A 144,179-nucleotide genomic window follows, 5' to 3' on the forward strand; every position below is an offset into this window, starting at 1 on the left:
CCTCATAATCTTCAATATATTTATGGGCATTTGATTCTCCAAAAGCAGGCATTGGTATGCATGTTTCTCAAACATACTAGATAAACAGTTTGCTGGAACAACAATTAACTTCTTACCAAGTTGATCTATCATGGAACAGAGTTGGGAACTCTGGCTTCCTTTCAGAAAAGGAAATGCAGGCATTGCATTAAGCAGGGCTTGTGGGTAATCAAAGTTACCACCCATAAAGATAATATTTTCTATGGGAAGAATGAGAAACCCCCTGAGTCCTGCAGGTTCTCACATATTTCCTGATAGAATTGGGTGGAGACAGATGCTGAAGGGAAGGGATATTATGCATAAAGGAAGGACATCCCCAGGCTTTGGGAGAAAGGACAGAATCTAGAAGAAGGAATCTAAGGAGAATGAGTCTAGATCTAAAGGAATCCTCCACAGTGCTCAAAATGCAAGGATGATGTGCCTTTGTTTTTCTCAGTCAAACAAAACCTGACTCCGAGGCCCACTCATAATGATCAGCAAAAAGTCTCATACAGTTATTTTCTGTGACTCTCCTCTTTGCAGACATCATACCAGACTCCCAGGCTTGTCTAGTCTCCCAAAAAATGGGGGAAGATGAGCCTCTGGTCATGGTAGACCCCCTAGAAGGGTCACCAGTGTTACTCTTGCTGTACAGATTTGGACTCCAGCTTGGACCAGCACTGATGCTCCAGGCAGAGCTCTGAAATAGCCCTCCCAGGGCCTTCATCACAGACAAGGCTCAGAACAGGGGTTCCTGTGGCAACAAAGTCCACCACTCAAGATCCATAGACATCAAGCCTCCTTGCAGAACTGGAGACACTCCCCTTTCCCATGCAGTGAGGTTTTCTTGGCTACTGGATATATCCCTCCTTCCCTGGGAGCCCTAACTAGCTCCTACCCCGACTCCCAACTCATCCAACCTACCTTTAACCAAGTTCCCAAGAACATAGGTCTGGTAACTCTCACCTGGGGCTCAGGAGAGCCAGGCTGAGCTAAACTATTTAAGGATGCCGTAGCTAGAGATGTTCTTAAAACAGGGAGAAAAAAGAATGCCTTTTCTTTCTTTGACTGACAAATCCATAGCAGGCACCCCTGAGAGCACCATTAGAAGAAGAAGAAGAAGAAGGGGGATGAGGAGGGAGAGAAAGAGGAAGAGAAGGAGGATGGGAAGAAGAAGAGGCAGAAAAAGAAGCTGATTTTCAAGAATGCATCATGTCACAAATATATGGCTTATTTGTTATGATTATATTTAAGAGAGAAGAAGGTTAGAGAAAGTTTCAGTAAATAAAGCCAGGGAAGGGAAACCCCATCCAGTGAAACCCAGGCCTGGTGGAGCCTCCCTTCGTGTGGGGCTGGGAAGACTGTGGAGTGGTTCTGGCATCTGAGCGCCAACGACACCCTTACGATTTCTGTCACAGCAAGGGTACCTGGAGAGTGCTGTGTGGCTGGGAACAGGAACCAGCATGTTTGTACACATGTTGCTCAGCATCATCAACAATGAACAACAGGGATGGGCAGGGACAGTGAAAAGGAAAAGAATGGGAAGACTGGCCGCAGTACTTAAGTTTATGTGTAAACGGCTAAACTATGTTTCTCAGTTGTTTGGTCAAACACCACTCTGGATGCTGCTGAAAGTATTTTTTAGATGTGATTAGCATTTAAGTCAGCAAATTTTGAAAAAAGCAGATTACCCTCCATAATGTGGGTGGGCATCAACCTAATCAGTTGAAGACCTTAAATGCAAATACTGATGTTACTTGAAGAAGGAAGTCGGCCCAGAATGCACTGCAGAAATTCTGCCTGAGTTTCCAGCCTGCAGATTTCTAACTCAAAACTGCAATATCAACCCTTTGGCCTACCCTACAAATTTTAGACTTGTCAGCCTCTATAATCACATGAGCTAATTCCTTAGAATAAATCAATCTCTTCCCCCCTCCCCTGAATACCCTGGCTTAGGCTGTTTTGAACATAGTACTGTCCACTACAGATCAGAGAATTGAGAATGCACCAGGTAGCAAATTAGGTGTACAGATCTGCTGTCCCTATAATCCCCTTTCCCCTCAAATCTCATGAAGTCATGGAGAAAGAGGGAGAGGAGGAGGAGAAAAAAGAGGAAAACAAAAGTCTCATCAATGTCAGTGTGTGGTGGTGGTAGTGGCAGTGGTGTACGCATGTGTTGTGTGCATGTGTGCATGTGTGTGTGCAACCTCTCAAACCTATATTATGCATATACAAGCACATATGTTCCTTTCCCCTTTTTTTGTGCCAATAGTAGCATGTGCCACATATTGCTTTGCACCTGGTAGTACTTATACAGACTGGAGATGGTTTTGTATGTATTCATAAAGAGCTTTCTCATTTTCCTTTGCATCCACATAACCACAGCTTATTGAACCACTGCACTATTGATGAGCAAGTGTTTTCTAGTCATTTGCCCTTACAAAATAATGCAATAAATTACTTTGTTCACATATCATTTCCTAGTGCAAACATATCTTTAGGGTAAGATACTAGAAGAGGAACTGCTGGTCAAAGTGTATGTGCATTTGTAAACATAGTAGATAATTGCCAAAATGCCTACCTTGGAGACTCTAGTAATTTTCTTTCCCATCAAATATGTATGAGAGTGCCTGTTTCCCCAACACTGTGGTCAACATCATATGTTAAACCACTAGAGTGGTCAACATAATAGGTTAAAATACAGTATCTCAGTATAGCTTTAAATTGCATTTTTCTTATTTATGACTGAGATAAAGCATTTTCATATATTTCCAGACTATTTGTATTTTTCTTTGAATTATCCATATTTTTATCTTTTGAATGCCAGATAGACTTCTTGCTGAGATATAGGTATGTGTGTTATAGGCATAGGTATGTGTTTATAACAGCTGGCAAAAGTTTTGCATATAGCACAGTCCTTTTTGATAAGTATTGGAATGATTTTTCCTCAGCTTGTCTTTTGCTTTCTTACTTTATTTATAGTAGTTTTGTCATGCAGATATATTTCTTATGAATGGATCAGGAAAACTGAGAAATCCCCTAGAAGACAGAAAGCAGATGGAAGCAGATTAAGAAAAACAAGATCACAGAAAACCACAAAGACAACCCAGGAAACTTCTGCTTTAGTGGTGGGAATGGTTCTGGAACAGCTCCAAGCTCAGAGTCAATGGCCCCAAGGAACGGGAGGGTACCCTGGGACAACCCTCAGGATATTTAATTTGAAGCAACCAGGCTGGTGAATCCTCTTTCAGCTCCTCTTGCAGTGAGCAGGGGTTAGCAGTGGTTGCCCCCAGGATAAAGCAGTGACTGGGCACTAAGACTAGAGAAGCAGAGTGATAACTGGGTAACAAGAAACCCCCAGGACAGACAGGGAAACCTCATGGCAAAAGATGCATTAACAGAGGCTCCCATACTTGTCAGAGGCACACGCTCATCACCACAACCTGTATCTTCAAAGACCCACACAGTTCTCAAATCAAGGAGAAGGGAGTCAGGAGTTAGGAAAGATCCGAGAAAACCAATACCCTGAAAGACAGCAGCAAACTCAATAAGACAGACTGATGTCTGAAAAAAAGAGTGAGAGCAAAGGGAAGAGTTTAAATACATGTAACAAATTTCTTCAGAATGGGTAAGCACATGGGCTCAGGAATCAAACCATCTGAAATCACTTCCTAGCTCTACTACTTTCTAGATGTATGGATGGCATTAACGACTTAATTTGTGCCTCAATTTACTAATCTCTAAAATGGAGGCTTAAATAATACCAATATCACAGAATTACTTTGAAAATTAAATGAAATAATCCATGTAAAAACACTTAGGTGGGTAATTAGCCAATAATAAGTGCTCAATAAATGTAAGATACTATTTATTATTATTCAAGTAGAATAATACTTGAATTATTCTAAAGTAGAAAGCTAAAGTAGAAATTAGGCTAAAGTAGAAAATCAACAATTTGAGGATTTATATGTTAAAATAAAATTTATAGCAAATTTATGGCTCTGTCTCCTGAGAGGGCCTACAGCCAATTATATCCCAGTAGCAATAAGTACACCTAGCTCCCAAATCTTGGTTTCTAAATACCATTCTTCACTAAGGGAACTGGGGCTCCTAAGAGAAATGGCTGATTCCAGGGCTGCTGCAGAAAAGTACAATAATATTTTATTGTTCTATAAAGTGAGAACATGCTCAACAAATGCTAGAGACCTATCAAATGGACACAGGAACCAGCTGGAGGGGCTCCCACTGGCCAAATCTTAATTATCCTCACATATATTTTGAGGATGAAAATATATAATGATAGTAACAGATTATAATCCACTGAAAAAATAAGAATTCATGAATGTATCCTGATGAAAATAAATGAAAAAAAAAATAAATAGGAGGAAAGGGAAAGGTCTGGTCTCCCTTAAGGTTGAATGCCACATAAAGTTAAGGAAAAATAATGGGTGATCAAACCATTGGACAAATTTTGATGAGGACCAGAGATTTACATAATCCCAAAGTATCTGCCCCCAAATTTCTTTTTAATCACAGAAGGAAAAATAGTAACTACAGTGAGGAGATGTATAGACAACACATTAACCAAGTGCTCAAAGTTAATATCACCTGAGCCAAACTGACATCGTGTGCCTCCTGATATGCCACACTGAGAAGACCATATCATTCCAGTGCAGTCCCGCAAAAAATGCATAACATGAATCTAATCACGAGGAACAGCAGGCAACACCAATTCAGTTTTATAAAATAACTGGTCAAGGTCAAGAACTTCAGACAAAAGAAGGGTTGAAGAACTTTTCAGATTAAAAGAGACCTAAAAGACATGTCAAATAAATGCAAAGTGTAATCCTGGATTGGGTCTTGGACCAGAAAAAAATAACTATAAAGGACTTTATTGAGACAACTGATGAAATTTGAATATGGACTGAAATTTGAATATGCATTAGAAAATAGTATTGTATCAATGTTAATGTCTATATTTTGATATATTATGGTTAGGGTTATGAAAAAGAAGGTCCTTCATAATGGATCTCTGGTAACTTGCTGCACTGATGGACAGTGACTGCATTGGGGTATGGATGGGGACTTGATAATATGGGTAAATGTAGTAACCACATTGTTTTTTCATGTGAAACCTTCATAAGAGTGTATATCAATCATACCTTAATACAAAATTAAAAAGAAAAAGAAAAAGAAGGTCCTTGTTCTGAGGAAATGCACAATGAATTATTTAAAGGTAAAGAAGCATGATATCTCCAAACTATTCTCAAATGATTCAGAAAAAATAGCTATCTGTGCATCTGTCTCTCTATTTATCTATCTATGTATCTATGTATGAATGATAAAGGAAATGGAGCTGAGAATTTCCTGGCATTCTTAAGACACCAGGCCAGGAATCTCAGTAAACTTCAAGTAAGATAAGTGGAAAGATATCCACACTTAAATATATCTCAATGAAACTGCAGAACATCATAAAATTTTAAAAAAATCTTAAAATAGCCATAGAGAAAAGAAAAATAATGTGTCAAGTGGCAGTTAGAGTGATAACTGACTTCTCAAAAGCAATAATGGAAACCAGTAGACAGGTAAGGAAGAGTATGTCTGGAATATAGGAAATCCCTTAGGGTATCTCCTAGTTTACCATGACCTGTGATTAAGGTCAATGGAAACCTATTACAGTCCAGTTCAAGTAGGATTAGTAATGGCCAGACATTTTAGGATTGAAGGTTTGGGCCACCCTACCAGTGAAGAACCACAACCAGCCGTGGCACCTGCTAAAGGCAAAGGGAATACAGAATGGGGAGTAGAAGAAGGTAGTAATAGTCGAATCTACAACTATGTGACCAATTACAGAAATAATGACTGTAATTGTTGTGAATTTTGTTATGAATACATTTATTTTTTCCACATGGGAACCATTTGTCCCAAATACTTATTTTATTATGAACAAAAATTTATTTTGTTATGTGTTTGTATATGTGCATATATTAAGCAAATATCTTTGTCTTCTTTGTACTCTTATTCCCTTATCATATAACACAGGATGTATTGACACTATATCAGTATTTAACTATTGTTAATTTCACATCATAGTGTTTAAGTTACAGGGTATCAGGAGAAGAGTAAATATCACTCAAGGACTTTACCTCCTCTTCTGGGGAAGGGATTAATGCATTTTCAGTTGTACACAGGGTAGTTGTATCATGTTGGGCAGAATTATGACCTTGTTATTATTTTTATTTAGAGATTAAGTATGGTTTAAGGAGATGCATATGAGGGCTAAGTTGATAAAGACTTGTGATGGTTAATTTTATGTGCCAACTTGACTGGGCTAAGGGATGCATAGATAGCTGGTAAAATATGATTTCTGGATGTGTCTGTGAGTGTGTCTGTGGAAGAGATCAGCAGTTGAATTGGTAGAATGAGTAGAGATCTCATGCCTCACCTACAAGGATGGGCATGATCTAATCTGCTGAGAGACTGAATAGAATGAAAAGGTGGATGAAGGATGAATTCACTCTCTCTGCATGAACTGAGATATCTACATCTGCCCCCTCTGATTTTGGCATTCCTGGTTCTCAGGCTTCAGAATGGGACCTAAATTACACCATAAATTATCACCAGCTCTTTCTCAAGCCTTAGAATGCACACTGTTTGCTTTTCTGGTTCCCCAGGCTGGAGAGGGCAGATCCAGGGATTTAGCCTCCATAATCACATGAGCCAATTCCTAGAGTAAATCTCTCCTCTGTTCTTTCCCCTCTCTCTATATATATCTATATCACCTCTATCTCTATCTATCTGTCTGTATCTTTGTTTGTCTTTCTGCCTATATATATATCTCGTAGCGGTTCTGCTTCTGCATAGAATCCTGACTAATAGGGTTGGTTACAACTACTAAGAATGGAATATTCAATAAATACAATGAAGAGTGTTTGGGACAAATGGCTCCCCACATGGAAATAATGTAATTGTGTCCTATGCCATATATAAATTCCAAATAGATTGAGGAGCTAATTTTTTTATAAGAGAAAACTACAAAAGCATTAGAAAAATATAAAAATTTTTAATTGTGCAGTTTTCTTAAGTAAGGCACAAAATGCACAAGCCATAAAGAAAAGATGTAAGAAAACAAATCCTACCATTTGCAACAACATGGATGGAGCTAGAGGGTATTATATTCAGTGAAATAAGCCAGGCGGAGAAAGACAAGTGAAATCAGATGATTTCACTCATCTGTGGAGCATAGGAACAAAGAAAAACCTGAAGGAACAAAAACAGCAGCAGACTCACAGAACCCAAGAATGGACTAACAGTTACCAAAGGGAAAGGGACTGGGGAGGGTGGGGTGGAAGGGAGGGTTAAAGGGATTAAGGGGCATTATGACTAGCACACATAATGTAGGGGGTGCACAGGGAAGGCGGTACAGCACAGAGAAGACAAGTAGTGACTCTATAGCATCTTACTACGCTGATGGACAGTGACTGCAATGGGGTATGTGGGGGGGACTTGATGATGGGGGAATCTAGTAACCACAATTTTGCTCATGTGATTGTGTATTAATGATCCCTTAATAATAATAAAAAATAAAAAATAAATAGATAAAAAGAAAAGATTGAGATTTATCAAAATAAAAATTCCAAATTTAAATTAAGCAAAGGACATCATAACCAAAGTTAAATAACAAGGGATACAGTAAAATAAAATAACTACAAATCAATAAGATGACCACCCACTAGAAAAGCAGGCAAAAGATATGGAGAGATAATGTCACAAAGTCAATCAAATGGACAATAAATATATATGAGAAGATGTTCAGCCTCATCAGTAATGAGGGAAATACCAATTAAACAAGTTATTTTTCTTTCCCCAGACTGTCAAAACCAAAGTAAAAAACACTGATTTATTACCTCATCTCTGTCATTTATGCCATTGGTGGCAGTTTATATTGGTACTCTGTCAGAGGGCAATTCAGTGAGATCTGTCAACATTGAAAGCATTTCTACTGAGAACCTACCCTTCTAAATATCTACATTTGTGCAAGGATGTGTGGTCTATCACCAGAACTTTGAAATCTGTCGTGGTCCATCCCAACTGAAAGAACACCATGGATGTGCCTCCATACGCCCTGTCACACAAGCATCCTCAAGACCTCAATTTATTTTGATTAGTGAAAAAAGCAAACTGTGTAGACCGTTATTACCTTCTGTATGATTCCATTTCTGTAGAACTGGTAAAAACAATACACACATATAGTTGCATGTCTAAGTACATATATATGTAGGTAAATTTCTAGAGAAAGGATTATAAGAACATACACCAAGCTGGGAGATACAGGAGAGAGATGACAGGTTGTGTCAAAGAAGATGTTCCTATTTCTGTGCTGCTTGATTCTTTCCAGCGTGATGGGTTAAATATACCTGTGGAGGGAGAAGGTTTAAAAAGTAAACTGCTGTACACTGCACAGAAGAGCATTCCTGACTGCTTCTTGCAAGAAAGGGGCTGCTCTCAGAACCTAGAGTTCTTTTCTAGATCCCTCCACCAGCTAAGTAAGCTCAGTCTGAGCTGTCGAGTGGTCCCAGAGACTGTGAGCTGGGTGTCTACCCTTAAGGATATGAGCTGCAAGTCTGAGTGGGACATTAGACTCCATGCATTAGAACACCCCAGTCATTTCTGCTATCTGGAAGGTCTCCCCCCTGTACTGCTCTGCCCAGGCTGGCCCAGGGCTGCCACCCACCCACTCCATTGCCTCTCAAGCCCAACGTTGTCCTTTTTTTAAGGAGTGGTGGAACAAGTGCTAATAATGGTATTTTCTGGGCCTTCTGAAGTTTGTCTCCCAGAGGAGCAGAGTAAGGTCAACCACAGTCAACAAGCAAAACCAAGAGCGAGGGCAGTCGGTGGAGTATGATGACGGTTGTGGCCTTTCTTTGCTCTAGACAAAGAAACCTCAGGAGGCTGAGGTCAGGCCTTCCCAGCATTTGTATGCTGAAGCTTACTGGGAAATTTCAAAAGTTGCCACCCACATCTTGGTAAGGAGGGAGAAGGGACTTCTCTTCCAGGGATGGGTTGGGGGTTTGTGAGAGCAAGTAGAGACTGGAAGCTGGTTCCTTCTCTGGGGAGTTAAAGTATTGGGAAGCTCACAATTTTAATCTTATTCAGACATAAACATTTGAATATAGATTTGAAGAGGTGAGAGAGGAAGCCAGGATGCCAGAGGAAACCAGGAATGTACCATTCCAGGTACAAGAAACAGCAGTGCAAAGGTCCTGAGGTAGGATTGTGTCTGGTGTGCTGGAAGCACAGCAAAGGAGCCAGTGCGGCAGGAGCTAAGTGAGTGAGTGGAGAGTAGGAGATACTATCAGAAGGGAGGAGAGGAAGGTGGAGAGTGAGAACTGCCTTGGTGTCTGGTAAGGACTTTGCCTTTTATTCTAGATGAATTGGGGAGCCACTGGCAATCTAAGAGCCAGGGAGCAACATGATGTTGGTGACGTTTAACAGGATGGCTCTGGCTGTAATGTTGAGAACAGACTAAAAGAGTAAGGGGACAGCAGGGACCCAAGTGAGGTGGCACGCGCTAGAGTCCAAGGGAGAGAGAGTAGAGCTGAGGTTTTCTTAATGGAGTGGCCAGCATGCCTGGAGGGCTGTGGTGCTCTTTGTGGGACAGGGGCTCCTTACAACAGATAATGAAATGTACATGCCGCTTCTCTGGGTGCTGCTACTCCCTGAAGTGGCTTCTTCTGTTAGTCTGGGGTGGGGGCTACAATTAGTATTTCTACAAGTATCTGGGAACCGCACTTTGAGAACCACTGTTTCTTCACAGCACTGATGAAAATGTGCAAGAATAGTTTATCTTACGTCCTCAAGGAAGCAGCTTGCTCACCCCTATGTCCCAGTGCCCAGCCTGATGCTTGGTATGAATATATTGAGCTGTGCTCTGGACCAGGTGAAGACCTATATTGAATAAAATTCTTGAGGATCCCTGGTTTGAACAGTTTGGAGGTAATCGGTGTTGAAACTTTCCAGGACGTGGTCATCAGAGGAAGGAGATTAATAATAATAACAACAGGTGTGAAACCCACCCAGTCCAGTGTCTGCTTAGGTGTTTAGTCACATCTTCTCCAGTTAAATTCTGTGAAAGCCTTGTGGGTCTGGCATCTCACTCCTATTTTAGGAAGGAGGAAACCGAGGCTTAGAGAGTTTTAATTCCCTAATAAGCTCACACCACTCAAAAGTACCAGAACCCTGCCAGGGACTGACAAAAAGTTTGTGCTCTGTTTACATCACAGATTTCCTCAAGAAGTCACCGATAAGAGGACACTGCCTTGAAGACAGGAGCTTCCTTACTTGGGAACTGTGAGCCATTTAAAAATATGCAGGGAATATGCCATCCTTAAAAAAAAATGCCTCCTGTTTAAATTGAGAGCTCTGTTCATACAGCTCATTCCCAGCCCCAAACCCAGATGCCCTAATAGGTACTAGCGGCGGCTGCACCAACATGAGTATTTGGGGCGACGTTCGTGGCTTTTATCAGTCTCTCGCGGAGCATTTTTCGTCAGCCCTCACCTCTTCCCACTTTGCCCCTGTGGGAGGATGGGCGTCATATTCTGTGCTAGGATAGTTTATCTCCAAGTGAAATCCATCCCTCTCACGACAGAAGCAGAAAACCAAGTTCCGGGACTTCCCGCCTCATCAGTCCCTCTCTTACCCTATCCTCCCCCCAGGATAAAAATAGCCACCTCCCAGGGCCTCTCTGCGGGTGGAGCAACTGCGCGGACGCTGGGCCAGGCCCGGGAGCAGCTGCTCCGCAGAATTGGGCCCCGAAGGGAGGCATGGGGTCAGGGCCGAGGCGCTTGGAAGTTTCACGGAGACGGGGCTCCGGGAGCAAGTTTGATCGCGATGGCGGGTGGCTCATACAAATTCATCGTGGGGCTTGGAGGTCCGTGCATTGGCTCACTCGGCTGCCTTAAAAAAAAAGACGAGGTGTATCCATGATTTTTACCTCCCTGGGGGACCGCGACTACCTAGAACAAATGATGTAATACACACGTCACGTCTCTGTGTGTGCACAAGCACACACATTGGCACCATTTCATATTGGGGTCAGGGGAGGCTGTCAAAACCTGGCATGGACAGCAGCTTAACCCGTGATGAGGGCTAATAATAGGGTCGTAGGACTATTATAAAAGACAAAAATTCGTAATGTCTGAGAATAAGGTATTACAGTTTGCAAAGCAAGATCTTTTTGGGGCATAAATGTATGTAGGGTATATCCACGAGAACACAGAAATGTTAATGCTGACCTCCGATGGTGGGATAAAAGGTGATTTCTATTTTTCTCCATTTTCCACTAAACAAAAAAGCAAGTTTCTCTTGCAACCACAACGGCCTCATCCAGGCGTTTCCCTGGATCTGGGGAGCCCACTCAACTGCAGGCGCAGCTCGGGTCTGCCGCCTGGACATACTGTCGTGGAGGTGGGGGTTACAGACAACAGACGAGCAAAACATTGGACTGGCAACAAAGCGGCGGGCAGGCTCAGTAGACGGTGATCAGAGAACGCTTCGCCCGCGCCGGCGCTTTAAAGCCACAGCTCTCGGCGCCCAGCTCCGGCCTCAGCCCGCAAGGCGCGGGAGGTACGTGCGTGCACGCTCTCGTGGCGGCGGCAGCGCGCACGGGCGCGACTTCGCAGCCAGTCCCCCGGGAGTGGACGATGCCGCCGAGCGGGCGGCGGCGGCGGCGGCGGCGGCGGCGGCGCGCTCTGGCGGTCTGAAGCGGCGGCCGGCTGCCACGGGCCGGCTGCGCGATGAGCTGGACGGCCGCCCCCGGCTCGGGGCTGTGAGGAGCTCGGGGCCGGGGGTGGGCGGCACCGCAGCCGGCGGCCCACGCTCCTCCTCGGCGGCGGGGGCTATGCGCGGGACAGCGCGTCCAGGGCCGCCGGGCTGGGGCCGCCTACCGGGGGCCCGCGGCCTGAAGGCCCCGCCGCCGCCGCCGTCGCTGCCGCTCCTGCTCCTACTCGCGCTGCTGCCGCTGCTCCGCGTCGCCGCTGCCGCTGCCCCGGTCCCGCGGCCCCCGGCGCTGTCGCCCGCGGGGCCCAGCGTGAGCCTCTACCTGAGCGAGGACGAGGTGCGCCGGCTCATCGGTGAGTGGGGCCGCCGGCGCCGGCCTGGCAGATCGGGCCGGGCTCCGGCAGCTTCCGGTCTCGGGAGGCCCAGTCTGCGCGGCTTGGCCCACGGGCGGCGCGCGTCCCGTCGCCGGGGGTCGTCTTCGGGCCCCGGCCTTTGCCTGCCCTGCTGGCTCGGAGGTGTGGTCCCTGCCCAGCCCCTCAGGTCCGCCTTCCCGCCTCCCCGCAGCCCTCACTTCCGCCGCGAGGGCACCAGGGGACCCCTCGGCCTCCGCGAAAGACCCGGGACCCACCCCAGCCCTCCCCCTCAGAGCCTCTTCAGCCTTTCGCCTTACTCCGAGGATCAAGCGCCCTAAACTTTTCTTCCCCGCTGCACCAAGTTTCTTTGGTCCTTCCTACGCATGTCAGGGCTCTGGTTTTCGGTTATCTAGAAATCCACGTTTTATTTAAAGCAAACCTGCAAACCCTTGGCAGTGGTTTTGATGCCCTAGTAGAGGCCACCCTATTGTGCTCATACTTTCTGGTTTTTATCCTTTTTAAAAAATGACAGAGAGGGAGATAGTAAGGGCACTGCATGCATGCTCCAGGCAGTCTCCACATCTTGCAGCGGATGGGCATATTTTAAATAGTGAATGAATCCCCAGGTAGCAGACCTTTTAGCTCCTTCAGTACGTTTTTGGTTCTTGTCTTGGATATGTTGGACTTCGGACTGATCTGTCTTTCTGGGCCACTCTTCTTTGAATACCTTGTAGGGGAAGAAGAACTTGGCTTTGGATCAGTGGATGGTTATATTCTACCTAATTAGCTTTGTCATTTAGGGAATTATTTTGAAAAATAATGGTGTTCTCCTGTTGAGACTTTATGGATTTTGGAAATAACTCTTTAGAGGAAGATCCGATAGAAATGAGCCCAAAAGGAAGTCTTTGGTAGTTGCAGAGACCTAGACATTTCCTTTTTTGCATATTATGGCACAAAATACATTTTTTTCATCGTTACTTCATCTCAAGTTTGTGCTCCATCTGAGGGGGAAAAGTTATTCCTTTAAGCATCCATTATCTCTTAGTTTTGTTTTTTAAAGTTATAAGACTTTCTTGAGGTCTGTTGAGGTCCACTCAATTTGAAATGGAGTTGCTTTTAGCAGACTGTTTAGACATTGTTAAATATGTGGGTTTATAGTTTTTAACCAAGGAAGAATGTTGTGTTTTTGTAATGTCCTGCCATTCATAAGCCTCTTTTCAGTTTAGTTGCGTTAGCTGAATTTAGTTGAGCTGAATTAAGCCTGCAGATTGGGTTAGTCTTGGAACATAAGATTAAGGTTTAGAAAAATAATGAATGCCTGCTTATAAGTTGACTCACATCACATTAACTTAAAAAATACAGTGCACCATGCATAGTTCTGTAAAGTTTTTTTTGTTAAAAGCATATAATTGGTGACTTTCTGTACATGTAAGAAACCTGCTGGGGTTTGGCGTAGAGGCCAGGGGCAACCAGAGGCTGACAGTGATTGAGTGCCTGCCATATACCTGCCCCTACATGCTTTCTATGCATCAATTCCTCTAATTTTCTTGTGACCCAGTGAAGTAGATAACGTTATTCCTATTTTAGAGATGAGGAAAGTGAGGCTTTAAGTAACTTGCTCAAGGTTGTACAATTTAAAATCATAAAAAAATCAAATACAGTGTTGAGATAGGCCACAAAGTTTTGTTGAATGAAATGAAGATACTGTATATATGGAAGTTTGGGTATAGTATGGAGGGAAAGACATCATTAATACTTGAAATGAGTATTTATACCTGATTGATGAGCATCCGGTTTAATACCAGAAATAGTTTACTGGGAAGAGGTGAAGGAGATTGCCTCTGGGTCAAGATGGACCTCCAGCTGAATTTTCTCTAATGCAAATAGTTGACCTGTTACAGTGGGTCATTTGACTCTCCATCCTGCCAGATCAAGGTTTTCTCCTTCCATCCTTTCCCATCTCCTTCATCCTTTTACTTTTAAAGGAATCTTTGGCTGCCCCTTGGTAGGGAAGAGCAAGTGTGTTGTATACCAGATATCTAGAGTTCTTAGACTGCAGTATCACACAGAAACTCTTACAGTGTTTAAGACTACTTGAAATAATATTTTGTGCCAATTTTTTGTGTTGTTATGGGTTAAATGCCTTCTGAAAGCTGACTTAGGAAAGAAACTAGCCATCATTTTGTGATACTTCTAAGACAATGAGTTTAGAATTCCAAGTAAGAAACTTATAAATGAATTGATAGTAACAACTTTGTAAATTGAACTAATGCCCCAAAGGAAAATAAGTTGTTGTTTTAATCTAATTAATAAATACACATAGTTAAAAAAAAATCAAATAGTGCTAAAAGGAACGATGGTCTTCTGCCTTTGGTCGTTTTATCCCCTGGGATCTGTTTTCCAGCAGAAGCTACTATCCAAACTAGTTCTGTTTATTCTGTTTTTATTTTTATTTTCACATTTTGAAATCAATGTAGAATAAGCATTTGACCTCTAGTATCATAACTGAGCACTTGCCCTCAAACCCTACAATATTCTTTTACCAAAAAAACCCAGCGTTTAGTACTTACATTATTGTGCATATATTTATTGCCCACTTCTGAGTTAAATAGTGACCCATGATTATGTTTTTTTTTTCTACACATTTTTGTTTTTCCTGGAGCAATTACCTTTCAAAGTTTTTGATTCATTTTTCATGTGTCTATGGCTACATTCCCCTCAAATTCTCCAAGAAATATGTTAAATGCCTTCATAATTTTTTTCCAGGTTGTATCACAGCAAATCTATCAGTTCCACTTGACTTCTTCTCAGAGACTCCCCGCTCCAGAGTCTTCCATCCTCTTGTTAAAATCTGGACAGTAGGATTGTTTTTCCTTCACCTTCTGTTCTTTCTCTCCTATCTTGGAGCCTCTGTTCCCTGGATCTCTTGTCTTCATTTTTCTTCTGTTTGCTTTCTTTTGCTAAAGGGTATATCCTCACTAGCTTCCTATGAAGAGGTACATGGGAGGTAAATTATTTGAGGCCTTGCATGTCTGAAGGTGTCTATCCCATCCTTATGCTTCATAGATGATTTTGCTGAATTTAGAATATTGGGTTGAAAATAATTTATTTTTCACAATTTTGATGGTATTTCACAGTTCTCTGGCTCTTTTTCTGATGAAAAATTCAAAGCCATTCTGATTACCTTTTTTCCTTTGTTTTTATTGAAGTTCAGGGTCTTTTTCACTGGCATTCTGAAATTGTACATTTTGTCGGGGGGTAGTCCTTCTATCTCTCTGTCCATCTCCTATCTTGTCTCAGTGGGCCTTTTTGATCTAGAGATTCATATTCTTAAGTTTTCAAAAAATGTTTGTTACTTTGATAATTTCCTACACTTTATTGTTTGTTTTTTCTTTCTGTGATGGTTTGGTTATTGAGTGTCCTGGAATTAATCTTCAGATATTCTTGTGTTGCCTCTTATATCTTTGTGGAGTTGGGAGGAAAAGAGGGATTTCTCGATTTTGTCTTCCAAGATGTTATTTTAAAAATGTAATAATGTTTTAAAATTTTTGGATCTGTTTCTGTTTTCTCTTCCCATTTTCATTTCATATTGTTTCCATTTTATTTTTATTTTATGGAGGTATTTATCTTCACTTATCTTTGAGGTGTATGGTAAATATTTTCTATGTGTTTAACATGTTTTTAATATTTCTTCTGCTTCCTCTTGTGTGCCTTTTCATTTCAGGGTTCTTTTTAGTTTGTTTGTATCATAAAGACCTGGTGATCCTTGGCTGTCTAATTAAGAGCAAGATGCTGAAAAGTTGATTATGGGGAGAGAGCGTGTGGGTGCTGGGGTGGTCTAGTGACTTCCTTTGGAGGGCAAGTGGACTTTTCACTGGGCATTTACCCCACATACCAGCATCTTCATATCTTCAGGACTAGTCAGCATCTGCAGAGAAGACACCTCCACTCTCCTGCTTCTCCTGTGCTTGGTGATACACTGGCTGCCTGGGTTTGGGTTATCTGGCTGGGGAGGGAAGAGGGTGCTGCCCGTTTAGCCTGTAGACTGACTTGTCCTGTTTACAGTTCTGCCAATGTGGTTCAGTTTCTTCAGAAAAAACTTGGGGCTTCCAGCTGGACCTGGGGCTCAACTGTTTTGAATACCCTTTTCAGAGGCTCACCCATTGTCAGAACCGAGCCTCAAGCCAGTCTTTGGGGTTCCTTGGTGCCTTAGGGCTGCTGAGGGATAGTGAGCACTTCAACTGCTACCCATCTTGTAAAAATTTGTTGAAAGGTTTAATATATTGTTGTCTTCTTTCCCTTTCTGTTTGTCTTTGTGGTTTAATGTCTTTTTTTATTTCATTACTATCATTTTAGAGGAGTTTGGGGAGGAAATGGGGATAAAGACAAGTGGTCATTCCCCAGTATATAACTAGTAAGTAATTAAGGTTGGGCCTTGACTGTTGAAGAGCTGGTTATGTAGCAGTTTTGTGTAATAACAATATTAAAGAGTTGACACTTTTTAGAGTGCTGTGACAATCTTTTGCTTGTGTCAGGCACAAAGGTAATTAATCCCTGTCTTATCTTAGGTATGTACTACTATTTCCTTTTATAGATGAGGAAACAGACTTGGAGGAAGTATGTAACTGGCCCAGGTCCTTGGTAAGTAGGGCATGCAATTCTGATGGAAGTCCATACAGAGACTCCAAAAGCCTCAGGAGCTTTTTAATCTCTACATGGCATTCCTGTATCCCCAGGCCCTGATTTATTGCTCTCAATTACTCTTTTTAAACAGACTGCAATGTAGGCATCCATTTCCCCATTTTACAGATGAAGACTTTGATTTGGGGCCCTTTCGGCAGTGAGTTGAGGGCCAGAATCCTGCCTGAGTCCAGAACCCATATGGCCTCTTTTGTCAGCTTAGGAGGAGTTGTGATTAACCAGAATACTCAAGGCAAAGAAAGAATCTGCAAGCTTGCTGTTACATGAGCTTGTCTGTGGTCTTGATTATTACCTGCATCTTCCCGTGTTCTCTGTGTGATTGATAATCCTGATAGTACTGACTTCCCTAAAGTCCAGAGCTTGTAAAAGTGGCATGTGGCTGGGGCAGTGCTAGGGGTTTGGGAATGAAATGCTGATTGCTGGGGGGCATTGTGTACACTGATCATGATGGCAGTGATGGTATTGGTGGTGGGTAGGGTCTCTCTGTAGGAGTCGGGGAAGCTTCTGAGAACAGACTGCCTCCCACCAATTAGAAATTCACTTTGGATAATTTACTTCTCTGTTAAAATAAATACCCTCTGGAAGAGTTAGGCATTTTTCACATCTTATTTAAAATCAGTTCAATACTAGCTGATATCTTTGCTCCCCAGATCAGCCCAGTAAATTTTGAAGCGCAACCAAGTACCATATATTGTGGTTGAAATGGTGATTCAAAATTATTAAATTATTTTTCTTGAGGAACTCAGAATTTCGTAGGGGAGACTGTTGTGTCTAAGACTCTAACACTGAGATAAGAGTTATATTGCTGATTGATGTTAGTAAGTTATTGTAGGAGTGGTTACTTTTTACTATAGAAGGTGGGGAGCAGGGAGAGGCTTAGAGAGTTTAAGGAAGGTATTCCCAGAAAAGGAGACATTTGAGCCCCATCTTGAAGGATGAGTTTGATAGGCAGAAAAGAGGAGCAGTTCATGTCAAGGCAGATAAAATAGCATGAACAAAGCCGTAGACTTAGGGAAGCAGATGTATGTGAAATCCAGGAATAGGAAACCCTAACATGGCTGAGATGAGATAAATTGGCAGAGCCAGAGAGTGGTAGAGTATAAAGCTGAGTTGTAGGTTGAGACTGGATTAGGAATTTGAATTTTATCTTACAGGTAATGAGTAGCTGTTGAAAAACATGGGAAAGGAGTGTGCACAGACAGGACTGGCTTATGGAAAAGACAACTTTGGCTCCAGTGAAAAGGGTGGCTTGGAGACTGAAAAGCTGGATCTGGAAAATGGGACAGAGTCAGACTTGTGGTGATAAGAGGGATCAACTAGGGTAGTTGGAGGGGTGGGATGGATTTGTGAGGAATTTGCAGCCACTTTGGAGAAGACTTAGTGGAGAAGACCTTAGGGTTAATGAAAATGAGGCGTCACAGAGGAATCCAGGAGCTCAGATTTGGGCAGCTGAACTGACGCTTTGCTTTTGGGAAGTGGTTGAGGAAAAGAAAAATGAGATGAGCCATGTGTTCCTCTCCTCCCAGCACCTCTCTTTCCTCCCTCAGGCCAAGTGCTTGGTGGGGGATGGCGGGCCTCTCTGCTGATGTGTCTACCATAACTTGCCACTGCCCAGACAGACCCTAAGGAGTTGGGGTGCTGAGAAGATTAGCACCCTGCAGTTAACTCTTAACCCTGGGTGTTTTAGGTAGGGTTGGTGGCACTGATGCAGCATTAATTTGCATCCATGTGTTCTTCATTGGGAGAGCAAGGCTGAGACATTGTGCAGTTACGATTTTTGAGTTTTTTTCCCTTCTTTGTGCTACACATGTGGGAGAACTCTATCTAATTATGGCTAAGCCTGTCCCCTATGAGTCACATCCTGAGTTGACTAGTCAGTTCTGAAGGTGCTGCCTGAAATACTGTTTGGATTTTAATGGTCACTTGAAACATGTGGGTATTTTTTTTAGCATCCTGAATTGAAAAGTTTTTCAGCGTGTTTTCTGAAAAAACCTGCCAGCTATATACATACTAAAATAAAATGAAACAAAAACTTGGACATGAAACATAGCCATTAATTATACCACACTTAAAAGTATGTTTTTTTTGTGTTATCCTTGTTGATGTAAATCAGATACAATATTTCCTAGTCAAAATGTTATTAAATAGCTTTAATTTATGTAGGACCTCTTAAAATGTGATGTGCAAAACAAATATGTTTGTATTACTGTTAGAAAGTAAATACGTCTTGAATGATTCTTTTTACTGTGCTGAGTAGGTGACAGTGCTGAGTGGTAAAATATTTTTGGAAAGTAATTTCATAGGTCTATCCTTGTTCATAAGATATATATTATGTCTTGTTCATAAATAAATATGTTATATAAATATATGTGTTGTAATACACTTCTTGCTATGTGCCAAGTACTCCACACTGTTCTCTTTTATTTTATCAACCATAGGAAGTGGGTGGCATTGACATTTTTATAGATACAGCTGAGGCTCTGGGAAATTACAGAAGTTGCTGGAGGTCACAGAGATGTCTGGGGCTTTGTGACTCCAAAGTGCTTGCTTTCTCCTTTCTGCTACCTCTGAAGGTTAGCAGTTTACTTAGTCTTTATCTAAGCAGAATCATCTGAGGGGCTTAAACAAAAATAATGGATTCCTAGACTTATCCTGAGCGATTTGTTTAGGAGATGGAGATGGGGCCCATGAATGCCATGTTTCATTGATTGTAAATTGTACGGTTCTTCCACATTTGAAAATCTCTGAAATTGGAACCATTTTACAATCAATGGTGAGTCATTAGTTAATTGAAAGCCTTTTTTTCAATCTTAGTGGCACAAAGAATAATAGTGTACTTTATATTAAAAAAATATCTAATTATAAAAATGCGATATTATAAAGGAAACTTAGGCATAACTTGCCACCTTCTTCCTTTTTTTTTGCCAGGAGGTGGGTACCTGTCACAATTTACTTTCAGAGTTGTAAAATTCACTCGTGATATTTATTACTTGCTTGTGGTAATGGCTGTGTAGTAATGTCCTTGCAGGGAAAGCAAATAATGGCAGTCAAATATTACCATAGGTTTAAGAGCAGTAGCATTTAATTTTTAACTAGGAGGTTGCTGGCCAGAGAGATACCAGAGGTTCTCCACCTTATTTTATGAAAGCCTTAAGGACCTTTCCCTCAACAAAGGCATGGACACCCACACATATTAAGTTTTGCATACTGTGCCAGGGGTTCCTAGACTTTGGGGGCCTTGCAGGGACCCCCTGACTAAAGCTTGCAGGTGTGCATGAATTTTTAAAAAATTTGCATACATTAAGGCTCACCCATTGAAGTTACATGGATTTTGAAAAATGCATAATGTCCTTCCTATATCCACCATAGTATCATATAGAATAGTTTTACTGCCCTAAAAAAATCCCCTGTGAGGGGTGCTTTATATTTATAGATACTCCCTTTATATTTTAAATAAGTTTGCTTTAAAAATTGTTTATTATGGAAAATTTCAAACATTCAAAAGTAGACAGAATAGTATAATGAACTGCCATGTACCCATGATCCAGCTTCAACAATTATCAACTCATGGCCCGTTTTGTTTTGTGACTCCCTAGTCCACTCCTTTGCACTCACTGTCCCTATTCCCCCAGTGAATTTTTTGGAGGCAAACTCAGACATAAAATTTTGTAAAAAATTTTTTAGTATTTATCTTTAAAAGATAAGGACTCTTTAAAAATTTGTAATACCCATTATCACACCTAAAAAATTAACAATATTTCATAGATATCAAATATCTAGGCTGTTCAGGTCTTCCTGATTTGTAAATGAGGGTTTGTATGGAGACTTGTCTGCCACCTGTTTCCTCTCCCCACGCCCCTACCGTACTGCTTGTTTATTTCCTCTGGTGTCAAGCTCTTTCTCCCTCTAGGGTCTGCATTCAGTTGTTGCTCTGCCTGAGATATTTTCCCAGGTCTTTATGTGGCTGGAGCCTTCTAGGTCTCAACTTGAAGTGGCACTTCCTCAGAGAGTCTTGACACCCCCAGTGTCACTCTTCTATCATTTTGGTTTATTGTAAGCACTTTTGTTTCTATCTCCCCCAGAGGAAAGTTAATTCTGTTTGAGTAGAGACTTTTTATATTCTTAAATTCCGTATCACCAGCACCTAAAACTGTATGTGGCATTTAGTAGATGGTCAGTAAAAGTTCAATGAATGAATAAATGAATAAATCATACTTATTTTGGGATTCAGTATCTTGTGCCTTACTGGGGTCATCATTCTCTTGATCATTTCCCATTGCCTGTTATTAGTCAAAAGGGGAATCAGACTTAAGAATGAAAGTTTAAATGTATTAGTTTTTAATAGCTTATTTGATGTTGTCTAATTTTCCCATGTCTCTGTTGCTTGTACGTCCCTCTCTGGGTAAGGTTTCCCCCACCTTGGCTTCCATAGCTTATACCCTGTATAAACAAATCTGTATCACTGTTCCCATCGCATGCTGTCTTTCCCATACTGCACTAAGGCCACCTCACGGCTTGGCATATAGGAGTCTCTCAGCAGGCCACGTTTGAAAGATGGGAAGTATTCAGGAGAGATTTTGGAAAAGTGTTTACTAATAATTAAAAGCTGGGGAATAGAATTTCTTATCTTTTCTTGTGAAATGCATAACCTGTTGTTAATCCTATCCAGTGTATTTTTTTATTTCATCTACTTTAGTTTTCATCTCTAGACATTTACTTTAGATGACCTCTTTTTATACCTTCCATGTCTCTACTTTTTGACAATGTAGAGTGTAGTTGTATAGTTATTTTCAGTGTGCTCGTCTGCTAATTCTAACATCTGTAATGGTTCTGGATAGGTTTCTGTCTGTCTTTCTTTATCTATCTTATCTATTTATCTATCTATATCTCTCTGTCTGTCTATCTATCTATCTATCTATCTATCTATCTATCTATCTGTCTGTCTATCTATCTCTTTTGCTTTTTTGCATGCCTCATAGTTTTTGATGGTAGACATTGTGAATTTTACCCTGCTGGGTGCTGGATATTTGTATTCCTATTAATATTCTTGGCATTTGTTCTGGGACCCAGTTAAGTTACTTAGAAACAGTTTGACCCTTCAGGTCTTGCTTTTAGTAGGACAGAAGCAGTGCTCAGTGTAGGGCTAATTATTCCCTGCTACTGAGTCAAGAGCTGTCTGTGTACTTTGTCCAGTGACCTGTGAACCATGAGGTTTTCCACTCTAACAGGTGGGAAGAGATGATACTCCAGATCCCATGTAAGTGCTAGGCACTTTTATCCTTTCTCTCTTCTTCTGTAGTTTTTTATGCGTGTTCTGATCATACTCTGCTAAAGACTAGATGGCAGCCCTCTGCAGTTCTTGGAAGTTTACTCTCTGTGTAGCTCTCACCTCTCTGGTACTTTGTTTTTCATACTCTAGCTGTTTTTGTCTTGCTGAGCGCTCATGTATTTTTCTGTGTTTTGGTTATTTCAGACGAGAGCATTATCTGGTCCTGTTAATCTATTTTGTCCAGAAGTGGAAATGGCCAAGGATTATCTAATTGATTGTTTGCATTCTAAAGTTTTGTTTAACTCCTTAAATTATTTGTTAAAGGAGAGAATTTAGTCCAATTAAAGAAAAAATTTCTAAAGTTTGTATATGTGTGCATGTACCTGGACACAAATGTGGGCATATAGTAGATGACATGGTATGGGACAATATTGGATTTGGAAACTGCATATTTGAGTTTTAATTCCATCTCCTGCTTCTCCTTTATGTGAGTAAGCAAGTAATTAATGATTCCAAATGTTTGTTTCCTCATATACAGGATGAGATACTTTCTGTTACCACAGTTGCCATAAGGTATATGAAAATGCTACATAATTCTCAAAACAATTTCAGTTCCTGGTGAGAATTTGTGTTATGTTTTAGATGAAAACCAAATAATAGAATGTTAGGAAGAGAGGTCATTTAGATATCACTTGATTGATTGATTGCCTTAACTAGCAACATTTATCATTCATTCTAAGCAATTACTGAGTGTATACTAGGTATTATTTTAGGAGCTTGACATAATTTGGTAAGTCAAACAGATAAAGATGCTGCTCCCATTGAACACACTTCTAGCAGAGAGCGAAGTGACCCTGAAAAAAGAATTCAGGCAGCTTTGGAACTGGTCTTTGGAGCACTACATCCCCCTGCAGACAGGAAAAAGTGATGTTCATGAGTTCTCCATTGTGCTTTGGGCCCCTGACATAACAGCCAACTCTAAGTTATGAGTGGCCTCCACAGCTACTGAGACAGAGCATGCTGGCTATGAAAGAAGTTGAATGGTGATCATGTCAAACTATAAGTAAATTATTCATCTCTATTAAAGGGCTGTACCTGAAATGCATGTTATGAGCTGGTCAGATAATTTTCTTCTTTAAATAGGGCAGGAACTGTTGATAAATTATTTTCTGGAGTATCTTTTCACCTGATACAGGAGTATTCTGGCACCGTGGCAGGGGATGCTTTATATTTTATTCTCTGCTGCTACAGATTATGCATTAAGTTTTTGTTACTATTACCCTTGGATAGGATTTGGGAAGTGCCTTTTACATCTCTGCAGTTGTGGTACAAATCACATCTTTGGGGGAATTCTTTTATGGATTTTTTTAGATGACAAATATAATAATTGAATGTGAATCTTATTCCCTGATCCTGTATTTTAGTGTCCAGTTCTCTTTTTAATTTCTTAACCATCTGCTCCAGCATTTTCAGATAGGGAAGGTGACAGTGCATCATTTGAGTCATCCATTTGAAACCCAAAGTGACCTTTCTCTTTGATTCCACACCACTCCCAAAGGTGATGTCATCACAGGTACAAGAGGCAAACCTGAGCACAGCATTTGTGATGAAGCTTTGGACTTCCATTTTCAGGGATCACAGAAGTACAGTGAAAGTTATTTTCTGAAATGTGATCTCTGGAGGATAGGGGTAGGGAGATGCTTAATAAATGGTTCTCTGCAAACTGTAGCCTGATCTGGTAAAGCAGTGACAACTAATAGCCACTCCAGTGGATTGCTTTTAAGTGAGCGATTTATTTTGACCATATATCATGTTTTCTTCCTGAAGTGCAAAGTGAAGAAAGGTACTCAGTGATTGGAGATACTTGGCTTTTCCTTGGGAGGATCAGAACATTCCCTTCCTTGAAGCTGACTCCCTAGCCACTTCTCAGGGACCAAAAGGATGGGTCTGCTTTGAGGAGGCAGCCTGGAGGAAGCGGGTGGAGGGAGGGTGCTTATTTACATGGTCTTCTCTGTCAGTCATGCATATCTTTTTTCTCTTGAAAGCTCACTTTGATTCTTTTTACACTCCCTGTATGTACACAGATATTCTCTAAACCCAGTTCTAGTGAGATATTTAAGGTTGTAGGAGAAAGATAGGAAGAAAATGCTGAATGGACAAAGGATTACATGAAAAATCTTAATCTAGAAGATTATTGTTTAAACAGCTAAGGGGATTTAAGATTTATGTACTTTTTCTTCTTTAATTCTGAAGAAAGGATACCCCTTTCCTTTCTCTAATATTTGTAAATTTCCTGTCTTATGATGTAGTTAAAATTTGGTCTCAGCTAATTTTCTAGATGTAGTTTGACTATAACTAGATTTATTCAATTCTGATGGCAAATTATTTTATGTAGCTATTTCAGCTTGTTAATTTCCATAAACTGGGAAATTTTGAAATATCTCCATATTTTTTTTCTTTTAGTGTCAGTAAAAGAGAGTATTTAGTGGTTTCATACATAGTGAGTGGTTTTGGACTTTTTTCTTTGGTTAATGTACCACATTGAACCATCCTGTTATAGGCAGGAAAAAGTGATGTTTAAAAGATTATCTTGACTAAATTAAATTTTTTACGTAAGTTTTGACTTTCCAATTTGGAAATTGTAGATGATATCATGGAATAATAGAGTTTTGGCTGACATTTTGAAACCATAGATTATATCATAGAATAATAGAATTTTTGTGTCTGAAGAGGGACATTAACATAGTCTGGTGTAACTTCTTTGTTTATAGTTGAGAAAATTCATGCCTGGATAAAGTGGTTAAATAATCGATTGCCAAAAGTCACTCAGCTACTTATTAGCAAAAACTCTACTTTAGTTCTGTTTCTATGACATCACTTTTGTTTTCCTGCCTTGATTCCTGACGTTTTCTTTAAAGTACCATTTCCCTTAAAATCCATCTTTATATCAATAGCAAGCCATTCATGCATCTAACACTTGAATAGCTACAAATATACTTAAACTCTAGCCCTGTTCTTGAGGTGTGCAAAGTAGTGGAAGAAACAGACATGTGAACAGGTTCCTGGAATGAATTTTATGTGCTGTAAACATGGCTCTTTTTATAAAAGGAGATGGTTTGGCCATTCGCACTAATCAACTACTGTTGTGGCTGTGGGAAACCAATAGTTAACTTTTAAAATCATTTGGAAAAAATTTTTGAACTATTGAATTACTTGAACTTGAGCTAGACAGGCCAGGTCATGTAGAACACAAGCCTTGAATTAAGTTTGAATTTAAGATTTTCTATGGAAAAATGAATTTTTCTTGATGGGTGTTGAGAGTTTTACAGGAATAACTTTGGTTTTTCAGCTTGGAATTTGGTTGCTTAAAAATAAAATTATAAGTAAATGTTGTATTTCCTAACAGAGCAACATTCCTACTTTGGTGAAATTGGTAGTGAGAAATTTAAGTCTGGTTACTGTAATTGAACAACTGAAAGGTTTTTTGTCCTTGGTTGGAATAGAAAAACTATGCATATTCTAATAGCAAAGTGGGGCATCTTTAGTCTGTGGCTGTCCACTTTTGCTCTGTCTGCCTTCCAGCAGTCCCTTTCCACTCTCCACCCACTTCACTTCACCTGCTCTGTTCTCTTTTTTGCTGTTGTTTTTTTTTTTTCACCTTTGTCTTGTGAAGCTCCAATTTTCTTTTGAGGTCTCCTCTCACTCTTCATAGTGCTTCTTTATCTCTTGAGCTTAACTGAAACCTGATTTTCTCTCTTAAGTTTTCTCATAATCCTTTCCAGTCACTGGAAGTCAGTTTTTTTACACTCGACTTCATTTATGGATTAGGGGCCAGCTCTTTTTCTTTTCTTCTCAAAAAATAATTAGTTGAGGTGAAATTCACATAATATAAAAGTAGTCATTTTCAAGTGACATTTAGCACGTATATAATGCTGGGCAACCACCACCTTTGTCTAGTTTCAAAACATTTCTATTGCTCTGGAGTAGAACTCCCTGCCCATTAGCAGTTTCTTCTTGTCCGCTCTCCTGCAATCCCTGGCAAGCACCAGTGTGTGTTCTACATTTACAGATTTACCTATTCTGGGTATTTCATAGAAATGGAATTATACAACATGAGGCCTTTTGTATCTTGGCTTCTTTTATTTAGCATAATATTTTGGAGGTTCATCTGCAATGTAGCACGTATCAATATTTCATTTCTTTCTGTGGCTGAATAATATTCCATCCCATGTATGTACCACAATTTGCTTATCTGTTCATCTGACAACTAGATATCCATATGCAAAAGAATAAAATTAGACTCCCCCCTCATATCATATATAAAAACTAATTCAAACTAGATCAACAACCTTAGAACTTAAACCATGAAACTCCTAGAAGAAAACAGTAAATCTTCGTGATCTTGGTTTTGGCAGTGGATTCTTAGATACGAGCAACAGAAGGAAAATAGATTAATTGGACTGTGTGGCAATTGAAAACTTCTGTGCATTATAAGATATTACCAAGAAGGCAAAGACAGGCTACAACATGGAGGAAAATACTGCAAATTATGTATCTGATAAGGGTCCAGTATTCCATGAAATAAGTCTTCTAATCCATGAGGACAGAATGTCTTTACATTGATTGAAGTCTTTAATTTCTTTCAGCAACGTTTTGTAGTTTTCAATGTACCAGTCTTTCACTTCCATGTTTAAATTTATTATAAGGTATTTTATTGTTTTGAGTGCTATTATAAATGGAATTTTTTCTTAATTTCCTTTCTGGATTCTTCACTACCTCTTATCATGTGTTATAGCCTTCCTTTCCTACCTTGATTGTTTTGCCCCAGGGCTGTGATTCAGTATCTTCTTCTCTTTTGATGTCTGTAATACTTGTTTGATCATTGCCCATTAGGGTTGTTGCAATCACCTGACCTCTGCAGATAATCTCCCGTGACTTCATTCCCTGACTTGTTTTCATTATTTTTCTCCATTTATTCTAAAGGATATTAAAACCTACCCTGATTTTTCTCATAGTTGTTATTCCTTTGGCCATGCTGGTGTCCGACTTCCCAGGTCTGTTTTCCAAATATGGAACTCCTTGAAATGACCGTTTTTGACTTGGTCCTCATCTCAGCCCTTGGGAACTTCCTTGTTCTGACCAGGGTACCCCAGCCTTCTTTCTCCTTGCTACTGGAACCAGGCTCTGTTTCCTGGTCTCCTAAAGAGTTGCCCTGTTCCTGGCAGACTGTCTCAATAAAGCATTACTGAATAAATTGTTTCCCTCACTGCCTCTCTAGCTATTTCTCACTGTGCACTTCACCTTTGTGGAGCCTGGCACACTACTCTGAGACAGTGATAATCCTGCCGTCTACTACCCCTGCTTTGAGACTGCATTTAATTGCTATTGTCATATTCAAAACATATTATGTAATAATTAATAGCAGTTAGAAAGGAGTAGGGTATTTATCTCCTATCTAAATTTGTCTTTTACTTTTTCTTAAAAAAATTTTTTTTTGAGTATCTGTTGGGGAAAGAAAGAAAAAGATTACATTGGGAAATGAAGTATGATGTTCTTTTCAGAATTTTTTCCCCATTTCAGCCCTCTTGTCAGTGTTGCATGTGGGAGATTTTTTTGAGCTTTGAGTTTCTCTTTTTGGTTCATCTTGTTTGCAGATTTCACCTTTTGGCATATTGAATATTCTAAGGGAAAGCTGGAAGAAGGTGTTTTATTTATTTATTTTTTTCACTTTTTTTTTTCATTAAGGTATCATTGATATACAATCTTATGCTCAGGTTTCAGATGAGCAACATTGGGTTACTACATTCCCCCCATTATCAAGTCCCCACCACATACCCCATTACAGTCAATGTCCATCAGCGTAGTAAGATGCTATAGAGTCACTATAAGATGAGGAGCCTGATGGAGGTCACAGTGGTATTAGGGGATGATGGTATAGAAATGGGTCCTTGAAGAGAGAAGGTCATGGATGGATGACCAGGATGAATAGCATGCCAGCACAAGTTGAGGTCCAAATGGGTTTCAGAAGCTTGATAAAGTTAATAGACTCCAGTCTTTGCCTAGGCTTCAATTCGAATATTGTGGAGATGTTGCTTTGGTATGTTCAAAGAGGAAGGTTTTTAGTTGGGAACCATGGTTTCTGTCTATAGTTGGTAGAACTGCAGAGACCTTAAACAGTTTGGTGAGAACAGATACTCCCCAAGATACTTGAAAGGGAATTGGCTGTCTCTGTAAGTCTCATGAGATGGAGGAATTCAGAGAATTTCTAGTAGGACTAAACTCACAGATTATTAAATGACTGCATACATGGCTTGAGAATGTGCTTCCCTTCTTGTTCTCTTTTCTGCTTGCAGCTCTGTTTCATCTAGCTTTAGCGGGAGTTGAACCTAGATGTTCTTGATACTTTTAATTGTGTCTGAAAAACTTAAATATTTATACCTTGTTATTATTACTAGTGATAGCATTATAACTTATTTATTAGGAACAGATTTCTTTATTTTATTTATTATTTTTATTTTGGTATCATTAATCTACAATTACATAAAGAACATTATGTTTACTAGGCTCCCCCCTTCACCATGTCCCCCCCACATACCCCTTCACAGTCACTGTCCATCTGTGTAGTAAGATGCTGTAAAATCATTACTTCTCTTCTCTGTTGCACAGCCCTCCCCATGCCCCCCACGCACTATACATGCTAATCGTAATGCCCTCTTTCTTTTTCCCCACCCTTATCCCTCCCTTCCCACCCATCCTCCCCAGTCCCTTTTCCTTTGGTAACTGTTAGTTCATTCTTGGGTTCTGTGATTCTGCTGCTGTTTTGTTCTTCAGTTTTCCTTTGTTCTTATACTCCACGTATGAGTGAAATCATTTGGTACTTGTCTTTCTCTGCCTGGCTTATTTCACTGAGCATAATACCCTCTAGCTCCATCCATGTTGTTGCAAATGGTAGGATCTGTTTTTTTCTTATGGCTGAGTAATATTCCATTGTGTATATGTACCACATCTTCTTTATCCATTCATCTACTGATGGACATTTAGGTTGCTTCCATATCTTGGCTACAGTAAATAGTGCAGCAATAAACATAGGGGTGCATCTGTCTTTTTCAAACTGGGCTGCTGCATTCTTAGGGTAAATTCCTAGAAATGGGATTCCTGGGTCAAATTTCTATTTTGAGCTTTTTGAGGAGCCTCCATACTGCTTTCCACAATGGTTAAACTAGTTTACATTCCCACCAGTAGTGTAGGAGGGTTCCCCTTTCTCCACAACCTCGCCAACATTTGTCGTTGTTTGTCTTTTCGTTGATGGCGATCCTTATTGGTATGAGGTGATATCTCATTGTGGTTTTAATTTGTATTTCTCTGATGACAAGCGATGTGGAGCATCTTTTCATGTGTCTGTTGGCCATCTGGATTTCTTCAGAGAAATGTCTATTCAGCTCCTCTGCCCATTTTTTAATTGGATTATTTGCTTTTTGTTTGTTGAGTTGTGTGAGCTCTTTATATATTTTGAATGTCAATCCTTTATCGGATCTGTCATTTATGAATGTCCATCCTTATCCCTCCCTTCCCACCCATCCTCCCCAGTCCCTTTTCCTTTGGTAACTGTTAGTTCATTCTTGGGTTCTGTGATTCTGCTGCTGTTTTGTTCCTTCAGTTTTCCTTTGTTCTTATACTCCACGTATGAGTGAAATCATTTGGTACTTGTCTTTTTGGATGCCTTTTTGTTCTGTTGGTGGTGTCCTTTGCTGTACAGAAGCTTTTTAGCTTGATATAGTCCCACTTGTTCATTATTGCCTTTGTTTCCCTTGCCTGGGGAGATATGTTCATGAAGAAGTCACTCATGTTTATGTCCATGAGATTTTTGCCTACAGAGTTCTTTATTTCCCTGTGAAAGATGTTTCAAGTTTAAATTAGAAAGTTGTTGATCGCTTAAGATGTTTTTTTCTAAAACTTTTTATATTAGTGCTAGTAATATTCTATAGTGTAAGCTTTTTGAGATTAGAAGAAATGTAAAAGCTGTTGACTTTTTTTCTGCTTTTACAAATTTTAGGTAAACTTTATGTGTAATGAAATGCACAGATTTTAAATATGAATAGTTGGTTGAGTTTTGAATAATGTATACACCTATGTATATACCAATTAGATATAGAACATTTCCATCCCTCAAGAAAATTCTTGCTGCTCCTCTGCAATCAATTCACCAGTCTCCCTCCCAGCTCTCTTTCCAGGTAACCACACTGATCTGATTTCTATCACCATAAATTATTTTTGCCTGTTATGGAACTTTATGTAAATAATTATATAGTATATACAGTACTCTTATGTATAGCTTCTTTCATTCATACAGTCTATTCATCCCTTTAATTGCAAAGTCTCAACAATTTATTTCCATTGCTGAATAGTATTCCATTGTATGAGTATGCCACAGTTGGTTATCCATTCACCTGTTGATGGACATTTGTGTTGTTTCCAGTTTTGGCTGTTGTGAATAAAAGTGCTGTCAACAGAGTTACAAGGGAAGATCACATCAAACAGTCATGGTCATGTAATGCTGTTTACCTTGCTGGGTTAGATTCAAATGTTAGGTTATTAAGGAACTACTCAGTTACATTCACTGGCATTTTACAGTGTTTGGATACTTGGTATAGGCTACAGTCCTTTGTAAATACTATTAAGCTGTGTATTTCTTATTTATTAGAAGTATTTTAATAAATAGAAAAGTGCTGTCAACAGTCATGTACAATTTTTTTTGTAGGCATATGTTTTAATTTCTTTTGGATAATTACCTAGGAGTAGAATTACTTGGTCATAGAGTAAGTATATGTTTAACTTTATAAGAAACTGCAGTTTTCCAAAGTAGTTGAATATCTTTACACTCCAGTAATGTTTAAGAGTTAAAATTGCTCCGAGTCCTTGTCAGCATTTAATCATTTCATGTGAGTGGAAATGGTGTCTCATTGTGGTTTTAATTTGCATTTCTTTGATAACTAATGATGGTTAGCATCTTTTCATATGCTAATTGTCCATTAACCTATATATTTTTTGAAGAAAATGTGTTTCACATCTTTTGCCTATTTTAATTAACTGTTAACTGGGGTTGTCTTTATTTTTGGTTTGAAGGAGATCTTTATATATTCTAGAAACAAGTCCTGTTTTAAGATATATTGTGAATATTTTCTTGCAGTTTGCAACTTGAATTTCATTTTCTTAACAATGGCTTTTGAGGAGCTGAAGTTTCTAATTTTGATGACAACCAATTTATCAGACTTTTCTCTTTCAGTTCATGTTTGCATGACCAGTCCAAGAAGAAATCTTTGCTTACCCCAGGTTGTGAAGATAATGACCTACATTTTCTTAAAGAAGCTTTATAGTTATAGCTTTTACTGATAGGTCTAAAATCTATGTTGGATCAGCTTTTGTGTAATATGTAAGATAGGGGTCAAGACTTTTTACCCAGTTGCTTTAGCATCACTTTGATTCAGTTGCCTGGGTGCCTTTGTTGAAATTCCACTGGTCCTATATTTGTAGGTTTATTTTTTAATTATTTTCCATTCCATTGATATGTCTATCCTTAAACCAACACCACATTGTCTTGATTACAGTAGCTCTTCATCATGTTGTGAAAGCAGGTAATGTGAGTCTTCCCACATTGTATCTTTTTCAAGACAGGCACTTAAATTTCCTTTAGAATTACTTTGTTTCTTCAAAAAAAAAATCTGTTGGGATTTTTATTAGGATTATTTTAAATCTGTAGGTCAATAGGAGATACTTGATTTCTTAACAATATTGAGACTTACCTAAGAGAAGGGACTCTCCATTTGATTATGTCATCCACATTTTATAGTTTTCAGTATAGAGGGATTACATATCTATTTCTAGGTACTTAAATATACATAGATTATTTTTAGGTACTGGTGTTTTAATGTTATGGTACCGGTTTTAAAATTTTATTTTCTCATTTTTCTAACAGAAATACAACCAATTTTTTAAATATTGGCCTTGTATTCTGAGACTTATGCTAAGTCATGAATTGACTTTGTTAGTATTTCAGTAGATATAATAGTATTTTCTGCAGATACAATCTTATCATCTGTGAATAATAAATTTTAGTTCATTTTTTCCAACTTTTATACTTTTTGTCTTGTCTTTATACGTTGGCTGGTATACGCTGAATAGACATGATAGTAGTGGATATCCCTGCCTTGTCTCTGATCTTAGAAATAAGAATTTAATAATTCACTATTCAGTATGATGTCAGATGGAGGATTCTGTAGGTACTTCTTACCAGACTGAGAAAGTTTATGTCTCTTCCTAGTTTGCTGACAGTTTTTATCATTAATAGACTTTGAGTTTTACCAAATGCTTTTTCTAAATCTGTTGAGGTGATCTGGGTTTCTATCTCTTATTCTGTTATGTGGTAAGTTTTATTAATTTTTAAAGGTTAACCTTTCATATACACTTGGTCGTAATGTACCTTTTCATGTGTGGATTCAGTTTGCTAATGTTTTAAGGAGGATGTGTGTGTCTGTATTCATGAGGGATGTCAGTCTGTAATTTTCTTGTAATGTTTTTAGTAAGGTTTTAATAGCAGTGTGAAAATGGCCTTGTAAAATGAGCTAGAAAGTGTTTTCAACTATTTTCTGAAAGAGTTTATGTAAGATTGGTATTATATCTTATTTAAATGTTTGATAGAATTCATCTGGATCTGGAGTTTTGGAGAAAGTTTTTTGATTAATTGAATTTTTAATTTCTTGTCAGTTTTGATAAATTGTGTTTTTCAAGGACTTTTCATTTTATCTAAGTTATTAAATGAATTGCCCTAGAGCTCATATCATTTGTATGTTTTTACCATCTATAGGTGTTTAAGTAATGTTCCCTCTTCATTCCTAACATACTTACTAATTTATGTGTTCTCTCTTTTTATCTTAAACAGTCTTGGCAAAACTATTTTATTGATATTTCCAAATAATCATCCTTTGGTTTGATCCTTATCTTATAGTCAGTTTCTTTATTGTGGAATTTGGTCTTTATTATTTCTAGTTAGAATTCAGTTTTTAAAATGTGTATGGTCTAACTTATGATTAACCTTCCTTGTTTCATCTCCCATAATTATATTGTTCAAATCATATGTTCACACTAAGTTTTATCTGTTTTGACCTCTGTTTTCTAAGAGGATGTTAATTTCCAACTATGATTGTAGTTTGTTTCTTCTTGATTTTTTTTCTATTGATTTTTGTTTTCCATATTTGGAGCTCTATTGTTAGTTATACTGCTGTATCTTAGATGTATTCTATTAGTATGAAATTTTTCTTACTTATAAATTTCATATTATGAATTCATTAAGTAAAATCTTTTGACCTTGAGTTCTGCTTTGTCTCATGTCAATACTGCCTCATCTTCTTTCTTCTATTTTTTTACCTGGCATACATGTGGAAATTTTACTCAAGGTATCTCTTATAAACAGACTTAATGGAGACTGGAGTAAGACTCAGATTTTTTTTTAAATAAGTAAATTTAAGCTACTTACAATTATTAAGATTGCTTATGTTTTCTTGGTACCCAGTTTTCTTACTGCATTTCCCTTCTACCTTTTCCCCACCTTCTTACCACTTTACTTTCCCACCCCCCACTTTCTCTACCACCACCAGTGCTTCCACCTCAGATCTTTGCTTAACAGTTCCTGTCCTGCTGGCCAGCTGGGAGAGCCTTTTGCAGACCTTCCTGTTATGATGCACTCACCATAACTTTCTCCCATTCTGTTTGGTACCCTTTATTGGATAAAGCAATGTCACATAGTTCAGCAACTTTCTCTTATGTAAGCCTCAAATCTCATTTCTGACTCAAGGGTTATATCAGATTAAGTTAAAAAATAAGTAATTTTAGAGGAGAAATGCCTGTAGCAGAGTTGTTTCTATATTTTATCTTAGGATTCACGACATACCTATCTTGACCTCTCTGCAGAGCACAAGGTTTCAGACCCATGGTATAGGCTCTCAGTAAGTATGAAGTTTATGTGTCTGTTGGTCTCCCATGTATTCTTTCCTTCCAGTGTGAGAAATATACAGTTTATGTCATGCATTACTGGAGGGACATTGAGATACAACTTTAAATAATAGTAAATCAGTTGAGAGAAAGTTATTCCCTGCTTTCTTTCCATTTTTTTTTGGATTATTGTGGAGAAAACCTCTGAGTCTTTAACCTCTCTCAAATACTTGCTAATACTCCCTTCTTCCCTTTTCTTAAATTTTTTTATTTTGGTATCATTAATGTACAATCACATGAGCAACATTGTGGTTATTAGATTCCCCCATTATTAAGTCCCCACCACAGACCCCATTACAGTCACTGTCCATCAACCTAGTAAGATGCTATAGAGTCACTACTTGTCTCCTCTATGCTATATATTGCCTTCCCCATGCCCCACCCCCATGTTATGTTTGCTGGTAATGTCCCTTATTCCCCTTCTCCCTCCCTTCCCACCCATCCTCCCCAGTTCCTTTCCCTTTGGCAACTGTTAGTCCATTGTTGGGTTCTCTGATTCTGTGGCTATTTTGTTCCTTCAATTTTTTCTTTGTTTTTATATTCCACATATGAGTGAAATCATTTGGCACTTGTCTTTCCCCACCTGGCTTATTTCACTGAGCATAATACCCTCCAGCTCCATCCATGTTGTTGCAAATGGTATGATTTGTTTTCTTCTTATGGTTGAATAATATTCCATTGTGTATATGTACCACATCTTCTTTATCCATTCGTCTACTGATGGACACTTAGGTTGCTTCCATTTCTTGGCTGTTGTAAACAGTGCTGCGATAAACGTAGGGGTGCATCTGTCTTTTTCAAACTGGGCTGCTGCATTCTTAGGGTAAATTCCTAGAAATGGGATTCCTGGGTCAAATGGTATTTCTATTTTGAGCTTTTTGAGGAGACTCCATACTGCTTTCCACAATGGTTGAACTAATTTACATTCCCACCAGCAGTGTAGGAGGGTTCCCCTTTCTCCACAACCTCGCCAACATTTGTTGTTGTTTGTCTTTTCGATGATGGCGATCCTTACTGGTGTGAGATGATATCTCATTGTGGTTTTAATTTGTATTTCTCTGATGACAAGCGATGTGGAGCATCTTTTCATGTGTCTGTTGGCCATCTGGATTTCTTCAGAGAAATGTCTATTCAGCTCCTCTGCCCATTTTTTAATTGGATTATTTGCTTTTTGTTTGTTGAGGTGTGTGAGCTCTTTATGTATTTTGAATGTCAACCCTTTATCGGATCTGTCATTTATGAATATATTCTTCCATACTGTAGGATGCCTTTTTGTTCTATTGGTGGTGTCCTTTGCTGTACAGAATCTTTTTAGCTTGATATAGTCCTACTTGTTCATTTTTGCTTTTGTTTCCCTTGCCCGGAGAGATATGTTTATGAAGAAGTCACTCATGTTTATGTTCAAGAGATTTTTGCCTATGTTTTTTTCTAAGAGTTTTATGGTTTCATGACTTACATTCAGGTCTTTGATCCATTTCAAATTTACTTTTGTGTATGGGGTTAGACAGTGATCCAGTTTCATTCTCTTACAAGTAGCTGTCCAGTTTTGCCAACACCAGCTGTTGAAGCGGCTGTCATTTCTTCATTGTATGTCCATGGCTCCTTTATCATATATTAATTGACCATATATGTTTGGGTTAATATCTGGACTTTCTATTCTGTTCCACTGATCTATGGGTCTGTTCTTGTGCCAGTACCAAATTTTCTTGATTACTGTGGCTTTGTAGTAGTGCTTGAAGTTGGGAGCGAGATGCCCCCTGCTTTATTCTTCCTTCTCAGGATTGCTTTGGCTATTCGAGGTCTTTTGTGGTTCCATATGAATTTTAAAACTATTTGTTCCAGTTTGCTGAAGAATGTTGTTGTTATTTTGATAGGCATTGCATTGAATCTGTAGATTGTTTTAGCCAGGATGGCCATTTTGACGTTATTAATTCTTCCTAGCCAAGAGCATGGGATGAGTTTCCATTTGTTAGTGCCCTCTTTAATTTCTCTTAACAGTGTCTTGTAGTTTTCAGGGTATAGGTCTTTCACTTTGTTGGTTAGGTTTATTTTATTCTTTTTGATGCAATTGTGAATGGAATTGTTTTCCTGATTTCTCTTTCTGCTAGTTCATCATTAGTGTATAGGAAAGCAACAGATTTCTGTGTATTAATTTTGTATCCTGCAACTTTGCTGAATTCCGATATTAATTTTAGTAGTTTTGGAGTGGATTCTTTAGGGTTTTTTATGTACAATATCATGTCATCTGCAAATAGTGACAGTTTGACTTCTTCTTTACCAATCTCAATGCCTTTTATTTCTTTGTTTTGCCTGATTGCCATGGCTAGGACCTCCAGTACCATGTTGAATAACAGTGGGGATAGTGGGCATCCCTGTCTTGTTCCCGTTCTTAGGGGAAAAGCTTTTAGCTTCTCGCTGTTCAGTATGATGTTGGTTGTGGGTTTATTATGTTGAGGTGCTTGCCCTGTATACCCATTTTGTTGAGAGTTTTTATCATGAATGGCTGTTGAATTTTGTTGAATGCTTTTTCAGCATCTGTGGAAATGATCGTGTGGTTTCTGTCCTTTTTGTTTATGTGGTTGATGATGTTGATGGATTTTTTAATGTTGTACCATCCTTGCATCCCTGAGATGAAACCCACTTGATCATGATGTATGATCCTCTTATGTATTTTTGAATTCGGTTTGCTTTTTTTGCCTTTTAATTGATGTTTTTTTTAGTATTAAAAATTTTTTTTTCACAATAATTACTGATATTCCATTTAAGATAGTGATTAAATTTTGCCTTTAAAATTTTTGTTCTAAAAGAATTGAATAAATTTTAAAGAAAAATATTAAATACAGGTAGGATAAAGGGGTATGACAAAATTGGAGAATGTGTTATGTTGAAGGTTGCATGTGGCTGTGGTTGGGAAAGTGGTCTGGCAATGAATGAAATTTGGGAATTATTCTCCAGCATTTCTCAGGCATCTATGTAATTTCTGCATTATCTGTAGTACTAACTTGTTTAACAATGTTTACTGAGCATCTGCTTTGTGCAGAGAACCGTCCTGAGAAAATGAGGAGATTACTCTACCTTCTAATCTGGGGAGGAAAGAGGATGTGTGTTTGTGCCACAGCTGGTGTGAATGCCTTGTGGCAAGCCCTGTCAGAGTGGCCAGGGCCTTGTGCTGCTGGAGCAAGTCGAGGTCATCTCTGGAGGGGGTCTTGAGGCCTTGGCTCACACTCTTTTCCCCCAAGTGCCTTTCTCCCTTCCATTTTGAATTTCTCTAAATTGCATAAATTTTTGAGGGGAAAAGGTGCTTTGTTTGTAGATAGAACTCTGAGGAGGACTTTGTTCAAAAGGAAGAGTGTCACATTGGCCCTCAGGAGACGGATTGTGCTACCAGAGTTCTGGTTCCAGTATCCCTGTGTTCAGCCAGATAACTGCTTGGTTTGCATCTCATTTTCTTTGTCTTTTTGGTTATGGCAAAGTCCAGTGTCCTTCCTGCTTCATGAAGCAGCACATGTGAGAAAAAATTGTGATGTACGTTCGCACATCAGTGTTATTTTCACTCTATTAGTATTTGAAATACTGATGGTTAATGATTTTGAGAGTATTTTAGGTCTTTAATCCTTTTTTCTCTATTTTTTTTTCTAGGTCTTGATGCAGAACTTTATTATGTGAGAAATGACCTTATTAGTCACTACGCTCTCTCCTTTAACCTTTTAGTACCCAGTGAGACAAATTTCCTGCACTTCACTTGGCATGCAAAGTCCAAGGTAAGAGAGTGGTCCACCAAAGATGCCAGCTTGGGACTGCCAAGGCTGAGGCTGTGTCTGAGGGCTGCCCTCTGTACAAAAGCATTGGTGGGTAGTGTGCTATAGCAGTTGTGGGTCTTTTCAGGTCTATATATTAAATATTTAGCCTATTCCTCTAGATTTTCTCAAGCCGTTTAAAATGAAGGTAGCCATTATTTTTGTTACTAGCTTAGAACTGAACACTTAAATCCTTCCAGGCTTTTCAAACAGGGATGCTGATCTAGCTTGAAAACGTGTCAGTAGGACCTGCTAGTGACTGTGCTGTGACCATGAAGTGCTAAGAGTCAGGGGTGGGGAGCTTGGTGAGGTGGGTGTTTTAGACAGGTTTGATATAACAGAAATAGTTCTCCCATTTATGGAGAAACAGTGAAAGTAAGGTGCAGCAGACACGGGCACCCATGTGTGCTCTTCCTTTAGCCCTAGGAGCGCTTGTCTGGCTTACTTGTTTCTGAAATCTTTACATTTCCTCTAACTGTCTGGGCCCCTCAAATGTAAGTTTTCTTACAGGCCAAAGAGTGGGAGGATGAATGTAGAGCCCACCTCCCCTAATCAACTTCTGTTTCTTTTATCAGCATTATATATAGGCTTTTGAGTCAGATTTTACTTGGGAAATAAAAATAGTTTTGCTACTAAAAATCTTACAGAGTTTTTTTTTTTTAAGTGCAGGACATTGGTTTCTGTCCTTAAGTTTATTGCAAGTTTAAATTTGACCACTTTGATGTAGATCTTTCTACTTAGAAAACAATAGTAGTTATTGGAAAAATTCAAATATTATAGAATTGCTTCAAGAACTGTTAAGACTTTGCAGATCTCTACCCAGGGTAATCATTGTTTATAGTTTGGTATACTTCAAGACTCATTTTTAAAAAAACTTCTTAAACAAAAAAGGAATTTTATGACACACATGTTATACAGTAATTTCTCCCTGCCTAATACTGTATTTTGGCATCATTCCATTTGTAGATTTAATTCATTCTCTTTAATGGCTTTTGTAATATGATATTGTATGGATATTTAATGTATGGTCATTTGTTAAGTGCCTTGTCAACATAAGGATTTTAAAAAAGCATTTTATTTCAAACAGTGGTTCCATTTTTGTTACAAATAGTCTTCACTTCATTTGGCAGGCTAAATCCATGGTAAGGGATTGTGAAAACAATTGGTAGTTCATCTTTTGTTGCTGTTTCTACCTTGTTATTGATGAATATAGAAACAGAAGGAAATATCTGTGTGTGTGTATGTATAGGTGTGTATGTGTGTGTATACATATATTAAGAATATCTTCAGAAATTTTGTGCACTTGTGGCATTATTTCTGAATAGTAAATTATCACTAGGTAGTTGGGTCAAGGTGACTGTGTATGCATGTTTAAAATTTTGATGAACATTGTCAAATTGTTTCTTCCTTACCTCTCCCAAGATGGTACCTTTTACGAACATTCCTTACAAAGTAAATAAGGGTGCTTATTTCTTCAATTCCACTCCCTAACACTAATATATTAAGTATATTTGCTTACCAAATAAATGAGTAAAAATGATTAAATAAATATGCTTGTATTCATATTATTATATATATTCAAACATGTATTACAGAAACATTGTACACACATACACATAGACCCATTAACACATTGCTGCAGGAGTGTTGTGATTAAAGTTGAGTTAGCTTGAATGTACCTTGCTATCTGGAGCCTTGGGTATCCAAGTATGGGGGTTGCACTTTAAGAGTAGACACATCTCTTTGGGGTGAAAACTGCAAAACCAGAAGTCCAGAGAAAATTCAGTGAAACAACTAAGCATATTTAGTAAATGTTAACCTGGATATGCTGAAGTCCCAAAATAAGTGGTTTAGATAATTCAGAAAAGATTCATTTAAGACATTTTGATCTGAGTTAAGTCAGTTTCAGTGAGTAGGCACCTGAACCTTTCAAGGAAACTGGGCTAACACAATATTCAGTATTTTTACATAGCATTGTGTGACCTTAACGATTGTTGGAGGGTAACTTTTAATTTTGATACAGTTTCAAACATGAAGAAAAATCATGCTAGTATGAAGAATTCTCATATATCCTTTACCTAGATTCACAAGCTGTTACTGGTTTGCTCTGTTTGCTTACTGTGTCGCTCGTTCATCCTTTCTCCCCTTGGAGAGTGCACACGCCCTCTTTCTCCTGTGAAAGTAAATTGCAAGCATCATGTGCCTTTACCCCTAAATACATCAGTGTATATTTTCTAAGAACAGGGCATTTTTCTTATTGAAGTATCATTGATGTACAATTTTATATTAGTTTCAAGTATACAGCACAGTGGTTCAGCAGTTACCCGTATGTTAAATCCTTACTTCCTCTAGTACAGCTACTGTCAACATAGGAAGATGTTACAGAATCATTGAATATATTCTCCATGCTGTCCTACTATGCCTGTGATCAACCTGCATTATGATTGAGAATTTTTGTGCCCTTTTATCCCCTTCTACCTCCTCCACCAACCCTAACCTTTCCCCCATGGTGACCACCAGACCCTTCTCCGTGTCTATGAGTCTGTTGCTATTTTGTTCATTCTGTTTTGCTTTGTATTTATATTCCATAAATATGTGAAATCATACGGCATTTGTCTTTCTTCACCTGGCTTATTTCATTGAGCATAATACCCTATAGATGCATCCATGTTGTTGCAAATGGCAGTATTTCTTCTTTAATGGTTGAGTAATATTCCATTGTGTATATGTACCACAGCTTCTCTATCCATTCATCTATTGGTAGACACTTAGGTTGCTTCCATATCTTGGCTATTGTAAATAATGCAGCAGTAAACATAGAGGTGCATCTGTCTTTCTGAATCAGGTATTTTGTTTTCTTTGGGTAAATTCCTAGAAGTGAAATTACGGGGTTGAATGGTATTTCTGTTTTTGGTTTTTTTAAAGAATCTCCATACTGCTTTCTCAAATGGCTCTACCAATTGACGTTCCCACCAGCTGTGTAGGGGGGTTCCCATTTCTCCACATCCTTGCCAACATTTGTTATTTTTTGTCTTTTGGATAGTGGCCATTCTGACTGGTGTGAAGTGATATCTCATTGTGGTTTTGATTTGCATTTCCCTGATGATTAGCAATGTGGAGCATCTCTTCATATGCCAGTTGGCCATCTGTATTTTTCTTTGGTGAAGTGTCTGTTCAGTCCTCTGCCCATTTTTTAATCAGGTTACTTTTTTTTTTGTTGAGACATATGAGCTCTTTATATATTTTGGCTGTTAACCCCTATCGGATAAATCATTTACAAATGTATTCTCCCATACTGTATATTGTCTTTTTGTTCTGCTGATGGTATCGTTTGCTGTACAGAAGGTTTTTAGTTTGATGTAGTCCCACTTGTTCATTTTGAACAAGGACATTCTTTACGTGACCAAAGTACAATAATCAAAATCAGAAAACAATATTGATGCAATATTATTATCTAGTATACAGTATTCACATTTCATCATTTATCCCAATGATGTTCTCTATTGCTCTTTTTTTCACCTGATTCAGGATCATGTATGCTATTAATTGATGTTCCTTTCGTCCCCCGTTAATCTGGAATACTTCCATGGCCTTTCTTTGTATTTCTTGACCTTGACATTTGAAGCATGCAGGCCAGTTATTTTGTAGAATGTCCCCGAATTTGAGTTGTATGAGGTTTTTCTCAAGATTGTGTTCAGGAATGTCTCTGGCAGTAACACCACAGAGGTACTGTCCTTCATACTGCACTTGATCTCAGCTTGTCCCATAACTGGTGATGTTAACTCTCATCACTCAGTTCACCAGGTTTCTCCACTGAAAAGTTTTCTCCTTTGTAATGAATAAGTAATTGTGGGGAGATAATTTGAAATTATATTAAAAATCCCATATCTCATCACCCTTGCATGACTGGTTTTTACATCTCTATTGAGAACCAGGTTCACTTTTTAGTCAGTGCCAGCATGGAGAGTAGAATGTCCCTCCCTGCTCATTAGAAGAGGTCAGATCTGTACTAGGTAACCATTTGGTAGGAGTATTGTAGAAAGAATTCAAAAATTTATGGAGTGGCTTGTTTTGAATTTTAAGTTTCCTTGCAACTTTGAGATCTGTTTTTGTGAACATCTTTCTGGTTAGAGAAGCTTCTAATACTCTCCAAAAATTTGATAGTTTATCCTTTGTTACTTTCCCTACCTTTAATGTTGATTAATATGAAAAACAAATAATACATATATTTTTGAATAGTGAAAAATCTAATGAGATAGAACAGATTCTGTTCCAGTGACCTTGAACAGGGTGTGATTATTTCTTGGCCCACTTAGGAAAGAAGAATGCTGATATATCATGAGAATGTTTCCTGGGCAAGTAAATGGATAGTGACTTGTGAATAAAAAAGTAATGTGGGATGTGGTGTTAGAATTGAACAGATTCTTCAGTTCTTCTCTTACTCATTCCTTTATTTTTATCTGTAGTGAATTTCAGAGATCTGACATTGCTGATAGTGGATGTCTGTGGAGTTTTAAGTGCCTGTCACAAGGAGGAGGTTGGAGTGGAGGAGAGTAGATACAAGATGGCTCAGATGAATATATATATATGTTTGAATGACAAGCAGTGTTGGCCTGGGTACATGTTGGGTCAGGAGGAGCCTTGGTACAGCTCAATCTTCCGTGTTCTTCATGTTATCTTATATAGCATAATTGCTAAAATACCTTTGTGGTAGGTATTAAATACCATTGTAAGTGCACATTTGGACTGCTGTTACTGATACGATATTCCTTGTAAGGCAGAAATTCCCTGACATCTTGGAGGGCATCACCATCTATTTACATATCTATGCCAGAAGCCTAGAAGGGACTCTAGATTCCTTCTTCTACATTTTCCAACTCCAGGTGATTCTTTCTCATAATTAAACCTTAAATTCATCTCCTGACTCTCTTGGGACCTAATGCCTCATCCTTAGTTTGGGCCTTCATTGTTTCTTAACTAGATCTGGAAATAGTCCTTGAACTGGTCTCCTTCTGTACTGACCCCTTGCTGCATCCCTTCCAGAGCTATTCTAGGGCTCTTGGTTGCCACTAGAATAAAGTTCTGATTTTTAGGAAGCCTTTGTGACCTTGTCTCTTCCTTTTCTGCCTCCTGTCCACCTAGTTGTTTAGTGCCATTTTGTTTGGAAATTTCTTGAATGCCCTGACTCTATTACATTACTGTGTTTTCTCTGTGGAAATGCCCTTTCCCCATTCTTTACCTTATTAACTCCTGTTTATCTCATAAATATCAGTCTGGTGCCCCTTCTGTACCAAAGTGCCTCTCTCTTTCCTCCCTCATAGCCCTTGTCATATTCTAAGGATATTCTTGAAGGTGATTTTATTTCCTGTCTGCCTCCTTGATGCTGAACACCTCAAAGGTGGGAACCCCTTTCATCGTACTCTGTGTTCTGTATCTGGTATGGCACCTGGTGCTTAGTTACAGGCACACTGGGGGTTTTTCAAGTATTTTACTCTGAATAAAGTTGTAAATTTGGAAAAATAAATAGATTTATAGATTGAAATATAGCTAAAACTAATTTCACAAGGTCATCTGTAAGAGGTATAAGAATTTGGAGGAAAGTACTCATCTTATATCTTAAAATCTTTTACAGTAAAAACCTAATGAATTTGTGTATGTTAATATAGTTTCAGGCTTCAGCCACCATTGCAGTTCATAATTCTAGTTTTATGTCATAGTCTTTGGTGATTTTAGCACAGTTGATGAAAGTTTATTTTAAAAATTGATCATGTAAATATTTTTATATGCACATGGTACAAAATTCGAAAGGCATAAGGGTATGCAGTGGAAAGTAAGTCCCCTACACCTTCCTAGTGCCATCCCCCAGCAATCCAGCCACCAAGTTCCCCTTCCATTAGCAGCACTGTTTCCTGGGTCTTGTTTCCCTCTCTAAAGGTGGTCTGTGCATGGATAGGCATTTATATGTGTATGTGTGTGTGTGTGTGTGTACATATACATATATATGTATATTTTTTAAACAGGTAATGTACTGCATACTTCTTTGCAGTTTATAGAGCACTGAACAATGTATTTTTGGTAAAGGTTCTCTGTCACTGTATGTAGAGTTGAACTTTTTTCCCCTTCAAATGTGGTTTCATAAGAATCCTATATTATTATGTGGTTGTACTTGGTTTATTGATCAGTTACTATGAGAGGAAACTAAGACCCAGATTTAGGAAGGAACTTGCGTTAAGGTGACAGTCGGGGCAGAGGAAACAGGAGGTAGAGATGACTTGAAATAGAAAAGTCACACAAAGGGGCCAGGACAGACATGATAAAGAATTTTTTACCTAATCGTGTTGGCTCTGGCATATAATCATGAACTTTCAGAAGGAGAGCCATGACTCCCAAGCTCTAACACTTTATCAGACATTCTCAATTCTTGCATTTTGCCGGAAGATAAAATATTTGTTTCCAAAGATCTCCTTGGTATGTCAGTTCACATTGTAGATATTTTAACATTGGTTTTCATACATCAAAGCTTTTGCTAATAGTGTCCTCCATTGTTTACATAGCTGTTTAGTCTTGCCAAACAGACTGATCTTCTCAGAGGCTGGAGCTATGTTTTATTCTTGACGTGGTGTCATACTGCCTTAGTGAGTGGTTGGTAAATGCCATTAGTTAATTGCATTTCCAGATGGGATGGTAACTCTAGTATTGCTTCTCTTTCACAAGACTACACACTCAGAAAAAGGAAAGACTACTGGGTGGTTTTAACAAATAATTAGTTTTTATTATATTCCAGAACATTCTCCAGTATCCAGAAAAATACGCAACTGCAGCTGTCATGTGACAGTAGATATTTTAGATAGCTGAATGGCAAAAATATACCAAAGTATAGCCGAATATCCCCCTCCTGATTCCCACTCCCTAGCTGTTCTCTGGGTTTGGATTTCTTCATCATTGTCGGAAGGGTCTGCAGGGAACTTGTCCATAGTTACTACAACGGCAACTGGGGCCAGCCTGCCGTATCCCCTGCAGAGTGAGTTTTCTATGAGAAAGGCAGTACTTTTGGTAGTTTGAGATAAATTAAAAAGCTGTATGGTTGTAGGCAAGTGTATTCACTTTAAATCTGTATACTGAGTTCCAGAAGGAAATGACTTTACTCATCAAGTTGCCTGTTTGCAATTGCCATTTGTTTCCAAATAAGGGAAGATCACCAAAAATGTTTATTATTTATTTATTTAAGTATTTATATTTTCTTCAGTTTCTTTTCTGAAGTATTTTGGCTCATTCTTTTTTCTCATGAACAACACTGCCCAAGTTTCCTTTGTTCCAGTAGATTATAAATGTTAGCTTTAGAACAGATCTGTTTCTTCAAAGAATCATTGGCAAGTGAGATCCATATAGATCAATACATGCCAAAGTAGAGAAAATTAGACATTAATAATTATCAGTTTCTTCTCTGACTCCAGACTTCAACTTAAAGATTTATATCCTAAAGATTCCTGAGGGAGAAGAGAACTGCCTTGTGAATGCCTCACATATTTAGGTAGTCCATCAAACAGGGGGCCAGCAGAGGTTAGGCTTCCATGCTCTCATACTTCTTATCCTTCCCAGGTGCTGTTCGAGCCAAAGGGTTGGCTTTCTCAAATCTCCTACTCAGCCTCTTCCCCACTTTGCCCCATCGCCCTCACTCTATCCAGCTCCCCTCACAGGCTCATTTCCCTCCCTCCCACCCTTCTCTCCTCTTTGCTACACTGAGATCCTGGAGTGCTAGTGTTGGCCCCTGCCCTTACCACCACTGTTAGGGCTTTTGACCCCAATACCTGTTCTTTTTCTGTCTGCTTTCCTAGGGATTCTGGTCCCTGATTAGCTGTGCCTCTGTTCGTAACAACTGAGACCTAGAATAAAGGAGACAGCAAGTATGGGGAAATATAAGTCTGGCTTTGAATGTGTTATGTTTGAGAGCTAGAAGACATACTATTAAGTAGGTATGTCTAGTAGGTAATTGGGCGTATGGAAGAAACTGAAGATACGGGAGAATAAAAGAGACAAGTTGATGATATGAGATCTCATTAGTGGTGAAATGGGCTAGAAGCTGATGTACTAGGAGAGAAGGGTTTATTTATCATTTGGAGAGAATAAATATTTTCTCTGAGATTGGAGTTTAAAAGTTAAGTGCTCTAACAGAGCTGCCTGGGGCAGAAAAGAAAGGCAGAAAGGGGATTCCTGTGTGCTAGCTGAAGGGAACAAAAACATGTGTACTAGAGTGAGGAAGCAGGGAGGGCAGCAGATGGCGAGGCAGTGAGGGCCATGAGAGTTGGAGTGAGAAGGCTAGGGAGAAGGAGGTTGGTGAGGAGGTGGTTGCTGAGCAGGATTAAGGGCCGACCGACCCTGCGCGTGGGAATCATCTTTGTGTAAGAGCTCCCTTCTCTCCTGGAGTATGATTTCCATTAGCAGTGCCGGGCAGCAAGAGTAGAATAAGGTGGTCAGGCTGGGGCTGCCCTCTAATGGTTGGGACGGAGTGACCCAGTTGAGGGTGCTAATATGACTGCATCAAAATGTAGTCTTCTTTGGGGCACAGGCTGTGGGAAAGTGAAACCAAGTCACTGTCTGGGCTGGAGAGGAGGGAAATAGCATAATTGGCCTTTAGCCATTGCATCACAGCTCCAAGGACAGTTCTTGGCTTCTAAATGTGCTTCGTAAATGTTGGCTTAATCACATCTTACTATGCTGACAGGTAGTGACTGCAGTGGGGTGTTGGGGGGTGGTTCTTGGTGATATGGGTGAATATTGTAACCACAATGTTGCTAATGTCAAACCTTCATAAGATAGTATATGATATCATGATATATATCAATGATATATCAATGATACTTAATAAAAATGTTGGCTTAATCAGAGTGTTGGAGACAAAGACATAAGGTTTTGTATGAACAGGGGCAGTGATGGGCTCTTTTATAAAAGGGTGGGAATTTTACATTTACTTTGGTTATAGTGCAATTCTTTAGTATGTAGGAATACTTAATTCTGAAGCTCCAGGAAGGTGGCAAGAGACAAAGTGAGCTAAGGGCCGAGGCCTCTGTGAAGTCCTGTGTCTGTAGTTAGTACTGATGGCATTGTAGAGAGTAGCCACTGTGAGTAGAAGTTGTGAGCTTCAGAGTATGAGAAAAGGATGCCTAGAAAAGACCTAATGATCCTAAAAGAATGCTGAGCCTATTGTCTAGGCCCTGAGGTGAGGGTTGCAGAGTTGTAAACTGAGTGATAGGGGATGAGATGACTTCTGAGGAAAGCCAGGTTGGGGAGAAGATAGGGAAGACATTTGTGGAGAGGCTAAGGATGTGGGAGGCTGTTTTGAATAGTGGACTTCCCAAGATGGGGGCCAAAATGGAAGGGCTGCAGCAGTGTTCTTGTCAGAGCACAGGAGGGCGCGGGTCAGCAGTAGGCTAGTGCTTACAGGGAAGGGCAGCCGGGCAATGTGGGGGCTTCTCTGGAATGGTTGCCGGTGCCACTGGGATCTGTGTTTGTCAGAGGGGGCCTGTGATAGGCTGATAGTTAGGTGTGTTGCATTGAATATCCTATTTGATCCTTATAACATGTATTAGCCTTATACTACAAAAACTGAAACTCAGGAAAAGCCAATAATTTACTTGAGTCACACAGTCTCATGGTTCTAATCCAGTTCTGCTGACTATGCTTAATTTATTTTGTACACTTGCCCTTCATGTATTGTCCTGTTCAGAGATAGCATGGATATAGTGATAAAGTCAATGCATTCTCTTAATGTTATTCTTAGTACTGCTGGCAAGCCTGCTCATTCTTGACCCCTAATTGCTAGGCTAGAGGTAGCCCTCTAGCACCTCCTAGTGGCCGTGGCAGTGGCAGTCCTGGGGCATGCTAGGATGAGAATGACCACTTGGCTTCCTGTCCAGATATCACCAAGTCACTGATGCACAGCAGTAAGAACATTTCCTTTCCCAAATACAGCCTTTAACAATTCTTTGTATACCATCTTAACTGCAAAGCAGTAGTTTAATATTTGCATACTTGTAAAATGTTCAGGGATTTTCGAGTGTGAAAGGAGAGTCGTAGAGGGGGTTACATTCACTAGATTGAGCCTTTCTTCTCATCCATGGGTGAGCACCGCCTGCCCCAGCTGATGCCCAGCTGTCTCCTTTCCCTTATAATCTGGGATAATACTGTCTCCTTTCATAGTAGGTCCCATTTCATTGGCTTTTTTCATTAGCATATAAACAAATTGTGGTTATTTCCCACTGTAAAAAGAAGAAAGACAAGCTTTGGAATCTGTCCTCCCTTTCCCTGCTACACCTGGTTCCCCTCTTCTAGTTAGGTTTCTTAAAGAATGCTTTCTTGAACCTCTTTCCCACTGCACTTTTCCCAGCCCTCTGCTTCTTGGACTCTGTCAATCCTAGCCTTCACCAAAGCTACCTCTGTGACCACTGAATGAGAAAGGAATACTGTTCTTATCAAGATCCTGTGGGCAGAACAAAGAGTAATGTAAAGTATAAGGCTTAAATATTCTATGAGAAATTTGTGCCTTATAATCTGCTTGTGTGATGAGTGGGTCTGTAGAGCAGACATCTTCATCCAAAAATATATAGAGTATTTGAACAGATGAAAGCCTCATGCATTCATTAGTTATGAGCTAATCACTGAAGTCAGGCTGTTGGTCTTCTGTTATCATAGGTCCAGTTTGTTTATTTCTCCATTTTTCAGGTTGAATATAAGCTGGGATTCCAAGTAGACAATTTTGTGGCTATGGACATGCCCCAGGTCAACATTTCTGCTCAGGGGGAAGTTCCACGCACTTTATCAGGTGAGTTTCTAAGACAGAATGAATACACTGCATTCAACTGTGTCTCCCATATCCCAGAAAGAATAGTTTAACTACTGATGCGTATCTTACTTGACAGGCATAAAGTGTGTGAGTACTTGAAAAATAATTTTTTGCAAATATTGATTATTTGCATTGAATTTTAAACCATTCATTCCTTTCCATCCCTTTTAGAACTGTCTATGCTCAGCTCTTCCTTATTTCCTTTTCTGCATTGGTGACACTGGTCTCCACAGGGATGCCTGTGTTTTTGGTCTTGTTATTTTTCGATTAATTCCTACACTGTGGCCTGGATGATCTTTAAACACTCACATCTGACCATGTGACATCACACCCATTATTACCACCCACCCCCATCAGCTGAGTACGTTCTAGACACTGCAGCCAGTGTGCGCTCTGCTTACTCTCTGACTCTGTCTGCCTGTCCAGCCTTGTTGCTTCAGGTGCCCCAGAGTCCCAGCAGGGCTGCACTACATGCAGTTCTGACATCCATGCCTTTGCATGTGCTGGTCTCTGTATTTGGAACCATCTCCCTCTTTTCTTCTTCTGGGCTCCTCATCATACTAAACATCCTAAAGAATCAAAATTTGCACTCTCCTTTTCCTGCCTCCTCCTCTCCCTTTTGCTGTTAACTCTTTTTTCTGTTCTTCTTGCCCCATAGGATCTTCTGTTTAACAATTTTTGAACTGGTCGTATTATCTTGTAGTTCTTTGTTATTGTCTCTCTCTGCTAGCCTGTGGTCACCCTGAAGGCAGAAGCGGTCTTTTTCAGTTCACTACCCTTGGTACCTAGCATAGCATCTGGCATGGGATAGGCACTTAGTACATGCTTGAGTAAATGATTTATGTGTCATATTTATACCAATTTAACTACTGTTGAGAAAGTCTCCTGTAGATGTAAGATTTTAAGAAAATGAACATTTTTAAAACTTAGAAGTATAAGCACAGCAGCACTGTGGAACTTTTCTGGCAGTCTTATTCACTGTGATAGACATTAATCTAAACTTTAAAAAAAGGAAAGCTGGTTAAATTTTATGGAGCAGTAAAATTCACAAATGCCCATCTCTCTCATACACTCACAGAGATGGTAGAATGATATATTCTAAATTTGTAGAAAAAGAATCTTAAACTAAAGTAGTGAAAAAAATTGATGTGTACGAAAGTGTGTTATCCCATTGCTACAATAATTGAAGTCAGTTTCTTTTTGGATTTTTAAAAAATTCATAGTTGGGAATTGATCAGATTCATTTGCAGGTTTATATTTAATCTCATTACGAGCAATCATAATTGCATTTTGGTGGTGAGTTATCTTTCCTGTTTATCAGGTAGTTTTTGTTACTGTTGCTCATGTGACTTGGAAGGAAGCAGGGTTTACTTTGATTCCATAGTTTTACTATATTATAACAAGAGGACCTAGAAGACAATGTGCTATATTAGAAATGATGAGCAAAAGTTGAAAATAATGATCTTTTCCCTTCAGTCTTAGTTTGTCCTTTAATGCTAACTTTTATATCTATAATGAGTGAAATAGTTAATCTAAAGCTGTGTAGTCTCAAGATTAACTTCTCTGAAAGTTTCTGCTTTGTATTTTATGTAAATGTATTATGTTTAGTTCTAGTGCAACAAAAATAACTCTGAAATATTTAATGGGCATTAATGTTGATTTGTAGAAAATCAAAATATTTTCTTATTTTTTTTTTTTTAAACAGTGTTCCGGGTCGAACTTTCCTGTACTGGCAAAGTAGATTCTGAGGTTATGATACTAATGCAGCTCAACTTGACAGTAAATTCCTCAAAAAATTTTACAGTCTTAAATTTTAAACGAAGGAAAATGTGCTACAAAAGTAAGTAATTTATATATCATAGTGTATGTTTTATATATTATGAGAAGGCCAAAAATAGATTTTGTCTTTTGATAGATTTGTAATCAAATCTTGATTATAGTTGCAAATGAGAAAATAGAGGCCATATAACAAATAAAATCCAAGATGATTGCCCAGAATCTCACTGTGTCCTGCTTTCTCAAATTCTCTTATCAGCATTGCTAGGACATTTTCCATTAGGACTGTGAAATAGTACTAAAGTGACTGAAGTGGAAAAATCAGGTAATTCTGATAGGGATCCCTGAGGAACTGAGTGTTAACTATGTTTCCCTCATGAAGTTACTTTTAGGCAGAGCATTGTCCTGGGACCATACAGACCTGAGCTAAAAATTGGGCTTTGCTGTTGGCAGGATATTGGGACAAATACTTAACCTAAGACTCAGTTTTTTCATCTGTAAAATGGGCATAGTAACCTGCTTGAGAGTTGTTGGGATTTTTTTTTTTTTTTGCAGATTAATTGAATCTAGCCTAAAGTTTAGAATAACCATTTGTAGATACTTAATAAACATTAATAGCTTTTGGTTGTGAATAATCTGTTACTCAGGAAATTGCAGTGGATATGAAAGAGTTCCAGCATGGTAGCTCATGGATCAAAGAATTTTAGAATTTTTCTTAAAGGTTATCTTAGAGCACTAAAGTGACCTGAATTTACAAGGTTACATAGGCAGAGAGCTGGTTAGTATCCAAGGTAGAAAATAAAACCCTAAAAAAAACAACCAAACCCTCTAACCTTATTGTGCCATTATTAGTGCTTACAATGTTCCAAGGCCTTTATGTACATTAAACCCATTTAATCCTTACAGCAACCCAGGCAGTAGGTTCTTTCATTATCACCATTTTCCAACTGAGGTTCAGAGAATCTGACCAGTTTGCCAAGGTCAGACAGCCAAGTGGTATAGCTGGGATGCACGTCCAGTTCTTAGCTTCACTGTTAAACTGTCTTTTAATACATTTCCTAATTGAAGTTAATGCTGAGTGTTATGAAAATACCCGAGGCCAGCAAGTGAGCTATAATAGCTAATGTCCAGATACATGCCAAAAAAAAGTTGTGCTTTATTAGAACGGGCATTTTTAAAATGAAAAGTCAGCACCTTTATCTTTATTGTTTTGATACATTTTTCAGTTCTAATGTATTCAGTTATGTACCTACTTTCATGTAATTTTAAAGCAAAAGTGGAGTTCAGAAACTCTCTAGTTCAACCTATACATTATATAATCAATATGAGGAGACTGGGCCCAGAAAGGCCACCTAAGCTTGCACAGTCAGTTAGTAAGGTGTGTAAAATACCTGGTTTGTGATCCCTAGGGAGGTGGGTGATGACTATACCAACAATGCTTCAACTTTAAATACTTAAAGGCAGAATGATGGCCCAATGTGTTGGTTCATGGAGCCTGCCAATGTTAGTATCCACTAAGGTTAATAATAAGCTGATACTCAGAGTGATTCCATACCTTCTCCATCTTCTTTAATTTCTTTATACACCAAAATTAACGTTAAAATTAACAGTTGGTGTGAATTTTCTATTTTGGACTTAAGTTTGATATAAGTACCCTCCTTTTTTACTTGGTGGTAATAATTTGGTCATAATTCTCAATCATCCAGTTCATACTTGTGACTCTTACTTTAGTATGATCCTACTATATTTATTTGCCTTATTTTCCAGCCTACAATGCTTCTAAGACTTTCTGCAGAAGAAAACATATTTGTACTATATTGAATATTAATGAGGATAGGAATTACTGGATCAGACAAGTTTTGTTACTCTAGAATTCTTTAGAGCCTTTACATTCTGCTAATATGCATTATGAACCTCCACAGAGGTTATAGTATGTGGCTTTCCCCAAGTTTCTTGACCACAGAAACCCTGTTTTACTGAGCATCTATGAGTAACACCCTTATGTTCATGCTGGTATAGACTATTACCTGATGATTATAGTGAAAATTATCAGAATAGTAATGTAGCATTTATTATTGTTCAACAAATAACCCTGTTACTTAGTTCAGGTGATAGTCTGATAAAACACTAAACTATTTTAGAGAAAATTAAGAAAATATAATTGTATTTAAGGATTTTCATGGAAAAGAAAGAATTTCTAAAGCATCTTTTGTCTCCATTTGAATTCAGAACTTGAAGAAGTAAAAACTTCAGCCGTGGACAAAAACACTAGCAGAACTATTTGTAAGTGTTATTGTATTATCTTTCTCCATCATTAGGGATAAAAAATGGTTGACTGCAAATGAATATAACTGCATGAAGTTTGGAGGCCTGTGGTTTCCACTTTGTCCAAAGATAAACGATGGCATGCTGTTTATTTCACTGTTTTGTAAATTGGTATATAGTCAGATGACACTATTAGAATATAGAATACTTTGTGAGGTAAAATTTATGAATATTTCACAGTAAGTGATCTAAAAACTTTCATAAGCAAGAATTTGTATCACATCTGTTATGAATACTCATAATTGAAGTATGAACATGAAATATGTGTAAGATCTTCATCTGTTTATAAATGTAGAAGGTTAGAAAGTTTGCTTTGTGGCCTGAACCTGACCTTCAGCTAATTTCATCCAGTTGAAAATGCAAGCTTAAAAATACCATCTTATTTAAACCTATAGAGCAACAACTCACGAGTAGATTTTTATTTTTTGGTAATGGTCGTATTTGGATAGTATAACTTAGACTTCTTTTTACCTTTTCTGACATGAACACATCATTGAGTCCTACTCTTCCTCAGATAGTTTCAGTAGCAATATCTTTTTAGGTTACTAGATTCTCTTTGTGGAAGTAAACTTTTTAAAAGAACTGGAGGTGGGGGGAACTTCAAGTATGTAAAAGTTGACTTAATGTGCTAATGAACTCCCATATAGCCATTACCCTACTTTAATAACAGTCAACATTTGCCAGTGTTGTTCCATTGATTCCTTCCTCCTTTTTGGGTAGGTTAGGTGGGTGGCAAAGGGCAGGGTATTTTAAAGCACATCCCAGGCATTACATCAGTTCACCCATAAATATTTCAGTGTGTATCTTTTTTCAAAAAGGCCATTAAAAAGCAGCCTGCAATCACCCAACATTTATTCAGTTGTATTTACTTTATCACATTTAAAAAATTAACATAAATTCTTTATATCTTCCATGTTCAAATTAACCTTAATTGTCTCAAAAATGGCTTTTTATAGTTTCTCCCCCGAATCATGATCCAGATAAAGCCTGCACATACTGTATTTGGCTGACATGTATTTTATATTTATCAGAAACTACTTTTTCCTTTAATATCACTTGTTAGAGAAACTGAGTCATTTGTCCCATAGAATTTCCTCGTAGTGTCATGTAACATGTATTTTTTCTGTTAAACTGGTAGTTAGGTTTTATACTTGATTAGATTTAGAACCAACCCTTGGCAAGAATAGTCCATAGAGTTTTTTGTATGTGCTTCCTATTTTCTTTTTCATCACCTTTGGAGGTATAAAGTATCTGGATGTCCCAAAGTAGATAAAAAGATTCCTTTTTTGAAGATAAAATAATATGATATATTGTCTACTTATTTAGAGTCATCTCTGAGAAGAAAGGAAACTTTTTAAAAATATCACTGCTCCCTATGTTTACTTTTAAAATTCTGGTGATTTTACCCATTTCTTTTATGTTAGTAGGATATTATTTCTCATAAAGAGAATAGAGTACTGCTTATTCTTGGTGTCTGTCTCTTCCTTGCTCCCTGTCTTCTTCCCTCTCTCTCTGTCCATCTACCCAGCAGTTCCTGAGAGTCTGTGATTGATGTGCCAGGTGGTATGATTGAGGCAGAGGATTAAAATCAGAAAGCAAAACAGATCCTGCCCTCAAGGTCTTGTAATGTAGCTGATGAGTTGGACAAGGTGACAGGCAGTGCTCATGACCGTGCGGAAAGCTGTGACAAGGCAGGTGCAGGTGCTCCCGGAACCCTGGAGAGGGCCTGTGACCTCAGAGGGAGGGGGACGGCTTCCTGAGAGATGACGTCTCATCTGAAACCCAGAGCATTTCCAGGCAGGAGCAAGTGAAACGTGTACAGAGGCCCGAATTTTGGAGGTCATTAAGCCGGATGCATTTGGGGGGCCTGCTCAGAGTGGTGTCTTCATCTCTGCCCTGGAGTATACTTGGGTGGGTGCTGCCAATGTCAGTCTCTGGGACCTTCTTTCTCTGCCTCTCCTTAGACTGAGCAGCTCGTGGCGCTCTTGAGGAAAGTCGTATTTGCACTGAGGCTGCAGTCAAGTCTAACTGCGGTAGAAGCCATTTGGTCTCTGTGCATTGATATTCTGATTGTTGATTCAAAGTTTAAATTTTCAGAAAGCAATCTTACTTCCAAGTCTTTTAAAGTTACAACTTTTATCTTTTCTCCAGACCTTTCCTCAGAACACCAAACCACATTTCTGTTAATTTGGTCTCTCCATATACATGTGTACTAGGTCCTCTTGAACAGAATAATCTCTTGATTCTCTCCTCCCCCAGCCTGCCTTTTTATCTTTGTAAAGCATATTCACCTAATTCTTTAAGCCCAAGCTTTGATTCCTCTTTTTTTTTTTACCCCAGTTTAATCATTATCAAGGTCCATTGATTCTTCTTCCCAGTCCATTAACTTCTCATCTTCAGGAACACTTTGACCAGGCCACCACTGTCTCTCTTGGATCCCTCTACCAGCATTCTAACCCGTCCCCTGTGTCTGTGCTTCTCACCCACAGCGTCTCTTCACACAGCATCTTTGTTTTTTCTTCAAGTGTGATGATGTGTGCCATTTCTTTGCTTGAAAACTTACAATGATTTCCCATCTCATTTAAGATAAACCTAAATTTCTCAGGTTTTATTTAGTAGAATTACAATGTTAGTATTCATTGTGAAAACTTGAATCTCCAGTCACACCAGTTCTGCTTGTATTTCTGTGTCTTCTACTCTGCTACTTCATTTCATATGTATCTTTGTGTGTCTTTCTCAGTTTGCATCTGTGTCTGTATGTCTTTTGGGTTATATCCCCTAATGCTGAGGCTTTCTTTCTCTTTCTCTTTCTCTTTTTTGAGTAATATAAAACTGAATATATTTTATTTCTGAGGACAGTCTTGTTTTCCTGCTTTTTAAAAACACATAAGCAAAATAATTTGTTACTCTCAAAAGATAAAAAGCTTCAAAGTTTGTTGTTTTATTTAAATTTGTGGGTCACTCCATTGTGTATTCCTTTTCCTGTGAGTCTAGTGGTTGGCAACAAAGATGTCTAATCTTACCACTCCAGGCATCACTGCTGAGGAAATGTGAAGATCTGTAGATCTCTGGTGTCTAGTATGGTAACTACTGGCCACAGGTGGTTTTCACCTTAAATTAATTAAAATGAAATAAAATTAAAACTTCATTTCTTCAGTTTTGCTAGCTACACTTCAAGTGTTTAATGGCCACAGGTGGCCATAAGCCACTGTATTCCACAACACACTGTAGAACTTTTCCATCAGAAACTTCTGTTGGACAGCACTGCTGTACCTAGTTTATTATATGTATACGCATCAGCCAAAAGTTCTATTTAAAACACTTAAAAAAACTTTTTTATTTAGGTATTATTGATATACACTCTTACGAAGGTTTCACATGAAAAAACAATGTGGTTACATTTACCCCCTTTACCGTGGCCCCCCATATCCCATTGCAGTCACTGCCCATCAGTGTAGTAAGATGCCACAGAGTCCCTATTTGCCTTCTCTGAGCTACACAGTCTTCCCCATGATCCCCCCCACAGCATGTGTGCCAGTCATAATACCCCTGAATCCCCTTCTCCCTCTCTCCCCACCCACCCTCCCCAACCCCTCTCCTTTGGTAACCGCCAGTCCCTTCTTGGAGTCTGAGTCTGTTTCTGTTTTGTTCCTTCAGTTTTGCTTTGTTGTTATACTCCACAAATAAGGGAAATCATTTGGTACTTGTTTTTCTTCACCTGGCTTATTTCACTGAACATAATATCCTCCAGCTCCATCCATGTTGTTGCAAATGGCAGAATTTGTTTCTTTCTTATGGCTGAGTAGTATTCCATTATGTATACGTACCACATCTGTATCCATTCATCTACTGACGGACACTTAGGTTGCTTCCATATCTTGGCTATTGTAAATAGTGCTGCAATAAACATAGGGGTGCATATGTCTTTTTGAATCTGAGAGGTTGTATTCTTTGGGTACATTCCTAGGAGTGGAATTCCTGGGTCAAATGGTATTTCTAGCTTAAATTCCCACCAGCAGAGTAGGAGGGTTCCCCTTTCTCCACATCCTCCTGTTGTTGTTTGTCTTTTTGATGCTGGCCATTGTAACTGGTGTGAGGTGATCTCATTGTGGTTTTTATTTGCATTTCCCTGATAATTAGTGATGTGGAACATCTTTTCATGTGCCTGTTATCTGAATTTCTTCTTTGGAGAATTGCCTGTTCATATCCTCTGCCCACTTTTTAATCAGGTTATTTGCTTTTTGGGTGTTGAGGCGTGTGAGTTCTTTTTACTTATTTTTTTTTTAATAAAAAAAATTTTTTTTATTAAGGTATGATTGATATACACTCTTTTGAAGGTTTCACATGAAAAAGCTATGTGGTTACTACATTTACCCATATTATCAAGTCCCCACCCATACCCCAATGCAGTCACTGTCCATCAGTGCAGCAAGTTGCCAGAGATCCACTATGTCCCTTCTCTGTGATACACTGTTCTCCCTGTGATCCCCCACACCCTGTGTACTAAACATAATACTCCCCAATCCCCTTCTCCCTTCCTCTCCACCTGCCCTCCCACACCCCTCCCCTTTGGTAAGCACTAGTTCATTCTTGGAGTCTCTGAGTCTCCTGACATTTTGTTCCTTCAGTTTTGCTTCATTGTTACAGTCCACAAATGAGGGAAATCATTTGGCATTTATCTATCTCTGCCTGGCTTATTTCACTGAACATAATGTCCTCCAGCTCCATCATGTTGTTGCAAATGGTAGGATTTGTTTCTTTATTATGGCTGAATAGTATTCCATTGTATATGTAACACATCTTCTTTATCTATTCATCTACAGATGGACACTTAGGTTGCTTCCATATCTTGACTATTGTAAAAAGTGCTGCGGTGAATAGGGGTGCATATGTCTTTTTGAATCTGAGAGGTTGTATTCTTTGGGTATATTCCAAGAAGTGGGATTCCTGGGTCAAATGGTATTTCTATTTTTAGTTTTTTGTGGAACTTCCTTATTGCTTTCCACAATGGTTGAACTAGCTTACATTCCCACCAGCAGTATATGAGGGTTCCCCTTTCTCCGCATCCTTGCCAACATTTGTTCTTAGTCTTTTCGATGCTGGTCATCCTTACTGGTGTGAAGTGATATCTCATTGTGGTTTTAATTTGCATTTCCCTGATGATTAGTGATGTGGAGCATCTTTTCATGTGTCTGTTGGCCATCTGAATTTATTCTTTGGAGAACCATCTCTTCATATCCTCTGCCCATTTGTTAATCAGGTTATTTGCTTTTTTCATTTTGAGGTATGTAAGTTCTTTATATATTTTGGATGTCAACCCCTTCTTGGATATGTCATTTACAAATATATTCTCCCGTACTGTAGGATGTCTTTTTGTTCTGTTGATGGTGTCTTTTGCTGTACAGAAGCTTTTAAGTTTAATATAGTCCCATGTGTTCAGTTTTACTTTTGTTTCCCTTGCTTGAGGAGAAGCATTCAGAAAAAAGTTGCTCATGTTTATATTCAGGAGATTTTTGCCTATGTTATCTTCTAAGAGTTTTATGGTTTCATAACTTACATTCAGGTCTTTGATCCATTTAGAGTTTACTTCTGTGTATGGGGTTAGAAAATAATCCAGTTTCCTTCTCTTGCATGTAGCTGTCCAGTTTTGCCAACACTAGTTGTTGAAGAGGCTGTCATTTCCCCGTTGTATGTCCATGGCTCCTTTATCATATATTAATTGACTATATATACTTGGGTTTATATATGGTCTCTAGTCTGTTCCATTGGTCTATTGGTCTGTTCTTGTGCCAGTACCAAACTGTCTTGATTACTGTGGCTTTGTAGTAGAGCTTGAAGTCGGGGAGCATAAATCCCCCCAGCTTTATTCTTCCTTCTCAGGATTGCTTTGGCTATTTAGGGTCTTTTGTGGTTCCATATGAATTTTAGAATTATTTTCTCTAGTTCATTGAAGAATCTTTTTGGTATTTTGATAGGTATTGCATTGAATCTGTAGATTGCTTTAGTCAGGATGGCCATTTTGACAATATTAATTCTTCCTGTCCATGAGCACAGGATGTGTTTCCACTTATTGGTATCTTCTTTAATTTCTCATGAGTTTCTTGTAGTTTTCAGTGTATAGGTCTTTCAATTCCTTCGTTAGGTTTATTCCTAGGTATTTTATTCTTTTTGATGCAGTTGTGAATGGAATTGTTTTCCTGATTTCTCTTTCTGCTAATTCATCATTAGTGTATAGCAGTGCAACAGATTTCTGTGTATTAATTTTGTATCCTGCAACATTGCTGAATTCAGATATAAGATCTAGTAGTTTTGGAGTGGATTCTTTAGGGTTTTTTATGTACAATATCATGTCATCTGCAAACAGTGTCAGTTTAACTTCTTCTTTACCAATCTGGATGCCTTTTATTTCTTTGTGTTGTCTCATTGCCATGGCGAGGACCTCCAGGACTATGCTGAATAACAGTGGGGAGAGTGGGCATACTTGTCTTGTTCCCGATCTCAGAGGAAAGGCTTTCAGCTTCTCGCTGTTTAGTATGATGTTGGCTGTGGGTTTGTCATATATGGCCTTTATTATGTTGAGGTACTTGCCCTCTATACCCATTTTATTGAGAGTTTTTATCATGAATGGATGTTGAATGCTTTTTTGGCATCTGGAGATGATCATGTGTTTTTGTCCTTTTTGTTGATGTGGTGGATGATATTGATGGATTTTCTAATATTGTACCATCCTTGCATCCCTGGTATAAATCCTACTTGATCATAATGGATGATCTTTTTGATGAATTTTTGAATTCGGTTTGCTAATATTTTGTTGAGTATTTTTGCATCTCTGTTTATCAGGGATATTGGTCTGTAATTTTCTTTTTTGGTGGGGTCTTTGCCTGGTTTTGGTATCAGAGTGATGCTGGCCTCATAGAATGACTTTGGGAGTATTCCTTCCTCTTCTACTTTTTGGAAAACTTTAAGGAGGATGGGTATTAGGTCTTTACTAAATGTTTGATAAAATTCAGCAGTGAATCCATCTGGTCTAGGCATTTGTTCTTAGGTAGTTTTTTGATTACCAATTCAATTTTTTTGCTAGTAATTGGTCTGTTCAGATTTTCTGTTTCTTTCTGGGTCAGCCTTGGAAGGTTGTATTTTTCTAGAAAGTTATCCATTTCTTCTAGGTTATCCTGTTTGTTAGCATATAATTTTTCATAGTATTCTCTAATAATTAATTTGTATTTCTGTGGTATCTGTCATGATTTTTCCTTTCTCATTTCTGATTCTGTTTATGTGTGTAGACTTTCTTTTTTTCTTTATAAATCTGGCTAGGGGTTTATCTGTTTTGTTTATTTTCTTGAAGAACCAGCTCCTGCTTTCATTGATTCTTTCTATTGTTTTATTCTTCTCGATTTTATTTATTTCTGCTCTAACCTTTGTTATGTCCCTCCTTCTGCTGACTTTGGGCGTCATTTGTTCTTCTTTTTCTAGTTTCACTAATTGTGAGTTTAGACTGTTCATATGGGATTGTTCTTTCCTGAGGTAGGCCTGTATTGCAATATACTTCCCTCTTAGCACTGCCTTCACTGCGTCCCACAGATTTTTTTGCGTTGTTGAATTATTGTTGTCATTTGTCTCCATATATTGCTTGATCTCTGTTTTTATTTTGTCATTGATCCATAGGTTATTTAGGAGCATGTTGTTAAGCCTCCATATGTTTGTAGGCTTTTTTCTTTTCTTTGTGTAATTTATTTCTAGGTTCATACCTTTGTGGTCTGAGAAGCTGGTTGGTTCAATTTAAACCTTTTTGAATTTACTGAGGCTCTTTTTGTGGCCTAGTATATGATCTATTCTTGAAAATGTTCCATGTGCACTTGAGAAGAATGTGTATCCTGCTGCTTTTGGGTGGAGAGTTCTGTAGATGTGTGTTAGGTCCATCTGTTCTAATGTGTTGTTCAGTGCCTCTGTGTCCTTATTTTCTGTCTGATTGATCTGTCCTTTGGAGTGAGTGGAATGTTGAAGTCTCCTAGAATGAATGCATTGCATTCTATTTCCCCTTTTAATTCTGTTAGTATTTGTTTCATATATGTAGGTGCTCCTGTGTTGGGTGCATGGATACTTATGACAGTTATATCCTCTTGTTGGATTGACCCCTTTATTATTATGTAATATCCGTCTTTGTCCTTTGTAACTTTCTTTCTTTTGAAGTCTATTTTGTCTGATACAAGTACTGCAACACCTGCTTTTTTTCCCCTAAAACACTTTTAAAACTACAACAAAAGCATTAAAAAATTACATGAACTTATATTAACACACTATTTGTAACCTATCTCATCAAAGAAGAGATACATGGAATAGAAATCTCTTTTACAAAGAACAGGGTACTCATTGTATATATTGGGTCACAAAGCAGTTTTTGATAGTTGTTTAAAAAGCTTAACATGCTTTTTCATTTTTATTTCAGATGATCCTGTACATGCAGCTCCAACTACCTCTACGCGTGTGTTTTATATTAGTGTGGGGGTTTGCTGTGCAGTAATATTTCTTGTAGCAATAATATTAGCTGTTTTGCACCTTCATAGTATGAAAAGGATTGAACTGGATGACAGGTATTGTACACATTTGAGAAAGGAAGAAATAAAGCAGTTATTTGTATTTACATGGGAACTCACACACACCCATGCATACTGATGCACAGTGGTGTAGGGGAAGGAAGGGAGGGCAATTAAGCCTAGGCAAAGGAAAAGTTACTCTTTGTAATTACTGTCATTGTGTTTCTCTGATTTTTATGTCTAAATTTGTGAAGTGAGATATTACAGTTTATTAGTTGGTGGGGAAGAAGTAGAGCTCAGAAACTTTCCCCATCCTCATCAACATGACTGTACCTTTTTAAAATAGCTCTGTTTCTTCCTCCTAGTTCATCCCGCCATTACCCACCCATCCATTTTTCCATCCAGTAGATGTTTATTGAGAACCTGCTGTGATTTAAACCATTGGTTCTCAACCTGGTTGCACATTAGAATCATGGGTAAGCTTTTAAAACATCAGTGCTTGAGTCCCACCTTCCAGAGATTCTGATGTAATTGGTCTGAAGTGATGTTTGCGCATCAGTATTTTTCTTGAAGCTTTCTGAATGGTTCTAATGTGTAGCCTTTGAGATGCACTAGGTTAGATATTATGCTAAGTGGCTGGGAATAAAAAATGTAATGATATACCTTATGGCTTCAACTATGTAATCTTTAACATTAACCCATAATTATAAAACTTTGTAAATTTGATGATTATGATGTATGTAGGATAGTGTATAAAATACAAAAGGTGCCTGTCCCAGCATGGGTGAGTCAGAGAGGACAAGGAGAACATTATAGCTAGGGTAGGGAGAGGTGAAGATGGAATGACAGATAGGTTTGTTTTTGCAGTACAGGTTCTCATTTCCCTCCTCGGTAATTCCCAGGAATAACCAGTTGCTGACTGAAGACATTCCCAGCTTTATGATTTGGCTTTCAAAGCCATTCTTTATTGGAGATGTGTCTCCCATATTCTTTGAACCTTTCTGTATTTCTTACCATATCCTTACTTACGCTGCAGTCAAGTGATCCTTGTTCCTCCCTTTGACCCTCCACTTTGCCGCTCAGGGATTTTGTTCACGCTTTCCTTTTGCGCTTGGCACTCCCTGCATTGTTCACCAGTCCAAACCCTGTCAATTCTTCAGATTTTAACTCCATTGCCATCTCTGTCATGAAGTCTTTTCTGTACCTGTCAACTGTCTATTTATCTTCCTCTCCTTGTCTCTTTCTTATTCCCACTGTCTCTGTCTCTCTTTTTGGTAGCAATTACAGTATTTTTTCCTTCCTTAATCACTTTTTGTGTACTTGTCTTTCCTACTGGACAATTAAGGAGTGAGTGTCTTACTGATTGCTGAATCCCCAGTCTTACACAGTATCACATATACAATGGGTAAGCCTATATGTGGGATGTATCAAAATCACAAGCGGACAGGGGACCTAGTTGAGTTCAATACCTGCCCCTAAGTATTCTGTCCCTACTGCATTACTTTCTTTATCTGAATAGAGAAAGAAGAGAAAGGAGCTAAGAATGAGAAGGAAAATACTTGGGTGATGTGTTTCAGAATATGTTTTATGTATACAGTAATGTTGAAATTAGATTTAGCTTTTATAGAGGAAAAAATGGCATTAGAAAGCAACTGAAGGGGAAATGAAGTAATAGAACATCTTGATAGGACTCTGAAGGAGAGGATACAGTAGAGTTGGAGGGGTCACTGAGGAGCATGACATTTAGTGTGGATGTATACATTTTCCTTGAACCCCTGCATGTGTTCTTGGGCTGGGAACCTCCATAGGCCACAGTTGTGCAAGAACTTTCAGATTCCACAGGGGAAAGCCCTCTCTGCTTGCTGAAATAACCAGTTACCACCCATGAATTGGTGTGCCAGTTCTCTCTAGTTTTCAATGAATTGGTGTGCCAGTTCTCTCTAGTTTTCAGACAGAGGTTTCCAGACATTGCCTGAATAAAAGCATCTTATATTTTCACTGGTTTTTAGAGCACAGCCTCTTGGTAAAGAATGGTCTCTGGAGCCCCAGAACATTTCTGAGTTCTGGCTTTTACTTTACTAACTTTATGGCCTTAATAGAGTATGTTATTTAGCCTCTCTATGTCTCCATTTTCCTCATCTATAAGGCAGAGAAAATAATGGCACATGCTTGATAGAGATGTTGTGAAGTGATAAGGAAATGATATTGTAAGCTCTTAGAACACAGCCCTGCATATAGGTAAGTGCCATATTATGACTTTTGTTTCAAAAAGGTACAGTGTGCTAGTACCTAGTATCTGGTGTGCTTGATGGGCTAATTTCTTCTTCATCCCTTTCATGTTCTACTAGCCTTATTTTTTACTTGCCAGGAAGCTAACGGTGGTGACAAGAAGGTTCCCATCTCTAATAGCATTTAAGAGACACATGCTGCATCTCTCTGAATAGGGGCCACTGAGATAGCAATGGCTACCATTTTACTGTTTTCTGTTTACCAAGTACTTGACATGTATTATCTTGCTTGACACCCATAGCCAAGCAATGATATGGTACTGTCCTTATTTTAAAGGTGAAGCAACAGGCTTAAAGAGATTAACTTTTCCAAGATTGTACTGCTAGGACCAGGGCAGAGTGACAGGAGGGACTCATTGTATAATAGCTGTGTTGTAATATCTCAGTATTGTATGTTTAAAGTACTTGTTATGTGCCAGGCACTGTTCCATGTGCTTTGCATCTATTAATTCCCTTAATTCTCACAGCAGCCCTGTGAGATTTGATGAAAACCATGGTTTCATGGAATTCCTTGGATGGGAATGGTAGAGAGTTCCCCCAGTCCAGGCATTTAGGAGCCAGAGTCCTGTTATCCACTGAACTTCTTTAGAGGCAGAGAATAAAACTGCCTGAGATGTGCTCATGCTGTGGGCAGGTGGAGCCCATGTATGTGGCTTTTCCTCTCCCAATACTCTTCAGTCTCTGTATGTAGAGGCAATTTCTCTCCACATTCACTCTGAAGTCCTTCAGTGGAAGGATTGATCTGCAGCTTGTCCACACTGCAGTCTTTCCCTGTTAGTTCATGACTGTCGGAAAGTTTGTTCCTATTTTGTTGGATACTTGAGCTTCTTATTTGGCAATATCTTCATTTCCCATTTTCTCCATTACCCACCACCCTCATCATTACTGGTTAACAAGGTCCCTTTATTTCTTTTTATTTGTTTCTATATCTGATGCCTGACAGGTATCTGTTGAATGAATATTGAGTGAAAAATAGTAGAAAGAGGCAAAAAGCCATATCAATAATTCTTCGCCTCTTTCAGTATATATCAGCAGCTCACATCAGAAACAAAATTTTGTCTGGATTATGTCCTTCTATTCCAATGAAGTGTGGTTTTCTCTATGCATTGATTATTTGATTAAGTAGTTTATTGAGCTCTCACTGAGACTCAGGCCACCTGGGGCCTATTGTGCCAGGCACTGACTCAGTGATGGGCAGGAAGGGGTGGACTAGCAGGCACTTTTCCTGCCCTCTTGGAGTTTGTCATCTGCTTGAGCATGACAGATTTTAAACAGGAAGTGGAATATAGGCTTCATGAAGGTGGAGATCTTTGTTTATTATGTTCACTGTTGTATCCCCAGCACAGTAGCTGGCATGTAGTAGACAGTAAATATTTGTTTTGTGAATAAATAAATGAATTACACAAAAAATAAAAAGCACAAATTGTGTTAAGTGTTCTGAAAAACAATGATGATCTTTGCCCTAAGTTCTAACTTCAGTTCTAAAGTAGGGTTCATATTTGCATAACTAATCTTACTTGCTTATGAAAATCAAGTGAGGTAATTTATTTAGACTGGCTTTAAACTATTAAGTGCTAGCAAATGTACATTTTTATCTCGTTTTCCGCCTCCTGTCATGTAGCTATTTAGAATTGGCTTAAATAGGTGTTGGAGGGTAGATTCCCCAACTGCTCCCTACTTCTCTCTTAGCAGTAAATCTAGGGTTTCAGAAGTTTGTTCTGAACACTTAACATAGTGGTTGGATCATTGTAGGGATCCGTGAAATATCTGTAGAAGGAAAGAAAATTAACATGCATACTCAACATTGTATGGCCAGTCTTTTCAAGAATTCTGAAGTGGTACAAGAGTGCCACCTACTGTTCAGTTACTGGAGAGAAACACAACTAGCAAATTTGGGGCCTGGGTGTTTATTCAACCACCAGTATATGTTGGTTGCAGGTAATATTTAAGTAGTACTTTCACATATATTATACACCTTATACACCTTGGACCTCATAAAAACCCTGGGAAATAGGTTTTCTTAACCCCATTTTATGGATTAATAAATTAAAATCCTTTATTTCTCCCCTCTTTGGGGAATAGTAATCTCTTTCTTCTCCATTATTGAATCCTTTTAACAATACTGATTTCTAGTCTGATCTTTGAGTAGTTCTCAGAACTCTAAAAACAGGTACCTGTTATCATTCTAAGGATTGAGGATATATAATATCAACAATAATTTGTAAATGTATGTTTGAGGACAGCCAAGGCACTGTCTTAAGTGCTTTCCTTATTTTTTTTCATATAATCCTTTCAGCAACCTTGTCAGGAGATGATTTTATGAAAACTATTAGTTTGCCCAAGATCGTATAGCCAGTGAATGATGGTGCTGGCAGTTTTGAAGTCAAGGTTTATGTTCCCTCTCTCTTCACTGCACTGCCCCACACCTACCGTGTGAGTAGGCTAATAGAGCAATTCTTGAATTTTTGTCTTATGTACTTACTCACCAGGTTTTGCAAATGTAGAATTATTGTGTCGTGGTGTGGTAAGTTATAAGATTTTATATATTAAGGAAATTTGGAGGCCTCTGATTGAACCCTGCTGATCCTACAGCTAAGGGAAGGCATGGAAAGCTTATAGTAACAGTCTGGGATGACATCTGCCATCTGCTTTCACTGTTCATGCTGAATTTCTGTGCTTCACTTCTCCACTGCTGCAAAATTCAAAGGCTGAGGGAGTGGAACTGGAATGTGCCCAAGGATGACCTGGGATAAGGTGGTTATTAACTGAAAAGACAAATGTACAAGTTTAAGAGGCTTGATTTGTAGCAATCTTGAATACAGTGTTGACAGTTATTTGAGCCTACTGTCTTATGGGTCTCCTGTGCTATTTAGAGAATATGATGGAATGGAATGCTTCAAGTACTAGAGATTTCTGATAAGTTCCATACATTCTAAAAAGGTGAAACTGGGGAAGAAACAAAGTATATGTGATTAAACAAGCTTGAGCCAGATATGATACCCCTTCCCAAGCTTTGACCTTGTTGGCATATTTGATTTGCTTTGATATTCTCTCACCCGTATGCCATCTGAATTTGGACCATCATTAAAAGAGGCCTGTCTTTCTACTCCTGTTCTTAGAAGCAATCTAATTGAATAGCATGGGCATTTTTTTTAAAGAGGTAATCCATAGTTCCCATTGTGTGGGGCTTTAGACTGCCAGGTGTGGTGTTTAAGGACTAGTACCTGTACTTCTGAATGACTTTCATTAGAAAATGCTACTTGGTGATGGTGGAGAAAAGGGGGACAAAACAAAGCTGTACATTATGAGGAAGATTAAAATTTCAATACGGAACATTTGTGATGGAGAGCCAGCGTTATTATGATCTCCATCAGAATTTTAAGCTGATTATAATAACTACATGTGTTTTGTATATATGAAAAAGTGAAATTTCTCATTGAAGCTTACTTGCCAGATATTTATCTCCTAAATATTGTTTGCAGCATCAGTGCCAGCAGTAGCTCCCAAGGGCTGTCTCAGCCATCTACCCAGACGACTCAGTACCTGAGAGCTGACACGCCCAACAATGCAACTCCAATCACCAGTAAGAGTTAACTTAATTGTAAAGATGATTTCCTGAAGTTGTCTGTGGCCTGTCTCTCCATAGTCCTGTGTGGTTAGTTACTTGTGGGACATGTATACCATACTAGGTGTGTGGTATCTAATATATGCAAGGTTAGGCTCGGTCCTCAACTTTTGCTTTCTGGAGCATTGAATGAAATGTTCTAAAATTGGAGCATTAAAATAAAATTTAAGTTTAATTGCTAGAATTAGTTTTGGGGAGATTTCCATGCATTAATTATATTAAAAGGACTACTGAATCACTTCAGAAGGAAAGTTTTCAGGTAGTTAGATAAATAAGCCATTGAGCTGCACGAAGACAGAGACTTGAATTTTAATGAATTGTTTGATAGTCTTATGGGCATGGTATGGACTTTACATTGTTTTCTAATCATGATAGGAAGCTAGCTGTCATTAGAATTAAGAGCCTGGGATATGATTCCCTTTTTTTCTATAATAGGATTTTGATGAAAGTTTTTACACTGTAACATGTAGATGTTTGGGGAAAAATAATTATTCTTAGGGTGTTATTTAAACATAATGAGGAATCAGTCACCATGCCAATAAGAAACAATGTAGTCATCAGGATAAGCAGCAGGCCACAAGTCAGGGCTCGGTTTAGTGCTGGCATGATTAATTAGGTTCTTAGAGTCAATTAACTGTTACCTTCCTTGGGCTGGCATTTACTCTTCAGAAAACTAAGAATATCTGTCCTTCACCCAGTGCCCTGGTGTGGCCTTTCAATACTGTTTCCCATGAAAAACAACAACAACAAGATTCCTTGGAGAAATGGATGGTCTCAGGACTGGGTCAGTAATGTATGAGATAAACCTGGATCATGTTGCTGAGCCAAAAATCATAAAAACTGCTAAAGACTTGAAGAGCTCCTGAAGATGCGACTATTTGAGCATCAAATAATAATAATAATAATAATAATAATAATGACTACAATGTATTGAAACATAAAATGGGTAAAAATCTGTGAGTTTATAATAAAACTTTTTTAAAAATTGGTCCTTATACGATAACTCATACAAGGTAACTAAGGCACCAGTGATACTCTGACAAATGGTGACTATTTTGGAGTAACCAGGTAGTTCTAGTTAATGAGGGAAAATGCTTCTTTATAGAAGAATCCCAGCAAACAAATGTGGAAGGAATGATAGAAAATCATATTTGCACCCCCTAATAAAATATTTGATTCAGGAAAAGATCACCAGTCTTTAAAATCCTTCCAACAAAGGGAAATGGGGAACTTCACTATTTGAGGGATCAGACTGTCACTGCCTGAATTCACTAATGAAACTTGTCATCAGTAAAAGTAGCCATGCTAGATACTTTGCACTCCTATATGTGATGTACCACCCAGAGAGTATTCTTGTTTCTCCTCACCCAACCATAGTTAACTTGAATTCAGTCAAGACCACAGGATTGACTGGCAGTTTATAAGAAATACAGAGACAGAGGAACAGGTTAAATGATATTCAAAAAAGCAAATGCCAGACATTCTCCAGAAGAACTGATCTGGATCTGTAATAAGACAGTGGCAAGAAAAAAAAAGGGAAGGAAAGGGTGCTGTAGTTTTAAAAGGCAGCAGTTACCATCACCACCAATGAAAGGAATAAATACATGCTCTTCAGAAGGTACAATGATAGATGTAAGAGTAGTCCAAACTGTTCAGAATAAAACATCATTGCTTTAATGTTTAGAGGCTAAGTTTTGCTCATTAAAATCAATTCTTGATTGTGGATATAACCTTAAAGAGATAGATAATTCAATTATTATATATGCGAAAAGCAAAATACTTTTTTAAAAAGTCAGCAAAAACTACTTATTAAAATTTTCAGTTACCATTAGTAAGAAATTAATTCTTGTGAACATTAAATGTATGATAAAAATACTTTTAAAAAACTCAATGAAAATATATTTTTTATAAATAAAAATAGAAAAAGAAAGGAGTAGAAAAAATATTTGAAGACATAATAACCAGGAATTTTCTAAAATGACACACACAACAGACTACAAATTAAGATACTGAGAGAACCCCAGGCAGGATTAAACACATACAGATACACTCACACAGACTCATGCACCTGGACTTACCATGGTCAAACTGATTACCAGTGGAATCGGGTGCTGTCAGCCTGATCCATTTGTTGTAAGGTTCCCCAAAGCTTCGCATGCGGTTCTTCTCGCAGACTTTGGTGATCATTGTCTAGGTCCACTAATTCTTTAGGGATTTTTCTTCCCAATAGCTACCAAAGCAAGTAAATCATTAAAGATACCTTTCCAATTCCTGTTTGCTAACACTGGTTCCTTTTATTCCAGTATTTTTTTGGAATGAAATTTTAATTTACGTCTAGACATTTTGTTTTTGCTGTTATCATATTAAGAATGAATGGGAATTAAGAGAACTGAAAAATAAATAGGAATCCCACAATGGTATGAGTAGACTGTATGAATACTAGAATGATAAAATCAATCATATGTTTTATTAAAAAAGATATTTTTACAAACATGTCTTTATTTAAAAAGTTCTGTGGGAGAAAAACAGTCCATAGAAGGTTTAAATTAAATTCCATGAGTCAAAGTTTGTTTCTTTTAGCTGAAAGGCAATTGATGTGTTGGTAACGGTAACATTAATTTTAGTGCTTCTTGTCTTAATTCTGCAGTTTAAGATTTTTGGGGTAGGTGGATAAGTGTTGCTTTTCAATATTTTGCATGGCCTTCACAAGTAATTCTCCCTGTTCATGTGTGTGCCTGTTTCTTTTTATGATTCTTGCATCCATTCATTCATTACTATTACCTGAGTCCTGAGGTTCTAACTGAACAAGTTGGCCCTGGTGCCATAATAAGGGTATTTATATTTCTTGGTTTCGCTTTGTTGGCTCCTCAGGTTATCCTACCTTGAGGATAGAGAAGAATGACTTGAGAAGTGTCACTCTTTTGGAGGCCAAAGCAAAGGTGAAGGATATAGCAATATCCAGGGAGAGGATAACACTAAAAGATGTACTCCAAGAAGGTATTTTTTACCGCAAAATCACTTCTTCAAGGAATTGAATCTTAGCACTATAACGTTTTTTTTGTTTCAGATTTTAAGAATTTCACCTCATTTTGTGCCTACAGATAGAAAGCAGTAACACTTTATTTCCTTTATAAAATTGGTTTTCATTTTCCCTTTCTTTAGGTTTTAAATTTGCCTTAATACACCTTTGATGTATTTCTTGATTTTTAAGTATATTTAAGTGCATATATATGTGTGTTTGTTACCTTTAAAGTACATTTTCTGTTTAGTTCTTGTTTAAACGTGATCTCTACCTAGCAGGTGTTTCTGAAATATTCTAAGTAATTTCTATTCTTAGACTAGTTGTGAAGATTAGGTGAAGTGGTGCACACTAAGTGAACTAACACATCGTAGGTGTCTAATAGCTACTAGTGCCCTTGCCTTCCCCACTTGCTGGTCCTTACTTTCTTTCTTGATTTTTAAGGCATTGATAGGGGAGGTGCTGAAAGAAGGGGACAGAAACTAATAGTAAAATACTTCATTGCAGTCCCCAAGTTGTTAATAGAGGATTCCTTTTCCCTTCTCCTAATGCAGTTTGGAATGTTTTGGATGCAGATTAGTCATTATGAATTCATTTGTTAGCTGGGATGTTACAGGTCAGTCACAGCTAAGTGAGGCTGTCCCAATGGCAAATAGTAATAATAGTAATTAACAGAAGCAGAGTTTGGGGGTCTATTTTTGAGTGTATGAATAGAATCCATCTTCTTCCTTTGTCATTGCTCTGAGGCTAAGCGTAGAAACTCATAAATGCCTCTGTTGATATCCTGTTACTAAGCCCCAGTGCTCCTGACTGTATCGTTAGTTTATTTAGGATAATTCAGAAAGAATTCTCACATACTTAGTTTAATATGGCACTCCTAAAAGCAAGTTATTTCATAGTTACAAATAACTTCTACTAGTCGTTAGGAAACAAAGATTTGGATCTTTTTACTCTAGGGCTGGGTAGTGTTTATCACATATAACCTTTAAAACAAAACACATTATATTTGTTTTAAATTACACCAGAAAGTTTTGTACTTATAATTAATGAAGGTTATCATATGAACTCATTAATTATTCTTTTTCCTTTAGGTACTTTTGGGCGTATTTTCCATGGGATTTTAGTAGATGACAAAGATCCAAATAAAGAAAAACAAACATTTGTAAAAACAGTTAAAGGTAGGATTTATTTCCCATACTGTTTCTATAGTGCTTTCCTAAGGTGGTTCATGCCAGTGCAATTCTGTCTCAAATCTTCAGTATATGCCAGACTTTTTAAATCAGTCCATGTTAATTTAGTTCATATGGTGCTAACTTTTTAGGCAATTTGGGTTATTCTCATTAGGTTTAGAAAATAGAAGTCTAATAAATTAAGATATTAAACTTTTATTAGGTACAACTCAGGCTTCTAGTTAAAACTGCATCTACTTGACTTCATTGTTGCTCTATGTAATATTGTATTTTTCTTGGTTTGAAATTCTCTGGTTTTTCTCTCTTAAAAAACATTGTTATTGGTTTTACCTCCCCTCTACCACACAGTAGTGAGGACTATAAAGAAAAAACATTGACTCCCAGACTCTCAGTACCTTATATGGGTACCTACTCCTTACCTTTCTCCCATTACCCCCTGCCTTTATTTTGGCTGTTGTATGTAATGCGGCAGAAGATATACGTATGTGTATGTGTAAATGTGTGTGTGTTTCTTAGTATAGTTTTTCAGGTATAACCATAGTTGGAATGCTGCTCCAGGAGTGTTCATATTTAAAATTTTGATAAGAGATTGCCAGTTGCCAAATTATTCTATAAAAGGTAGCACTGGTTTACATTTTCATTAACAATACCTGCTTTCACATATTCTTCTTTTGGAAAAATGTGATACGTAATTTTTCACTTATTGATTTATATAAATTTTTCAGTTAAGAGATTCCCTATGAAAATATGCTAGGATATGATTATATATTGCTTATTCCCTAATACTGGTGAATCAGCAAGATCCTTTAAAATATTAGAACTTAAATATTGATAATTGATATTTATAAAAGCACAAGTAATTCTTAGTTGTCTATTAGCCCATTTTAAGAGAAAGAAAAATAGAGATTGATGGGGCCCTTCATATCTGACTGTCTATATAAGTTGAGATGATAATATATTAATTTTGGAAAAATGAATTTAGCATTTTGAATAGAATTTGATATAATTTCACAAAATTGCTTATTTAAGGATGCTACAAACACATACACACACACACACACTCAAACACCTTTTATCTTTTCTAAACAAATAGTTTATTATACTATTCAGTTTTTATTTTATTCACCCACTTCTCCTAGCCCCAAAACACTTAGAGGTTAGTATTTGTTAGGCCCCATTGTGTTCTCTGACTAGTTTTGAAGGATGTTTTACGTATTACTCTTTGTAAATGTAAAATTTTAACTTTAATAACCACTGCCCTTCGTTGCACTTCCCCATTTTTTAAGAAAACACTTTCCTTTAACTCTAATATTTCTTCTGGGCTTTGTAAATATTCTATGGACAATTTAGAACTGGGCTTACTAATTTGTTCAAATGAATCTTGAATTAGCAAAAGAGGTTTCTGTACAGAATTGGGTTGATTTAGGCTCTGAAGGGGGGAAAAAAGGAAATAATAGTGATAAGAAAACACAATGCGGATACTGGGACTGTTTCACAAGATAAGATTTCTCTTCCCGTATACACTTGAATTGTAGTCACTAGCTTGTTTCTGTGCTTTACCACTGTAATTATTATGTTCCCTCTGAGCTAGACGAAAACAAGAAAAAGCACAGTGAGTTCTTAGCCAAGATGTGGTCATGGTTTGCCTGGGAAACAGAGAAGAAGTGCTTTGCCCACAGCCTTTGCCTCAAAATTGTTCAAGAGATAACTCCGCATGATTGAGTGTCTCTGAGATTTATTCCTGTGGAATGTTATTTTAATTTTTCTAATTGAAGCTACATAGAACTGACAAAGTTCTTTCACAAATCTGTATGCTTTGTTACATGCTACACAATTAGAAGTGTAGCTTAAGATGCAAAAAATAAGTTTTTAAAAGATAATTGAGCATAAGCATAAGCAGGAAATTACATTCTTAAAAAATATATAATGTTGCACAAGGACTTATGGATACGCCAGTAGAAATGTCGAGAAATTGAAATTAGGAATCTGAATTTCAGACAATGAATATTGTGAAGTGAAATTCTGTGAAATAAATTAATTGATTTGAATTTATTGTTACTTTATTTTATAATTGCTAATTTTTTGCAGTTTGGGGATGTGTTTTTTATCATTTTCTCTTTTGTAACTTTTAGAATGTAAATTATTTTATAGTATTGTTTTCAAATGTATACCTCTTGAAAATAGACCTTTCAGTGTTTAAAATGAAAAGACATGGACTATACTGAGAAAGGAATCCAGGAAAATGATTTTCTCTTAATAAATTGATAGCTTTTTTAGATCATCCAGTTCAAATGTCCCTTACTTCATAGAATATGCTTATTAAAGTTAAGAACTTGAAAAATATTATGCATAAAATGATATATACTGAAGTTACCTTTGTTTTACTTGGGTTTTCATACCAGTTGATGGGAAAGTAAGCTCTTAAGAACTGGGTGGGGACCTCCAACTGGTACTTGTTTTCAATCCTAAAAAGGTCCTACCAGCCTCCAGATAGCCCTGGCTGTAATTCCATGAAAAATAATTTAGATTGTAGAAAGAGTGAATAAGGCACATTGTGCTATTTACTAGATGATCCTAAATTTTAAGCAGTTTTTAGACAACTAGAGTTTATTCAAGCAGACACTGTGTGGAGCACCTTTTTCAAAGAAGTACCAAGTGTTTCAAGTCCTTGGCTTTTTGCCACCCATTTTACATACCTACAAAAGTCTTAACTAAGTGAAGCTGTCTGAAAGGGGACAGTACTAGCGAGTACAGGAGAGGGAGTGATTCCACCAGTTAGTCCCAGAGGTAAATGAAATTTGTAATTTTCAGCTTTGACAGCTTCACTGTTAAAGAGTGACGATGGTACATCATCATAGTGCTTGAGCTCAGTGGTCTACATATTACTGTTGGTTCAGCCTTTTGCTAGGTAGGGTTGGGGTGTAGATCTTGGCTTCACCGATCTTTACATCCTTTTCTCCCTCTTGCTGCATTGATCAGAAGCTTTATAAGTTGTTATTACTGTTGACATACAAATTAGCTATTGGTTTCTCTGAAAGTGTTTTTAGAGATACACTATACTCAAAATTTTATTTTTAATATCTAAAAACCATTTAAAAATAAAACTGATTTTCAATTTTATAGTGAAAATATGCTTTCACTATAAAATGTTCTTTTCAAACAGTGAAGAAAATATATATTACAATAGTGGCCCCTATACAATGAGGAGTTCATGTAGATTTGTGCAAATATTTGATGGCTTATGGTTCTTGGGAGGTACAGACTAAACATTGATAAATTGCATTATCATGTTTTTGTTTCAAAACCATTGAACTAAAAAGCCAGTTTTAGTTCTGTTTTATTAATTTGGACCAAAAACCATGAGTTCAGAAGCAGAAAATAAAATGGAATAATTGTTTTAATTTCAGATGTTCTGTGAAAATTAAATTGTTTTCTACTAATTTAATATTGATTCTTTGTGTTTTTTATAACTACAGAAAAGTAAGAACAAGAAAACAACAAAATTGCAGTCTCCAGTCAGAACTCTTGTGGTCATTTTTTTTCAGTTTTATGTTTGTAAGGTTAGAAAGTGTAAACAAGACAGAAAGGTACAAAATGTAAATCTTCCCATCTCTAAAATAACCACTATAAATAATTTCTTTTGATTTGCTTCATGAGTAAGAGAAAAAATGCACCCAAGTATATCTAATTTTTTAAATAATTTTGTTTTTAAGCTGTAACTGATCACAGAAACACAGTTTTTCTGCAGCTTGCTTTTTAAATTTAATGTATCTTGGACATCTTTCTCAAAATGTATAGATCTAAATCTTATTTCTAAAAGTAGTCACACAGTATTCTGATATGCTAATTTTTAACTAGTTTTCCGTTGATGGGCACTTTGGTTGTTTTGCATTTCTTACTGTTACCATTGAATAATTCTTACATTATATGTAGGTGATCTTCTGTGGATATATGTGTAGGGTAGACTCTTAGCAGTGAGACTGATGATGTAAAGGGTATATGCATTTAAAATGTTAGATATTGGTTTCCCTCTACCACGGTGCTCTGGTGATCCTCACACTCTTGCCCAGACGGGTAGGTTGCTGATTTTTTGTCTCTTCCAATCTGATGGATAAAATGGTGTGTCCTTAAGTTGCATTTCTTTACTGAGCAGTGAGGCTAAAAGTCATTTTGTAATTTTGTTAGTCACTTGTGTTTCTTTTTTTAGTAAACTATATGTTTATTCCCTTTGTCTCTTTTTCATTTTTTTTGTTTCTTATTTATATGAACTCTTTAAAGAAGGGAAAAAATTCATTAGCCCTTTATAAAATGCCTACATGTTATGGATATTTGTCCACTCTTTTATTACTTTGTTTATGGAACCTTACTTAATTTCTAATTTTTATGTAGTCACATTTATCCATAACGTCTTCTGTTAATATTGATTTACTCAGTGGGATTACCTACCACAATAGAGTTTCAGGCTAGAGCCATTTGGATTTACCTGTATTTTATAATGAAAATTTATTTTATATAGTCTGAGATAATTATTGACTAATAGCAGAATATATTAATATCATATATATATAGTGTTATCATTTAAGACAGTGTCTTTTTCTTTATATAGATCAAGCTTCTGAAATTCAGGTGACAATGATGCTTACTGAAAGTTGTAAGCTACGAGGTCTTCATCACAGGTAAGAGAAGAAACCACCCAGCAACTAAGTGTTAAACATGGTAACAGTTTTATTTTCGCATTGTGAAATGTTCTGAATCAAAAGCTTTTTGGAACAGTTTAATTTTTTTTCAGAACATAAAAGTGAATGCATGCTCATTGCACAAAATTTAATAACACAGTAAAGTAAAAGGAAAATAGTGTCTAAGCCCACATCTATATAATCATAGCTAAGATTTTTGAAAAGGGTTTTTACATATTTATATGTGTATTTCTCTTAAAAAAATTGGATGATATACATAAACTAAAAAAATTTGTTACAAGATTTTTTATACAATACCAAAGACAAGAATAATAAACACAGTAAGCCTACCTCCTAAATGTAAAGGTAGTTATTAACATTTTGCCATTTTTGCTTCGTGTGTGCATGCATTTGTGTGCCTCTATCATCTCTCTAAATAGGTGTGGATAGGCAGATATTTGTGCCTGTGGCAATATTTTAAAGTAAATTGGATATCTTAACACTATCAATGCATTTCCAGTATGCATTTTCCAAAAAAATGAGGATATTTTCCTATATAATCACAATGCCATTATTATCTTTACAAGTTAACATGCTTTTTGATATTAGCAAAGCAAAGTATCTAACTTTTCTTATGGGTAACTATAAATTCGTGTCTATATTATAGTAGTAGTTCACTGAATGGATATACCACCTTTTATTTAACAAATCTCTTGTCATTAGGTCATAGTATGACTTAAAAAATATATATAGTTCTATATGAAGAACTTTTTTAAAAAAGCTTTTTATCAGTCTTCTTGACAGAGCTATAACAAAAGCTACCTTCTGAGAAAAAAGGACTTAAATAATAGTATCACAATGTGCAGCACTATCAATATTAGGTCAAGATTTTTTGAAAGCACTATGTAGAGTCAGCTTGATTTGTATGTCTACTGAATCTTTGGTCACATGTTAAAAAAATGGAAAGTGATCATCCCTTTTTTTTATTTTTCAGGAAGATAGTTTTATTATTTTGAGGTACCTAAAATGTACAAATCTCAGTGTACAGCTTGATGAATTTTGACATGTGAATGTACTCATGTAACTATCACCCAGATCAAGATGCTGATCATTATCACTAATTTTTTTTTCCTTTCACTTATTTCACCCATCTCTCCATCCCCCTGCCCTGTGGTAACTACCAGTCTGTTCTTTGTGTCTGTTAGTCTCTTTCTGTTTTGTTTGTTCATTTTTCTTTTTTAGATACAGCATGTAAGTGAAATCATATGGAATTTGTCCTTCTCTGCCTGGCTTATTTCACTTAGCATAATACCCTCTAGGTCCATTTATGTTGTTACAAATGGCAAGATTTCATTCTTTTTTTATCACTGAGTAATATACCATTGTGTGTGTGTTGTGTGTGTGTGTGTGTATGCCACATCTTTTTTATTTTTTATCCTTTCATCTATTGATGGACACTTAGGTTGTTTCCATATTTAGGTTATTGTAAATAATGCTGTGATAAACATATCTTTTCAAGTTAGTGATTTTGTTTTCTTCGGGTAAATTCTCAAAAGTGGAATTGCTGGGCTGTATAGTATTTCTGTTTTCAGTTTTTTGAGAACCTTCCATACTTCTTTCCATAATGGCTGCTCCAATTGATAATCCTAACAGTTGTGGATAGCGTTCCCTTTTCTCTACCTCCTTGCTAACACTTGTTATTTCTTGAGTGACCATCCCTGTTAGAAGATATTTATAGACTTCTGAAAAAATAAAAAGATGGAAAGGAAAGCATACAAAAGGCATCAATGCATTTTAATTTCTGTGTACTTTGAGCAGTTACTTTACCAAAAAAAAAGATGATTACTTAGTTTTACATTTGAATTTTGTTTATACTTTAGTTCATATTCAAATGAATCTGAGAATCTAAAAAGAAGGCAAGTTATGGTAGAATCAATAAAATGGTAATGAAAATGAAACTGAGTTCTTTGGCATTGTGAAGGTGGAAAATAAATAAGCCAACGGCAAGGAGACAAATATTTTTGCTTTAGTTGAACATAAAACAAGCTTCTTAGCTTCTGGGCAACCAAGGCTGAAGGAAACATTACAAGTTGATAAATCTCACTATTAGAAGGGAAAGAAACATAGATGTTCCTTAAGAGAGAGAAAAGTTATTCTGATTTCAAATTTCAGAGCAGATGTCTCATTAGGTTTATCATGTCCTTGGGACATTGATTAATATAACAAAGAGACACTCTTGAATTTCATTGGAAGTAAAAAAGCCAGAGACTTTTGAAAAAATTGAACAAATTATATTGAGGAACTGAAGATGTTCCTTTGAAAGGGTTAAGGAGTGTTTCCTTCCATTGACCCGATTCAGTCCAAGAATAGAATTCCTCATCTGCAGAGGAACGGATGGATAACTCATCCCTTAGACTATATTTTCTTAGAAACACATTCTGTTTCCTTTGGATAACAAAACAAGAACTGGGTAATGATTAGTTGGAAATGTCCTTTTTGACAGTGTTGGGAGTGTCTGCTGTTCTGTCATGCTGACTCCAGGGGGAGTAGCCAACAGTGTTACACTAGTATGTAATGTTAACCCAGGATTTGGGTACTGACCTAGTAATCTAACCCTGATGAAAGGTCTGCATCACTTCAGCACAGGAGTGGGTGGCAGGCGTAAAGGTGGACAAAGCCAGGATTTTGCCAGGAAGCAGCTTTATAGCCACTGTAGTCCAAAGATGCTTTGGCTGAAAAATGTTCAAAGCAATCATTAGCAGCATTTTCTCATGAGGCTCTAAACATTCTACCGGGGTTTTCCAACATCCTGCCAGGATGAATTAGCAGCCCCAGGTTATCATTATGTGATGCAAGGGGATGGCATTTTAAAATGGGTTAATACTGGACAGTCAGTGATTATGGCAGCTTATAGTTTGGTCATGGTTAATTGTTCCTAATTATAAAGTGATACCAGATTCTTCTAGTTTTTAATGAACAAAACACATTGTCAGTACATTCATTGTTCTTTCCATTCACTGTAGCAGTTCATTTTATTTTTAAGGGGACTGGGACCTACAACACATTTCTTTTTGACCCTTGACATCTAGACTATTCGTGGCTGTATGTATGCATTTGGGCTGTTCATTTTTTTACTTGGATTCATTAAGTGCCTATTTTGCTGAAACTCTGCTAGGTATGAGGGATAAAAATGAAATAATGATCTCTAGTGATCAGTAGAATTTATCAAGCAAACTAAGTAACAGCAAGAGATGGCACCTGGTTTCAGAATTTAACTTTATAAAAAAGTAGTTGTGATATGGAATTACACATTTAAAACATGTTTACTTTATGTTTACATTCCACGAATAAGAGTTGTAAAGTGTTGAACTATTTTAAAGCATTTTGAAATTCTTTTTACTCCTTTTTCCACTGTAATTCATGAGATTGGTTTTTATTGTAAGTTTAAATAGCTGTATAAATAAAAGGTAGCTGTCAACCTATTTTAATACATCAGAGTGTTTCATATCAAAGTACTCATGAGCTATTTGTCCTTATGGTTTGACTCTGTTTTTCCCAGAGTGCCTGAGGGCAGGCCCTTCACATTCCAACTGCCTCATGGCTCCCAGTCTGCAAGCACCCCTAGCAAGACTGAGAACTGGGTGCATTTGCCTCAAGTCCCCATGGAAACTGCCCTTCCTCCATTTTGTTATCTGTAGCACCTGCATTTGCTCTCATCCACACTTGTCCCAGACTTCCCCTCTTTATCCTCCTTTCCTTTATAAAATGAGCAGAATGAAGATGAGCCATTTGTACTTTGAAACATGTTCATGCAGCTTGTTACCTTTCCTAGCAGGCTCTTATCCTCTGGCAATAAATGAATGATTTGATCTTATCCAACAAACTTACTGCGCCTGGATAAAATGCCTTTAACTCTGCTTGGTGAATTTCAGTCATGAAAATAATTTTTCAGTAAGAAATAATTTTGGGGTGTTAGATTGGGTAACTCTCCACATTACCTCTGAAATTTTGGCATGCTCAGGTGAATATCTGAGCACAGACCTGCTAGTCAATTTAGTGTGTGGGGGGCTGGCTGTGAAAAGAGGCTCTGTCATCTTCCCTGGGCCCCTCTTGCTTCCTTGGGAAGGAATGCCCAGTCATCTGGGGAAAGCACAAGAGTTTTGGAATCAGATGACATTTTTTTTTTCTCCGCATACCTGCCATTTGTCTTCAGCAGGTTACCTGACTTCTCTCTCTGTTCCTCACCTATGAAGCAGAACTAATCAGACTAATCATTGCTGCCATTCTTAGGCCAAGGCCATAATGCAAGTAGAAGCTTTACAGAGGTGTTACCTCCTACAGGTTTACTGTTCTCTGAATCCTCATTTTTCCAGCTGCTCAGGGTCAGTGCTTTCCCTGTTAAAACTCCTGCACAGCGTGGGCAAAGCCCATAACTTTCATTTGTGCACTCTTAGGCCAGAATCGTGACTGGTTTTAGAAGACATACATGCTAAATTGAGACAATTTAGGAAATACAGAGAGACAAGGTAGAAATGATGGGAAGTCCCACAGCTCAAAAACAACAACTGCCTATTTCTGTGCAGATTTTTACTACTTTTTCTTTAATTTGTAATTATTGTGTAATCCTCTCCATATTTGTAATATGTGAATTGCTTTATTATCTTTTTCTCCTATAAGATAAGCTTTTACTCATGTTCTCCTTAACATCTCTTTATAACCATTTAATCATTACATACTATCCTATTATTTGGATGTACACTTTTCATTACTTTTGGACATTCAAGTTGTTACCAACTTTTTGCTATTAGTATTGCATTAACTCTCCTTGTCCATGTGGCTTTTTTATGTTTAATATTATTTCCTATTGGATAGCCTTAGAGGCAGAATTTACTAAGTTAAGGAATAGGAATGTTTTTAAGCCTATGTTATTTGTGTTATTTTTCAAATATTTTTTAAGTGCTTATTTTCCATGGCACAGAATACAAAGCATTAGGTTAAAAATAAGAGTTCATATTAGTTTTTGCCTTCTAGGAATTTTCAGCTTGGTGGAGAAAAATGAGGTCATTATGTTAAAAGTTATGTAACCTTGGGAAAAAATTTCCGGATACCAGTGGAAGAGGTGTCATTAAGGCAAAAGGATGAAAGTATGTGTGCCGTAGAAATTAAAGCAAGAACAAGACTGTTTACTATATGCTTGGCTTTATTTTGTACATCATAACATTTTATGGTTGGTGGGATCCCCATCCCTGTCAGAGGTATGGAAACTAAGGCAAAGAGAGACAGTCACACAGACAGTAAATAGTAAGTTTAGGAATTAGAAATCAGATTGTAAATCCCATGTGACCAGCTAGAGCCTTCTTGGCCTTTGTGGCAGTTTTAGCCTCTTAGAGGCCTTCTTGGCTATCAGATTTTTGTTCCCAGTATGCATTGGGGCCTTTTTTTTAAAGTGTGATTATGGACCGAAAGGAATGTTAAAATATACTCTTGGTCAAGTCCTTTTTAGGTGCCTCTGTTTACCCTTTTGAGTAAAAATTTAGGAAGCTAGAGACTCCAGTCCACAGGAAACAACTGAGTTTATATATAACTTTTCTCTAGAAAAGGTGCATATGTGGGAAACACTAACGTCTAGTTTAAAGAGCCTTTATAATTTTACATTTTTAATGGTAATTATGTTTTTAAGTATGTTTGAGATTTTCGTGTTTTCTTTCAGGTTTTCTTAATTTTATTCCTTTTTATTAAAAACAAACCCCTGAGGTTTTAGATTTCACTTATCTTTCTCCTGATTTCTTGTTATTTTATAGAAATCTTCTTCCTATTACCCATGTGTGTATAGAAGAAGGAGAAAAGCCCATGGTGATTTTGCCTTACATGAATTGGGGGAATCTTAAATTGTTTTTACGCCAGTGCAAATTAGTAGAGGCCAATAACCCTCAGGTGAGAAAATTTTGCCCCAAATACCAAGTATTTACCCAAAGTTTTCTGATGATATCTTCAAAAGTAGATGTTAACATTCTTATATATAAACTGTTTAAAGGCCTGCAAAAAGAACCTCAAAATGAACCAGAACATATTTATAACCTGGTGGTTTAGAGCAGATGGTTAATGATTCTGTCCTGAGGCTTACACTTTACTGATGCTGAATTTTTTTTTATATCCATTGTATGTTTACTCATAATCATTTCACTCCCTCTGTAACACCATCTCAGTCATTTTCCTGATAACTCTTTGAAGGACTTGTATTAGATCTCCCTTCTATGAATGGAAACAGATTTTACAGAGCCATTTGGTCTATATTTATACCAAAAGCTGTTGTTGACTGGAGTGCTAGATTGTAGGGGATAATTGAGTGTGTTTTTAATATGCTGGCTGTAGGATGCCAGTCACCTAAGAATTTCTTTCTCTTCACTACTGTGTACATAGTTGTGAAGCATTTGGTCAGATTCCAAACACATTATGACAGTAGTGGTAGTAAAGCCTAGTGGGAGTTTTGCTGCCTACTGTGTTTTGTAACCACATTAGGTTGGTTTTAGGATTTATAATAATGTACTTCCAGTTGCCAGGAGAAAGTGGATTGAAAGCCTTCATTGAATAGTTGGTTTAATATGTGTAATATGCCTTGTAAATTGACAGGATTAAAGCCAAGGTTTCCAACAAGTGGTTGGAGGCTCTTTCACTCCTCAGCCCTCAGTACTGGTGTCCTGGCTCCAGAGAAGCATATCAATATAGTTTGTAGGCTTGTATTAATTTGAAAATGGTCCCCAGGGGACAGTCTCCTAATAAAAGCTATTATTTTTATAGAAAACAAGTTATTAAATCATAAGCATTTGAATTAATCCCTTAAAAATTAAACATTCATTGAACAGATAGGTACTAAGCAGCTACTGTATGCATTGGATGTTGGGGGGAAATACCTGCTGGGTGTGTGACTATGGTGTGTGTGACTGTGAAATTTATGGTAGATTATACTATAGAATGATAAGGTCTATAATAGAAACAGGTACTGGGAGCTTTGGGAACATATACTTGGTCAAGAAGTAGCCTTTCAAACTCAGTGTATAGATAGAAGTATTTGGGGATGGAGTAGGATTGGAATGAACTGAGTAGCTGCCATCGTAATTTTTTCACTAACTGCTAACACTATTATTTTCTGTTACACAGGCAATTTCTCAGCAAGACCTGGTACACATGGCTATTCAGATTGCCTGTGGAATGAGCTATCTGGCGAGAAGGGAAGTCATCCACAAAGACCTGGCTGCTAGGAATTGTGTGTGAGTGCCAGGAGTTTGTTACTGTCATTTGATGTTTAGTTCTTTCTCAGTTTGGGGTTTTCTCCAGGAGTCACAGTGGGAATTGTATTACATTAAAGAGTAACTATAATCCATATTTTAAAAATACTCTCATTTCATTTGATGTTCATGTCTTTACTTTTCAGCATTGATGACACACTTCAAGTTAAGATCACAGACAATGCCCTCTCCAGAGACTTGTTCCCCATGGACTATCACTGTCTGGGGGACAATGAAAACAGGCCAGTTCGGTGGATGGCTCTTGAAAGTTTGGTCAATAATGAGTTCTCCAGCGCTAGTGATGTGGTAAGTGCTAGGATCCTAGATGTCAGTAGAATGGAGAAGAAGCTTTGTTTTAATATGTTTTTCTATTTTTTTAAATATAGTAACTGTTCCCTGAAATTTTTCATTAAAAAAGCAAGGGTACTTAGCTCCCAGTCTAGTCGGTTTATGGAGAGAAGCTGTGACCCAAACCATGGGCCATTGAAATCTTATTTCATCCTCACAATAGCTCTGAGCGGCTGTTAAAACTATAAGGTAGGTAGACACTGTTGTCCCAGTTTTAAAGATGAGGATATTGAGGCTAAGAGAGGTTACAGTATTTGATTATTTTTTTATTTGAGTCTCAGAATGACCAAGTGGTTGCCAGATCATAAAGATTTATTGTTAAATTTTTTCAAAAAATCTCAAGTATTATGGCCAGTGTAATTTATAATTCCCCAGATGTCATTCCCTTCCTTTTGTCAGTTTTTGGGTGGTTCTGCCACTTGAGCAGATCATATAGTGGGAGCCTTTATACTTTAATGAATAGTTCCAGAAGCCACATTTATTTGTGTGTATTTTGCAGGCATTTTTAATTGTTTTTAATTTCTGTCACTTTTTAGTCTGATTTGAAAGATTATCTGTATCTTGCTTACTATACTTTATTTTTATAGCTGAATATTTAGAGATTAGGCAAAACTTTTGCTTATAAGTTTCCCCTGTATGATCATGTTAGTGATGCATGTAAAATCTTATAATATGCCTCAAAGTTGCAACTGTAAAAATTGGGCATACTATTTCATTGTATCTTGTGTCTCGTTGATGTATTTTATTTGTAATATAGGATTACTCTTTCGCTTCTAAGTTTGTATGCCTAAAGGATTATTTATTTTAATATATTCCTTTCCTCAGCGTATTAGTTTCCTGTAGCTGTTTTAAAAAATTACTGCAACCTTGGAGGTAAAACAACAGATTTATTCTCTCACAGTTGAATTCTGGAGGTCAGATATGTTTGAAATGAAGGCATAGAACTGGGCCATGCTCCCTCCAGAGGCTCTAATTGGGAAACCTTCCTTGCCTCTTCCAGCTTCTGGTAGCTGCCTGTTGGCATTCCTTGGCTTGTGGCTGCATCTGTCCACTCTGTGTTCATTTCATCTTCTCCTCTGTGTATGTATCTGTTTCTTAAAACTCCCTCTGCCTCTCTCTTATAATGATACGTATGATTGCATGTAGAACCCACCTGCATCACCTACGGTAAGTTTCTACTCTCAAGGTGTTCCTAGCTTGCACATCTTTTGCCATTTAAGGTCATATTTACAGGTTTGGGGGATTAGAATGTGGACATATCTTTGAGGTCACCATTCAAACTGCCAAACTCAGTAATTGAAATTATCTAAGATTTCCTTACTGAAAAACTGATATTCCAATTTAAAATCATTAAAATGATAATGATTTGCTAAAGGGGAAACCTTTTGTTAATTACAATCTGCTAATTTTTTTCTTTTTCTGAAGCTAGGTTAGCTATTTGATGTATTGTGCCTTTTTACATACCAATTGTCTTGATAAAATGAGCTCACTTGATGTGAATGAGCAGTTTACTTCCAGGTTTGTTTGTTTTTACTTTTTTTCTGTAAATTAAGTTCTTTCACTGTGCACTTCTTCAAAATATTTTGTTTTAACTTAATTTAAAATCAACTACTCTAAAAAAATTCTTATCTGACACTTGTCAGATGGGCAGAATAAATATCAGGGATAGTGAGAAGGGCTATTCTTGCTTCATGGACCAGCTGCAGAGGTTAACAGTGGGTGGAAACTTGCTTCGTGTTGCCACAGGCTTTCCCGCCCAGAGGCATGGGACATGTTAGAGGATGGGAGTGGGGTGGACTGAGGGAAATACAGCCAGACTCTTAGATACTGAACCTTGAGGATTCAGCTTGTATAGCAGCAGATAACTAGGCCTAGCCTGTTTTTTTTTTTTTTCAGAGCTTTGATAATAAAATAGAACCTCTGTAAGTCTAGGGAGAGGAAATCCCGGGGCAAAATACCTCTGAAAACTGAAATCAGTCAAAGGGAGAAACAAAGTTTAAAACCTATTTATTGTTTACAAACTGCAGTCCTGCCCATCTCTCTCTCCAGCTGGAGCAGCAGCAAAACCGACTCTCCCCCTCCCCTCTCAGGTACAGATAAGCCCTCCACTGCCCAGGTAATTACCCACTGATAGGGAAATGAACTTCTCTCCACTAGGAATTATGCAAATCCACTAAAGCCATACTTCTTTCCACTCTTGAGCTCCTGTTGATAAGCACATGTACTAAAGCCAAGCAAGATATTCTGGATAAATTACAATTTTACCCATAACTTCTCCGTCTAATGTCAAGAAGTTAAAATTCCAAGTAAAGCAATATGAATTCACAAAGCAACTTACAAGCTTTAATGGTTTTATAAAGGGAACCTGGGAGAAAGGGGTTGCTTTATTGTTTTTTATTTTTATTTTTCTCAAGTAATATAAAAAGAAAAAGCAGAGTTCGATTTTAGGACAGCACACACCTGCTGTATTGCACAGTGGAAGCCCCCAAAATATGCATTATTTAATTTAATGTTTCTGTGTAGGTATTCCATTACATATTTATGCAGTAAAGGTATTATTTTTTACAACACTTACGAACTTTTTCATGGGAGCTCCAGAATGAAAACTAAATTAGATGATATACTTTGAACTAAAGAGAGTACTGTTAATAATACATCTCTACATAATGTGATTTATGTCTCTTCAGCTGTGTACACTCCCCTGTATTAGCTGATAAAGATCTTATTGAAGGATAGGTTTAGTTAGGAATTTCAAAATCATACTTAGAATTAGTTATTTTTATGGTTATGGTATTCTATAAATTTTGCAAAAGTTCACATATTTTATGTAAACATCTGCCTTACACCAAAATGCCATCATACCAAATACCTTGTTGCTGCTTGATCACTTGACAGCTTTGTTTAAAAAAATTACCACAAACTTAATGGTGAGCACCTTAACAGATGACTTTAAAATCTTAATTATTTCTAGTGTGTCTTGACGTGAACTTACTTTAAGTGTCTCTGTGACCCAAATTCTTCTGAGCTGTACTTAGAATGTAATGGTGAGAATACCCAATGATTTACATTTAACATGGTTAACTCCTAATATGTTTGTATTTTCTTCTTTAGATTCTGATGAATAAATTTCCTTTAAAATACATAGATATTTACATATATATGTTTGTGTGTATGTGTATATATACACACACATACACATCCCTTAAATATCTTTTGCTTTGGATAACTGAGATTAAAAGGAGTAGGAACACGATTCTGTTTTTTATGACTAGGATTACTATTAGCATAAAAATCCTACCTTTCAGTTTTGTGGGATTGAATATTTTTTGAATTCATATAAATTAAATTGCTTTTTAACATTTGTATTGAAAATGGTATGTATAATCATTATGCTGTGCTCCCAGTTTTTCTTTATGGATGGAGTTGAGGATTTAAAGTGTACATTTTAATATTCTACTTTTGTGCTGAAACACTTCATGTGGAGTTATATTCAGAATAAGTAATGTAACCCCACTTCTCCACACATATAAAATACATAGTTTAGGTATAAATGAGGTCTATCTTAAAAATAATACATTGCATCGCTGGGTTGTATTTTCACAATTTTTACCGGTAAGATTTAATATTTCAGAATGCCAGGATTCTTAAAATGTTAGTATCAGCTTTTAATTGTTGAACTTAGGAAATAAGCACAACTAAATGTGACTAGCTAATAAATCTCTTCCTAATATTATTCCAAGATATGGCATCATCATAAGCAGGCTTAAGAATTTCAGGATATTGTTTTTATTCTGTTTTTATTAGATATAACCACCATAGATTTTTTTCTGACTTTGTTTCCTCTATTTGAAAATAGATTTCATGATTTATAGCTTCTTTGAATTATAATTATAGTAGCTAACATAATTCTGCTGTTAAGAAAGCTACTTTCTTTTAAGAGACTAAATGTAGTCAGAAATGTACAATTAAGAGTTATTTTCTTGGTGGTTTTTTGTCTTTGGGATATTACATTGTGTTTAAAAAGCAGTTCCTTAGCAAAAACAAGTTAAGGAGATTATTTCCATGCTGATCTTACAAGAATGGCTTATGGCAATATGGAGATCCTTTAAGGTATTTGAACAGTTTTTAGGGTACAGGGCAAATTAAAATGTGTTCCTCTGCCTTTACATTATTTATTGTATGAACATTAAAAATGTACAGTTATAAATAAGTCATGGGGATGAATAGTACAGAACAGGGAATATAGTCAATAATAACTTTGAATGGTGACAGATGATAACTACAGTTATCATGGTGAACATTTTGTAATGTATATAAATGTCAAATCACTATGTTGTACACCTGACACTAGTATAATATTATCTGTCAACTATACTTAATTAAAAAGCTTAAAAAAAGGTTACCTAGAAGACAGAGGGAGGTCTGTAATGTTATCTGGATGCTGTATCTGAAACAGAGTACCTCTTAATACTCCTGTTCGCCCAGTGTCATGGAAAGTCATTGCCACACCTTGAGCAGATCCCAGCAGAGCTCACATTCAAAATAAACCCATGAAGAGGTCTTTTGAACTACTGTGCTATCAAAGAGAAAGCTGTTGTTTTTCAGAGAATGCTTGTAATTTTTCAAAGTACAGAGAATTTTCTGTTATATTATTTCTTTATTATTAATTTTAGAATAATGCTTAGATTTCCAATATTTGTTTCCATTATGGTTGCAGATTTTACACCTAAATAATCCTAGAATTATTATTTAAATATTAAATTAACATTGAAAGGTACTGATATAAAAACATTAAGGAAAAGCTGGAGAGGTAAATGGATCATTCAGACATTAGTTTAGGAAATCAAAATTTTTAAGTTTAATATTATTACAATTAAGAAAATGCTGTTTAGTTTTATTAAATAGTATTTTAATAGTTGTAATATTTCTTGGTAATGAGGAATCAGTTTATTTTAGGAGCTATATATTGTAGGAATTATATTTTCAGAGGTGGCCAGTTGCTGACTTTTCATCAAGTATTTGCCCTCTATATATTTTCTGTTCTAGCTCTCCATAAAAATACATACTGTCCTCAAGAGCTCTTATGAACATTTCTTCCCCATTCTCTTCTCTCTCTTTCCTTTCCCTTATCATTTCATTCTGTTTCACATTCCCTTTAGATCGCCTGTGTTTTGATAGAGCAATGTCTAATCATCTGGCACAGTAGAAAAAAGTGTCATAAATAGCTGATATGTGTGATGGCCTGGTAGGCATCCAATATTGATGCTTCTGTCTTTCCTAAGCACAAATCCTCGGACAGATTCATAGCAGAAGTGGTCTCTTTACAGTCATATATGACGCTCTGTGCCTAAAGATTGCTGACTTTTGAAGTTGAATTAGCAACACGTACTAAATTTGACACCTTATGGACAGTCATTGTGTAGCTGGGTACATTTATTTAGCTAGAATAAAAAATATTGTAGGACTATTTAGATTTTTAGGTAATAGATACTAACATTGAAGAATTGTTAAAAGGACCCCTTCAAGGGTCATTTGTATAAATTTATTAATTGGATCTTAGTAAACCTTTTTTAAAGTAATATAGTTCTATAGGTGTGTATTTCAGTTATGATTATTGATAAGACAGAAAATATCTGAAAAATTTAAGTTCATAGAATAATAAAAGCTTCAAAAATTGGATATTTAGTATATATTAATAAAACCTGGACTTTGTGCACAGTGGAGTGTTAAGTTTTGAAAAGTTGTGAAAACTGATTAATGTCAGTAAGTTGAATGAACTCAGACTTCCACTATGAGGAATATTCCTCCAGTTTTAATCTTCAGAGTGAACTCTTAATTAAAGGGAGTTGGTAAAGAAAGATCCAAACTCCTTCCCCTTGTTTTCAGAGCCTTCTGTTCCTTATCTTCCTTTTTTAGCTTTGTATTTTCCACTGTACATTTCTTTATATTCTGCACTAAAGCTAGTTTGGAATTCCTGCTGGGTCAAAACACACCAGGTACTTTTATGCCCTTTGATTTTATCTTGTTTGGATCCTCAGAGAATTTTCTGCTTACCTAAATGCCACACTCTTTGCCTCATGTTTTTATGCATAAGTCATTCTTCCCAGAATGGACAGTGGGAATTCTGCCCTTACTTACTTTCCTTTAGCAGGTGTTCCATAGTTACAGAATTTAAGTTGATATATTCAAATTAAGTGATTAAGTTGCCTTTTGGGTCATTTATTTTAAGAATATTCACAGCTAGCAGTGTTACTCTTACTCTGGAAAGCTGTGTACTTGACTGTACTTGGCCTCACACTGTCTACTTCTGTTTCCATGCTGAGTCTCAAATTTCTCCGTGTTTCACTACCGCAGACTTCATTTCAAATATCCCATCTCTTCTCTTGACCACATTGTTATTTATCAGTAAATAATTTGTTAATTGACCTTTGTGGCCTGAGGGCCCCTTCCTCCACCCCTTAACTATTAGATATATACATCTACTCTGCCTTTATACCCAGGACTCGTGTTTCTGAAAACTTCAGTCAGTCTTTGATCCATACTTTTCTTTAGCTCTACTGTTGTAAATTCTAAGTCACTATGGAGATGTAACACAATTGAGGACAACAGGTAGAATATCTGGTTTGGCGGAAAACATGATTGATTTTATATGGAGCATGTTGAGTTCAAGATGCTGATGGGTGGAGTGTGTGTCTGGAATTCTGAAAAGTCATAAAAGCAGAATATTAGAAATTGGGCATCAACTTAAAAGAGGAGATTGAGTGAACAGGAGCATTTGATCCCAGAGGTAATGAATAGAAAGAAGAGACCAAGGAAAGAAACAAGGAATGTCTAGTTTTAGTAAGAAAAGAAAGATGAACAAAGAAATAGAAAGGGAAATCCTGAGAATGCTGTGTCTTAGAAGCTGAGGAAGGAAATACTAGGATGAAGAAATCTTTGGGGTCATTTGAGCAAGCAGATTTAGTAAATCATTAAAAATAGATGTGATTGTCAAGGGCACTGTGGGAGGTGAGAACGTGGGGGCAATAAGTAGATAACACTTGAAGAAGTTCAGCTCTAATGAGGAGTGAAAAGATAATAGCTTGATAGGTTGGCAGAACCAAGAGAGGCTTTGTTTTATTTTATTTGGTTTGTTTGGTTTGGTTTTTAAGCCTGGGGAGCAATGGGGAGAAAAAGATTGTATATGTGGTTATTGGAGGAAAAGTCCAAGAGATGATGGGTGAATGGGCTCAGGAGCCCAGGTAAAGGTATAGTCTTGGCACAAGAGAAAGTATAACTTTGAGGTGGGAGTAAAGAAAGAGAGAGAAGATGTAGAAAATTCTTGAAGAACTGTCTCTCACTGAACTGAGGGACAACTTCAGGTTGCTGAATATATGTGTAATTGGGGTCTCCAAAGTCATGGATGGAGAAGCAAGAATAATGAATAATTAACAACTGAAATGTTTCCAAATTTGGTTATAACTTAAATCCACAGATATAGTAATAGTCCTCAAACACAAGAAACATCAGGAAAGTAAACCACAGCACTTTATAGTCAAATTGCTCAAAGCTACTAATAGACAGAACATATGAAAAGCAGCTAGAAAAAACATGCTAATATACAGATGAACCAAGGAAATGATGGCAGCAAGTTTCTCATTGGAGGCAATGCAAGTGAGAAGACAGTGAAGCAACATCGTTAAAGTACTCTAAGAAAAAACTGTGAACATGGAATTTTATACTCAGTGAAAATATTTTTCAAAAATGAAGGGAAAATAGACTTTTTCAAAAATACAGAAGCTGAAAGAATTCATCACCAGGAGAATCATGCTGTAAGAAATGTTAAAGTACTTTAAGTCCTTTAGGACCCAGTAATACCATATGAAAATGTGTATCCACACAAAAGAGCAAAGAGCACCAGAAATGGGTAAAATACATAATATTTTTAAATAATCATTTAAATCTGATTAAGATATAATTGAACATATTTCAATGTCCCTCTCTCAATAATTGATAAAATAGAAAATCAGTAAGGATATAGACTTGAATGACACTGTCAACCAACTTGATCCAATTGACAACTACAGAACAGTCTACCCAACAACAGCAGAATGCATATTTTTTTCAAGTGCACATGGCATATTTACTAAGAAAGACCATATTCTAGGCCTTAAAACAGTCAATACATTTAAAAGGAATTAACTCATACAAAATAGGCTTTTGTGAATACAATGGAATTAAATTAGAGGTAAAAAAGAATCAAGAAAATTCCCAAATATTTAGAAACTAAATAGTATACTTACAAGTAACTCATGAATCAAAGAAAAAGAGGAAATGGCAAAGTATTTAGAATTGAAAGAAAAAGACCCAATGTTAAAAAATTGGGGGATGCTGTTTAAGGGGGACGTATATACTATTAAACATTAGTGTTGGAAGTAAAGTCTCAAATTAATGAAGTTTCACCTTAAGAAACTTTATAGAAAAAGAGCAAATTAAACCCAAGTAAATAGATGAAAGGAAATAATATAGATGAGATGGAAGTCAGTGAAATATGAAACAAAAACACAAAAATCCGTGAGAAAAATGCTTAGCTCTTTAAGAATATCGTTAAAAAACTCACCAGCACTAATCAGGAAAAAAGAAAAGTTACAAATTAACAATATAATGATTGAGAGGTGATATCATTAAAGATTATCAAAGGTTAAGTTACAAGAGAATATTATAAGCAGCTTTTTCCCAATAAATTCAGACACTTGGGTGAAATGGACAAATTCTTTGGGAAATAAGAACTTTCAAAACTCACTCAAGAAATAGATAATATAAATAGCCCTACATCTATTCTAGAAATTTAATGTTTAGTTTAAAACCTGCCTAAAAAAAAACTCTGGATCCAGAGTGAACTCTAAGGTACTAATAAATACCTGCAAACATTTAAGGAAGAAAGAATATAAATTCTACACAAAGTCTTTCAGAAAATTGAGGGAATATTTTCTAGTTCATTCTGTGAGGTCAGCATTACCTTAACACCAAAAATTAGAAGAAAAGAAAACTACAAATCATTATCCCTCCTGATAATAGATGCAAAAATTCTAAACAAAAGTTTAACAAATAGAATCCAAAAATATATTTAAAAATATTATGACTACATTAGATTTTATCCCAAGAATGTAAGTTTTATCATTTGAAAATCAAGTTTTATAATTTACTATATTAACATATTAAATAAAAACAATTTGATCATCTCAGTAGATGTAGAAAAAATACTAGACAACAACCATGCCTAACCCCCAGCAGTCTAGGAATAGAGGAGAACTTCCTTAATCTAACGAAGGGCATCTACAAAACAGAACCTGTAGCTTTTTTATGTAATATCAGGAACAAGACAAAAACACCTACTCTCATCACTTCTCTTCATTATTGTACTTAAGGTTTAGTCAGTGCACTAGGGTAAGAAAAGGAAATAAAAGATAATAAAAAATTGGATAGGAAAAAGTAACTATCTGCAGACATGATCATCTGTGAGGAAAATCCAGTGTGATGTACAAAATACCTACTAAAACTAATGAGTTAGAAAGATTATAAGATACAAGATCAGTGTACAAAAATCAGTTGATACTTCTAATAAGGAAAAATAGGAAAGATTCTTTTTAGTTCTTTTTAAATTGGATATACTTGACATATAACATTGTGTGAATTTAAGGTGTACACCATTTTACTTTGATAAATTTATATGTTGTAATATGATTGTCATTTTAGTGGTATTTATCACATTACGTAAGTATAGTACAATGTCTATATTCGTTATAGTGTACATTAGATCACTGGCTTATTTACTATTCATAAGTGTGTACCTTTAAGCAATAGCAGTTTTATCCCTTCACCCCCACCATCCTTTTGTAATCACCATTCCAATCTCTTGTTTTTTGAGATTGACTTTTTTAGATTCCAAATATAAGTTATGTAATACTTGCCTTTGTCTGCCTAACTTAACCTCACGTAGCGTAAGTTTAGAGTCCATCCATGTGGCAAATGGCAAGATAGCTTCCTTTTTTCGTATTATTCCACTGTTGGTGTGTATATATACACATTTCTTTTATCCATTCATCCATTGATGGGCATTTAGGTTGATTCTGTAGCTTGGCTATTAGGAATAATGCTGCAGTAAACATGGGAGTGCATATAACTCTTCAAAACACTGTTTTCATTTCTTCAAATATATCCAGTAGTGGAATTGGTGGATCATATGAAAGATCTGCTTTTTTTGTTTGAGGAACTTCCATGTTGGTTTCCATGTGGTTGGGTCAATTTACATTCCCACCAACAGTGTATAAGGGTTCCTTTTTCACCACATCCTCACCTGCACCTCTTGTCTTCTTGTGGTTTTGATTTGCATTTCCTTGACGATTAGTGGTCAAGGATCATTAAAACATCTTTTAATCTGTTGGCCACTTTGATGTCCTCTTTGGAAAAATGTTTAGTTCTTTCTGTTTTTTAATTAGATCATTTTTTGTATAAAGTTATGTAAGTTCTTTATATAGTAGATACTATTCCCTTATCCAATAATATGGTTTGCAAATATTTTTTCTCATTCTTTTCATTTTGTTTCTTTTGCTGTGCAGAAGTTTTTGAGTTTGATGTAGTCCCATTTGTTGTTTTTGCTTTCATTGTTTGTAGTTTTGGCATCATGTTCAAAAAACACATGTTCTTTAAAAACATAAAAGCATCACAGTCATTCACAATCACAGTACAGGTTGGTCACAGGGATGATAGTACAGCATAGAGAATACAGTTAATAGTTCTGAAAAATCTTACTATGCTGATAGATAGTGACAGCCCTAGAGGGGATAAAGAATTAATAATATGGGTAACTGTTGAACCAGTGTGTTGTATATTTGAAACCAACATAGGATTGTGTATCAGTGATACTTTAATAAAAAAACGTAAAAGCATCAAAAAATAAATTAATGGGAATCTGACAAAAATACGGCATGCCTACACAATGAAAGGTATAAAAACATTGTTGAGAGAAACTAAAAACCTATATAAATGGAGAGCTACACTTAATTCTTTGGTTAGAAAACTCAGTATTAAGATATTAGTTCTCTTCAAGTTGATCTATAGATTAAACACAGTCCCAAAGAAAATCTTTGTAGGCTTTTAATTTTTCTAATAGAAATTGACACATTGGCTCTAAAATTCACATATAAATACAAAAGACCTAGAATTGCCAAAGCAGCTTTGAAAAAACAGTTAGATGTCTGATTTCAAATTATAATAATCAAGGCAGTGTGGTGTTGGCATTTAGACAACCAACAAAACAGAATACAGCATCTAAAAACTGACCCACATATATGTGGACAACTAATCTTCAACAAGCATGCAAAGGCAATTTGGAGAAACGATTATCTTTTAGACAAATGGTCCTAGAGCAATTGGATATCCATCTACAAAAAAGTGAACTTCAACCCACACCTTGCTCCATAAACAAAATTTAACTCAGAATATATCACAGATCTAAATGTAAAATCTAAAGCTATAAATCTTCTAGAAGAGAATATAGAAGAAAATCTTTTGTGACTTTTCAATAAGCAAAGAATTCTTAGATGAACAAATTAGACTTTATCAAAATTTAAAACTTGTGCTCTTTGAAACAGAATGTTAGGAAAATAAAAAGACATCACACTCAGACAAAATATTTGCAAATCATGTATCTGATAAAGGACATAAATGTAGAATATATAAAGAACTCGCAAAGCTCAGTAATGAAAACTGACCCAGTATAAAAATGAGAAACATATTTGAACAGACACTTCACCACTGAAAATACACAAATGGCAAAGAAGCACAAGAAAATATGATCATCATTAGTTGTTAGGAAAGTGCAAACTAAAACCACAATGAAATTACCATTACACACCCATTAGTTTGGCTAAAATTGAAAAGAGTGAAGTGTTTGTACAAGTCTCAGAATTTATCAAATTGAACACTGTGCATTTTTTTGTATGCCAACCATACTACAATAAAAATAAATTAAAAACCATCATTGCTATCTGACCACCATTGTTAATACATCTAAGACTAGTTCCTAAATTTGCTGGGTCTTAAGACCCAGTTAGGACTCTAGCCAAAAATACTGAGTTCTAGGCTTCAGAATTATTAGGATGGGACTGGGGAATCTGTAATTTCAACAAACACCTCAGATGATTCTTCTCATTAATCAAGCTTGGAAAGTACTTGAGCACTTTGGTCATCTGAATCCATTGCTGTCTGTGAGGAAGGGATATTGTTAACATCCATGTGGTATTAATAGAAAGGCCTAGCCATGGACACCTGATTGTGCTCTTACTGTGGTCAGATGAGATCATTTAGAATTGACAGAATTCTTTTCACATCATTATATAGTATTTTGAGGTCAGGCTTACATTATAAATTCCTGAATTCTGAAATCAGAAACTTGTATTGTTTATTAGGAGAAATGCTACAACAGAATGGAAATCTAAGGCCCCAACATTAGTTAACATTACATTAAAGATTAAAAAATGATTTTATATACTTCTTGTCAAGTCACATTAGTATATGTTGTTAGTGAAAAAAATGTCTTATATCCTATAAAGAAACTATAATATAAGAAGGTGGGAGAAGAAGAAGAAGAAGATGAATAAAAACACTGTTCTGTAAATGTTCCTTAAATGGACATAGCAGCAGCCTTCATAAAACTCTGGAAAAAAATCTGTTTGACTTTACTGCTTCCTTTCCAGTGACGTCAATCAAAAGGAAATTATAGAATAAGTCTGTCTAATTTTAAATGGTTAAGTTATTGGAAGAGTTTAGAGACCAAGTTTTCCACAAATCATCTTTGTGCTATTTGGTTTTGATTTTTTTTTTAAGGGGTGGTGAGCCAACATGTAATTAATCACTTTTTGCTGGCATTTAAGGAAATGAAACTGCAGTGTACCCTTTGGCATTATTGTTCTCTTTTTTTTTGGTGTTTGTTAATGTTGTAATATGTACTGTGAGAACCTTAGGTGGATGCTTAGCGATAATAATGTGGACAAAACAATGTAAAAGAAGTAATTTTTTAAAGTCAACTTATACACATCATAGTGTTATGGCACCTATATACACCCCAGGTCTTAGATACTGCCAGGATTACTGTGAAAATCCTGTACAGTCAGAAGTTGTTAGCGTGTAAATCCCTTGTTAGTGGATGGAGTTATTCCCTGTGTAGCAGTATCCACTTGTTACAAATTCCCATTGTTTGTTCCTCCAACATCTAGTTTGGATTGATGATTCATTTTTCACAGCTACCGCCACAGTAAGAATAGATCCATCTCATCTCATAAAGAAGGGGTGGGAACACCCAACTTGTTCCACTTCTTTGGGCTCTGTTCCATCTGTGTAATGAACTACCTTTGGAAGTTGGATTAATTTAAAAAAAATTAAGCATTACATTTACTAATCACTGTAATCATTAAAAGTTCATGTAAGGTAAAGTTTTAAGATAGACAAATATCCAGCTGTAATCCTGTACCTTCCTTTAACCTATATTAACTTGAAATCATTTTTCCATTTTTAAGCTGAATGGAATCTTCCCCTTAAACCAGTAGATTATGAGAAATGCCAGTAAGCACAGCCTGTCTGGAGATTTTAAAACTACATCCATCTCCATCCGTTCCCTGCCTCTCCCCTCCTCCTAAAGCACAGACATCGGGGATGAGCAGTGCTCCGCTCTTTGGTCACTGTTAATGAAAAAGATACTAGTATTTAGGCTAATGTTGGCCTCAAAATGAGTTGGGAGGTGTTCCCTCCTGTGTTTTCTGGAAGAGTTGATGTAGGACTGTGTTGTGAATTGAGGAAGAAGTAAGGGAGGAGGAGGATTCTTCCCTGCAGGTTTTCAGAGGGAGCAAAGTCCTGCCAACACCTTGATTGTGGACTTTTAGCCTCTAAAACTGTGAGACAATAAAAACTGTTATTGAAGTCACCCAGTCTGTGGTACTTTGTTATGGCAGTGCTAGAAACTCTAATACAAATTTGTATTACTTTTTTCTTTCAAGTTTGATAGAATTCAACTAGTGAAACTGTTTGGATGAAGTTTCCTTTGTGGAAGATTTTTAGTTATGAAATCAATTTCTTTAATATTTATAGGGCTGTGTAGATTTCTGTTTGCTCTTGTGTCTGTTTTGGTAATATGTATTTCGAGGAATTTATTTCATCTGAGTTCATAAATTTATTGGTATAAAGTTGAGTTGTTAATATTTTTTGCTGTAATGATATTCCCTTTCATTCCTGATATTGCTCATTTGTGTCTTTTTATTTTCTTTGATCAGTATAACTTAGGGGTTCTCACCTGGGCAGTTTCGTCTCCCTTGCCAGGGGACATTTGAAGGTATTTTCAGTTACCACAATTGGGACGTCTAGTGGGTGGAGGCTGGGGCTGCTGCTACACATCCTACAACATACAAGGCAGCCTTTCACAGCAAAGAATCGTCCAGCCCACAATGTCAGTAGTGCTGAGGTTGAAAAACCTGTCTTAGGGCTTACAGTGTACACCTTCTCTTGTCAAATAATGTTATACCACTTCATGTTTAATATAAGCAGTTTACAAAATAGTATTTCCACTCATCATTCCCTTTCATCCTTTGTGCTGGGGAAATACATTTTTCTTTTAGGTATATTATAAACCCTGTAATACATTGTTACTCAGTTTGCACAATCTATTAAGGAATTTTTGAAATGAGGACAGAATACCTAGTTGTTACTTATGCCAGCACTCTTCATCCTTTGTGTAGATCCAGATTTCCATCTCAGCTGTTGTTTGTCTGAAAAGTTAAGTATTTTGCCCTCATTTTTGGAGTATATTTTGCCTTGGCATAAAATTCTCCATTGACAGTTTTAAAGATACTCTAAAAGATATTCCATTGCTTTCTTGTTTGCATAGATTGTAAGAAATAAAACTGTTTCTCACTAATATAGGGCTTTTAAAAAATGTATATTTTAGGGAGTATTTCTGAATTTTGTTAGTATTAAAAATAACTTAAAATTTAGTACATTGTGCTTTGATTTTGTAAACAGACTTGTTTTTTAACTTTTTTTCCTCTTCTCCCATTTTTTTCTCTTTCACTCATTAAAAAATGGGTTTTTGGGCAAGTTGCTTCGGTCAACCTGTTTCCTCACCTGTAAAATCGGGATACCAGTGGTTCTCACAGGTTTGTAGTGAAAATTAAAGGAGATAAAGGATGTAAAATGTCTAGAACTTGTAGGGACTCATAGAGTGACACCACTGTACACAGGGATCCTCTCCATCCAGCTGCAGCTGTTCAGACTCGCGATTCACGAGCAGCAGCAGATCCCTGCACTGAGTCCTTCATAACCATCTGGCAGCAACTCTGTGGAGACATGTTATGTGCTGTGCACATGCTCCTGATGAGCCGCAGTGCAGCCAGGGCTGGGCCAAAGTGGCAAGTCCTGGTTGGACCGCTGCCTACAGTTTTTGCTCCTACCAGAAAGAAGTCCACATGTCGATTTTAAATAAATCTGGTCTTTTACTTGAGCAAGGTTGGAAGATAACTTTCTCAGGCTACTTTTCATCCATTAATTTAGGTTATTTGAATATAGTAAAAATCCATGACATTTATATTTTACATAATTTGCATATTCCACTTTTTCAGACTCTCTTCCCTCCAGTTAGGCTTAAGTTGTATTCACTTTCTACTTCTTAGTTATGCAGACTAGCTACAGCTTTCAAATTAATACATTTTCATATTTGGAAAACCTTAGACATAATTAACTTTTAGGTTGTGGGGTTTTTAATCAACAGTTTTTTTTTTTCCATTGGAACTAATTATACCTTAGAGTATCCAATAATGACATTGACATTCAATGATGCATTAAAGGATGCGTTTATTAAAATGCTTTCTGTCCCAGCAGAAAAACTAACGAGGTATGGTAGGCTGCTTTTCCTGGATAATACTCTGCTTACCTCAAGAGTTGTTGCTATTTTGGATCTACACCCAGCCTCCGGCAGCAGCACTCCTGACAGCTGTTTTAACCATCTCCTCACCTCACTGCGTTGTTGCTCCTCTTCTCAGTGGGCCTTTGGAGTGACGCTGTGGGAGCTCATGACTCTGGGCCAAACGCCCTATGTGGACATCGACCCCTTTGAGATGGCTGCATACCTGAAAGATGGTTACCGAATAGCCCAGCCAATCAACTGCCCTGATGAACTGTAAGTTTTTCTGAGCTTTGAGATAGGGGTTTTGTTCCACTTACGATATTGGGATAAAAGATAAAGAGCAGGTGTCCATATGCATATAGACTTTCCTTTGGAGAATAATGATTCTTTGGACTTGAGTTAGGCTCTTGTAGAGAACCACACAGGAAGCCAGACTCATTATGCATTTGACATTAGGGGTTTTTGCATCTTATATTTATAGTGCTTAATCCAACCTGAAAGACTAATATACATAGTGAGAAAACACTAAATACTATGTTGGATATTCTATGTAGAGTGAATACCTAACTTTTTTTTATATAATCTTAAGGACACACTTACTTATAAAAAGCCTTTCTTATTGTCACCTTGCCTTGCCAGTTGGTGGCACTTGATGTATAAGGAAGATGTTTTGGGCTAGTTAGTGAGATGAGTCCCTTTCCTGCTTTCATCACATAGCTAATCTTCCCATATAATGGGACTGAGGTGGGCAGGAGGCTATTCAGGGGCAAATGAGTGTGCAGATGAGTGTGGTGTCAGTTTCAGAATCCCCTCTACATCATGACAAGGTGGCAGCTTTTGCTGTGATTGTACTATACATACATGGTTTTTAGAGGTTAGATAAACCTTCCTTTGCCTACAAGTTATTTCAGAATTTAAATACAAATAATGCAGGTTATTATTGTGACTGTGTTTTAGATATTTACATCAAGTCTGAATTTGCTGATATATGTTGATAATGTCATGAAGAATTGAAATCCACACATAAAATCCAGATAACTCATTTTAGCTTCTTTTCATTTTAGAACTGCCAACAGATAGTAATAGTGATTGATTTTTAATATGTCATCCTCTCTACACCCACATTTAGACAAAACCTGACACATCAAATTGACCAAAAGGTTAGGAGTCCTGAATTGTCACTAGACACATTTTACATTTTTGTCACTCTGCAGATTTGCGGTGATGGCCTGTTGCTGGGCCTTAGATCCAGAAGAGAGGCCCAAGTTCCAGCAGCTGGTACAGTGTCTCACAGAGTTCCACGCGGCCCTAGGGGCCTACGTCTGACTCCTCTCCCAGTCCCACGGCATCGGAGCAAGGGGCCTGTTGGGCCTCACTCGGAACCAGTCATGGACACTTTGTACATCATGCAATGCCAGCAGAAGCACATTTGTCTTCCAGAACACTGTGCCTTAGGAGTGCTTTAGGATCTGAACTTTTAAAGACAGACTTAATAATGTGGAATATTTTCTAGCTGTCACTTTTATTAGGTTGAACTGAAAAGTTTTTTGTAAATTTTTTGGCCCAAAATTTTTAAAAACATAGTTACTTTGGACTAGGGGTACATTCATACAAAATAAATGAACAGTTTGTAAAATTGTTTAAACACAGGTATTTGGAATAGCTATCTTAGTGCCAACTGCTTTTTATTTTATAACTTCATCAAGGTAAAGTAGGTGATTCACCTTTAAAGTATTTATCACTAGTCTTGGGAATGGTTTGTCTTCAAGATGCAGTACTTTTCTTAGGAAAAGAAAGATAGCATAAAAAGATGTCTGGTTTTCCTTGTACAGGAAAAGACAAAATTAGATGAAGAAAAGCTAGAGAAAAAAAGAAATAAAAAAATAGTAGAAACAGAAAATTCCCTTTAGTGAAAAACTGCTTCTTTTTTAAATTTTTTTAATGAAAGAGTTCTACTCTCTTATTTTTGGGAAGTTGGGGCTAAGTTCATTGAAACATCTTAAATTTGGCAGAAATTAGCATTTCCGTGAGCCAGAAGTGGGTTTGGGGCAGGTCAGTAATAAACTATGGCAAATTTATTTATTTTTACTCCCTGGAAAAGGAGATAATAGAATTCCAGAAAGTGAAGTCATGTTTTCTAAGGTTAAGAATCTCTTGTACTGCACCTAGAATAGTGCTATGCACAGAGTGGGTGCTTGAGTTGTGGGCAAAAAAAAATGTAAACTGGTCAATTTTGTGCTTATCTTCAAGGCTGGCTTAAGTATAAAATTGTTTTTTTTTAAACACTTGAAAGTTAAAGGCTTTGTTTCATACTATGACAGTATGGGAAATATTGTTCATAACAAATGATTGGTTGTGCCCAGTAAGTCTTTCAACATGCAACAGCTAGATATACGCGTTTTATTTCATTGGTGTTTAACTCAGGCTCCTAAGCCCTAACACGAATTACAGCTGACTGTGTTCAACTTGCAGGTTCTAATAAAAGGTTGGAGTTATTATTACAAGGAAGTACTACAACAATGAAAGTTTTCTCCAAAGCCATAATACTAGAGTCATGTCTGTATTTATACTTGGTTATAGTTAGCCTAACAGAGTCGAATAGAACATCTAAATAGCTAGTCCTTCGGGTGCCTGTCCTCTACTCCCAGCCTTCAAGGTATATAAGGGAGAGTGTTTAGCTGTTGGAGGCTTTTACTCTTCTTGAAGAAGCTTTATGAATCAGCACATCTGGAAAAATAGCTCCCACAGTACATGCTCTACCACAGGTGGGCCAAGAGCAAGATTTTTCTGTGTACCATTTCTTAAGGAATACTCAGCCCCCTGAATGGCCGGTTTTTTAAACGCTCTTTGAACTGCTTGTCAGGTACATATGTTTTTGCCTACAATCTGCAGTCTTAGCAGGCATCAATCAACAAATATTTATTTAGCACTTACTGTGTATTATGCACACAAAGTGGTTCGATTCTAGCACTCTTTCCAACATTCAGTGCATTCTTCTTTGTGTTCAGGTCAGTACATTGTTTTGATATCACAGTTCTATGTATGATCCAAAAGAAAAAGTGCTGACATCTGACTTCTGTCTCAAACTAGTAGGTAATAAGAGGTGCTCTCAGTTTACTGGGATGTGTGGTGCTTTTAACCTTTTCTTTTTGTGTTTGGAAGCTGTCTTATGTATATATTTGTTTTAGTAGGTGATTAAATGTCTAAATTGATTTTTCTTGTTGAGCTACATGGAATCATTGACTTGAACGAAAAGAGCAGTTATAAAATTTCCATGGCTGGTCTTCCTCCAGTGGTTTTGTTGTTGATTGTGCATATTACTGAACAGATTTTGCAGAAGTCTATTAATTTTTAAAGGAAAGAAGCAAACTGACAAAGCACTGATCTGATATTATGGCTCTAGTGACCGTATATCGTGGCCATGAACATGACTGGCTCTAGTGGCCTGTTACAGGCCTAATGCAGAACTTTTTTATATTCTGTCCTTTCTTATAACACCCCATTGTAAGAAAATTTTGTTTGTAGAAGCAAGGAGGATTGGGCTGCCATTCATTATCTATTTATCGAGTGCCCACTGTATTTTTGGCTCTGAATATATGCAGGGAACAAGTCAGATGGGGTTCCTCCCTTTCATGTCTTATATTCTCTTCAAGAGAAGCAGATAATGTACATAACCAAGATTTTGGTAAGTGCTATGAAAAAAATATACGGAGTGTTATCATAGAGAATAACTTTAGGTATAATATTTAGCCAATCTTCTCTGAGCAGGTGGCATTTGATGTGAGATTGGAATGACAAAAGCCAGCCGTGAGAAGATCCAGGCAGATGGGACCTAATTGCAGAGGCCTTAAAGCAGGAACAAGGTGGCCTCCAGTCTTGGCTTTTCCTGTTCATCCTCTAGCTGTTGCTGCTGGAGGAAGAGCACAGAGGCCAGTGTGGCTAGATGTAGTTAGGGAGGGGAGAGTACCAGCTGAGGTCTGGGAGATATGTGAACAGACAGCAGGGCCTTACAAGCCATGGGACACATTCATATTGTATTCCAAATACATGGAATCTCACTCAAAGATATTTTAAGTAACAGAATGACATGACCTGATTTGTCATTTTAAAAAGATTATGCCAACTCTTGTGGAGATTGGATTGTAGGGAGGTAAGGGTAGAAGTAGTGAGACTCTTTAAGAAACTATTTGTAGTTTAGGAGAGAAAAGATAATGGTTTTGGACAAATTTGAGTAGTGTGAAGATTGGAAAGGGCAAATTGAAGATAATATTTTGAAGGTTATAGATAGGGCCTGGATCTGTTGGGTGGTACAGGGTGGGGTGGAACAAGAAAGAGAGTGATCAGGATGGCTAGCTGGTCTGGGGCCCGAGCAACTGCTTGTATGGCCAGACTATATACGGAAATGGAAGAAACCAGGAGGAATAGGATTGTGGCTTGCTGGGGGGATTGAGAAATTTGTTACAGATCATGTTTTAGATGCCGATTTGTTATATAAGTGGAGATTTTGAATAGCTAGATTTAGAGAAGAGGTCTCACTGAACATACATGGAGTGAACCTATAAATATTTGGAATGAACTTTTTTGCATCTTTCTGAGTCTTTTGCCTTTTTGACTCTGAGAATACGCACAGGCTGCTATTAGATAGGCATGCTTCATTACGGACGGCATTTGGCTGCAAGTAAAAGAGATCCAACTCTAATTACTTCCCCCAAATTCATGTATATTTCTCTCCCATAACAAATCCAGAGAGTTAAACCAGGGCTGGTGCAGTGATCCCGGGATATCCATGACCTTATCTCCATTTTTGCTTCTCTGCCATCTTTAAACTGTTTTTGTTCATAAGGATCCCAAGGGCCTATACCTTTAACTAGTTAGGAAGATGGGGAAAGGATGAGAGAGAAAAGATATGAGTTAGTTGAGTTGTTTTTATGAGGACACTGTGTTTTTACTAGCATCTTACTGACCAGAACTGCAGCACATGGATCCTTAGCTATCCAGCATCTTGGGAAATTAGATATTGTTGTTATTTTTTTTAACAGCTTCACTGAGATATAATTCACTTATCATTCATTTAAAGTGTGCAATTTAATGACTTTCAGTATATTCACAGAGTTGTGCACCATCACCACAGTCAAATTCATTTGTACCATCCTGAAAAGAAACCCATACCCATTACCAATCATTCCTAATTTTGTTCCCACCTCTAGCCCGAGGCAACTACTAATCTTTCTATCTCTGGATTCTCTGTTCTCTGGACCTTTCATATAAATGGAGTCATACGATATATGGCCTTTCATATCTGACTTCTTTCACTGAGCATATTGTTTTTGAGGTTCATTCATGTCACATGTGTCAGTATTTCATTCCTTTTTATTGCCAAATATTTGATTATGTGGACATACATTATTCATTCATCAGTTTATGCATATTTGGGGAAATTGAGTTTTCAGTTGAGCACATTCTTACCCTGAGCAAAATAGGGTTTCTGTTGGTAAGGAAGCACCAATTAGCTGTTGATGGGTAACTAGCAGTATCTGTCCTGTGCAAAAAGTTGCATAATGGACTGGAATCTAGTGCCCTTCAGCCATATATTTGATGCTTCAGAAGTTCTGTTGGGTATGGGAGGAAGTGCAGTGACCATGAAGTCTTGGTGAATGTAGGGGGTACCCAGTCGCCTTGTTTGTAGGTTGGTAAACACTGGTCGGCATTACTCCCTGCCCTTTTAGCCTCTGAGTCTGTGTCCAGAACACCCACTGTTCCATTGTGATTGTTACTTTGGCCTCGGTCCTGCTATTTTCCACTAGTCCATAATTCTGCCACCACTTTATGGATTTCAGTTTACAAGGATATTTATGTTCTCAGTATTTGGCCTATAGTGTCTCCCACCAAGTATGTTTCCTGTAGCTTCATGGTCTGACTAGGGCCTTTGAAAGTAAGCCAGAGATTGGCTATATGTCTCCATAAAAACTCCTATTAAAAGGGCTTAAACATTTATTTGTTTATTCATTTAATACTGAATCACATGCATTTATTGGGCTAAATTTATGTGTCTTTAGATTATTTGCATTCATATAAAATTTTATTGATTTTAATTGGAACTATTTGGCCACCACACCACTTAATATACATCTAAGGAATGCCTAAAAGTTGTTCATATAACCTGGAGAACAGGATATGCTTAACTCTCGTGGACTTGAGGAGGAATTGGCTATAGGTTCTGGCTCCAAAAAAGCACTAGAGTTAATAATCTGAATAAAATTCCTCTAACTCTGACTTTCCTCAGGCCAGAATGGATTTGATTTGACCATCATCTCCTCATCGGGAAGTACAGTGTCTTGATAAACCAGTGTTTTAGCCTTTGTGTTGGAATCTCTAGGCCATGTCCCTCCGGCCTTTCCTCCCCACCCCCTTCCCCCACGAGAAAGACCCACAGATGACTTAGCTGACAAGGGCATTTATTTGACCTGACAGGCATGCTTGGCCAGCTAAGCAGACTCTTGTCTAGTGCTAAGTACTCCCTACAGCCCTTCGTGCCTCTTCTGGGAAGTCAGGAAGAGGAAGAGACGGGGGCTGCAGCCTGGTGCTGCCAGGCCTTGCGGAAATCTGGGACTGACTCCACCCTGAGGGCCTTCCCCTGTCTCCTCCGCCCTCTCTGGCCACTTTGGACCTCTTCCCATTCTTTAGCATCTCTTGGTGGCCCGCCTCACCGTCTGCCTCATGTATCATAAGTCCCTCTTAAAAGGAACCTCATTCCTTTTCCACAGGAAGTGACATTTCAAGTACATTTAAACAACATACTAAGACTTGAAGTAAACTATAAAGATTGCTTTTTCCCTCACAGCCACCTTAGCATTGCATCACATTTTATAGCTGAAAGGAAGGTCAATTTACAAAGGAGAAAACTGAATTCAGTGCCACTTCCCAGACACAAAATGAAAAGTAGGCTCTTTCTCATGTTGGTGATTTTTAGGGAGGTGGGTATTCTTTTCCAGGAAGGGGACTTTATTGGCATAGTCACTAAAATGCCAAAATTGTGTATTTTAGTATGTATTTGTTGAATGACTGACCACTGCTTTTATTTTTTAGATCTGTGGGTCGAATTGTTGAAGCACAGTGTTCAAAGCAGAATGGCAAGAGAGAAGAGTCAAGGGGAAATGGATATGTCATGAAGGGCCTAACATATCAAAAGGTTTAGATTTTGTTCTGTAGGTTTTGGAGATGAGTGAAGGGCTTCTATCAGGTAGTGATGTGGGCACACTTATTTTAGCAATGTTAGTGGCATGTGGCCACTGCTTACTGTTTATCAGGCACTGTGCTGTCACTTTGAATGCATCATCTCATATCTTCACAATCCTGTTGAGTATCATTGTCATCACCTCCATTTTAGAATTGAGGAAACGGGGTCAAGATGGGCAGCCCATGGTGGAGCTGTGATTTTAATTGAAGGAATCTGACCAGAGAAGAGAGAAGGGCACCTACATACTGGGATAAGGGGAGAAGATTGCAGGGGTAGGTGGGACATGGTGGGAGACCCTACTTGGTGGTCTCAACCTGTGTAGTGCCATGAGAGACAGTATTATTGGCTGAGAGGGTTTGGATAGAGGCCTGATAAACATGAGAGTTTGAAGCCTTTGCTTAGGGAAATTTGCAAGGGATCTGACCAAGATCAAGTGAAAATGGAACTCAGCTGAGGTTGGAGACAAGGAATTTATGGTGATACCATCCCGACTGGTTATGGCATTTTTCTCCACAAATTTGACAGTAGTAGAATCTGCCGTGAGAAGTAGTGGATTAAATAAGATACTTGTTTCTTTCCTTCTCACATTACAGTCCAAAGGGAGGAAGGTGGCCCGATCTGGTGGAGTGGCTCATTGTCAAATCACTCAGGCCTGTGTCCCTTCTGTCTTGTTCTGCTGTTCCGTGTGCTGTGCTGACAGAGCTGCATGGCCAAAAGCTGGGTCTCTGCCACCTCAGGGTTTCAGCTCCTGAAAGGGGTACGAGCAGAGGTAGAAAGTAAATACTCTCCTTTTAGGTAAGAGAGAAGTTTGTACACATCACTCTCCATATTTCATTCATGAAAACTTATACACTGAGCTGCAGGGAAGCCTGGGAGATGGGTCTAGATAGGCACTCGTGTTCCCAACTAAAATTATTTTACTATGGAAGAAGAGGAGAATCAATCTGAAGACCAGGTAGCAGTGCTGACTGGGGGGATTGATTTAGGACTGGACATTTTCTGGACAGTTGTGAGGATGGAAGTATGAGTAACTCTAGGCTGTTGCTGGGGTCTGGTTCAGGTGGTCAGCTGTGAGCTCCAGTGTGGCAAGGTAGGTAGGCCCACTGGTTATCAAAGGCCTGGAAGCCCTGAGTCTAGGAGGTTACAGAGTAGATGTGAGACAAAAGGAGAAAATGGTTAGACTTACGGTTAGTGGAGGATATGGGATTGGGTCTACAGGTGGCTTAGTTCTGGGGGATGACAAGACTTCCGGGGAACCGTGGGTTTGGGAAGCTGACATAGTGAGATGGAGGTCTCCAGAGTCGAGGTGGTCACAGAGCAGGATCGGTGTTACTGCACTGCGCTCAGCCTTCCCATCTTAGCACACAGGACCTTTCAGCATCCGGCACCTAGCTCTCCCCCCCCACACTGTCTCTCTTCCTTTCCTCTCTGCCTGATGTACAGTCAGGTCTTACACATGGAGCCTTCCTGTGCCTTCTTGTGTACCCCTCTTCCCGTGATGGCGCCCCATCACCCACTTCCCTATAATCCAGCTGACCGCCTCCCCCCACGCCGACCCAAACACCACTTCATGTGTCTTCTCCCAAGAGGCTGTCCTTGACCTGTAGCCCTTAAAGTCTCTTTGTTTCTGTCTGGCCACCAGCTGGCTTCCTCCTCTGCAACTTAAGCTTACATATGGCCAGTTTGGCCTTTCTGTCTACTTTTTACAAATATCCGCTACTGACAAAGTGGCTTCTTTGCTTAATTTCATATCAGAATTCTGAGACAGACAATCTGATGGACCCGGCTCATTTTATCTTTTCATACCAGACCGTATATCAGCTGCCACCCCCTGGTCACTTGTGCACCAGAGAACAGAATGGACAGATCTGGCTGCTGATCTACTTGCTCCTCATGGTGCAGAGGCACAGGAAGGACTACAACCCCACCATTGCTTTATCTTCTTACCAGGCCTGGAGTATGGGAGGGGTTTTAGGGAGATTCCAGGTGGCCGCTTTTCCTCACCACTGAAGAACAGTATGTTTATGCTGCACCAAAAGGAATTCGTCCGCTGGGTAAGGATTTGGTCATTGGTGTGTTCATTCATCTCAACAGCAGCTTTGCAGGCCCTGGGAATGGAGAAAGCAAGGAGCCATCCCGTCCTTACAGTCTGGTGGTGGAAAGTGGGGAGGTTAGGACACATAACCAGCTAGTAATGGTGCACTATATGTGGAAGGGAAGGCTCTGAAGCTGTGGATACCCCGACAGTTCCAGCCCCAGGGAGCCTTCCCCAGGGCCTGGTAAGACCTATGAAGCCTGAACACTCGAGGGCCTCTCCAGGCATCTGCAGGCACACAGATAATCCTTAGAGGGACTGGTCCTGTGCTCTGAGTGAAACCTGCCGCAGCCAGTGCCCATGGGGTGGGAATGCGCTAGGGCGTGTGTGTGTGCAGTCTGTGGACATGCATGGCCGTCGTTCACCCGAGGGCCATCGCTTCTGTCCTTCAGTTTGGTTTCCCTATTGGCCCCCGTGGTGTGATGACAGTCTACATCTATGAACCTAAATGCGCCCCTGCCCCTCCAAACCCAGTGGTCAGACCACCCTAGTCCATACCCTGGAGTTGAGCCTCAACTGGACAGTAAGGAAGCTACTTGTGGCACCTGCTGGGATCAGGCTGCCTTCCTCCATTTCCCACCTTCCCATTTTTACCAAAAACTTTTTCCAAGCCCAGCCTTCCTATCCAAGAATCTGTCTTGGAAAACAAATACTCCATTTCCCAGAGGTAAAAACCAAAAATGCCCATCTTGTGGAAAGTTGCATCCTACTACGTCAAGGGGGAGTGCTTGTCTCAGGACTGCAAGGAGTCGGGCCAGGCCTTCAGGCACAGACTACCATGGCTGCCCCCAGGGCAGGAGCTGGGAGAAGGGAGGTCAGGCCTGAGCTGGTCCCAGCCATCTGGACTTCCGCAGCCTCCCCAGAGCTGACTGAGAGACTGCAGCCCTGAACCTTTCGGGGAGGTCCCTGCAGAGGCTGGACATGAGAAGGGTCCCGTCTTGCACTCCCATCCAGCCATCCAGAGGCCCTGCCCCCCCTCCGCCCCCTCTTAGGAAAACAGACCTGCTTTCTTCCCTGAGGTTTCCCAGGCTGGGAGAAAACTCTGGCTGTCACACACCCACCTAGTACGCTTCTTCCTTGGATGTCTGCTATTTGAGTAACAGTGTTCAGTGCCAGTCGATGGGAGAGACCAGCCTGAGCCCCTCTCTTTATCTCACCCCCATACCCAATCTACTGCTTCTGAAACATGTCCCTGCATTCCCCACTTTTCAGTTCATCAGCACCCCACTGGGCCAGGCTCCATCACTCCTGCCTAGGTGACTCCAACCTCTCCAGCTCCTGACCAAGGGCCTGGACCATCTCAGTGGACAAGTGTGGGCAGCCTGATTTTCCAGAACCACTGGAGACCCCAATGGCCTGGGCAGGAGTTCCAGAGAGGAAGCATCACCTCCCTCCCCGGGGAGCTGTAGGGGAGGGGAGGAAGCCTCAGGAAGCAGACCGAGGCCAGGGCGGCCGCCCTAGACAGGACTTTCTGGGCTGGGGCTGGGGGCAGTGAGGAGCATTCTCAGAAGAGAAGCCACGGCCGGCTGGGCTCAGGAGAAAGGGCCAACTCCAGCATGACCTCAGGCTCATTTTCTAGGAGGCAGGCCAGGCCGGGGGCCCTCTCAGAAGCTCAACTCTTCTTAGCTCGGCTAACTGCTGTGGTCCAGTGGCTACTACACAGACTGTCTTCGTCGTCCCCTCCCTCACTTTGACCCTCTGTGCGCCCCTCCCCCGCTCGCTGCAGACGCGCTTCTGACTCAGCCCTAGTCAGATCCCCTTTCTCAAGTCCATCCTGGGCTCCTGGGACATCCCTTCCCTTTCTCACTCCCTCTTGCCAGCACTGCTGTCCCCTCCCACGCGGGGTCCCCTAGGACTGGTTTTGCTTGTGGTCTTCATTCCTGTGATTTTCTCGTCTGTGGTGGCTCCCTCCTCTGTCCATGTGAGCTGGGCCGTGACTTCCCTCCACCCTCCATCAGTGTCTCCCCCGCCTGGTGCCATCACGCTGCTTGGAAGAGCGGGCAGGTCATCCACCCTGGTCCCTCTCTCAGCTTGCTCAGGGTGTCAGCACCCTGTTCTTACTCTCTGGGGCTGTTCCCTCTGCAGGACCGACCCCCAGGGCAGGGCTGCCCAATGCAGTGGCCTTCCTCTGCTCTCATTCTCCCACCCCTGCCAGCCGCATCACCCTGCTCAAAACCCTCCTTTCCCTCAACCTGTCTCTCCTAGACCTTTTCTTCCTCTTATCCTCTGCACAGGCTTCATCTCTTTCCCGTTCCTCAGTGTGGAGGGTTCCTACGCTTTTAATCCTCCAAGCTTTCCTAATCTTACTGAACCCCAGTCTTCTCTCCATCTTGTTCTTCAGTGAGTCCGTCCATGCTCAAATAACTGCTCTGTGCCCAGCACCCCCACACCTTGGGCTCTGGTCCAGGCCTTTTTGAGTATCTCTTCCTGGGTTCCCCACCTGGATGCCATGCTGCCACCTCAGTCCCAACACAGCCACCACAAAACCCAGTCCTCCACCAGGGCCCCCTAGGGAGCCACCTTCACTCCTTCCGTTGTGACTTGTACTGAACCCTCCAGGGGAAGAATTCTGGGTGTCTCAGACAAGCTCCGTGCAGCCTGCCTCCTCCTGAGAGTGTCTGCAGTGTTGCGGGGCCAGCCTCTCCCATGCCCTCTGCTGCCTCCCCCAGGCTCGGGGGATGACATCCTGTTTGGGCCCCTGCTCTCACTTTCTTCCCAGTACTACCTTGGCTGCCAGGGATACCATCTTTTCCTTTTTCGAATATCACTCAAGCACTTATTTCAAACATTCTGATGAGAGGTATTTTCCTTCAAAAGTGTGGATGTGTAGAATCAAGTGGGTGATTTGATGGATGTCAAAGACACATATTTTTTTGGTCTGTTACTTTGTAAGCTTCCCAACAAAAAAACCCAGTCCACTCCTTTCTGTGAACTTCATCTAGCATTTAGGGTTTATTAAATATAATGCTTTCTTGGAGCAAAGACTAATTTTACTGTAAGAGTAAATACAAGTAATCCTCCCACTTCCCACTGAGGAATGTAAGCATATGGAATTCATTACTTCACAAGTTTCTACTGGCAGAAAAAAGCTAAGTGTATCCAAAAAGCTTGGAGGAAGGTATGCCAGAGACAAGGTTGTTTTCTAAGATACACACTCCTAAAAGAAACACAGAGATAGACCAGGTATTGATCTATGGGGTGAGATAGCCACGTATAGGAAGCCCCCACCAGTGGGTTCACATAAAAACTCCCTACTGGTGGGGGCTCCTTTCCCACTGCTGTGTCCCCATGGCATGGCCTGGTATCTGGCTCATATGTTCATGTTTTCACTATATCATGTATATGCATGTACACAATCCTGCTAGAGTCCCTGAGTTGCTATTCTAGCAGTGGTAAAAACTTCAGCCCAATGGCCCTGACCTCTGGACCCAGACCTGAGACTAAGGGCGCCTGCTGGGGTTGGGCCGCTGCCTGTGGCCATGAGCCACTAAGGAAATGACCCATGACCTAGACATCACCAGTTCCCTGCTCTAATTCGCCAGCACAAATATCACCTAGAATGTCATTCTGAAGAGCTGACACTGTTGGCTGGCCTACCATGAAAGGGAAGCATAGGCCACTGCCAGTGTGACTACATGACAAATGGCCTCCCTCACTCCCTCCTGCCCCAGGAATTAGGTTCCTTTAGATTTCTGTACAGTAAAATTAGAAAGTACACAGTACCTTTGTTACAAATATACTTTCTCCCCTAGGCACAGGATACCAGGAAATGACCTTGAAATTGTTTTTAAAGAGCTAAGGAAAATATATTTTCATAACAAATGGACCTGCTACAGTAAACATTTGATTAACTTCCTGTTGTCTGAGAGAAAATGCAAAGTTGTGGGTAGAGGACTGGAGTTTACTGTTTGATTAATTAAACCCTAATGATGAAAGGGAGAAAAACATATTTTTGAAGGCTAATGTTGCCTTTTTCTATTCTATCTTCCATGTTTCTTAACCTCTAATGTTTTCCCACATTTTGCTTTCTGTACAACACTCTGGGTAACTTTTTGTAACCTGCCTTCTGATTTACCAATTCTTATTTTCAGTTTTGGCTCTTATGCGGCTTAAAAATGTGGATTTAAAGTTCAGTGATGGATGTACTTTTTGTTTCTAAAAGCTTTCCTTTTTCATGTGAAAATATGTCTCTTTTTACCTAGTAGCTGCTTATGTTTTTCATTGCATCTTTTTGTTTCTTTAAATGTATACATACTTTTGTAATAATCTACACCTGTTCATTTCTTGAAGTTCTTTGAAGTCTTTGAAGTCTGCAGCTGCTTGTGCTTTTGTTGACTTTCATTCTGGTAGCTTCTTTACTCATATGGCCCGTAAGTTTGGATTGTATCTTCATGTTCTGCCTGGACTTGTCAAAACCCTGAGGAATGGTAAGACATGAACAAGAAATAATATTGTGGGGGAGTAAAAGTTGTAATTATTTACAGATGATTTCATAATGTACTTAGAAAGTACAGGAGATTCAACTAGCCAGTTAGAACTAATAAAACTATTAGCTAAACTATTAGAACTAATAAAGAAGCAAAAACAAAGGAAAGAGGCCTAGTAAAGAATAACTTACCAAAATCATTAGCCTTCCAATAAGCCAACAATAACCAATCAGGGTACCTTTTTTTTTATGGATCTATAAAAATACCTTTAAAAACAACTAATATATTTAGGAATAAACAGGCCAACAAATGTGCAAGACTTATATGAAAACCTATCAAACATTCTTGAAGTTACTGAACTAATAAAAAGCACACTGAATAAATAGAGATGTCAACTGTGTTCCTGTATACAAAGATCCAAAATTATAAACAAGTCAGTTCTTCCTAAATGAACAAATGTACTCAATGCAGTTATAAACGATGGTTTTTAAAATGAACTTGGCAGGGACTTCCAGTTTCCAGTTCCACATGTGAGGAGCTTGGAAGTTGCAACTCCATCTTAATCACCAGTAAAAAAGCTGAACAGACTGAAAAATCATCAACTTTTTTTGGATCTATAAGAGACATGAGGGCTCAGGGCAAACTATTGAAGCCGGGATTGGAGAGACAGGCAAATGCAGGCCTTCAGGGCTTACCAGAGCAGAGATTCATGAACAGAAACCACTGTGGGAACTAATGGCAGGGTAGAAAAACCTGAGCTATAATTGACAAATTTCTGGAGGGACAGTGTGGACAAGTATGAGAGTTAAAAACTCCAGGAACAGAGTCCTAGGAAGGCCCCCATACTTTTATGAGTTTTTACCTCCAGGAGCTTGGCTAGTTTCTCCCATTAAATATCAGAGAAAAATCCCTTCATGCCTACAGCAGGGAGGTGGGGGAAAGGAACTATTTTTAAACACACCAGAGCACTCTGTTCCTCCTAAGAGGTCCTGCTCTCAGGGCAAACCAGTCAACCAGAGACCAACATGCTGGGGTGTTTTCAGAGCCTAACTGACCTGGGGCAAGGGAAATATCCAACTCCAGTCAACTCTAGCGTTCCATGTGGGAGAAGAGAAATTCTCAGCTCTAGCCCCCTCTGGCCAGCCTGTCCCCCACCTAATGGGGACCAGGGGAGAGAAAATCTGAGAAATGTGTGAAGATCACACAGTCCAGAGGCACAGGTTCCATAAAGGATTGAAACCTAATCATAGAACTGCAGAACACTTCCCTTCCCCACCCCACCTTACCGCCCCGTTCCTGAGTGCTCATCTGCAGCAGCTCCTTTTACCCAGTACGTCACATCCAGATATCAAGAAAAAAGTACAAGACATATAAGAGGCAAAAGCAAGAAGAGACAGAGCGAGCATGTCACAACCAGACCCGGGAAGGATATTGGAATGATCAGGCCAGGACTTTAAAAGAACTATGATTAATATGCTGAGAGCTCTAATGGATAACGTAGATGGAATGCAAAAACAAATGGGCAATGTGAGCACAGGAAGACATGCCAGAGCTCAAAAAACACTGTGAGAGAAATGATGAATTCCTTTGATAGGCTTATTAGTAGACTAAAACAGCTGAGGAAATAATCTCTTGGGTTTGAGAATATATCAATAGAAACCTAAAAAAAAAAGAATAATATCCAAGGATTGTGCAACAATTACAAAAGGTGTGACATACTCATAATGGGAATATCAGGAGGAGTAAGAGACACAGGAACAGAAGAAGTACTTGAAATAACAATGACTGAGAACTTCCCCAAATTAATGTCATATCAAATCACAGATCTAGGAAGCTCAGAACATCAAGCAGGGTAAAGGAAAAAAAAAAAAACAGAAAAAAACAACAAAAACTATACCTATGCCTATCAAAGTAGAGAAAATCAAAGATAAAAAAAAAAATCCTGCCAGAAGGTAAAAACATCTTACCTATAGAGGATCAGGGATAAGAATTACAGCTGACTTCTTTGAAAGCAAGCAAAGGGAGAGTGGAGTGAGATTAAAGTGTTGAGAGAAAAAACCAACCAACCTAGAATTCTGTACCCTGTGAAATTATCCTTCAAGAGTGAAAGAAAAATGAAGAATTTCTCAAATAAAAAATAAAGGAATTTGCTGTCAATTAACCTGCCCTGCAAGATATTTTAAAAAATTCTTTAGAGAGAATGAAAACAGTATAGGCAAAAAACTCAGCTCTATGTAAAAGAAGAGCATTCAAGAAGGAATAAATGAGTATAAAATAAAACAAACCTGGCAAGCTTATTGTAAAAGTTATCTGGAGGAGAAAATATACAAGAATATTTTGAAAAAGCTATACAGTGACAGTGATAGTAGTGGTAATGGTGGTGGGGACTTGCCAAGGATTTGAAAACTGTCACTGGGGTAGAACAAAGAAGCCAGAAATGGCACATTTACATGGTGAGAATGGAGAAAGGATTTAAAAGAGATTTTTTTTAAGATGGTGTCATGCCAATGGGTTTCAGCCCCAGGCAAATTCGCTATGGATTTAATGTGACCAAAGAAATTGACAGCAAAACATTCTTTGGGGTGAAAAGATTTATTACCCGGCTTGTTCTCCCGGCGGTAGGTCAAGTACTAGCGTCTCTGCCTCTGCCCAGAGCACTGGGCCGAGCTCTCTATATAGCGCAATAATAGCTTATTGCCTAAAGGTGTGGAAGCGGTAGCCTAGCAACAGGCCAGTTACATCATCGGGTGGTTTAAGTTCAGTGAGGATCCTGGCCATAGGAACCCCAACGTCCCCACAGATGGCAAAACACTACTCAAATATTGGCATTGAAAACTTATCTACTTGGAGAAAAATAAAGTCAGAAAGTGTCTTGCCTGAGGGTTTCAGCCCCAGACAAGTTCACTATGGATGCAGTGAGACAAGGAAACGACAACGGAACGTTCTTGGGGTAAAAGGATTTATACCTGGCTTTATTCTCACAGCAGTAGATTGAGCACTAGAATCATATCTGCATCCAGCAGTCTGCAGGTCCATAATCCACCTCTGTCCCCACCCCCACCCAGAGCCCTGGGCAGAGCTCTTTATATAGTGATTCAGTCAGTAATAGTTTATTGCCTATGGGTGTAGAAGCAGTAGCCTAGCAGAAGGCTGATTACATCATCAAGTAGTTTAGGGTCAGGTGAGGATCCTGGCCATAGGAACTTCCATTTCCCCACAGAAAGTTATCTTACAACTTTCTCAATAATTAATGTTAATCTTATGCTTCAAAAAAGTTTTTAAATTATTCACTAGGTTAAGAGATGGTAACAGACTAGCAGAAAAAATGTGTAACATGTATAATAAACAAAAATGGATTTTTAGGTTATAGAAAACATTGCAGATCAATAGTAAAGGATAGCCTAATAGGAAAGAAAACTAGACAAAGAATATCAGTAGAAAATTTACAGAGAACGTAAAATGGTCAACAAACAAAAAAGAGGTCACCCTACATGAAGTCAGGGAGATGCAGTGAAATGCAACAAGAAAGAAAATTTGTTTTTAATTTTTATCAAGAATTAAACCCACTTATAATATTAAATGATGAGGGAAATTGGTACCTTCATATACTGTTGGTAGGACTGAAACTTAGTAGCATTATTTGTAATTATAAAAAAACAAAACAAAAGGCAGGTGAAGTATGGATACTATGTAGTAATTAAATCTGGAAGAACTGGCAGTGAGAGAACTTCCTGTTAAATACAAAAACTTAAGTTGCAAAACTATGAACAATAAGATGAACGTTATGGAAAACAACTATAAAGGAGACTGTCCTGATACAGAGAAAGGTTTGGAAGGATGAACGTCAAACACGCAGTGACCAGGGTAGTGAGAGTTACTCAGTGCTTGCTTTGTGCTGTGACATGTCACGGATTCTTTATGGGTATGTGATCTGTTCTTCCCAGCAACTCTGAGGGGATGAAATTCTTCAGTTCAAGGACATTTTCTGAAATTATATATTTGATTGTATACTCCCCAAAGTCTCTGTTTTCCCTTTGTATAACTCTTCCTATATTGATTCTTTCAGTCTTTTAATTTTCTCTCATGTTTCTCACCTCCTTGGCTTTTTGTTCTGTCTTAGGTCTGTGTTTCTCAAACTTGAGGCGCATCCCAGTCTCCTGGAAGGCTGTGAGCACAGATTGCTGGCCCCCATCCCCTGGTGTTTGACCTAGTCTGGGCTGGAACACAGAAGTTTTCATTTTAAAAAGTTCCTGGGTGCTGCTGCAGCTGGTAGGGGATCACATTTTGAGAAGCACTATTCTCAAGTATTTCTTTCACATCTTTGACAATTTACATTTTCAATTTCCAAGAACATTGTACTGTTTTCTATTTCCTCTTCTTCAATGGCTTTTTATCCCTCTTTGTCTATGGGAAAAAAACCTAGAACCTCACTGAGAATACTAATCTATTCTTTTAAGTTATTTCCTATTCCCTGCACTATATTTTTCTTTGGTTCATTGTTTTGCTCATCTATTTATCTTGGTTCTTTTTTCAAAACTGTTATTTTTACTCAAAGGTCTTGGGATCCTTGGTGTCTTGCCAGTGGGTTTCAGCCCTGGGCAAGTTCGCTATGGATTCAACGTGATCAAAGAAAATGACAGTAAAACGTTCTTGGGGTGAAAGGGTTATACCCAACTTTATTTCCAGGTGGCAGGTCAGTCACTAGAATCCTGTTCACTCAGAGCGGGTCTGCATGCAGCAAGCCAGTCTCTGCCTCTGGGCCCCTCTGTCCACACAGCCGCCCTCTGGGCCTCTGTCCTCGGCGTTGCCACCACTCCAGCCTCTGCTCTGTTCTCCTGCAGCCTTGCAGCTCTGCCACCTTGTCGTGCCCAGAGTACTGGGCAGAGCTCTTTATATAGAGTCAACAGCCATGTATTGCCCACAGGTGTGCAGTGAGCTAGTCAACCAGGGCCAGGTGAGAATCCTGGCCACAGGAACTCTCATTTTATCCACACTTAGCTATTCATTTGTGTCTGCGAATGAAAGATTTGTGGTTTAATATAGTTGGCTGGGGTTGATCTTCTCTACCATTATATGGATTTACTTCTTCAACAGCACTTTCTTCCAAGTAGGAGCCTTAAGCATGTTGACCTGCAGGATTCCATTTAGAGGCCATGGCCCGGCCCCCCCAGTCCCCACAATAAAATGAGGAAGCCTTTTCTTGAGATGTCAACACAGGCAGCAGGAGCGCCAGCCGCGCCCAGAGAGCCCAGCCCCTTTTCGGCACACCCTCTGGTTCTGCCTGGGACAGACTCCATCTCGGCCTATCGTTCTGGCTGCACAGGACAGAGCCAAGCTAGGGCGGAGCTAGGGCGCCTTGGCCCCGCCCGTGAGGAGCGGAGCCAGACGGGAGGGCAGCCGGCCGGCCCTGGCCTTACTCCCTCCTCTGGCCCCTGCTGGGGCGGGAGATGTGGGAAGCGGCTGGTTCCCGCCCGCTTTGCTCTCTGCACTCTCGGGGGCCCTGTCTGTGCGGGCGGGCTCGCCGTCCACCTCCTCTCCTTCGCGGACCTGCTGTCTCCGGCTCTCCTCTCCCCCCTCCATGCCCTGCCTTGTTCCTGCTCTCTCCCCGTGCCTCTCCCCTTTCTCACTTACTGCAGATAATGCCCACCTCCGCAGGTTCTCATCACCATTTGGAAAGGACCGTTCCACTCCGCCCTTCCTCTTCCTTTCTGTTATTCGGCAAACACCCCTTCAGAGCGTGCTGGTGGGTGTCGGAGGATGGCAGGAACTCCCAAACACAAGCTCTAAGAGGGGGCGGCATGAGGAGGGCCCCAGCTTCAGCATGGGGGGTGTTAGCAAGTCTCCCCAGGGGCTGAGTTTTGAGGAAGAATGGAGTTGCTCAGGGGAAGGGGATATGGGAGGAGGCGTCAGGAAAAAGAGAGCATTGTCTGCAAAGTCCTAGAGATCCACCACAGGGCCGCACATTCAGGAAGTGACCCCCTCTGCCTCTCATCCCCCTTACCTGGGTTATTGACAGGATTCAGTGTGATGGTTTCTAATAGCGCTGCCATCCTTCTCTGTGGAAGCAACCCAAGTGCCCAGTGGAGTGAGCTCTGGGAATGTGGAAGTCTGTTCCTAAGGGTTCTGGGAATTGTGTCTACTGTTTTACCTAAAAATGAGGAAGTTTGCTTTTACTTTATGTCTGCACTTAACATAAAAATTGTTCCATTACCTAACTTTACCCTTATCACAAATCTATGAGCAAAAACTGATGTCAGAATGCCCTGGGCACAAGGTCCTAGGGCAGGGACACAGGATCCTGGGGTGTGGACAGCTCAGTCTAGGAAGCTGAGTGGTTGAAGAGCCTTGGTAACCCATAAAGCACCACATGCATGCTGCTAACTGTTTATTGCTGCAACCCCAAAGAGAGAAGGTGTGAGGAAGAGACTTACCAGGTCTTGACTGAGAAGTGGAACAGGTGCCCAGATGGGTGAATCAGTGAGGCTTCCTAGGGAGGTGAGGCCAGACCTTAAGAGATGGTGCAGGTGTCTTACTGCCCACCAGGATCCCCAGCCCTCCCCAGAGCTGCTCACGGCCTTGCTGCTCTGAGTCTGCAGGGTGACGTGGCGGTCCCAGTTCCTGGCCAGGGGAGTGTTTCATATCGGCCAGCCACCAAGCTCTGGGACTGAACCCATGTTGCTCCTTCCAGCCGCAGCAGCGTGCTCAGGCGGGACAGGCAGGCTTGTCAGGGGCGTGCTTAGGTGGGCCAGGAGAGCTGGCTCTGGGTGGCTCTTGGTGACAGGAGACTGATCTCAGTTAGCATGAAGGTACACTTGCCCACAGGGATAATGACCTTGTGGGGCAGGACTCAGTCAGACCGTAGGATCTCCAGCTGGCTTCCTTCCAGGCCCTTTGGGCTGTGAGGTCAGTGACTCATGGTGAGACACCGAAGAGGAACCAGGTATTTTTTTCTTCCCCAGGTAAGTGCCTTATGACCTAGTGCAAAACATTCCTTTCTTTCTTCAGATCTTTCTGCAAGCCGCCTGGCTGAGAGAGTGGGGCTCCCGGCTTCAGGAAAGTACAGATTAGAAGGCTGTGGACCATGCAAGGAGAGGGATGCCATAGGAAATCGCGGCCAGTGTGAGCAATGGTGGGGCCTGGAGTGAGACGGAGTCCAAGGGGAGGCATGAGAAGTGAGCGTCTGCAGGACACAGGGTTACTGGATGAGGGAGCTGATTGGATTGGAGAAGCAGAGTATTGAAAAATGTCTCTTGCTCGTCTACTCTTGCTCAGATGGGTTGCATAGTAATCCTGAGAACAGTGTATATCAGTCCCACTTTCATGTTCTTCCAAGACCCCATTAGAATGACTGACTGCAGTGAACAAGTTGCTCATTTATTTGGAATCAAACTTCCCATCCTGTGCTTGACTCCCTGGCACTAGCAGAAGGGTGTCAGTCTCTCTGGGCTTCTTTGTCCCAGCTGTTGTGGATTTGATAGGCCCAGCTACATTCTTTCCATAAAGGATCAAAAAGTTTTCCATCACAATCAATGCAACTACCACCAACCACCACCACCCTCACTGGCCTCCACTGCCATTACCTGCCTCCTTCCCTACCATCTTTGTTACCACCCACCATCCACATTGTCTCCTCCACTATCACTATTAGCCATCACCATTATCAGTTCTACCACCACCACCACTACCCACTCTCCCCCTTCCATCCTCAGGACCAGGAGCGGCTTCACAATATCACCGCCCTCCCCACCATCATCACGACCATTCATTGAGTGCTCATTACATCCTTTATTCTGAGAAGCCCCTTCTGACCGATGCCTCAGTTGGTTTTCCTCTGTTCACCTACCTGTCTAGAATTCTCTGCCTCCTATTGGTCCAGGTCCTTGCCAAGAACCCCACATTTGTCCCTTGCTTCTAAAACTAGGAAACCTCTATCAGAGTGTTTGTTTCCCTTCACTTTTAGGAAGAGAGAAGAATGTCCCAAAGGCATGACAAGTTGCTTATTTGATTGGTTTAAAATGCATAACAACTGGTTCCACTGGTTTCTTTACAAATTGCCCTAGCTAAAGGAACCATAGCCATCTCTTCTCTCATTAAATTTCAATTAGCAACAATCGTTAACTCATCACACGGTTCTGAGCAGGAGTCTTGCACAGAGAACAAATTGGTTTTAACCAGTTAATAAAAGGCTGCCCTTGCCCTGCCTGTTTGCCCCTGTGAAGGGCCCTTCTCAGTGTCTGGGGCAAAGGAGGAGGGAAACATCCCCAGTGTCCATGTCAGGGCGCCTTCTGTGCTCTTCATGGAGGCTGATTCACAGCCCTTCGGCAGAATCCACGGGAGAGAATTTCAGTCTCCACACCTTGGCCTTCAGATGTGTCCAGGAACTGGGCCAGTTCCTTGAAGTGCTGTTTACATTTGAATTTGCATTAGTGTGGGATAATGTTGCCCTGCAGTTAAGGCAGACTGGCTGCAAGCCAATGAGTTACTCCAGCATGGCCTTGATATTTCCCGTCATAGCTTATCACTGTTTATTTGTTTAGTGCGTTTTCTGTTCTGCAACTTGATCTTTGCATATTCTGTGCATTGGGAATCTTTCTGTCTCATTGGTCTTAGAAAACTTTTACATCTCAGCTGGTCAGGTGGGGGTGTACTGGGGTCCCATTGTGATGATTATCAATGAGGCTGAACACCTTTCTGTCTCTTTATTGTTCTTTGGATATCCTCTTTTAAATACCTCTTCACCCCTTTTGCTCATTTTTCTGTTGTCTTTTTCTTTATGAATTATAGGAATTCTTTATATATCAGAAATACAACCCTTTATCAGTTACATATATTACAAATATTTTCTCCCACTCTGTGCTCGCCTTTTCACTGCCTTGATGGCGTCTTTGGTGAACAAATTCTTTTCCTTTATACAGTCAAATTTATCAGTTTTTGTCTTTGTGGTAGTTGTTTTTGTGCCTTGTTTTAAAATAAAATCTTTATCCTGCAGTTAGAAGATATTCCTCTATTTTTATCTTCTAAAATCTTTATTGTAGTGCACTTTACATTTTAAGTCCATAGTCCTCCTGAAATTGACTTTTGTGCACGGTTTGATATAGGAGTTAAGTTTTGTTTGTATTTCATATGGATATTTTACAGTCCCAGGATGATTCATCAGAAAGGCCACCTATTCTCCATTGACCTGGAGTGCTGACACTGTTCTGAATACAGTCCACTCGAGGTGCTGTACTCATACCGTCTGTGCTGCCATCACTTTGTAGTGGCTTCATTCTGGTAGGGCAGGCTTCCTACTCTGTTTTTCTTTAAGAGATCTTAGCTCACAGCCCTTTATATTTCTGAATATATTTTAGAATCAGCTTGTCACATTTCATTAAATAAATAAATAAATACCTATTATACATTTTTATTGGGAATACGTGAATCTAGAGATCAAATTAGGTCATCCTCCCAAGTATTTCTTCTGTTTCTTTTCCTTCTGGCATTCCTATTTGCACGTGTGTTACACCCTTTGTAATTGTCCCACAGTTCTTGGATATTGTTTCTTTATTTTCTTCACTTTTTCTCTTTGCTTTTCAGTTTACCAAGTTTGTATTAACATATTTTCAAGCTCACTGATGCTTTCCTCAGTCATGTCCATTCTACTAATGAACCCATGAAAGGTATTCTTCATTTCTGTTAGTGTTTGTTTATTTCTAGTATTCCCTTTTGATTCTATCTTAGAGTTTCCATCTCTCTGCTTACATTACCCATCTGTTCTTACATGTTGTCCATCTTTTTCCATTAGAACTCCCTTTTTTTTTTTTATTAGGGTATCATTGATATACAGTCTTATGCTCAGGTTTTACATAGACAACATTGTGGTGACTAGACATGAGCTATTATACTAGACACTATTATCAAGTCCCCCCCACATACCCCATTACAGTCACTGTCCATCAGCATAGTAAGATGCCATAGTCACTACTTGTCTTCTCTGTGCTATACTGCCTTCCCTGTGCCCCACCCCCATATTATGGTCTCTGCATATTTATTAATCATAGTTATTTTAAATTTTCAATCAGATAATTCCAAAATCCTTGCCATAATGTGAGTCTTGTTCTGATGTTTTCTGTCTCTTCAGACTGTGTTTTTTGCCTTTTAGCATGTCTTAGAATTGTTTGTTGAAAGCCGGACATGATGTATTATGTAAAACGAACTGTGGGCTTTTGCTTCCTGGCTAGGAATTAGGCCATGTTTACTGCTTGCTGTAGCTGTGTTGTCAGAGGCTGAAATTTCCTCTAGTGTTCTTTTGTTTCCCCTGTTGTCTTGGGTTTCCCTAAAGACTCTTTCTTCAATAGGATCGGAGGCTTGCAGTCTTTGAGCGGTAATCCCTGTTATTGGACAGTAGTGTATGTTTTGATGGGTCGTAAGGTGTGAGTGGAGGGAGAGTACCCTGTAATCCCATGATTAGGTCTCAGTCATTTAGTTAACCCGTGCCCCTGGGCTTCACAAGTGCTTCTTAGCTCCCTTGCCTCTTAAGACAGGAAGGCTAGAGGGGACTGGAATTGGGTATTTTCCTTTCTCCAGGTTGGTTAGGCTTTGGAAAACTCAAGTCAGGTTTTGGTAACATAGCTTCCCTTGAGGGTAGTGATATAAAGAACAGAGAGCTCTGAGCATATTTTAGAATGGTTACTTTCCCCCTTCCTCCCCTCCCCCACCAGCAGAAGCACAAGGGGAACCTTTTCCAATCTTCATCCTATTGGGCTCCTGGAGGTAAATGCATAAAAGGGCTAGAGATCTCCAGGACAGCCCAATCCAGAGTTTTTAGCCCTCAAGCTTGTTTGTGCCGAGCGTCCAGCAATTTGTCACTTAAAGTTTAAGTGTTCCTGTTGTACTTGCTCCAGGAGTGGGCTTCTGACCCCAGGATTCTCTTGGTAAGCCGTGGTTCTCTGTATCCATCTGTTTTCCCAGTTTTCAGGGCAGCAGTTTGCCCTGTGACCTCAGTTCCGTGGATCCAAGAAAAGTTGTTGATTTTCAATTGTGTCTATAGTTGTTAGGTTCAAACATGTCCATTGAATCAAGTTTGTGAATTGCATTGCTCAAATCAGCTAAGAAATACTGCTGATTTTAGTATTGTTCTATCAGTTACAGTTAGACACATGTTAAAGCTGGCTAAGCTGTCTTTCAGTTAATGTTTACATGATATTATTTCCTTCCTTCTTTTTACTTTAAACCTTTCTGCCTCTTTATAACCTATAGCTTGTAATAACATCAGTTGTGTTTTGATTTTATGTAGTCTGACAATTAATTGCTAATATATTTCAATTTAATTCACACCTGTTTGCTTGTTATAATTCTTATGGGTCCCGCACTGCTTTCTAATTTTTGAGTGGGTATATGTTTTAATAATTTCATTCCCCCTCAACTAGCTTTTAAGTGTACATTCTTTTATTCTGTTAGTAATTACCCAGGAAATAATAATAATTATCTATGATTTACCAAAGATCAATGTTAATGCCTTTACCCACTTCCTAGACAATGAAATGATCTGAGAACACTTGAATTCTGTGTATTCCTTTCTCACTGTTATCTAATACATAGTCTGCTCTACTACAGTATGTTTCTTTGATAAAGATTATTTTATCTATGATTGATAAACAATGATATCAGTATAACTCATAAATTCTGCTAGTTTGTGTGTGATTTTCTCCAGTATGTTAGTGTTCTGAAACTATGAGAGGCAAGATTTCTTAAAATTAAAGACAAAGGATCTAGAGGCGGAGCCAGGATGGCGGCGTGAGTAGAGCAGTGGAAATCTCCCCCCAAAAACACATAGAGCTATGAAAATATAACAAAGAAAAATCTTCCTAAAATAGAGACCACAGAACACAGGACAACATCTAGACCACATCCACACCTGCAAGAACCCAGCGCCTTGCGAAGGGGCTAAGATACAAGCCCCGGCCTGGCAGGACCCAAGCGCCCCTCCCCCCGGCTCCTGGCGGGTGGAAAGAAACCGGAGCCGTTTTTTTTTTTTGGGGAGTGCTTTTTGGAAGCCTTAAAGGGACAGGGCCCCCGTTGCTAGGGAGGCAGGGTGGCGGGACCGGTGAACGGGTGCCTGGGACCGGCGCCTGAGGACAAAGAATATCCCGCATTTTTCCCTGTGGAACCGGTGGGTGGGTGCCTGAGACTAGCGCCTGAGGACGGAGGAAATCGCGCGTTTTTCCCCTTTTTTTTTTTCTCTTTTGGCGAGCGCTTTTTGGAAGCCTTAAAGGGACAGGGACCCCGGTGCTAGGGAGGCAGGGCGGCGGGACTGGTGAGCGGGTGCCTGGGACCGGCGCCTGAGGACAAAGAATATCCCGTGTTTTTCCCTGTGGGACCGGTGGGCAGGTGCTTTTTGGAAGCCTTGAAGGGACAGGGACCCTGGTGCTGGGGAGACAGGGCAGCAGGACCAGTGAGTGGGTGCCTGGGACCAGGGCCTGAGGACAAAAAAAAAAATCGTGTGTCTTTTCCTTTTTTTTTTTTCTGTTCCCTCTCTCATTGTTGCTGTTGTTGTTTTGGTTTGGAGAGTGCTTTTTGGAAGTCTTAAAGGGGCAGGACAGGTCACTTAGACCAGAGGCAGGGAATCTGGGGATCTCTGGGCACTCTAACCCCCTGGGCAGCAGGGAGCACAGAGGCCCCTTACGGAGATAAATAGCCTCCCGGCCGCTCCCCCTCCAACGGGGCTCCACCATTTTGGAGGAGCAGGCCCAGCCACGCCACGCCCACAGCAATAGCGGAGATAAACCCCATAGCAACCGGGCAGGAAGCAGAAGCCCTGTCTGCACACAGCTGCCCAGCACAAGCCACTAGAGGTTGCTATTCTCCCAGGAGAGGAAGGCCACAAACCAACAAGAAGGGACGCTCTTCCAGCGGTCACTTGTACCAGGTCTGCAAACTATCTCTATCACCATGAAAAGGCAAAACTACAGGCAGACAAAGATCAGAGAGACAACACCTGAGAAGGAGACAGACCTAACCAGTCCTCCTGAAAAGAATTCAAAATAAAAATCATGAACATGCTGACAGAGATGCAGAGAAAAATGCAAGAGCAATGGGATGAGATGCAGAGAAAAATGCAAGAGCAGTGGGATGAAGTCCGGAAGGAGATCACAGATGTCAGGAAGGAGATCACAGAAGTGAAACAATCCCTGGAAGGATTTATAAGCAGAATGGATAAGATGCAAGAGGCCATTGAAGGAATAGAAGCCAGAGAACAGGAACGTATAGAAGCTGACATAGAGAGAGATAAAAGGATCTCCAGGAATGAAACAACACTAAGAGAACTATGTGACCAAACCAAAAGGAATAATATTCGTATTATAGGGGTACCAAAAGAAGAAGAAAGAGGAAAAGGGATAGAAAGTCTCTTTGAAGAAATAATTGCTGAAAACTTCCCCAAACTGGGGGAGGAAATAATCGAACAGACCATGGAATTACACAGAACCTCCAACAGAAAGGATCCAAGGAGGACAACACCAAGACACATAGTAATTAAAATGGCAAGGATCAAGGACAAGGAAAGAGTTTTAAAGGCAGCTAGAGAGAAAAAGGTCACCTATAAAGGAAAACCCATCAGGCTAACATCAGACTTCTCGACAGAAACCCTACGGGCCAGAAGAGAATGGCATGATATACTTAATGCAATGAAACAGAAGGGCCTTGAACCAAGGATACTGTATCCAGCACGACTATCATTTAAATATGATGGTGGGATTAAACAATTCCCAGACAAGCAAAAGCTGAGGGAATTTGCTTCCCACAAACCACATCTACAGAGCATCCTACAGGGACTGCTCTAAATGGGAGCACCCCTAAAAAGAGCACAGAACAAAACACACAACATATGAAGAATGGAGGAGGAGGAATAAGAAGGGAGAGAAGAAAAGAATCTCCAGACAGTGTATATAACAGCTCAATAAGCGAGCTAAGTTAGGCAGTAAGATACTAAAGAAGCTAACCTTGAACCTTTGGTAACCACGAACCTAAAGCCTGCAAAGGCAATAAGTACATATCTCTTAATAGTCACCCTAAATGTAAATAGACTTAATGCACCAATCAAAAGACACAGAGTAATAGAATGGATAAAAAAGCAAGACCCATCTATATGCTGCTTACAAGAAACTCATCTTAAACCCAAAGATAAGCATAGACTAAAAGTCAAGGGATGGAAAAACATATTTCAGGCAAACAACAGTGAGAAGAAAGCAGGGGTTGCAGTACTAATATCAGACAAAATAGACTTCAAAACAAAGAAAGTAACAAGAGATAAAGAAGGATACTACATAATGATAAAGGGCTCAGTCCAACAAGAGGATATAACCATTCTAAATATATATGCACCCAATACAGGAGCACCAGCATATGTGAAACAAATACTAACAGAACTAAAGAGGGAAATAGACTGCAATGCATTCATTGTAGGAGACTTCAACACACCACTCACCCCAAAGGATAGATCCACCGGGCAGAAAATAAGTAAGGACACACAGGCACTGAACAACACACTAGAACAGATGGACCTAATAGACATCTATAGAACTCTACATACAAAAGCAACAGGATATACATTCTTCTCAAGTGCACATGGAACATTCTCCAGAATAGACCACATACTAGCTCACAAAAAGAGCCTCACTAAATTCCAAAATATTGAAATTCTACCAACCAATTTTTCAGACCACAAAGGTATAAAACTAGAAATAAATTCTACAAAGAAAACAAAAAGGCTCCCAAACACATGGAGGCTTAACAACATGCTACTAAATAATCAATGGATCAATGAACAATAGAGATCAAGGAATATATAGAAACAAATGACAACAACAACACTAAGCCCCAACTTCTGTGGGACGCAGCGAAAGCAGTCTTAAGAGGAAAGTATATAGCAATCCAGGCACACTTGAAGAAGGAAGAACAATCCCAAATGAATAGTCTAACATCATGATTATCAAAATGGAAAAAGAAGAACAAATGAGGCCTAAAGTCTGCAGAAGGAGGGATATAATAAAGATCAGAGAAGAAATAAACAAAATTGAGAAGAATAAAACAATAGCAAAAATCAATGAAACCAAGAGCTGGTTGTTCGAGAAAATAAACAAAATAGATAAGCCTCTAGCCCAACTTATTAAGAGAAAAAGAGAATCAACACAGATCAACATAATCAGAAATGAGAATGGAAAAATCACGACAGACTCCACAGAAATACAAAGAATTATTAAAGACTGCTATGAAAACCTATATGCCAACAAGCTGGAAAACCTAGAAGAAATGGACAACTTCCTAGAAAAATACAACCTCCCAAGACTGACCAAGGAAGAAACACAAAAGTTAAACAAACCAATTACAAGCAAAGAAATTGAAATGGTAATCAAAAACTACCCAAGAACAAAACCCCGGGGCTGGACGGATTTACCTCGGAATTTTATCAGACACACAGAGAAGACATAACACCCATTCTCCTTAAAGTGTTCCACAAAATAGAAGAAGAGGGAATACTCCCAAACTCATTCTATGAAGCCAACATCACCCTAATACCAAAACCAGGCAAAGACCCCACCAAAAAAGAAAATTACAGACCAATATCCCTGATGAATGTAGATGCAAAAATACTCAATAAAATATTAGCAAACAGAATTCAACAGTATATCAAAAGGATCGTTCACCATGACCAAGTGGGGTTCATCCCCGGGATGCAAGGATGGTACAACATTCGAAAATCCATCAACATCATCCACCACATCAACAAAAAGAAAGACAAAAACCACATGATCATCTCCATAGATGCTGAAAAAGCATTTGACAAAATTCAACATCCATTCATGATAAAAACTCTCAGCAAAATGGGAATAGAGGGCAAGTACCTCAACATAATAAGGCCATATATGATAAACCCACGGCCAGCATTATACTGAACAGCGAGAAGCTGAAAGCATTTCCTCTGAGATCGGGAACAAGACAGGGATGCCCACTCTCCCCACTGTTATTTAACATAGTACTGGAGGTCCTAGCCACGGCAATCAGACAAAACAAAGAAATACAAGGAATCCAGATTGGTAAAGAAGAAGTTAAACTGTCACTATTTGCAGATGATATGATACTGTACATAAAAAACCCTAAAGACTCCACTCCAAAACTACTAGAACTGATATCGGAATACAGCAAAGTTGCAGGATACAAAATTAACACACAGAAATCTGTAGCTTTTCTATACACTAACAATGAATCAATAGAAAGAGAAATCAGGAAAACAATTCCATTCACCATTGCATCAAAAAGAATAAAATACCTAGGAATAAACCTAACCAAAGAAGTGAAAGACTTATACTCTGAAAACTACAAGTCACTCTTAAGAGAAACTAAAGGGGACACTAATAAATGGAAACTCATCCCATGCTCATGGCTAGGAAGAATTAATATTGTCAAAATGGCCATCCTGCCCAAAGCAATATACAGATTTGATGCAATCCCTCTCAAATTACCAGCAACATTCTTCAATGAATTGGAACAAATAATTCAAAAATTCATATGGAAACACCAAAGACCCCGAATAGCCAAAGCAATCCTGAAAAAGAATAAAGTAGGGGGGATCTCACTCCCCAACTTCAAGCTCTACTACAAAGTCATAGTAATCAAGACAATTTGGTACTGGCACAAGAACAGAGCCATAGATCAGTGGAACAGATTAGAGACTCCAGACATTAACCCAAACAAATATGGTCAATTAATATTTGATAAAGGAGCCAAGGACATACAATGGCAAAATGACAGTCTCTTCAACAGATGGTGTTGGCAAAACTGGACAGCTACATGTAGGAGAATGAAACTGGACCATTGTCTAACCCCATACACAAAGGTAAACTCAAAATGGATCAAAAACCTGAATGTAAGTCATGAAACCATTAAACTCTTGGAAAAAAACATAGGCAAAAACCTCTTAGACATAAACATGAGTGACCTCTTCTTGAACATATCTCCCCGGGCAAGGAAAACAACAGCAAAAATGAGCAAGTGGGACTACATTAAGCTGAAAAGCTTCTGTACAGCGAAAGACACCATCAATAGAACAAAAAGGAACCCTACAGTATGGGAGAATATATTTGAAAATGACAGATCCGATAAAGGCTTGACGTCCAGAATATATAAAGAGCTCACACGCCTCAACAAACAAAAAACAAATAACCCAATTAAAAAATGGGCAGAGGAACTGAACAGACAGTTCTCTAAAAAAGAAATACAGATGGCCAAGAGACACATGAAAAGATGCTCCACATCGCTAATTATCAGAGAAATGCAAATTAAAACTACAATGAGGTATCACCTCACACCAGTAAGGATAGCTGCCATCCAAAAGACAAACAACAACAAATGTTGGCGAGGCTGTGGAGAAAGGGGAACCCTCCTACACTGCTGGTGGGAATGTAAATTAGTTCAACCATTGTGGAAAGCAGTATGGAGGTTCATCAAAATGCTCAAAACAGACCTACCATTTGACCCAGGAATTCCACTCCTAGGAATTTACCCTAAGAACACAGCAATCAAGTTTGAGAAAGACAGATGCACCCCTATGTTTATCGCAGCACTATTTACAATAGCCAAGAATTGGAAGCAACCTAAATATCCATCGGTAGATGAATGGATAAAGAAGATGTGGTACATATACACAATGGAATACTACTCAGCCATAAGAAGTGGAAAAATCCAACCATTTGCAGCAACATGGATGGAGCTGGAGCGTATTATGCTCAGTGAAACAAGGCAAGCAGAGAAAGAGAAATACCAAATGATTTCACTCATGTGAGGAGAATAGGAACAAAGGAAAAACTGAAGGAACAAAACAGCAGCGGAATTACAGAACCCAAAAATCGACTAACAGGTACCAAAGGGAAAGGAACTGGGGAGGATGGGTGGGCAGGGAGGGATAAGGGGGGGGAAGAAGAAGGGGAGTATTAAGATTAGCATGCATGGGGAGGAGGGAGAAAGGGGAGGCTGGCCTGCACAACACAGAGAGGACAAGTAGTGACTCTACAACATTTTGCTAAGCTGATGGACAGTAACCGTAATGTGGTTGTTAGGGGGGACCTGATATAGGGGAGAGCATAGTAAACATAGTATTCTTCATGTAAGTGTAGATTAAAAATTAAAAAAAAAAAAAGAAAGAAAGAAAGAAAAGGGGGATTACTCCTTGATAGGATTAAACTATTGGTAAATCAAAGATCAACGCATGCTTTAAATACCCTTAATGTTGATCACTTAAAGGGTGTCAGATGATCAGCTATGGAGGTACTCTTTTCTGATAATATTCCTTTCTCTTAATAAAAAAAAAAAAAAAAAAGCAGTTACTGTGTGCTGACCTCCAATGAGTTCTGCACAGTGGTATAGTGGGCATGTCAAAGTGTGGGCAAAGGGTCTGTTTGTTTCTATGCAGAAGATCAAGGCCTAGCTTGGATACCCAGAAAATGAACTAAGATACGATATGAGGAGGAGCTTCCGGCATCAGCACTCTCTGGAGGACTTGTGCCCGGGGATGATCATCAAAAAGCCTCCACAGGGATCCGGATGATGCTGCGGTTGTGGCTGCATCCAGCCCACCGTCTCCTGGACTTGCCAAAGGAATGAGGAGGGAGATGTCTAGGCTGGCTTGTGCATACAGTGAGACAACGAATTTGACCGGATCTGTACTGTTGGAACTCAACCAGGAGTTGGGAGGGGTGCAAGTTGTAGCACTCCAAAATCTCATGACTATAGACTATCTACGGTTAAAAGAACATATGGGATGTGAACAGATCCCAGAAATGGGCTGCTTTAATTTGTCTGATTGTTCAAGTGCAGTTGGACAATATCCATCATATCATAGATAAATTTTCACAAATGCCTAGGGTGCCTAAATGGTTTTCTTGGCTTCACTGGAGATGGATGGTAATTATAGATTTGCTTTGTTTATGTCACCATATTCCTATTATGTTAATATGTGTGTGCAAATTAGTTAGTAGTTTAAAACCTATACATACTTAAGGTACTCTACAAGAAGATATGTCAAAGAAATAATCAGTCCTCCCATGTTTCCTTCCATATGCTACATCTATAGCTTTTCTTCTTCCTTCGTAATTACAACCCTGAAATAGAATTCGTGCCTCATATCGAATTTACCGAGTATCATAATTCCTCCAGGTGGTAAAGATACCTCGAGACAAGTGCTGGGCATAGAAGCCACAGGGCATAAATCTGCAAAGAAGTAAAAAGCTAACCTTTTCAAACAATATGGCTTCTCTCTCACTTACCAACTTTACATTTCCCTGCATGGCCCCAGAAGATGACTGGTTAGCCAGAGACGGGTAAGATTCCTCAAGGGAGGAACAACCTAAGACAGGCATAGTCGCAGGGGGGCCATCAGGTGAGAATTTGGGGATCAACAGAGGTGAGGCTCAGAACCTCACCCACCCTGCTTTGAGAGAAATCTTCTGCATCCATGGATGTCTTGCTGCCCTTGTCTAGCCTGGATTAATACTTAGTTCATAGGCACACACCTGATCATCTACATTTGCCCTCTTACAGCACTAAACTATGTTTTCTACCTTTATCTTGCATCTACCTACCACTTCAGCATTTTATTAAAAATAAAAATAGTAATAATAATAGAGGGAGAAATGTGGGATCAACATATAAATGAAGTACAAAAATCAAATAAATATTCATATTTGACCTGATTGTTTATAGGTCATAATGCATGATCAAAACCGAAAGTTTCTGTGATGAATGCCCTTGTACTGTTCACCATGTACGAATTTATTCACTATGTAAGAATTCGTTCACCATGTAAGAACTTGTTCGTTATGCTTCATAAGATTGGAGAGTGATGAGAATTAGGCTTGAGATGGATTAATGATTGTACATTGAACATTGACCCCCCTATACTGAATTTTATTGTTGTTAACAAACATTTGATCAATAAATATGAGTGATGCCCTCTAAAAAAAAAATTAAAGACAAAGACTTAATGTTATGTGAAGATTTTTAGAAAAACTAAAAATTCTGCAGGTATGCCCAACTTTGGTGCAAGAAAAGTCTGTTTTAGAGGCTCCAAGAACTTTTAACACCCTTGGTAACTTTAAAAGTGCAGATTGAAAGGCTGTAAAGACATTTCCTTCTGTGTTAAAATAATGTTTTGATTAATGAAGAAGTCTACTCCTGAATTGTGTTTTCTAAATTTGTTTTTATTGTTATAACATATGGAAAATTGACTTTTTGGGTGTATAGTATGAATTTTGACATAAGCACAGATTTTTCTAACCAGCACCATAATCAGGAAACAGAACATTTCTTTCTATCAGCACTTTCAAAATGTTGTTCTATTCCTTCTGTCTTTTGGGGTTCTGATGCAAAATCGATAGTCATTTGACTTATTTTTCCTCTATGAGAAATGTTGCATCATTGTTATTTTATTCTTCTTGCTTTCAAGATGTTTTCCTTGTCTTTAGTTTTCAGAAGTTTGATTATGAAGTGTCTGGCAAGGATTTCCTTGGGTTTATTATCTTTGGAGCTAATTTAGCTTCTTGAATCTGTAAGCTTTTATCTTTCACCAAATTTGGAATGTTTTCAGCCTTTTTTCTTCATGTATTTTTTTCTGCACTACACTTCTTCTCCTTCTGCAGTGGTGATGTCACAAATGTTTGACCATTTGATAATGTTCCACAGACCTCTTATTATAAAAATGAGGCTCTGCTAATTTTTTTCAATCTTTTTCTCTTTGTTGTTCAGATTGGATAATTTCTTCTGATCTATCTTCAAGTTCATGACAGATGCCAATATCAACGTAAGATAAATACTGGGATTATCTGACAAAGACTTTAAAACAGATTTATAAAGTGAGGATGAAAGTGTTAAAATGACTGGAAAGGTAGAAAGTATCAGAAAAGAAATAGAAGCTATACAGAGCCACATGGAGATTTTAGAACTAATTAAATAACTGAAACAAAAACCTCACTGGTGGACTTACTAACAGATTGGAGATGACAGAGGAAAAGTTTAGTTCTCAAACCTTTTGTTTTAGGATTAGATCCACATATGTGCAGTTCAAAGGTGAGTTTAGGATTTTATAAACAAGTTCATGGGGTTATTTTCCCAAGTTCTTTTCTCTCTGACATGTCCTTCATATTTTCTGTTTGTGACTCTCCATTTGGTTCCCTAACTAGTAAACTACAGCTGGGGCTTCAGCTATCCTACTTCCCACAATTGCATCCAAGTCTTGGGCCACGTGGCAGAAGGACAGAGTAAAAATCCAATGGGGGAGATTGCTCCACCCTCTTGGAATGCTCTTAGGACCACAGATACTCTGATAAAAGGGTAAGGTTCCCCTCCCTCAAAGTTTTAGGCCCATCTGTATATCATTTCCTGCAAATTGCCTGTTCACAGAATTTGCCCATTTTTCCACTAGGTAGTGTTTCTCTTTTGTCACTTGTTTAACTGTAGTTCATTATATAGTCTGGATATTATTTATTGTCTGATATATATTATGCAGATATTTTCTACCAGTCTATTACTAGTTTTTTGACTTTTGTTTTGCTGTGGCCAAATTCACCAATTTTTTCCTTTTGTACTTTTTGCATTTTATATCTTAAGGTCTCCTTCCTAACTGCTAATAATAAACATATTTGCCTAAATTTTATCCTAATATTCTTATATATGAGTTTATATTTATGAGGATATAAGATAACTTTATTCCATTTCTCCCTTCCACATTACATAGTTAATTGCCCTTAAATCATTGGTTGAATATCACATTCTTTCAAAAACTCTTTTGCAGTGCCACCTTCAATATGCTCAATTTCCTTACATGCATAGGTTTCATTTGTATTATTTATTCTGTTTAATTATCCACTTATTTTTACCTGAATCAGTACCATGCAGTTATAGTTATTAGAGCTTTATAATGCCTTATCATAAGGCACATTCTCCCCATATTGTTTTTTTCTTGTCATTTCAAATCATCTTGTCTGTTCTTGCATATTTTCTCTTTCAGATGAATTTTGGGATTATAAAATCCCTTTAAACATTCCTGTTGTAATTGTAGTTAGTAATTGTATTTTAGGGAAGTGACATGTTAACAATTAGAGTCATCCCATCCACTACCATTATAATCAATTACTTTTATGTCTTCCAAAATGTTATAATGTGCTTCATATAATTCTTTCAAAATCCATATTATTATTATTATTATTAGTTATGAACCTAGAAATAGAAATTTTATACATTTTTGAAAAAAATGAAATTTTCTATTATAGTTTTAAAATTGTTTTTGTTGGTATAAAAGAAAGGTACTATACTCTCTTACTTTTTATGAATATTTATCAATTGGTATTATGGAATTTGCTATGTCTATGACTATATTGCCAATAGTTAAACTATTTTATCTGTTTATATTTTGTCTAGGTTTACTTGTTATTTCTTTTTTATCTCTCTCAGCAAAAGCCTCCAGGACAATCTACAGTATTTTCTCTGATAACTTGCATCTTTGCTTTGTTCTTTACATTAATGAGAATACTTACAGTGTTTCACCACTGTTATATCTCCTGTAGCTTTCTGAGAGATGTTTTTTATAAAACTCAATTTAAGCATCCTTAATATGATAAAATTTCCATCAACAAGGCATTTGAATTTTCAAAATGCTTTTACAGCATCTATTGAGAAGATCACTTTGTCTTTCTTCTTTATCTGTTTATTAATAATATTTTAATACTGAGTTTATTTTGAAATGATCTCATGTTAAACCACCTATAGATTTCTGAGACAACTCTATTTCATTATAATGTAGTATTCTTTTAATGTAATCCAGGTTTGATTTTTTAAAATAATTTTAAAAAGTTAAATATAGTTTATAAATGCAGCTACTCTATACTCTCATTTTATTGTACTACATTTGCTATTTTTGGTGTCAGGGCTATAAAGAGAAATTCTCTGTAAGTTTCTAGGCTCATAGTTATTTTCATCCTTTCTTTGAAAGTTTGGTATATTTCCTCTGCATGTTATATGATCGTAGTGCTTTTTGTAGGGGGAAATTATTGAAGAATAATACATTTTTATTATTTATGTTTTTAAGTTAACTTGTAATTTATCTGCAATAAAATGCACATATTAAGTGTTTACTTTGATGAATTTTGATAATTAATTATACTTGTGTAATCATCACTCAAAATATTTTCCAAGAAACTTACCCATAAATTCAGGTTTTCACACTGATTTTGATATATGGCCATATTTAGAATCCTTTCATAATTGAAAAATATTCCTCTCCAAAACTTATATCCCATTTCATGCTCTTGATATTGTTTTTTTAAAACTCTTATGTTTTTCCCCTAATCACACTTGCCAAATATTTGTCTTTTTTATTGGTCTTTTCAAACAACCAATTTTTATTCTTATTGATCATTTCTGTTTTTAACCTTTTTCTTTTTAGTTTCTGCTTTTATTGACTTTAACATGTCCCTTCTATTATTTTGGTCTATAGTTATTTTATTGTTGTTTGTTTTAGCTTATTGCATTTAGGGCCTGTTTCATTAATTTTCAAACTTCCTTTCTAATAAATGCATTTGAAACTACACATTTTCCTTTGAGCATATGTTTGGCTGCAAATTACAGGGTTTGAAATGTAGTGGCCCTATGTTTATTCATACCTAAATATTTTTAAAATTGTGGTAAAAAAAATAACATAAAATTTACCACCTTAACCATTTTAAAGTATACAGTTCAGTAGTGTTAAATATATTCACATTGTTGTGAAACAGATTTCCAGAACTTTTCATCTCGCAAATCTGAAACTCTACACCCATTAAACAACTCCACAATTCCCTCTCCTTTGCCTCTGCTAACCACCATTCTACTTTTTATTTCTATTAATCTAATTTAGATAGCTCATATAAGTGGAACCATAAAGCATTTGTCTTTTTGTGATGACTTATTTCACTTAGCATAATGTCCTTAAGGAGGACGTTCTTCCTTTTAAAGGCTGAATAACGTTATATGTAAATACCACACTTTGTTTTTCCATTCACCAGTCAATGGACATTTGGGTTGCTTCCCTCTCTTGACTATTATGAGTAGTGCTGCTATGAACATAGCTGTGAAAATATCTCTTCAAGACCCTGCTTTCAATTCTTTTGGATATATTCTGGAAGTGGGATTGTTGGATCATATGGTAGTTTTATTTCTAATTTTTTGAGGGACCCCCACACTGTTTTTTGTGGTATTTGTACAATTTTACAATCCCACTAACAGTGTACAAGTGTCCCAGTTTCTCTGCAACCTTGCTAGTACTTGCCATTTTCAGTATTTTTTTCTTCTTCTGATAGCTGTCATCCTAATGGCTGTGAGGTGCTATCTCACTGTGGCTTTGATTTACATTTTCCTGATGATTAATGATATTGAGCATTGTGCTTTTTGGCCATTGTATATAATCTTCTTTGGAGAAATGTTTAAGTACTTTTCCATTTTTGATCAGGTTATCTGATTTTCTTCTTGTTGGGTTATATATTCTGGAACTATACCCTTATCAAGAGAAATGATTTGAAAATATTTTCTGTCATTCTGTAAGTTGTCTTTTCATTCTTTTCATTATGTCCTTTGATGCAGTAAAAATTTAAACTTGGGGGTAACCCCATTTGTCTATTTTTTATTTTATTTCCTGTGCTTTGGGTATAATACACAAGAAATCATTGCCAAGTCCAATATTATGAAGCTTTCTCCCAATGTTTCCTTCTAGGAGTTTTACAGTTTTAGGTCTTACATTTAGCTATTTAATCCATTTTGAGTTCACTTTTGTGTATGGTATAAGATAAGTATTCAACTTCATTCTTTTGCATGTGGGTATTCAGTTTTCCCACCCCCATTTGTTGAAGAGATTGTTTATCTGCATTGACTGGTCTTGACATCCTTGTCAAAGATCATTTGACCATATGTGCATGGATTATTTCTGGGATCTCTATTCTATTCTTTGATTTATACATCTGTCTTTATTCCAGTAACACACTGTTTTGATTACTGTAGCTTTGTAATATGTTTTGAAATCAAGAAGTGTGAGTCCTCCAATTTAGTTTTACTTTTTCAAAATTGTTTGGTTATGTAGGGTCTTTTGAGATTCCATATGAACTTTAGGATGTATTTTTCTATTTCTATGGAAAATGCCACCAGGATTTTGATAGGGATTGCATTGAATCGTAGAAGATGTTGGGTAGTATGAAGATCTTAACAATATAAAGTTTTTAAATCAATGAATGTGGGATATCTTTCCATTTTTTGTGTGTTTTTATTTTTTTCAGCAGTGTTTTGTAGTTTTCACACTACAAATCTTTCACCTCCTTTATTAGATCTGTTATTAGATATTTTATACTTTTTGATGATATTGTAAATGGAATTGTTTTCTTAATTTCCTTTGTGAGTTTTTCATTGTTAGTATATAGAAATGCAACTGATTTTTGTATGTTGGTTTTGGATTCTGCAACTTTGCTGAATTTTGTTATTTTTTTGTTTGGTGTGGGAGCTTTAGAGTTTCTACATATAATAAAATGTCTTCTCTGAACAGATATGAGCTTCCTTTCCAATTGGATGCCTTTTATATTTTTCTTGGCTAATAGCTCTGGCTAGGACTTCTAATACTATGTTGAATAGATGTGGTGAGAGTGGGCATGCTTGCCTTGTTCCTGATCTTAGAGGAAAGTCTTTAAGTTTTTCACCATTGAATATGATATGTGCTGTGAGATTTTTATAAGTGGCCTCTGGCTTTGGTTTCAGGGTAATGCTGGCCCCACAGAATGAGCTTAGAAGTGTTTCCTACTCTTCAGTTATTTGGAATATTTTCAGGAGAATTGATGTTAATTTTTCCATAAGTATTTGGTAGAACTCTCCTCTGTGCTGTTTGGTCCTGGCCTCTTCTTTTGATGGAGATTTTTGATTACTGGTTCGATCTCCTTACTCATTATTTATGATTTTGCTCAGATTTTCTATTTATTTATGATTCAGACTTGGTATGTTGTGTGCTTCTAAGAATCAATTTCTTCTAGACAATTTTTATTTGTAGTATTCTTTCATAATCCTTTTTATTTCTGTGTATTGTTTGTAATATCCCATCCTTCATTTCTGATCTTAGTTATCTGAGTCTTATTTTTTATTCTTAGTTAATCTAGATAAGACTTTGCCAATTTAATTATCTTTCAAAGAACCAACTCTTAATAGCATTGATTTTTAAAAAAGTTTTCCTGTTCTCTTATTGTCTCTAATCTTTATTATTTCCTTGTTTCTGAGAGCTTCAGGTTTAATTTGTTTTTTTCCTAGTGTTTTAGATGTAAATTTGGGTTGTTGAATTCAAATATTTTTAATGTAGACATTTACAGCTATAAACTTCCCTCTTAGCACCACTTTACTGCATCCCATAAGTTTTAGTATGTTGTGTTTTTATTTATTTTCATTTATTTCTCTTGTGGGTTATTTTTTGACTCATTGGTAGTTTGAGTGTGTTTTTTAATTTCCACATATTTGTAAATTTTTCTCTTTCCCTTGTGCTCTTAAATTCTAGTTTCTTTTCATTTGTGATGCGAAAAGAAACTTTGTATAACTTCAGTCTTGAATGTATTAAGACCTATTTTGTGGCTTCTCATGGAGAATGTTCCATGTGCACTAGAGAAGAATGTATATTCTTTTATTATTGGAAGAGTAGTCTGTATATGTCCATTAGGTCCAATTGGTCTACAGTGCTGTTTGGGTTCTCTGTTTTGTTATTGATTTTCTGTCTGGTTGTTCTATTCATTATTGAAAGAGGGGGTATTGAAGTCTGCTACTATTATTATGTTGCATTCTATTTCTACCTTCAGTTCTGTCAATTTGTTTCATACATTTAGGAGCTTCAAGATTTGCTACATATTTGTAATTTTTATATCTTCTTGGTGAATTGACCCTTTCAAATTTATAATGTCCTTTATCTCTTTAACAATTCTTGATTTAAAGTCTACTTTTTCTGATATTATATAGCCACTGTTTCTCTCTTTTGGTTACCATTTGCATAAAATATCTTTCTATCCTTTCACTTTCAGCCAATATGTGTCCTTAAAAATAAAGTGAGTCACTTGTACACAGCCTATGTTGGAGACTATGTGTTTTTTTAATCCCCTCAGGCAATCTGTCTTTTGATTGGGGATTTATACATTATCATTTAAAGTAATTACTGATAAGGAAGGTCTTACTATTCTAAGTTAACTATTTTCTGTATATTTTGTAGCTTTTTGTCTCTTCTTTTCTCCATTCCTTTGCGTTTCATTTATATTTTTTCTTGTAGTAGTAGTAAGCTTTGCTTCTCTTCTCATTTCCTTCTGTGTATATTCTACAAATGTTTTCTTTGCAATTGCATAAAATTTCCTAAAATTAGAGCAATCTATTTTTAACTGACAACTTAAATTGCATACAAAAATCTCTACTCCTTTACAGCTCTACCTCCCCACTTCATGCTATTGATGTCACAAATTATATCTTTACATATTATATACCCATTAACATAGATTTATAGTTTTAAAAAGTATTTGTCTCAATCACATGTATATGTAAATTCCATGTACCAATATTACAGTAATACAGGTTACTATATTTATTCATGCATTTACTTTTACAGGAGATCATTATATTTTCAAATAGCATAATACTGTCATCTATTATCCTTTTGTTTCAACTTGAAGGACTCTCTCTAGCATTTCTTGTGGAGCAAGTCTAATGTTAATGAATTCCCATAACTTTTGATCACCTGGGAAAGTCTTAATTTCTCCTTCATTTTTGAAGGACAGTTTTGCCAGATACAGTATTCTTGGTTGACAGTTTTTTCTTTCAGGAATTTGAAATATATCATCCCATTTCCTTTTGGCTTGCAAAGTTTCTGTTAAGAAATCTGTTTGTGATTTTAAGGAGGCTCCCTTGTATGTGGTGAATCACTTTTCTCTTGCTGCTTTCAAGATTTTCTCTTTGTCTTTTACCTTAGTTTGATTATAATCTGTCTTGGTGTGGTTCACTTTAGATATATCCTACTTGGAGTTCCTTCAGTTTCTTGAATCTCTGTGTCCATTTCTTTCCTCAGAGTTGGGAAGTTTTCAATCATTATTTATTTAAATAAACTCTGTCCCTTTCTCTGTCTTTTCCTTCTGGGATTCCCATAATATGTAGGTTGGTCTGCTTTGTAGTGTTCCCTGAATCCCTTAAGCTCTCTTCATTTTTATTCATTCTTTTTCTTCTTTTTTACACCTCTCACTTTCTTCAAGCTCATGGATCTTCTGCCTGATCAAGTCTGTTGTTGAATCTGTCATTAGTTTTTCAGTTTAGTTATTACAATTTTAAATTCCAGAACTTCTGTTTGGTTCTTTTTATCATTTCTGTCTCTTTGTTATTTTCTCATTTTGTTCATGTATCATTTTCCTGATTTTGTTTTGTTCTAACTGTATTCTCTTTTAGTTAATTGAGCATCTTTCTGGTGTAATAGTTATTCAAAATTCTTTTTCAGGTAGCTCAAAGATACACATTTCTTTAGGGTTGGTTTCCAGGATTTTATTTTATTCCTTTTGATTGGGCTGTGTTTCCCTTTTCTTTCTATTCCTCATACTTTTGTGCTGGGATTTGGGCATTTGAAGAACAACTACCTCTCCCGGGATGTGCATACTGTCTTTGTGCAGGGAAGACCTTCAGCAATCAGCTTATCTGGAGGCTCTAGGACCTCTCATTTTCTGATCTCTTGCTTTCTCTAGAATCAGCTGTGGAAGTATAGCTCTAATGTGCTGCTTCCCTCCCTTTTCAGTGGCTTCTGAAATCTGGTGCCAGGCTATCTGTGATCCAAGTCAGGTGAGATGGAAACCAGTCCCATGGACAGCCCCCAGACAGGCCAAAACGTTGGAAACATAATCCTCTCTTTTATTTCTACTCCCAGGGAAAAACCACAGTATGGGAGGTTTCCTCCTAGTTATTCCAGCACTATGTTGTGTAGGAGAAGGGGCATGAATGGACCCACGAAATGCTGCAAATTTTCCTATCTGAAATCCTTTCTTGGTTTTACAATGGCCTGAATGCTGTAGCTTTTCAATTTATTTCTAGAGTTCTCACAGAGGTATTCTGGCCCATATATTGTTGTTAACTCTGTTTATGTGGGAGGGGGCAGGGTTTGTAGCTTCCTAGATTACCATCTTGCTGATATGAAGCCTCTCCTTTCTAAACAGGTTTTAGGTATGATTTTGGTGAAATTTTTTTGTAACCCCAGATAATTTTGAGAATTGAACATTTTTTCTACATGTTTGTATGTTGCTATCCTTTCATTTCTAATTTCAAACTATACTGATTATGGATAATGAATGTGGCATATATATGTTTCCTATTCTGGGAATTTTTGGAGCTTTCTTTGTGGCTATTACATGGTAAGTTTTTGTGAAAATTATATGTGCATTCCACTTGTTTTTTTGTTTTTGCTTTGTTTTTGTTTTTAGTACAAAAGCCTAACTTTATCATTTTTTAGGTATCATTAGTGTACAATTACTTCGACAACATTATGTTTACTAGACTCCCCCTATTATCAAATCCCCACCACATATGCCATTACAGTCACTGTCCATCAGCGTAGTAAGATGCTATAGAATCATTACTTGTCTTCTCTGTATATGCTACCTTTCCCATGTCCTGCCCCCACTACATTATGTGTGCTTATCTTAATGCCCCTTATTCCCCCTTATCCCTCCCTTCCCACCCATCCTCCCCAGTCCCTTTCCCTTTGGTAACTGTTAGTCCCTTCTTGGGTTCTGTGAATCTGCTGCTATTTTGTTCCTTCAGTTTTTCTTTGTTCTTATACTCCACAGATGAGTGAAATCATTTGGTACTTGTCTTTCTCTGCCTGGCTTATTTCACTGAGCATAATACCCTCTAGCTCCATCCATGTTGTTGCAAATGGTAGGATTTGTTTTCTTCTTATGGCTGAATAATATTCCATTGTGTATATGTACCACATGTTCTTTAACCATTCATCTACTGATGGACACTTAGGTTGCTTCCATTTCTTGGCAATTGTAAATAGTGCTGTGATAAATATAGGGGTGCGTATGTCTTTCAAATTGGGTTGCTGCATTCTTAGTGTAAATTCCTAGGAGTGGAATTCCTGGGTCAAATGGCGTTTCTATATTTAGTTTTTTGAGGAACCTCCATACTGCTTTCCACAATGGTTGAACTAGTTTACCTTCCCAGTGGCAGTGTAGGAGGGTTCACCTTTCTCCAACCTCGCCAACATTTGTTGTTGTTTGTCTTTTGGGTGGTGGCCATCATAACTGGGTTGAGGAGATATGTCATTGTGGTTTTAATTTGCATTTCTTTGATGATTAGCGATGTGGAGCATCTTTTCATGTGCCTTTTGGCCATCTGAATTTCTTATTTGGAGAACTGTCTGTTGAGCTCCTCTGCCTATTTTTTAATTGGCTTATTTGCTTTTTGTTTGTTGAGGTTTGTGAGCTTTTTATATAATTTGGATGTCAACCCCTTATCGGATGTGTCATTCATGAATATATTCTTCCATACTGTAGGATGTCTTTTTGTTCTACTGATGGT

At 38.2% G+C, this 144,179-nt stretch overlaps 2 protein-coding genes and 1 long non-coding RNA gene across 13 annotated transcripts; 1 reads left to right on the top strand and 2 right to left on the bottom strand.

The window, feature by feature from the left end:
* Positions 1-7,780: 7,780 nt before the first annotated feature.
* On the bottom strand, positions 7,781-32,861 carry LOC118973599 (uncharacterized). The gene is made up of 3 exons (XR_005063040.2): positions 12,122-32,861; positions 10,095-10,177; positions 7,781-8,435 (listed from the first exon to the last, which is right to left on the bottom strand). It is a non-coding gene; the product is annotated as an uncharacterized lncRNA (long non-coding RNA).
* On the top strand, positions 11,716-103,014 carry RYK (receptor like tyrosine kinase). Of its 3 annotated transcripts, none has more exons than XM_037024752.2 (15): positions 11,720-12,152; positions 37,807-37,928; positions 48,684-48,783; positions 50,510-50,644; positions 52,810-52,863; positions 61,352-61,496; positions 67,210-67,310; positions 70,215-70,349; positions 71,463-71,549; positions 76,168-76,237; positions 82,039-82,171; positions 83,396-83,505; positions 83,670-83,829; positions 99,939-100,075; positions 101,017-103,014. In XM_037024752.2, exons 1-15 carry the CDS (start codon positions 11,921-11,923, stop codon positions 101,126-101,128), a joined length of 1,833 nt encoding a protein of 610 aa, XP_036880647.1. In that variant the 5' UTR covers positions 11,720-11,920; the 3' UTR covers positions 101,129-103,014. The 3 variants fall into 3 exon arrangements, with proteins under 3 accessions (XP_036880649.1, XP_036880647.1, XP_036880648.1); XM_037024753.2 differs by having other exon boundaries at positions 70,224-70,349; XM_037024754.2 differs by lacking the exons at positions 99,939-100,075; positions 101,017-103,014 and adding an exon at positions 99,778-99,931 and having other exon boundaries at positions 11,716-12,152.
* Positions 103,015-105,785: 2,771 nt separating this feature from the next.
* LOC108400765 (uncharacterized) lies at positions 105,786-120,389 on the bottom strand. 9 transcript variants are annotated; one of them, XR_005063030.2, is made up of 6 exons: positions 119,993-120,389; positions 119,563-119,709; positions 119,193-119,344; positions 113,390-113,551; positions 108,987-109,147; positions 105,786-107,787 (listed from the first exon to the last, which is right to left on the bottom strand). XR_005063030.2 is itself a non-coding variant. In XM_037024765.2 (5 exons), the coding sequence occupies exons 1-5, from the start codon at positions 120,198-120,200 to the stop codon at positions 107,627-107,629; spliced, it is 630 nt and encodes a 209-aa protein (XP_036880660.1). In that variant the 5' UTR covers positions 120,201-120,388; the 3' UTR covers positions 105,786-107,626. The 9 variants fall into 9 exon arrangements, 1 of the variants encoding a protein (XP_036880660.1); XR_005063031.2 differs by having other exon boundaries at positions 119,209-119,344; positions 119,993-120,388; XR_005063029.2 differs by lacking the exon at positions 119,193-119,344 and having other exon boundaries at positions 119,993-120,048; positions 120,134-120,381.
* Positions 120,390-144,179: the final 23,790 nt, after the last annotated feature.

Source organism: Manis javanica, chromosome 3 (genome assembly GCF_040802235.1).
Source record: "Manis javanica isolate MJ-LG chromosome 3, MJ_LKY, whole genome shotgun sequence".
Taxonomy (NCBI): Eukaryota; Metazoa; Chordata; class Mammalia; order Pholidota; family Manidae; genus Manis; species Manis javanica.

Excerpts from the sequence above, each read along its gene's own strand:
- RYK (XM_037024752.2), top strand. The coding sequence starts at position 11,921 with ATGCGCGGGACAGCGCGTCCAGGGCCGCCGGGCTGGGGCCGCCTACCG. Across the intron at positions 48,784-50,509 it reads AGTTCCACGCACTTTATCAG|TGTTCCGGGTCGAACTTTCC; the intron begins GTGAGTTTCTAA and ends TTTTTTAAACAG. Across the intron at positions 52,864-61,351 it reads AAACACTAGCAGAACTATTT|ATGATCCTGTACATGCAGCT; the intron begins GTAAGTGTTATT and ends TTTTTATTTCAG.
- LOC108400765 (XM_037024765.2), bottom strand. The coding sequence starts at position 120,200 with ATGAAACACTCCCCTGGCCAGGAACTGGGACCGCCACGTCACCCTGCA. Across the intron at positions 120,049-120,133 it reads AGACTCAGAGCAGCAAGGCC|GAAGCCTCACTGATTCACCC; the intron begins GTGAGCAGCTCT and ends TCACCTCCCTAG. Across the intron at positions 109,189-113,407 it reads GAACTTCAAGAAATGAACAG|ACTGTAAGGACGGGATGGCT; the intron begins GTGTAGATTATT and ends TTCCACCACCAG.